Below are 144,179 nucleotides of genomic sequence, written 5' to 3'. Positions count from 1 at the left end.
GAGGCTATGAGGAATATTTACATTCAAACCATCACATATGGTGTGTGTTTGTGTGGTACATGTACGTGGATATAAATATGCCATGGAGTGTACTCACCTGTGGTGGCCTGAGCTAAACGTTGAGTGTCCTGCTCTCTCACTCTTAGGTCCATTCTTTAAAAAATATGTTTTATTTATTTATTTATTTGAGAGATAAAAAGAAAGAAGTGTGTGTGGGGGGTAGAGAATGGGCTTGCCAGGGCCTCCAGCCACTACAAATGAACTCCAGATGCATGCATCCCTTTGTGCATCTGGCTTATGTGGATCATGGGGAATCAAACCTAGGTCCTTTGGCTTTGCAGGCAAGCACCTTAACAACTAAGCCATTTCTCCAGCCCTCTTTGGTCCATTCTTATTTAAGCCAGAGGCTGGTACTGATCCTGGAGCATACCAGTTTTTTGTTAGCTCCAGTGAGTGTTAGGTTTCTGCTTGCCCACAAGACTCGGGTTATAGACACATGTGGCCACACCCAGATATTTATGTGGTCCTGAAATTTGAATTAGAGTTTTCTCTCAGGCCTCCTCCAGCACTCTTGTTTGCACAGGAAGTACTCCTAACCACTCAGCCATGTCTCCATCCCCTGAATATTTTTAAAATAGATTGTTGGGTTATGAAGTAAAGATATTTTCCGTTTTAATACACACTATTAGGGCTGGATGTGTAGCTCAGTGGCAGAGTAATTGCCCAATATGTACAAGGTACTGGGTTCAATCCCTAGCACCATCTGATTTATTTTTTTATTTGCAAGCAGAGAGAATAGGTACATCAAGCCCTCTTGCCACTGCAAATGAACTTGAGATACATGCTCCATTTTATGAATCTGCTTTCATATGGGTACTGGGAAACTGAACTTGGGACATCAGGCTTTGCAAGCAAGCTCCTTTAACCACAAAGCCATCTCTCCAGCCCCATATAGTACCTGTTTTTAAATTTTTAAAAACACACACTACTGTGGCTGTAGGGATGGGTTAGTGGTTAAGGCACCTGTTGTTGAAGCCTAGGGACCCAGGTTCCATTCCCAAAACCTACATAAGCCAGATGCAGATGGTAGCCCATGTGTCCACATGTGTCCAGAGTTTGTTTGCAGTTGCTGGAGGCCTTGGTATGCCTATTCTCTCTCTCTCTCTCTCTCTCTCTCTCTCTCTCTCTCTCTCTCACTTGTTCTCTCTTTCACACTCTGAAATTAAAACAAAAACTAAAAAATATACACTATAGCCAGGTGTGGTGGCTCATGCCTTTAATCCCAGCACTTAGAAGGCAGAGGTAGGATTGCTGTGAGTTCAAGGCCACCCTGAGACTATAGAGTGAATTCCAGGACAGGCTGAGATGCTACCTTAAAAAAAAAAAAAAAAAAAAAAAAAAAAAAAAAAAAAAAAACACTACAGAATTGCCCATAAAAGAGCAGAGTCTGAGGAAATGGATCAGTGGTTAAAAGTGCTTGCTCTGCAAACCTGCTGATTGGAGTTCATGTCCCCAGCAACCACATGAAGCTGGATGGATGCAAAATGGCTCATGTGTCTGTAATCCCAAAGTACCTATAGCAATGAGAGGCAGGATCAGGAGAATCCTAAAGCTTTCAGGCCAGCTAGTATGGCCTTCCCAGCAGCAAAATAAATAAATAAATAAGTAAATAAATAAATACTAAAACAATGCAGATATAGAATATTGCCATTTTTCTTGGTTGTCCACCAAACTAGATGTTAAGTCCCTATTGCTGGAGACACCAAATATTTCATTTACAGGACATAGAGAAATTCAACTGGAACTGAGCTGGAAGCTTCCTTCTTCCTGGTTAGCTTTCATCATACCAAAAGGTGCTATGCGAACTGCTAAAGGAGAAAAGCCATTGACAGCCCTACACAGCTCTGGATTCTGTGTATTCAGTAACCAACCTGCCAGACAAGATATGTCCCCTTGTGCAGTAGTAGCATGAATGTTTTAAGAATAACCAACATTAATTTCTGCCCTAATCTTTATTATTTCTTCCCGTCTACTAATTTTTGGTTTGCCTTGTTCTTCTTTTTCCAAGGCTTTAAGGCGAAGCATTAGGTCGTTTACTTGCGACCTTTCTAATTTCTTAATATAGGCACTTAAGGCTATAAATTTACCTCTTAGAACTGCCTTCATTGTGTCCCAGAGATTTTGGTATGTTGTGTTCTCATTATCATTTGACTCTATAAATTTTTTGATTTCCTTTTTGATTTCTTCATTGACCCATTCATCATTTAGTAGTGTATTGTTTAGTTTCCATGATTTTGTGTATGCTCTATAGCCTTTCTTGCTACTGATTTGTAGTTTAATTCCATTGTGGTCAGATAGAATGCAAGGAATTATTTCAATTTTCCTGAATTTGTTAAGATTTGCTTTGTGTCCTAATGTATGGTCTATTTTAGAGAATGTTCCATGTGCTGCTGAAAAGAATGTATATTCTGCAGCCTTTGGATGAAATGTCCTGTATATATCTGTTAAGTCCATTCCTTCTATGACCTCATTTAGTCCAGATGCCTCTCTGTTTATCAGAGAATCACTCCCATTCACAATTGCATCAAAAAAAATAAAATACCTTGGAATAAACCTAACCAAGGAAGTAAAGAATCTATACAATGAGAACTTTAAAACACTCAAGCGAAAATTGCAGAAGACACTAGAAAGTGGAGAAACATCCCTTGTTCCTGGATTGGAAGAATCAATATCGTGAAAATGGCAATCTTACCTAAAGCAATCTACACATTTAATGCAATCCCTATCAAAATTCCAAAGGCTTTCTTCATGGAAATAGAAAAAACAATCCAAAAATTCATTTGGAATCACAAAAAACCTCGAATATCTAAAAAAATACTGAGCAACAAAAAAGAGGCTGGTGGTATCACCATACCTGATTTTAACCTATACTACAGAGCCATAGTAACAAAAACAGCATGGTACTGGCACAAAAACAGACATGTAGATCAGTGGAACAGAATAGAGGACCCAGATGTAAGCCCAAGTAGCTATAGCCACCTGATATTCGATAAAAATGCCAAAAATACTCATTGGAGAAGAGACAGCCTCTTCAGCAAATGGTGTTTTGAAAACTGGATAAATATCTGCAGAAGGATGAAAATAGATTCTTCCTCTCGCCATGCACAAGGATTAAGTCCAAATGGATTAAAGACCTTAACATCAGACCGGAAACTTTGAAACTGCTAGAGGAAAAAGTAGGGGAAACCCTTCAACATATTGGTCTTGGCAAAGACTTTCTGAATACAACCCCAATTGCTCAGGCAATAAAACCACAGATTAACCACTGGGACCTAATGAAATTACAAAGATTTTGCACCACAAAGGACACAGTGAAAAAAGCAAAGAGGCAACCTACAGAATGGGAAAAAATCTTCGCCAGCTATATATCTGATAGAGGATTAATATCTAGGATATACAAAGAACTCAAAAAGTTAAATAATAAGGAATCAAACAAGCCAATCAAAAAATGGGCTATGGAGCTAAATAGAGAGTTCTCAAAGGAAGAAATACGAATGGCATATAAGCATCTAAAAAAATGTTCTACGTCACTAGTCATCAGGGAAATGCGGATTAAAACTACATTGAGATTCCATCTCACTCCTGTCAGATTGGCCACCATCATGAAAACAAATGATCATAAATGTTGGCGGGGATGTGGAAAAAAAGGAACCCTTCTGCACTGCTGGTGGGAATGTAATCTGGTCCAGCCATTGTGGAAAACAGTGTGGAGGTTCCTAAAGCAGCTAGAGATTGATCTACCATATGACCCAGCTATAGCGCTCCTAGGCATATATCCAAAGGACTCATCTCATTTCCTTAGAAGTACATGCTCAACCATGTTTATTGCTGCTCAATTTATAATAGCTGGGAAATGGAACCAGCCTAGATGTCCCTCAACAGATGAGTGGATAATGAAGATGTGGTACATTTATACAATGGAGTTCTACTCAGCAGTAAAGAAAAATGAAGTTATGAAATTTGCAGAAAAATGGATGGACCTGGAAAGTATTATACTAAGTGAGGTAACGCAGGCCCAGAAAGCCAAGTGCCACATGTTCTCTCTCATATGTGGATCCTAGCTACAGATGACTGGGCTTCTGCGTGAGAATGAAAATACTTAGTAGCAGAGGCCAGTAAGTTGAAAAGGAGACATAAAGGGTGGAGAAAGGAAGGGAGGAGGATACTTAATAGGTTGATATTGTATATATGTAATTACAATGATTGTAATGGGGAGGTAATATGATGGAGAATGGAATTTCAAACGTGAAAGTGTGGGGGTGGGGAGGGAGGGAATTACCATGGGATATATTTTATAATCATGGAAAATGTTAATAAAAATTAAAAAAAAATGTACAACCTATGAGAGGAAAAAAAAAAAGAATAACCAACAACTTTCTGATTGTATTTGAAGCCCACTCCACAGGAGAGAATTTATGCCTGGACAAAAGCCCATCACTAGGGTCATAGGCCTTTGGTGGTGGAGGAGGGACTGACTACTGTGGCTATGCTAAACAGCAAGTCAAACTGCTTTCTAATATCTATATTTGTTTCCATACATTAGCATTGCTTGAAGCTTCAATCACAGAAGTTCCTTATTACAATGGGCAGTGCTTCATGCAGAGACGCATAGCTGGCAAAATTCCCAAGAATAAGTGACTACTGTGAGCTTGACCTCAAACAGGAGCATTAACACACCCCTTCCAAGGCTCAGAGAACCTCACTGAGGAGGGATCAGACACCACATAAGAGCAGGAAGATGGGGAGGAGTGCTTCAAATGCTACAGTCTAGACACTACATTATTGTTACAGAATTCATAGATTCATAGCAGCCATTGTTTCATGCACAAGATTGAGTCTGCCATTACATATATGTGTGTGTATACATATATACATATGTGTGTATATATATAGAGAGAGAGAGGGGGGAGGGAGAGAGACATGCCAGGAACTCCAGCCTCTGCAAACAAATGACAGATGCATGCATCACCATGTGCATCTGGTTTGAACTTGGGTCCTTAGGCTGCATAGGCAAGCGCCTTTGCTAAGCCATAAACCATCTCTCTAGAGTGTTTTTTTTTTTGGTTTGTTTGTTTGTTTGGTTTTGTTTTTTGAGATAGGGTCTCACTCTAACCCAGGCTGACCTGGAATTCACTATATAGACTCAGGGTGGCCTAGAACTTATGGCAATCCTCCTACCTCTGCCTCTTGAGTGCTGGGATTAAAGGTGTGTGCCATCATGCCCGACTAATCTTACTGCTCTGCTTCAACAACTGAATTTTCAGTTTACACAACTTTTTCTTTTATCTATCTATCTTTCTTCCTCCTCCTACTTCTTCTTTTTCGAGGTAGGGTCTCACTCTAGCCCAGGCTGACCTGGAATTCACTATATAGTCCCAGGGTGTTCTTGAACTCACAGAGATCCTCCTGCCTCTGCCTCCCAAGTGCTGGAGTTAAAGGCATATGCCACCATGCCCAGCCAGCCCTAGAGTGTTTGAAAAAAATATTTTATTTATTTGAGAGGGTAAGAAAGAAGCAGAGAAAGAGATGAGAGAGAGAGAGAATGGGCACACCAGGGCCTCTAGCCACTGCAAACAAACTCCAGACATATGTGCCACCTTGGTTACCTGGCTTACGTGGGTACTGGGGAAGTCCTCCAGCCCCAAGAGGTTTCCGTTTTTAACATTTATTATTTTTTTTTGTTTATTTTTATTTATTTATTTATTTGAGAGCGACAGAGAAAGAGGCAGATAGATAGAGAGAGAGAGAGAGAGAGAGAGAGAGAGAGCACATGGGCGAGCCAGATCTCTAGCCACTGCAAAAGAACTCTAGATGCGGGCTGGAGAGATGGCTTAGCGGTTAAGTGCTTGCCTGTGAAGCCTAAGGACCCCGGTTCGAGGCTCGGTTCCCCAGGTCCCACGTTAGCCAGATGCACAAGGGGGCGCATGCGTCTGGAGTTCGTTTGCAGAGGCTGGAAGCCCTGGCGCGCCCATTCTCTCTCTCCCTCTATCTGTCTTTCTCTCTGTGTCTGTCGATCTCAAATAAATAAATAAATAAATAAATAAATAAATAAATAAATAAATAATTTAAAAAAAGAACTCTAGATGCATGTGCCACCTTGTGTATCAGGCTAACGGACTGGGATCCTTAGGTTTCACAGGCAAGCACTTTACCGGTAAGCCATCTCTCCAGCCCCCAAGAGTTTTTTTTTTTTTTAATGTAATTTGAACTCCTTTATCACTAGTGAAGTTGGACATTCTTTTTAATTTTTTGTATATTATTTGTATTTATTTGAAAGTGACAGATAGAGAGAGAAAGAGACAGAGAGAGAATGGGTGCGCCAGGGCCTCCAGTCACTGCAAACGAACTCCAGACGCATGCGCCCCCTTGTGCATCCGGCTAACGTGGGACCTGGGGAATCGATCCTTGAACCAGGGTTCTTAGGCTTTACAGGCAAGCATTTAACCGCTAAACCATCTCTCCAGCCCAAGTTGAACGTTCTTCTTTTTGGCTTTTTAAGGTAGCACCTTGCCTTTGTCCAGACTGATCAGGAATTCAATATGTAGCCACAGGATGGCCTTGAACTCATGACAATTCTTTTACTTCTGGCTCCCAAGTGCTGGAATTAAAGGCATGTGCTGCTACGTCTGGCTCCTTATAAGGTAGGGTCTTTTCAAGGTAGAGTCTTGCTCTAGTCCAGGCTATCCTGGAATTCACTCTGTAGTCTCCTCCTACCTCTGCTTCCCAAGTGCTGGGATTAAAGACATGCACCACCACGCTTGTCATGTTTTTTTTTATTTTTATTTTTATTTATTTATTTATTTTTAAAAATTTATTTGAGAGTGACAGACACAGAAAGAAAGACAGATAAAGGGAGAGAGAGAGAATGGGCACGCCAGGGCTTCCAGCCTCTGCAAAGGAACTCCAGACGCGTGCGCCCCCTTGTGCATCTGGCTAACGTGGGACCTGGGGAACCGAGCCTCGAACCAGGGTCCTTAGGCTTCACAGGCAAGCGCTTAACCGCTAAGCCATCTCTCCAGCCCAAGTTTTTTTTTTAATTTACTTTTTTATTGACAAGTTCCATAATTATAGACAATAACCCCTGGTAATTCCCTCCCTCCCCAACTTTCCCTTTTGAAACTCTTATAATTTTTTTTTTTTTTTTTTTTTTTGGTTTTTCGAGGTAGGGTCTCACTCTGGTCCTGGCTGACCTGGAATTCACTCTGTCATCTCAGGGTGGCCTTGAACTCACGGTGATCCTCCTACCTCTGCCTCCCGAGTGCTGGGATTAAAGGCGTGTGCCACCACGCCCGGCGAAACTCTTATAAGTTTTTAACTGACCTAAAACTCATTTATTCCTGTCCTATCTGTAAATCTTCTCACATCTTTCCATGGTTACTGGTGCAGTCAGGTTTGCATTGCTGGTAGAAATCACCTAACCAGGAGCAGCTTCTAGGACAAAGAGGTTTATTTTGGCTTACAGGCTCAAGGGGGAAGCTCCATGATGGCAGGGGAAAATGATGGCATAAGCAGAGGATGGACATCACCCCCTGGCCAACATAAGGTGGACCACAGCAACAGGTGAGTGTGCCAAACATTAGCAAGGGGGAGCTGGCTATAACACACATAAACCCACCCCCAGCAATAAATACACTGCCTCCAGGATACGTTAATTCCCAAATCTCCATTAGCTGGAACCTAGCATTCAGAACACCTAAGTTTATGGGGGACACCTGAATCAAACCACTACATTCCACCCCTGGCCCCCATAAACTCATAACCATATGTGATGTAAAATGCAGTACATTCATCCAATTTTAAAAGTTCCCATAGTTTTTATCAATTCCAGTGATATTCATATATCCCTATAATCCAAAGTCCTTTAACTGAGCCATAATACCATAAAATAACCTCAAAAACCCCATAATAAACACTCACACTGCAAAAGATGACATTGGGCATAGCAAAGAAATATTCAACCAATACAAGATTTAAAACAACCAGCACAAACTTCCAACTCTGTAGGTTCAAGTACAACAACTCTAACAGGTGACAAGTCTCCAAGTTAAATAATTCTAACCAGTAATAAGTCTCCGACATTCCAATTCCGCCACTCCAGCTAGGCTACTCACATTCCTGGAAAACTTCATCGGGGCTGGCAGCTTTCCTTGGCAGCCATCTCGTGGTCCCGGCATCTCCAGTGGGTCTCCACTGCAATCCACAGTTCGTCCTCATGGCTCCATCGGGTCTCCATGCAGGCAACCAGCAAACCTGCTTCACACTGCCCATGGCCATTTCCAAAACACAAGCCCTTGTTGCAAACTCAATGACCCTCTCTTTTCTGCATTTCTTATACTCCACAATACCAGGTAGGGTGCCAATTTGTTAATCCAGGGGGGAATAAAGCAGACTTTGAAGAACAGGACACTTCTTGAGCACTCAGGCCCCTCCAAAAAGTGTACATTCCTTCTGTTGCCCCAGGGCAGGTCAGCTGGCCTAAACTCAAAGGTTGTAATCTCTCAATTACAGCTGAATGGGCAGCAGTTCACCCAAACATTTTTCTTTCTGTGCTATGTCCCTTTGCTCATAATAATTCACTTATTTTTTTATTTTTATTTTTTGGTTTTCAAGGTAGGGTCTCACTCTAGCTCAGGAAGACCTGGAATTCACTACGTAGTCTCAGGCTGGCCTTGAACTCATGGCAATCCTTCTACCTCTGCCTCCCGAGTGCTGGGATTAAAGGAGTGTGCCACCACGCCAGGCTGCAATTCATTTCTACGCCAAGCAACCCTGCACAACTTCTCAGGACATGGGCATAACAGCAAGCCTCTCACATAAACTGATTCTAGCCCAGTCCAGACAAATCTCTTTCTCACCCTCATAAGCCAAACTTCACAGTACATAGTTCTTACTGCATTGAGGTCTTTCAACTCTGACCAGAATAGTCCATCAAGCTGTAATTACAGCACTGCAAGGCATCTCTTAGGCCGAGGTTTCAAATTCTTCCACATTCCTCTTAAAAATCTGCTCCAAAAGGCTAAAGCCACACAGGTGTCTTGCAGCAACCCCACTTCTCGGTACCACTTTACTGTTGCAGTCAGGTTCGCATTGCTGGTAGAAATCATCCATCCAAGAGCAGCTTGTTGAAAAAAGAGGTTTATTTTGTCTTATAGACTCAAGGGGGAAGCTCCATGATGGCAGGAAAAACGATGGCATGAGCAAAGGGTGGACATCACCCTCTGGCCAACATAAGGTGGACCATAGCAACAGGAGAGTGTACCAAACACTAGCAAGGGGGAGCTGGCTATAATACCCATCAGGTGGCCTCCAACAATACACTGCCTCCAGGAGGCATTAATTCCCAAATCTCCATCAGCTGGGAACCTAGCATTCAGAACACCTAAGTTTATGGGGGACACCTGAATCAAACCACCACAGCTACCATCTTCAGAGCTCAACTCAAATATTGCTTCTTTAGCACTTCTCTTATCACCGTACCTAATTTTTTTGAGCAAGCCCAACAGACTTCCTTTTTTTTCTTCTTTTTTAAATTTTTTTTGTTTATTTTTATTTATTTGAGAGCGACAGAGAGAGAAAGAGGGAGAGAGAGAGAGAGAGAGAGAGAGAGAGAGAGAGAGAGAGAGAGAATGGGCCCACTAGGGCCTCCAGCCACTGCAAACAAACTCCAGACGCGTGCACCCCCTTGTGCATCTGGATAATGTGGGTCCTGGGGAATCGAGCCTCAAACTGGGGTCCTTAGGCTTCATGGGCAAGTGTTTAACCGCTAAACCATCTCTCCAGCCCCAGACTTCCTTTTTTATGTGAGAGGAGAGAGTGAGAGACAGAGTGTGAAAGAGAATTGGCGCTAAAGGGCCTCTAGCCACTGCAATCAAACTCCATACACACACACATCCTTGTGTGCACGTGCAACCTTGTGCACTTGTGTCACTGTGTGTCTGGCTTATGTGGGACCTGGAGAGTCAAACATAAGTCCTTAGGCATTGAAAGCAAGCGCCTTAACCACTAAACCATCTCTCCAGCTCACTAGCTATTTTTTAAAACAATATCACACTCCATTAAACTATGCTATGTTTCATTACCTAGATTTATTTTCATCACAGATCATCTGACTCTGAAGTGATTTAACTTTTGGCCTGTTCAACTCCTTAGATTGTAAATTTTATGACTAAAACGTTATTTTAATCCCAGCTTCTAGAATACTATTAGTTTACCTTAGTGAATTTTTTTTTGAGGTAGGGTCTCACTCTAGCCCAGGATGACCTGGAATTTAGTAGGTAGTCTCAGGCTATCCTCAAACTTACAGCAATTCTCCTATCTCTGCCTCTTGAGTGCTGAGATTAAAGGTGTGTGCCACCACACCCAGCTTATTTTTGTGACTCTGAGTATCTTTCTTTTTCATTTTGTTTTTGAGGTAGGGTCTCATTCTAGCCCAGGCTCACCTGGGATTCACTATGTAGTCTCAGGCTGGCCTTGAACTCACAACTCCTCTTACCTCTGCCTCACACCCAGCTACCTTAGTGAATTTGATATTTGTCATACGTTGAACCTGAAGGGTCCCTGGAAAGCACGTGCAGCAGTTACTTTCTTGTTTATGAGACAAAATACCAGACGAGAAGCATCTCATGGAAGGAAGGGGTTGATTTCAGCATACTGTTTTGAGAAGATGTTTCTATCATGTTGGGGTGAGGAAACATGGCAGAAGCAGACAGTCTGTATCACATTGTCTCATCATCAGAGAAGAAAGTAGAACAGCTACAGTGGTAAAGAAAAATGAAGTTATTTGCAGGAAAATGGATGGATCTGGAAAGGATTATACTAAGTGAGGTAACCCAGGACCAGAAAGCCAAGCACCACATGTTCTCTCTCATATGTGGATCCTAGCTACAGATGACTGGGCTTCTGTGTGAGAAGGAAAAAACTCAGTAGTAGAGGCCAGTAAATTAAAAAGGAGATATAAAGGGAAGAGAAAGGGAGGAGGGTACTTAATAGGTTAGTATTGTATATATGTAAGTAGAAGAATAGATTAATGGGGGTGAAAAGACCCAAAGTGAGGTCAGGGGAAGAGATTGAGTAAAGGAAAGGTGGAGGGAGGGCTAATCAAAATCTAAGAGGATGCAAATAAATCATATGGAATCCTCCGGTTTCAGACAATGGAACACTCAGGAGCTATAGATTGTTGTTAGAAAATTTTCAGTGCCAGGGATGGGATACCTCCCGTGAGTTCTTGGCCAGGGAGGTCCCTGATGTCCCCAAAACATTATAGGCCATTGCTGAGGCCCTTGGTTTCCCACCAGAAATAGATGGTAAGACCCTATTGCTGAAGATGCCACATACTTGGGCTGCAAGGCCATTGAGAAATCCTGCTGGAACTGAGCTGATAACCTCCTCCATGTAGATCAGCTGACAGAAAGCTGAACTGGGGTCCTTAGGCTTCACAGGCAAGCTTTTAACTGTTAAGCCATCTCTCAAGCCCCCAAAACATTACTTTTTTAATTTTTATTTATTTATTTATTTGAGAGTGACAGACACAGAGAGAAAGACAGATAGAGGGAGAGAGAGAGAATGGGTGCACCAGGGCCTCCAGCCACTGCAAACGAACTCCAGATGCGTGCGCCCCCTTGTGCATCTGGCTAACGTGGGACCTGGGGAACCGAGCCTCGAACCGGGGTCCTTAGGCTTCACAGGTGAGCGCTTAACCGCTAAGCCATCTCTCCAGCCCTAATTTTTTATTTTTAAATAACTTATTTTAAGGCCAGGCATGGTGGCACATGCCTTTAATCCCAGCATTTGGGAGGCAGAGGTACAAGGATTGCGATGAGTTCAAGGCCAGTCTGAGAGTACATAGTGAATTCCAGGCCAGCCTGGGTTAGAGTGAGACCCTACCTTGAAAAACCAAAATGTAAATAAAATAAAATTTATTTTTAAAATGGGATGACTTGAAAGCCGGGAGTGGTGGTGCACACCTTAAATCCCAGCACTCAAGAGGCAGATATAGGTGGATAGCTTTGAGTTCAAGGCTGCCCTGAGATGACATATTGAATTCCAGGTCAGCCTGAGCTAGAGTGAAACCCATCCTTGAACCCTATCCCCCCCCCCCGCAAAAAAAGGAATGACTTGAGCAGGGCGTGGTAGTACATGCCTTTAATCCTAGCACTCTGGAGTTAGAGGTAGGAGGATCACTGTGAATTTTAAGCCAGCCTGGAACTATAGAGTGAGTTACAGGTCAGCTTGGGGTAGAGTAAGACCCTACTTTGAAAAAGCCCCCCCCAAAAAAAGGAGGGGGATGAGTTATTTCTTCTAAGAGACTTTGTACTTTTGAACAGTGTTGAGATTGTTAGGCCATGGAGACTTTTGATGTAGGAATGTTACAACTGAGATGGCCATGGAATCTATGTCAGGGGTGGAATGTTGTGGTTTGAATACAAAATGTCTCCCATAACCTCATGTGTTTGAACACTTACTTGAGACTATATCTTCTCAAAACAATAAGCCAAAATAAATCCTTTCCATCCTTAAATTGCTTCTGACAAGGGATTTGTGTACAGCAATGAGAAAGTAAATATAACTGTGACCTTCCTGCCTCTCCCTCCAAACTATGGGGATTACAGGCCAGTTACCATGCCTAGTTTTTATGCAATCCTGGAGACCAATCCCAGGGCTTCATGCATGCATTCAGCCAACTGAGTTATATCCTCAGCCTTGTGTATTTTTTGAAAAAACATAACTAATATGTATCATAAATCATGAAAAGATGAAAAAAAATTGAAGACTTCTCAGGTTTTCTTTTTCGATTTTTTGAGGTAGGGTCTCACTCTAGCCCAGGCTGACCTGGCATTCACTATGTAGTCTCAGGCTGGCCTCGAACTCATGGCGATCCTACTACTTTGGCCTCCCAAGTGCTGGGATTAAAGGCGTGCGCCACCACGCACATTTTCAGGTTTTCTGCTCTGTAGCCAGACTTGAATGCCACTGTCATAGGTTATGTAACCAGCATATGTTTTAAACTGGTGGAAATCCAGATTAAAACGCAACTATTATTGCACTGTTCATACTTTAATGTTCTTATAAATCACCCAGGGATCTTATCAAAATAGTTTCTGATAGAGTAAATCTGAGAAGTAGCCTAATAGCCTGCACTTATAACAGGTTCCCATATGATGCTAATGTTGCTGAGTGACTAATCACCCTTAGAAGAGCAAGAAAAAAAATAGTTTTAATAGGATGTTGTGATGGTTAGTTTTTGTTATCAATCTGATCACAGCAGGAATCAAATAATGTGAGACCGTTTCCAGTAAGGATTAAGTGGGAAAGGAAGATCTTCCCTGAGTGTGCAGCTCTTCTGGTGGCAAGCTTACATATGAGGAGGTTCCACAGAAAGGCAGTGCTCGTTTGCCCTGCTGCCCTTGCTACTTGCTGGTGCAGGTATCTACCCCACGCTGCTGTCCGTGGACATCAGAACCCAGTTTCATCACCTGTCCAATGTGTACTGAGAAGCTACTGAGTTCTCTGACTCGTTAGCATACAGACAGTCATTGTTGAACTGCCAAGTGTCCTGTAAGCTAATCTAATAAATTCCCTTTGTAATCCATATTTATTCTACCAGTATTGTTCCTCTAGAGAACCCTGACTAATACAGACATGGAAGCTTCTTGGATAACTGAGATGAATCGCTTGGTTTAAGACCAGTTTGGCAAATACGAATGCAAGGGTGGAGAATGTGGGTCCTTACAGAGAAGAATTTGGACTTTGTCAAGAATTGGGGGCTTTTCAGTGACAGCAAGAAGGAACATAGCCAACACCCATCTGAACATGAGGGACAAAGCTGCCCATGGCCTGGTGCTGGATTGAACACAGGATATGTGTGGCTTGAGTCAAGTATCCCCCATAAAATTACGTGTTCTGAAGGCGAAGCCCTCAGCTGGTGGCAATTTGGGAAGTGGAACCTCCTGGAGGTGATGTATTGTTGGAGGCGGGCTTATGTGTGTCATAGCCAGCTTCCCCTTGACAGTGGCCAGGAGATGATGTCCACCCTCTGCTCATGCCATCATTTTCCTCTGTCATCATGGAACTTCCCTTCCAGTTTATAAATCAAAATAAACCCTTTCCTCCCACCCAAAAAAAAAAGACCAGTTTGGGCAACATAGTGAGACTCTGTTGAAGAAGGAGGAGGAGAGGAAGGAAGGAGGAAGAGAAGACAAAAATGAAAGAGGAGAAAAAGGAAGAAGAAAAGGAGGAGTAGCAGAAGAAAAAAGAAGGGGCCAGGTATGGTGGCACGCACCTTTAATCCCAGCACTTGGGAGGCAGAGGTAGAAGGATTAACATGCGTTCAAGGCCACATTGAGACTACAGAGTAAATTCCAGGTCAGTCTGGGCTAGAGTGAGACCACACCTCAACAAATCACAACAAACAAACAAAAAAAAAAAAAAAGGAAGAAGAACAAAATAAAGAATGGGAGGGGAAGAGGAGAAGGAAAGTGAAATGAAACAGGGAGGGAAAGTGGAGAGGAAAGAAACCCATTAAAGTAGAGAAGAGAGGACAGATAATACACTACAGAGGTAGAATGGGCATGTAGAATGAGGAGAGTCTCAGATGACTAATTTCTGTCCTCAATAGAATCCTTGTTTACTTGAGAGTTCCATGGTTCAGTTGGGTAATTACAGGTATGCAAGGCAGGGCTGCAGAGATAGCTTAGTGGTTAAGACACTTGCGGGTGAAGCCTAAAGACCTAGGTTTGATTCCCCAGAAACCATGTACGCCAAAAGTGCATAGTGGCGCATTTACCTGGAGTTCATTTGCAATGGCTAGAGACCAGAGCAAATGCATTTTTCTCTCATAACACATAAAAATAAAATAAAGGCCGGGCATGGTGGCGCACGCCTTCAATCCCAGCACTCGGTAGGCAGAGGTAGGAGGATCGCCATGAGTTCGAGGCCACCCCGAGACTATCTAGTGAGTTCCAGGTCAGCCTTGGCTAGAGTGAGGTCCTACCTCAAAAAATAAAATGATTAAAATAAAAGAAGTAGCAGAGTTGGATTTCTGTCATAGTCAATTGATCAAAGCCAATTACAAGAATAGTTCAGATTATCTTAAGTGTAGAGAAGTAGATGGCTTTAATTTCTTCTTTCTTTCTTTCTATTATCTATCATCTACCTACCTACCGACCTATGACAAGGTCTTGTTGTATAGCCTAGGCTTGTCTTAAGCTTGGGATCCTCTTGCTGCTGCCACTGAAATGCTAGGATTACAAGTGTGCACCACAATGCATGGCTTCTATATTAATTCTTTTATTTTTTGAGGTAGTGTCTTGTTTTAGCCCAGGCTGACCTGGAATTAGTCTCAGGCTGGCCTCAAACTCAGTGCAATCCTCCTATCTCAGCCTCCCCAAGCTGACCTGGAACTCACTTTGGCCTTTGGTCTTGAACTCACTGTGATCCTTCTACATCAGCCTCTTAAGTACTAGGATTAAAGGTATTAGCTACCGGGCTGGAGAGATGGCTTAGCGGTTAAGCGCTTGCCTGTGAAGCCTAAGGACCCCGGTTCGAGGCTCGGTTCCCCAGGTCCCACGTTAGCCAGATGCACAAGGGGGCGCACGCATCTGGAGTTCGTTTGCAGAGGCTGGAAGCCCTGGCGCGCCCATTCTCTCTCTCCCCTCTATCTGTCTTTCTCTCTGTGTCTGTCTGTCTCAAATAAATAAATAAATAAAAATTCTAAAAAAAAAACATGCTTTCCTTTAAAAAAAAAAAAAAAGGTATTAGCTACCATGCCTGGCTTAGATGTCAGCTTATATTTTTTAATTATTTATTTATTCAAGAGAGAGACATAAAGCGAGGGAGGGAAGGAGAGAGGGAGGAAGAGAGAGAGAGAACGGGCACACCAGGGCCTCTAGCCACTGCAAACAAACTCCAGATACATGAGCCGCCCTTTGGCTTACGTAGATACTGGGTAATCTAACCTGGGTCCATAGGCTTCTCAGGCAAGCGCTTTAAACCCTAAGCCATCTCTCCAGTCTAGATGTCAGTTCTTTTTTTTGTTGTTGTTCATTTTTTATTTATTTGAGAGTGACAGACACAGAAAGGCAGAGGGAGAGAGAAAGGAAGAGAGAGAGAGAATGGGTACAATAGGACCCCCAGCCACTGCAAACGAACTCCATATGCATACACCCCCTTGTGCATCTGGTTAACATGGGTCCTGGGGAATCGAGCCTCGAACTGGGGCCCTTAGGCTTCGCAAGCCAGTGCTTAACCGCTAAGATGTCTCTCCAGCCACAGATGTCAGTTCTTTTTTTTTTTAAATATTTTATTTATTTATTTGAGAGCGACAGACACAGAGAGAAAGACAGATAGAGGGAGAGAGAGAATGGGCACACCAGGGCTTCCAGCCTCTGCAAACGAACTCCAGACACGTGCGCCCCCTTGTGCATTTGGCTAACGTGGGACCTGGGGAACCGAGCCTCGAACCGGGGTCCTTAGGCTTCACAGGCAAGCGCTTAACCGCTAAGCCACCTCTCCAGCCCAGATGTCAGTTCTGAATTGCAGGAGCTGCAAAGGGTACAGTTAATGGAACTAATCTATCACACTAGATTTACCATTAGTAAAATAAATCTCTTAAGTTGTAAACAACAAAGCAAGCAAGAGAACAAACAAACAAAAAAAAAAAAACCCATGAAAACAGCAGTAACAAACCCGAGTGAACTGGTTGAGGAGAGCAGGCCACTTAAGGACATTTGTAAAACTAGAGTAGAGATATTTATTTGGAAAATAGAATATCAGCATTGGAAGAAATGAGGAAGGGCTGATGATCACGTAGGAAAACATACTGAAGATAAGCAAGCATCAGTCTCAAAATCCTAAGGTCCAAACATTTTCTTTAAAAATCCTGTAAAAATAGCCGGGCGTGGTGGCGCACGCCTTTAATCCCAGCACTCGGGAGGCAGAGGTAGGAGGATCGCCATGAGTTCGAGGCCACCCTGAGACTCCATAGTGAATTCCAGGTCAGCCTGGGCTACAGTGAGACCCTACCTCGAAAAATCAAAAAAAAAAAAATCCTGTAAATAGGGCTGGAGAGATGGTTTAGCAGTTAAGGTGCTTGCCTCTGAAACCAAAGGACGCAGATTCTTTTCCCCAGGACCCATATAAGCCAGATATGCAAGAGTGCACATGCCTCTGCAGTTCATATGCAATGGCTGGAGGCCCTGGTGCACCCATTCTCCCTCCCTCTATCTGCCTCTCCCCCCGCAAATAAATCAATAAAAATAAATTAAACTCCTGTAAAGACTTTAACTTGACATGGCAGTCTTATTTTTTTCTGGTCTGTGAAAGTACTATACATTTGGAGCAACATGTAGGAGTTCCACTTTGTATTCAAAAAACATGTTACTGAAGTCTTCTTAATGTATTGAAAATGTTTTTAAATGCACTAGCTTGTGTTATTCCCAAGACTACGTGTAAGTGTAGTTAGGCAGAAATTATTAATCCTATTTGATATTGCTGTGTGTGTGTGTGTGTGTGTGTGTGTGTGTATGAGAGAGAGAGAGAGAGAGAGAGAGCAAGCAAGCACTCAAGCCATGCTTTTTTCCTGCACATGTGTGTGAACATGCAAGCATCCCATGTGTGTGTACAGAGAGACCAGAGGAGAGAGAACACGGGATGTCCTCCTTCACACATCTCCATGTTTACTTGAGAGGAAACATGGATCTTACTAAGTCACATGCTGCCATTTTTGGTCAGATTGACTGACCAGTAGGCCCCCAAAATTCTCTAATCTTCCCCCCGCCTCATAGGAGGAAGGTCATATACACATGGAACTGGTAGTTTCAATCAGATGACTCCCATAAATTCATGTGTTTTGAATGCTTGGTCCCCAGCTGGTAGCAACTTGGAAGGTGGAGCCTTGCTGGGGGAGGTGTGTTGCTGGGGGTGGGCTTTGGGGTGTTAAAGCCAGCTGCCCCTTGCCAGAGCTGAGCTCTTTCTAGCTGCTGTTTTCTACCTGTTATGACAGAGGTAATACCTAGTTTCTGTCCATGCTATGCTTTCCTCTACCATCATGATGCTTCCCCACAAGACTGTAAGCTGAAACAAACCTTTCCTCCCATCAGCTGCTTTTGGTTGCTTTTTGTCTCACCAATACAAAGGTAACTACACCGAAAATTGATACCAGAGGAGTGGAGGCAATGTGACTGTGTGGCTTTTGTATCATGAAACTGATTTGTGGGAAGAATGTAGTTAGACTTAAAAATCTTGGCCAAAGAGATAGATGCCTTGTAGTGCTATAAGCAGAGCTTGATGGACCATTCTGGTCAGAAAGTTGAAAGACATTAAATGCAGTGAAATATGTGGACTATGAGAATTGGCTTATAAAGGAAGAAAGCATTGTCCAGACTGGGCTAAAGGCAGTTTGTATGAGAGGCTGGCTCTTCCTGTGTCCTTAGAACTTAAGCAAAGCTAAATTTAAAAGTAATGACAGGACTGGAGAGATGGCTTAGTGGTTAAGGCACTTGCCTACAAAGCCTAAGGACCCAGGTTTGATTCCCCAGTACCCTCATAAGCCATATGCACAAGGTGGCACATGCATCTTGAGTTTGTTTGAAGTGGCTGGCGGCCCTGGCATGCGGGTTCTCTCTCTCTCTCTCAAATAAATACATAAAATATAATTAAAAAGTAATGATAGAACATAGAACATAAGGATATGGCTCAGAAAGAAATGAATATTCCAGGAAGCAGACAGAAGCCCTGTTCAGTTGTGATTGTTTGAGAGATTAGCACCATTGAGGTTGTTTCAGCTGTTCTTCATTGGGACAGCAGGAAAAAATGCTGACTCTTTTTTTTATCTTTATTTATTTATTTGAGAGTGAGAGCGAGCGAGAGCGAGAGAGAGGAAGAGAGAGAGAATGGGCGTGCAAGGGCTTCCAGTCACTGCAAACAAACTCCAGACGCATGTGCCCCTTGTGCATCTGGCTAATGGGGGTCCTGGGGAATCAAGCCACGAACCGGGGTCCTTAGGGTTCACAGGCAAGCGCTTAACCACTAAGCCATTTCTCCAGCACAATGCTGACTCTTTTGAAAGCAGGGAAACTGAAGGAAGAATGCTGAAGGCATTTTCCTGCTATTCAATTTGTCAATGAAGTAAAAACCCAGAACCTCCTGATACTGATTTTGGAACTATTTTTTTAACACTTTTATTCATTTAATTTGCGAGAGAGAAAGAGGCAGACAGAGCCTCCAGCCACTGCAAATGAACTCCAGACACATGTTCCACTTTGTGCATCTGGCTTATATGGGGCCTGGGGATTTGAACCAGGGACCTTTGGCTTTTCAGGAAAATGCAATAACTGTTAAGACATCTATCCAGCGCCAGAACTATTAATAAATGCAAGAAAGAGAGGCTCATTTTGATTTGCAATGTTATCCTTTTGAAGATGGCCACTGGGAAATGTGAGGCAGGGTTGTTGGAGACCCAGTGGAACCATGGGGATGAACCATGGGTTTCAGTGGAAACCCTAGTATTTGGGAGATACCAGAACTATGAAATGGCTGCCAAGGAGAGCTGCTGGTTCTGGATGGATTGTTTTCTGGGTTGTAAGCAGCCCAGCTGGAGGGGCAGAATTTGAAGATTTTGTCACTGGTTATAGATATTAGACTTGGAGCTACAGAATTTGATGTTGGCCCTGATTATTTTAGACCTTGCACTGGTTCAATCTTACCATAGCCACACCAACATTTGTTTTTATATGATTTTTTTAATGTTTGCTATCCTTATGGGGTAAGGTGTAATTGCATAGTTGTTTTAATTTGCATTTCCCTAATGGTTAGGGATGTTGGACATTTTCTTAAGTATGTGTTAGCCATGTGTAATTCTTCCTCTGACAGCTCCCTATTTAGTTCTCTGCCACACTTTTAGAGTGGGTTGTTTGATTTTGTTTTGTTTTGATTTGTTGTTTTTTTTTAATTTTTTTTGGTTCATTTTTTATTTATTTATTTGAGAGTGACAGACATAGAGAGAAAGACAGATAGAGGGAGAGAGAGAGAATGGGCATGCCAGGGCTTCCAGCCTCTGCAAACGAACTCCAGACGCGTGCGCCCTCTTGTGCATCTGGCTAACGTGGGACCTGGGGAACCGAGCCTCGAACCGGGGTCCTTAGGCTTCACAGGCAAGCGCTTAACCGTTAAGCCATCTCTCCAGCCCTGTTTTGTTTTTTTTGGGGGTAGGATCTCACTCTAGCCCAGGCTGACCTGGAATTCACTATGGAGTCTCAGGGTGGCCTCAAACTCTCAGTGATCCTCCTACCTCTGCTTCTTGAGTGCTGATTTTTTTATTGCTTAGTTTTCTGAGTTCTTTGTAAATTCCAGATAGTAGGTTTCTGTCAGTGGCATAGCTGGGAACCTAGCATTCAGGACACCTAAGTTTATGGGGGACACTTGAATCAAACCACCACATTCCACCCCTGGCTCCCATAAACTGAAAACCATGCATGATGTAAAATGCAATGCATTCAGTCCAACTTTAAGAGTCCCCATAGTTTTTATCATTCCTAATAATGATCAAACATCCCCATGATCCAAAGTATTTTAAATAAGCCATAACACCAAAAAATCCATAACAGCACAGAATAAACATTCACACTGCAAAAGATGGCACTGGGCATAGCAAATAAATATTCAACCAATACAAGATTTAAACAAGGCAAACATCAAACTCTAACTCCAAGTCCAACAACTCTAGTCAGTTACAAGTCTCCATGTCTGATAATTCTAACCAGCAACAAGCCTCTGGGGTTCCAATTCTGCCTCTCCAGCTAGGCTACTCACTGTCCTGGAAAACTTCATCTGGGACCAGCAGCTTCATTAGCAGCCATCTTGTGGTCCCTGCATCTACACTGGGACTCCACTGCAACCCACTGTCCATCCTCACAGCTCCATTGGGTCTCCAGCAAACCTGCTTCATACTGCCCATGGCCATTTCGCAAACAGTCTCTCTTTCCTGCATTTCTTATACACCACAATACAAGTAGGGCGCCAATTTGTTAATCCAGTGGGGAATAAAGCAGACTTTAAAGAATAGGACACTCCTTGAGCACTCAGGCCCCTTCAGAAGAGTCTGCATTCTTCCTGTTGCCCTAGTACAAGTCAGCAGGCCCAATCTCAAAGATTGCAATCGCTCATATAATTGCAGAAGCTTCAGCCCAAAGATTTCTATGTCATATCCTTCTGCTCACACCAGTACGTTTCTACTCACTGCCATCCCGCACAAGTTGTCAGGACATTGGCTTAACAGCAAGCCTCTCACATAAACTGATTCTAGCCTAGTCCAGACAAATCTCTTTCCCAGCCTCATAAGCCAAACCTCACAGTCTATAGTTCTTACTGCATTCAGGTCTTTCAACTCTGACCAGAATAGTCCATCAAGGTGGACTTACAGCACCGCAAGACATTTCTTAGGCAAAGGTTTCAAATTCTTCCAAATTCCTCTTGAAAATCAGCTCCAAAAGGCCAAAGCCACACAGTCAGGTGTCTAGCAGCAATCCCACTCCTCAGTACCAACCTTACTGTTGCAGTCAGGTTCACATTGCTGGCAGAAATCACCTGACCAAGAGCAGCTTTGGGGGGGAAAAAAAAGTGTTTATTTTGGCTTACAGGCTTGAGTGGATGCCACACGAATGCAGGGGGAAATGATGGCATAAGCAGAGGGTGGACATCACCTCCTGGTCAACGTATAAGGTAGAAAAAAGCAACAGGAGAGTGTGCCAAACACTGTCATGAATAAACTGAGTATAACACCCATAAGCCCGCCCCCAACAATACACCATCTCCAGGAGGCTTTAATTCCCAAATCTCCATCAGTTGGGAACGTAGCATTCAGAACAACTCTTATGGAGGACACCTGAATCAAACTACCTCCCAAGAAAAGCTACATGCTCAGAGAAAAGCCAGCCCAAGAAAGAGGTCACATGTACTAAAGGCAGCACAGTTGGAGGGGTAGAGCTACCTAAGCCTTTTGTATGCCAGGTGAGTCCCAGATACTGCACATGAAGGTACAGGGTCTTTGTTTTGTTTTTTTTTTCTGTGCTGCTTATTAGACTTTGGTCCAATCTTTCCTTGTTATGTCCTCATTCCTCCATTATGTCATGAGAATGTTTATTCTGTGCCATTATATATTGTATTTAGCTTGTGTTGGTTTTCAATTATGTTATTTCTTTTCAAGCATACACCGACAGAAGAGAGACAGAGAGAATGGGCATGCCAGGACTTCCAGCTGCTACAAATTCCAGTTGCATGCACCAATTTGTGCATCTGGCTTTATGTGGGTACTGGGGAATCAACTCATGTCATTAGGCTTTGTAGGTAAGTGCCTTAACTGCTAAGACATCTTTCCAGCCCCTAACTTTTATGTTTTTATTTGAGAGAGAGAGAGAGAGAGAGTGAGAGAGAGAGAGGAAGAGAGAATTGCCCTGTCTGGGTCTCAGCCATTGTAATCAAACTCAACACTTGTGCCATCTAGTTGGTATGTGGAACCTTGCACTTGCGTCACCTTTGTGCATCTGGCTTACTTGGGATCTGGAGAGTTAAACGTGGGTGCTTAGGCTTTGCAGGCAAGTGCCTTAACTGCTAAGCTGTATCTCCAGCCCCTTGTTTTTTTTTTTTTTTTGTTTGTTTGTTTTTTCAAGGTAGGGTCTCACTCTAGCTCAGACTGACCCTGGAATTCACTATGTAGTCTCAGAGCAGCCTTGAACTCCTGATGATCCTCCTACCTCTAGCCCCCAAGTGCTGGGATTAAAGGCGTGTGTCACCACACCCAGGCCTAAATTGTGTGTTTTTAAAATTGTTTTTATTTATTTATTTAAATGAGAAAGAGAGAAAGAATGGGCACACCAGGGCCTCTAGCCATTGCAAACAAATTCCAGATACATGTATAATCTTGGGCATCTGGCTTACATAGGTTATGGAGAATTGAGCCTGGATCCTTAGGCTTTGCAGGCAGGTGCCTTAACCACTAAGCCATCTCTCCAGCCCTGACTTTTTTTTATTATACAGGGCTCACAATTAAGACACTGCTTTGAGACTTTGGACTTTTTTTATTATTAACAACATATTTTGTATGGATATATCATGTGTTAGTACTTTCTTTTCCCTCGTCCCAGGCCCCATTCTGCTGGGGACCCTTCTTAGTGGGGTGGTAGGTATTTCCCCATGGGGTTCTGTTGTGGAAGTAGTAATTATTTTGAACAGTGTTGGGAATGGTAAAGACTATGTGGATATTTAAAGTTAAACTATGTTTTGTATTTTGCATTATGCATTTTTTAATCATGAGATAGCCACGGATCCTATGAGATGGCAGAGTGGAGTATTTTGGTTTCAATGCAAAAATGTCCCTCCTAGGTTCATGTGTTTGAATACTTACTCACCAGCTGGAGCTATCAGGGAAGGTTGTGGAACCTTTAGGTGGTGGAGCCTTGCTGGAAGAAGTGGGTCACTGAGGGTAGGCCTTGAGGTTTTGTGGGATCAGGGAAGGGAAAGGAGGAGAGGTGAGAGAAGGGTTAATCAAAATTAAAGATACTGGGCTGGAGGGATGGCTTAGCAGATAAGGCATTGGCCTGCAAAGCCAAAGGACCCAGGCTCGATTCCCCAGGACCCACGTTAGCCAGATGCACAAAGGAGTGCAAGCATCTGGAGTTCATTTGCAGTGGCTACAGGCCCTTGCATACCCAGTCTCTTTCTCTCTTCCTCTGTTAAATAAATGAGAAGAAAATATTAAAAAAAGAAAATTAAAGATATTAGAATGGATTATTTTTATTTATTTGAGACAGAGAGAGGGAGAGACACACACACACAGAGAATGGGCATGTCAGGGTCTCTAGCCATTGCAAATGAACTCCAGATGCAAGCACCACCATGTGCGTCTGGCTTACATGGGACCTGGAGAATTGAACCTGGGTCCTTAGGCTTTGCAGGCAAGCGCCTTAGCCCTAAAATGGATTCTTTTTATTTTTATATATTTAAAATTAAAGATATTATAAATAAGCTATATGGAAACCCATTTCTTTGCTCACTAATATGTATTTTTTTTAAAAAAAGAGTTTGGGGCTAGAGAAGATGGCTAAGTGGTTAAGGTGTTTGCCTGCAAAGCCAAAGGACCCAGGTTCAATTCCCCAGGACCCACATGAGATGCACAAGGAGACGCATGCATCTGGAGTTCATTTGTAGTGGATGGAGGCCCTGATACAGCCACTTTCTTTTTATGTGTGTGTGCATGTATGTGTATGTGTGTGTGTGTGTATGTGTGTGTGTGTGTGATATATATATGAAGAGTTTGGGCAAAAGTATCCTATGGAGGTGGATAATGTGCTCTGAATCCATAGATTGTTATTAGAAAATTTCATTGTCAGGGGTGGGATATCTTCCAGTGAGCTGTTGGTGGTAAGAGAGGACCCTGATGCTTCATAAAACACTACAGGCTATTGTCAAGTCTCTTGGTTGTTCCACCAGAACTAGATGACAAGACCCTATTGCTGATGACTCCACATGCTTGAGCTGCAGGTCAATGAGAAATCAAGTTGGAGCTGAGCTGGAAGACTCCTCCCTGTTGACTAGCTGTCAGGATGCTTGAAAGAGCAATGCAGCCTATGGGGGCAGAAAAGTCATCAATGGTCTTAACCAGCAGTGGTCCCTTTAAGTTCTAAGTGGCCATCCATGCCAAATATACCAAGTGGCACAATGGAGGCATGTCTGTTATGAGGAAAACAACTGGTCCCTGATTAGATTTGAAGTCCACTCCATAGGAGAGAATTCATGCCTGATGTTGACATCATCATCAAAAGCTTGGGAGGGAGCTGGAGAGATGGCTTAGCAGTTAAGTCACTTGCCTGTGAAGCCCGAAGACCCAGGTTCAACTCTCCAGAACCCACGTAAGCCAGACGCACAAGGTAACGCACGCACGTAAGGTGGGCCAAGCATCTGGAGTTTGACATGCCAATTCTCTCTCTCCCATAAAATAAATAATGATAAAGTTTGTGAGGTTATAAGCCCTGCAAGGGTAACTACTACTATTGTCTGGTTTGGTAAATGTATTATGCCCACTAAACTGCTCCCTAAATACTTATATTTATGTCCATGTATTAAGGCTACTCTCACTTTTGGTTAAAGAAGCTTCTAAGCTTCTCTTTTCAGATGGTGGCAACCACTGGGGTGACTCAAAATGCTGAGAATAAGTGACAGTGGAGTGTTTAGCACTAAGTGAGACATCCCTATCATACCCTCCAAGGCTCAGGTCCCACTGTGGAAGAGGTGGTAAAAAGAATGTAAGAGCCAAAGAATAGGGAGAAGTGCTTACAATATTGTCACAGTGGCTGAAGCTACCTACACAAGACCTGCATAAGAGGAGGGGAAAATAATGACATCAAATGAATAGAACAGAGAGTAGTTGAAAAGAAGGAATTCAGTGGAGGGGGGAATTTGGGAAGGAGGACAAAGGAAGGTGGTGGAAAGGGCCTATAATCATGCTATATTGTCGATACATGTATGGAGGTTGTCAAAAGTTAAAAGAATCACTAAAAAATAAGACTGAACAAGAGACATGGGGAGAGAAGCATTTAAGACAGTAATACCAGCAAATGAGAAGTGGGTACTAACAGCTTCATGTGTTAGATATGTACTTTTTTATTGCTGGGTGGGATAGGGAAGGAAGAAAGTTAGCTAGAGAAGTAGTCAGAGGCCAGCCAGCTAATGAAGGGGTAATGGAAGGTTTTGAGCAACGCGCTAGGAAAGGATACTCTGGAAGGTAGTAAGCATGGTGAGTTAAAGCAGTGGTTCTTAACTTTCTGCTGTGTTACAGATTCCTTCAAAACCCTGGAAAAGGTGTAGGCCCTTTCAGTAGAAAAGGTATATTCACTTAGGCACAAAATGCTGCTTACAATTGCTTGGATGGGAATTCGACTGAGAAGCAACTGCAATAGTTCACGAAGAGGCCTGGACTAAGTCATAGGAGTGGGGACAGGCATGGTGAAACTGATGTGAGAAATGATAGCTGAGTGTTACCAACAGATCTTATTACAAATTAGATTTGAGAAACAAGGGAAAGGCATGAGTCTAGGCTAACTAGTTCTAGGCCAGTTTGTGGTTTAGGCATTCAAGTAGATATAATGTCACTCATGGAAAAAGAGCACCCTTTAGAAGAAAAGATGGATTCAGTTTGAGAAATGTTTAGTCAAAGGTGCCTTTAGAACACACAAACAAAAAAAAGTTAGTCAGGAAGTTAAATATGCTTTTCCTTTTGATAACCTGTGCGAGTATCTTGCCCTCACAAAACAAACTCAAAAGTTTGTAGAATACTTCTGAATTTAGATAAAAATATTCTCCATTTGCCGAAAGGGATCCAGAGATAAGAGAAGAAAAATTTGACACACTCAAAAATATTTCACAGTCTTTTAAACTAAAAGAATAAACTTTTATTAAGTGCTGTAAGTTTCTTTCCATCAGCATTAACAGAACAACAGACCAAATTCCATCACAGAACAGCTCCTGAGACATTCTTATTCTTTTCTGAAACATTTCCATTAACTCCTGCAGTTTCCCCCAAGAAGCATCCATTCGAACTTACATTAATAAACTATGGAGCTTTTGTGGTGAGGTGGGCCAAAAAGGCAGGGAACTTGGAATTTGGGAGTGGTAAAGAGAAATACTTATTATCCATTCACTAAACACACTGCCAAGAGCACAGGAGAGGAGATAGTAAACACAGCAAAAAAACAGTGAAAGAATTTCTTAGTTTAGTCAATAACATCATTTATCAGGGACCACTAAAAAGAAAAATCACCAACTCTTTGCAGTTAAATTTTTTTTTTGTTTTTGCTTTTTTTTTTTTTTAAATCTAATGTGTTAGTCTAAAAAATAAGAGTAAAATAAATGGTAGGAGGGAAAGTACCTTCTGGGAAGCAATTAGAATTAATTTTCAGATTCAGCAGGGTTATAAGAGATTAACAAAATCTGAAACACTTGCTTCATTCACATGAAAATTCACTAGCCATTAGTAACTACCAACACAGTCAAAAAAGAGCATCTATAAAAGTACACGGGTAATGTCAAAAGCTGAAATAAGTTCAATAGTACATGGGACATTTTTATTTTGCTTTGAACTTAGAAAAAAATGATTTTGTAAAAACATCACGTAATTTTCTTAGAACATCAAAATAACTTAAGGCAATATTAAAGATACTCAGCAGTAAATGGGGAATAGATACACTGAGCAGTCTACCTGTACCAGCACAATACTGCAATAAGCCAAGGGAAAAGAGAAAGTCAAAGAAGATGCCAAAAGTATTGGGAGGGAGAAATATATAGGAGGATGTACAATATAACAGTGAAAACTTATCCCCCCACCCTGAACCCCAAGTGTATTTAGGAAATATGTACGAGAAAGTGAACAAGTATAATGATTAAACCTTAGAATTATACTAACTACTTTAAACTGTGGTCTACTTGTATTGTCATTTCAAAGAAGTGGGGAGGGGGGACTTTAAGAGGCTGAAAGGATGGCATTGACGTGTCCACAGGGGTCTTCTAAGGTTCCAAAGGACTGAATCATCATAACCAAAAAGCTACACCCATATTCTTTCTATCCTACATAAGTATCCTTGCCCTCCCCCCAACCACCCTCCCAAATGCCTTGTCTGGCTATTTTTCTCAGTGATCAAAAACAAACAAACAAACAAACAAAAAAAAAAAAACTTAGCCAACAAAAGCAGAACATGGAGACAAAAATCAAACATCTCTAGCCAAAGCAAGATTACTTGTTAGGCTTCAGTCTATCAAAAATCCTACCAACTCTGAATGAAAATGAAAAGTTTGTTAGGCCTGGCTTCTGAGAAAAAAAAATAGTAGTTACAAGCTGACTCAAAGAAATTAAGAGCGTTAAGTCCTTGGGGATCAGTGGCTATACATGAACAGGATGTTTTTACTTGTGTGCCTTCAAGGTAAAGCTGTTATTTTTTTTGGGGGGGGGGGTCCAACATAATTTTGTTCAAGAGCAGCCACATCAGACTCAGAAGTGGAATGTCAAGTAGTATAGGAAAAATCCCCAATTTGCTCTCCAATTAGAGAATATTCAATTTCCAGTAATGAAACTTTTTTCTGGCTTATAAGTTGTATATTTTTGAAGGTATACTGATATCTAGGACATGACTCTGTAGTTCTTGCTTGTAACCTCTTGAACCCAAAATGCTGAATCAAAAATGAAAACAAAGTTAGAAGTACACCATTTGTTTCACCCTGGGCTAGGCGAGGGGAAAGTAGAGGGAGAAAAGCAAGTCTTTTGGCAAACTGGAATCATCTCCGTTAAAGCAGCAATTTTACCTCTCACAGTGAATGGCCACGAAATAAATCTTAATTCTGTGAGAGTTTACAATACTGTCATCTGACTGTGTCAAGTAGGTTCACAATCCACAGAAACAGCAACTGAAAAGATACCTCACCAATTAACTCTAAGTACTTCCTATAGATATGTGTCCACATATGTTACAATTCACTCACTCAATGATTCTGGTTACTTTTAGAGCTCCAAAGGATTCATCTCTGTGACTCAGAAAGACAATTTTAAGCCATCTAAATGTACATTCTTGCCTTTACTGGATATAAAAATCCTAAAGTTCAAACTGTAAAAGGATGAACAGGTCCAAAGAAGAAGGGGAATCAAATCAGAGAAGCTAATTCCAAAAAGATGGTTTTATATACTTTTTTCCTGTTTATATATGGTCATATGTTGCTAGGTGTACGCACTTGTCATTTTCCTTAGGTTTATGTAAGAAGTATTTGAGCAAGGGTAAGGCAAACAGGCCCCCTTCCCCAAGCAAACTTGGTAGATTTTTCTTAAAGTGGGCCATACTAGGGTTAAACAGCCCAAGACTTCTCAGTTTATCAAGATAGAGTCATTGTAAATGGACAGTTAGCAAACAGCCTTCTGGTTGTCTGAAAAAAAAAATTACAAGGATCTGTTATGGATTGGACTGCATGGTTTTTTTTCCCCAAAAGAGAGAACCCTGCCAGAAGTCTAGTCAGTTGTATTCTTAAAGAAATGACAGTTCTTGGGCAAGAATATCATAAAGTCCAAAAGGAGGTATATGAGACTGGAAGCCTCAATTTATGAATTAAGAAACACTATTAATTTGTTGCAAGCTATGTTTCCACCCCTCATATCTTGGCTACTTAAAAAGAGGGAACCTGGAAACCAAGGCTGTCTCAAGAGTATCTCCAGTAAGAAGGAACAACCTTTGTAGCCTGGGCAGATCCTGGCCCCAAATTGGCTGAGAATCTTTTACAGAATACTTCTCAAGACCCAGGCCAGAGTCCTCTAAAATCTTCCTTGCAAAGCAAATGAAAAGATCTGTATTCAAAATGTCAATGAATAAATGAAACAATCTAAGCAAGTAAAATCAAATTGTCAAATTCCCTCACACTTCCCCACCCCTTCTTTCCAATGGTAGTCTTCCCTCCTTCATTGATGCATGCCAACTAAGTCTTGCCTGAAGCCAATATGACCCCAGAGTTCCACAAGAAATTTCCTCCAAAATGGCTGAAGCCCTTTCAAATGGTAATCACCTCCTATCCCTTTTCTATTTCCAAACCTTCATAAAAAAATGCTCAACTCTTCTCAATCCCATTTCAACCTCCTGTTTTCACAATATGGGATGTGAGGGCTCTGTTCAAGGTGAAGTGTTTGTTGTTCTGAACAGGCAATCTCTGGAAAGTACTTTGTGTCTGATTTAGAGTAGCCCATCTTTTCATAATTGTGATAGGCTGTGACTTAGTAAGGATTTCAGATTTATTTTTACTTATATGTTTACTGTGTTTTTGTTCTTTTTTTCTGAGGCAAGGTCTCACTTTAGTCCAGGATGACCTGGAACCCACAATGATCCTCTTACCTCAGCCTCCCGAGTGCTGGGATCATAGGTATGAGCAACCATGGCAGAATTTCAGGTTTAAAGTGTGGTCTTTTGAAACCCACCACTCCATAGTGGAAGCAATTCTGAGAAGTCTAGTAAATCCTCTGAGGCATCACCATGTATGTATGTGTGTGTATATGTATATATATATACATATATATACATATACACACACATATAAAATATGTATAGATAAATAGATCTCTTATATAAAGGGTATGTGTATGCATATCAATACACACATTCATATACACACACTCACACACACACATACACACGTATACACAAAGTATCTTGAGTCCCTTTTGTACTCAGTCTCATAACAATGATTCCCACCCTTTCTGGGTGTGGGCAGCAGAGTGGGTGAACTGCACCGTATCTTCTATTTTACAAACAACACACTGGTTGAGAGGCAGGAAAAATCTGCCCAGTACTTTTCTGACTCGCTTGAATCTCCCAGTAAAAGGTCATTGTAGTTTTTCTTAAGTGTATAAAATAAAATAACCAACACTACCCACTTCCCTGAAAACATCTACCTAATCTGATTGTCAGGCCAGAGCTAGAGGCGGTATACAAGATGAGATGAGGAAGAATAAGGAGGAGTGGATGCTGATTATATGTCAAGGTCCCATTACCTCATGGGGGGGGGGGGGAAAGGAAGCCATAGGCAGTTAACCTGTCAACCTAACATTTACCAAATAAATTTGTAAGTATCATGTTAAATACTCCAAATACCAAAGCTGACACTTTTCTATATGGCATTCTATGATAGTATGTGCTTTCTGACAGTTTCTGCCTTGCTAGGCTTCCAGTGGGGGAAAAACTCATAATAGAAAGGAATACTAGTGCTATAATATATTTGAGAATTGGAGCTAATCTTGTTATTTATCTTTAGCCATAATTTCCCCAGAATCTAAGTCTGGGCCTGAGAAGAAGATAGGAAACAAAAGATGGAAGTAAAAAGATATCCTCTCAAAATCCTGGATAAATCTAAAGTGAATATTTATATCCTCCTCTAACTTGGGCATAAAAATCAGAAAAGTATAGTTTTCCCCTCATCCTGACAGGTGAAGCCAATCTCAGATGGTCACTCCTCTTTCTGTTGGGTCACAGTTTCTGGCTTCTGCTCTTGTAAGCGGTTCTTCTCGCCATTCTTCACAGGGAGGCTGGGGTTATCGTCGTTACACACATTGTCTCTGGATAAGGCACCTTGTAATGGAGCTGGAAAAGGATCACTTTTCTCTTCCTTGACCGACGTGCCACTGTTTCCATTTACCTGTGAGCGGGACCGACTTTGGTGAAGCTCCATGGATTTAGAAATTCCCTCTGAAGAGCCCTGTCAACAACAGAGATGCTCAGTGGAAATGGTAATCCCAAACTTCCTGGCCCTTCATAAAGTAGCTCGAGGAAGTTGCTTCTGTGCTTCAGAAATATTAGAAGCCTAAAGGTAGTATGTTCTACTACTACCCTTAAGAAATGAAACCTAATCATAGCGATAACATAATGACACAGCTATCATCATAAAGCTTTGTAATAAAATGTCCTAACACTTATAGCGACCTAACTCAACTCGTAGATATTATGATGAGGAAGCTAAGATTCTGAAAGTATAAATTAACTTACTAAAGACAGAAAGTAGTAGGGACAAGACTGGTCCGTGTCTTATTTTCTCAACTACCATGCTATAATGGCTTATAGTGTCTACTTCACAGGGCCTAGAATCACCTAAGAGGGGTTAGGTTAGCCTTTGGATATATCTGTGAGGGACTGTCTTGATTTGGTTAATTGTGGTGGGAAAACCCACCTTAATTGTGGGCAGTATCCTTCCACGGGCCGGGGCATGGGCTATATAAAGGAGACAGCTGGCTGAGCAGCAGCGCTCCATGCTTTATGCTTCCTCACTGTGCTGAATGTGATCGGCTGCCTCCAAGTTGTGCTACTGTATCTTCCCTGCCGCGATGGAATGTAATTTGGAACTGTAAACTGAAATGAACTCCACCTCCCTTAAACCGATTTTTGTCAGGCATTTTGTCCCAGAAATGAGAAGGAAACTAATACAAATACTGAGCAATGTGGACCATCAGAAGGGCAAATAAAAGGAAAAAAAAAAAAAAACTATAGAAAGAAGCAGATCCATGTCTAATATTCTATAGAGGCTTTTATAACTAAACATTCACCCGTTTCTCTTTTAACCTCAGGAATGTGACTCTTGTTGGAATTCATGTGATCTGCATTACTTTGCAGAACAGTGTTGACTCTCCAAGAATATTAAGAATAATGATAGCTTCTGGTTACTATGGTTGGGTATGTCACATGCCACACTATTGCTGATTATCTTATAGATAAGATACTAAAAGTTCAAATAAAGAAAAAATGACATGCTCAAGGTTATTGGCACATCTAGACTTATTTAACACCAAAGGTCTTTCATCTTTCTATCTGTGTGTTTTTTTTGGGGGGGTGGTTTAAGGTAGGGTTTCACTCTAGCCCAGGCTGACTTGGAATTCACTATGTAGTCTCAGGGTGGCCTTCAACCCACAGTGATCCTCCTACCTCTGCCTCCCAGAGTTCTGAGATTAAAGGCGTGCACCTGGCGTATGCTCTCTCTCTTTTTTTTGGTTTTTTGAAGTAGGGTCTCACTGTAGCCCAGGCTGGCCTGGAATTCATTATGTCATCTCAGGGTGGCCTCGAACTCATAACCATCCTCTTACCTCTGCCTCCCAAGTGCTGGGATTAAAGGTGTGTGACACCATGCCCAGCTTCTCTCTCTTTCTCTTTTAACATTACTGTTTTAATATTTTTTTTTAGTTTCTTGAGGTAGGGTCTCACTCTAGCCGAGGCTGACCTGGAATTCCCTATGGAGTCTCAGGCTGTTCCTTGAGCTCATGGTGATCCTCCTACTTCTGCCTCCCCAGTGGTGGCATTAAAGGCGTGCACCACCACACCCAGCTTGTTTTATTTTATTTTTTAGAGAGAATGACAGAGAGAGGGAGAGAGAGAGAAAGAATTGGCACACCAGGGCCTCTGCCACTGAAATTGAACTCCAGATGCTTGTCTCACCACGTGGGCATGGGCAACCTTATACTTGCCTCACCTTTGTGCATCTGGCTAACACTGGATCTGGAGAGTCAAACACGGGTCCTTAGGATTCACAGGCAAGCATCTTAACCACAAAGCCATCTCTTCAGCCCCCCTTTTCTCTTTTTTTTTTCTTTTTTGAACATTTTATTGACAACTGCGACACATATAGACAACATAACATTATCAAAGGCTTTTTTCCTTCTAATAATATATAATACATAATAGAAAACTCCTACCTGTTGAACCTATACTACCAATTTTCACTGAGCAATTCCCATAAACACTTTACACATATTTAAATTCTCATACCCTGTAAGTTAGATACCAGTTTCCTCATTTTACAGGTCAGGAATGTAGAGCACAGACAGGTTAAATAACTGGGCCATGACCACAGTACTGAAATGGCAGAGTCATATGCAACACTGAATCTTTTGGCTCCAAAGTCTATACAACATAGGGGCTATTAGAAAATGTTGCCCAAGAACTTTGAAATATGATGGGACTAATAAAAATTCACACAATGGATGGAACTAACCCCCTGAGTGATTCAACAAAGAAATAATATTACATATAAGTGACTTAAGAATTTGAGAACAGGGCTGGAAAGATGGCTTAGTAGTTAAGGTGCTTACTGGCAAAGCCAAAGAACCCAGGCTTGACTCCCTAGTACCCATGTAAAGCCAAATTTACAAGGTGGTGCATATGTCTGGAGTTTAGTTGCAGTGGCTAGAGGCCCTGGCATGCCCATTCTCTCTCTCTTTTGCAAATAAATAAATGTTAAAAAATTATTTTAAAATTAATTTGAGAATATATAAAACTTCAAGGCTCTAGGATTAATCTCAGGAGAACAGAATTATAGTGTACATATGTTTAATAAGCTGGAAAACTTAACTATGTCATATTCTGAAGAAAAGGTGACTGAATAGAAAAAGGAAAGTCAGCAATGTAGCCAGCAGTAGCTGTGCCCAGGGAAGTTGGCTTACATCAACACAAAATTAGTATGAGGATTTCCTTAGCCAAATTACCTATAGAATAGAAAAGAGTACTTGGAGTTACCAGACCTAAGAAGTAGACTCTCCTAACCATCCCTTGTTCTCCTCATCTATATAATAGAATTATAGTATGTACTTCATAGGTTCTTGTAATGACTCAGAGACCCAATGTGAAGCACTCAGAATATGTGTCTGACATCCTGAAAGAACTCAATAAATGGGCTATACAGCAAGAGCCTGTCTCAAAGCCCTCACCCCCAAGATCCCCAAATAACAAAGAATAATTCAATAAATGGTAACTAACATCATTGTTTCTTTTCTATGCTTCCAACAAAATTACTGAGTACTTAAAAATACTATGAGGTGGTACTTTGAAAATATATGGCCCCATAGAGTCAAAGTGTTCTATTCAGCTTGTAATTTGTGTCTCAAGCTGCCTGGCTAGAGGGGGTGTCACTGGGGACAGATCCCGGAGTCCATCCCTAAGGTGTTATGGGTGCAGTGGGGGGCATGTGGGGGAGGGAGGGAATTTTATTCCAGCCCAATGATATAGAGAGCAGTCTGAGTTCTGAGGGTCTTGCATGCTGCCGGTTCATGCTTCTTTTTTTGTATTTGCTGGTTGTTGATGGTTTCTCTTTCTGCTTGGATTTATGAATGAGAATCAGCTTCGTTTGCTAATGATGAAACTTCCCCCTGGATCTGTAATCTTGAAATAAATCCCTTCCTCCCATAAAACTGTGTTTGGTTGGATGTTCATCCCAGCATTGTAAAACTGACTACTTACTACACATGGCTTGTGTGTAGAGAAAGCAAGCTCTGGTAATATTATTTATGAGCATGTATCAGCCAAACTTGTGTCTCTAACAACTGGAGTTACTATGCTGCAATGGAATGAATACAATACAGATCTTTGTAATCAGGAGGATATGTCAATTTTGGTAACAGACTTTTTGGATAATATGGAGCAGTAAATGTCATTCTTCTGAGCCTCTGTTTCTTCCTGTTTAAAAGACGAAGTAGCAAATATCTCACAGCAAATTCATGTGGTTCCAATAAACTGATTAAGAGTGAGTAGACAAAATGTGCAACATGTCACAATAAATATTCCTTCTTATCATCAATAAGCAGTCTGCTCTCATTCACTTACTCCCTACCCCAGGGGCTATCCACATAGCTAATTTTTAGTGATCTTGGTTAGTGTAGGTCAACCACCGAGAGATGGATTTAGTCTTCCTGTATTATAAACAGAATGTCAGACTGTATACCTCATGGTCAGCCCTTGAATTATGGCAAATGTGCTAAAGCTGGACCATCTAAAGGCACCTTCTTGGATGACTAGCTTCGTTCCAGATGCAATCCTTTTGATCTAACTGATTGCTTTTGAAAAAAGCTGAGAAGCCTTACAAAACTCCCAAAGTTACTGCTCTGAAACCTTGGAGTGCATTTTAAACTGCTTTGGGTGAAGGACTTACAATGCTAGTCCCACTTTTGCCTCAAAGTAACATTAAATTTGTATGTTAGTGGAGGTCTTTACCTAAATAGTTTACCTTTACTACTAAATAGATGCGAGGGCTGGCTGCTTATGAAAAACAAATTTAGTACTAAGAAGCAATGACAAAAAGTCTAGTAGTGGTCTCTTATTGGAAAGTACATACTCAAGAAATGGTAGGATATAGTGCTATGAGGAGCTGAGCAGTTTGAATCTAGTATTGACTTTATTTATTTTTTTCAGCACTGGGGATCAAGGGCCTCACACATGTTAGGCAAGACATTTTGGATCACTAACAGAATAGTACCTCATAGTTTGTATTTGAAGGGAAAGGAACTATGACACAATTAGGGCATAGATATGAAAGTTTTAGATCTTTCTGAGTTATTAAGAATAAGCCAAGGAAAGCTGGGTGTGATGATTCACATTTTGAACTCAGAACTTGGGGCACTGAAGTAGGAAGATCTCCATGAGTTTGAGGATAGCCTGGGCTACAGATCAAGTTCCAGGGCAGTTTGGGCTAGAGTAAGACTATCTCAAGCTAGGCAAGGTGGCACACGTCTTTATTCCCAGTACTTGGGAGGCAGAGGTAGGAGGATTGTTGTGAGTCTGAGGCCACTCTGAGACTACACAGTGAATTCCGGCTCAGCCTGAGCTAGTGAGAGATCCTACCTTGAACCCCCCCCCCCCCGCAAATAAACTAAAAATAACAAAACAACAGACTACCTGAAATGGTGGGGGGGAGCAACAGCCAGGGTTGGCGCACTCAGTGGTAGAGCACTTGCCTAGCATGCAATGCCCTGTGTTCAATCTTCAAGACCACATACACACAAAGCAGAATGACAATCCTTTCTTCTCCCATATTCTACAAAGGCACAAGTCCAATTTTCTTTCTTTTCTTCTTTTTTGATATTGTCAATACATATTACATTTTGATCACATGTACTCCGCATTATCATTTTCTTATCCTCTCAGAATGACTTCTCTCCCCCTGGCAACCATTAACTGCCATTAGGGAGGAGAATATAAAAGCCAATTTTCTCAGCATCGCTTCTGGATCCTCAAAGCTCACTCAGGGTGCAGGCAGTATTAACATCACTGTTTTCTATCTTTTAGCTTCACTCAGGGAAAAGGATGAGCCTCTGCAGCCTTGTGCAAACAGTGCTGGGTGACTAACCCTTACTGACAACACCACTGGAGAGGAGGGCAATGAAATCAAATACCAGAGAAAAGTCCCCCTGAGCAGTTCAGCATTCCATGGCTGAGGTGACCTCTTGCATGTAGAAAGGACAAGAGATATAAAGCTAGATACAGTCAAGAAGGCTACTTATGGGGGCTGGAGGGATTGTTTAGTGGTTAAGGCATTTGCCTGCAAAGCCAAAGGACCTCGATTTGTTTACCCAGGTCCCATGTAAGCCAGATGCACAAGGGGTGCATGCATCTGGAGTTTGTTTGCAGTGGCTGGTGCACCCATTTTCTCTCTCTCTCTTTCTCTTTCCCTCTCTCAAATAATTAATAAAATATGATAAAATCAAAAAGGGTGCTTACAGCTGGGCATGGTGGCACATGACTTTAGTCCCAGAACTCAGGAGGCAGAAGTAGGAAGATCACCAAGAGTTTGAGACCACCCTGAGACTACATAGTGGATTCCAGGTCAGCCTGGGCTACCTCGAAAAACCAAAAACAAACAAACAAACAAAGATAGATAGATAGATGGAAGAACAAAAGAACAAATGAAAGACAGACAGATAAAAAGTGTACTCACTTGTTTATTTCCTTTTTTGTGACTTTTGGATCCTCTACCAGTTTGTTCTTTTCTGTACCTTTAGCAAATAGAAGGAAAAGTGACCATGAGAAACATGAATCCCAAATTCCATTCTTAATTGGTTAACTACTCATCTATTTAGGGAGAAATTTAGGCTTCATTTAGATTGCTCCCACCCTGTAAACCCCACTGAATTATTCTGAGTTCCATGTTGTCCTGTAGTACAAAAACGATTCTCAAGGCACAGCATTAACTACACTGGCAGAACTAAACTGGTTTCAAGTATGGCAAGCTACTTAATATCATTTACCTTAACAGAAAAATTCAATGGCTGGACATTTTCCCAAAGATATCTTGATATGTCCTAGCTCATATCAACCCATTCATATACATACCCCTTTCCTGGCCCACCGACAGAAACCACTTGCATGCCAAAAGATCCTTGACTTCTAGAAGATCTGCTTCCAGCCCACTGGCCTACCACCATCCCAGCAATCTCCAGTTTTCCTCCTTGGGGTGGGATTGGATGGAGACCTAGCAAGAAAAGAATAGTAATGAACAGAAGTTCAAAGTAGGGCAAGAGGTGGAACAAAAGATATTACAATCTACCTACTCTTCTTATCTCCATTTCTCTTTGCTAAGAAGGCATTGCAATAATAACAAGGAAAGCAAATGTAGAGGGAGGGAAATGAATACACATACACATGTGCACGCGCATACTTATGGGTACGAATTATTCATTTTTTCAAAGATTTTATTTTTATTTATTTGAGATAGAGAGAAGGGAAAAGAGAGAAAAGAGTGAGAATGGGTGTGTCAGGGCCTCTAGCCACTGCAAACAAACTCCAGACGTATGCACCACTATGTGCATCTGTCTTAAATGGGACCTGGAGAACCGAACCAGGGTCCTTAGGCTTCACAGGCAAGCATCTTAACAGCTAAGCCATCTCTCCAGCCCTGAATTATTCATTTCTTTTTTTAAATTTTTTTATTTTTTTGAATTATTCATTTCTTAACCATAGACCCTGTTAGCAGGAATTCAGCATTTATTGAGAGTGAATTCTTAAAATTTATTTATTGGAAAATTGTCAAGTATACAAATATGCATCACTATGTACTATAGGTAGCCAAACAAACACACTATATGGAAAAAATGAGACAAACTTATAATAATATAATTAAAAAGCTAAAAGAAAGTATATATGGTGGTGAACAGCTATAATCCCTGCACTCTGAATGCAGAAGCAAGGGGACTGTTGGAAGTTCATGGCTAGCCTGTTCACCAGAGTTTCAGGTCAGCTAGAGCTACGCAGCAAGACCCTATGTCCAAAATACAAAGCAACATCATCAACAACAAAAGCAAGAAGAGTGTCATAGCTTGAATGTGAAGGGTCCCCTATTGGCTCAGGCACTTAATTACTTGCCCCCCCTGCTAGTGGTGCTGTTTTGGGAGGTTGTGGAACCTTTGGAAGGTGGACTCTAAATAGAAGAAAAAAAAAAAAGGCCACTGGGGCAGGTGAGCATTGTTTGTTTTAACTCACCCTGTTTCTTGCTCAAGTTAACTGCTTCTTAATTTGCAGAGATGTAACCAGTATGCCTTTCCTGCCATAATGGACTGTGGTTCCTTAAATTTGAGCTTAAATAAGGTTCTCTTCCTACAAAAGCTGTTTCTATCCAGTATTTGAGGACAGTGATGATAAAAGTAAGGCAAATAGTAACAGTTGGAAAACCATAAATAATTCAAGACCATAAGACACATTTCTGTAAGACAGAGGAAATTCCAACTCTACGAACTCATAAGCACAGTTGAATTTTGTAATGTAGCTTAAAAGCAAGCCTTCAAAGAACATGGAGTTCTGGCTGGGCATGGTGACACACACTTTTAATCCCAGCACTCAGGAGACTGAGGTAGGAGGATCACCATGTGTTCAAGGCCAGCCAGAGCTACAGAGTGCGTTAGCCTGGGCTAGTGTGAAACTCCTTCAAAATAAATAAATAAATGAATAAATAAAGATAAAAATCGCTGCATGTGGCAGTGCATGCCTTTAATGCCAGCACTCTGGAAGGTGAGGTAAGAGGATCAACATGTGTTTGAGACTAGCTTGGGCTACAGAAGAATTTATAGGTCAACCTGGGCTAGAGTGGGACTTTTCTTCAAAAAACCTAGACTAAACCAAACTGAAACAAAACAAAATAAAACAAACAAACAAACAAACAAAAAACTCTTAAGAATATGGAGTTCTAGCCAGGCGTGTTGGTTCATGCTTGTCATTCCAGGATTTGGGACGTAAGGCAGGATTTAAAGTCATCCTGCTATATTTCAAGTTTGAGGCCAGTATGAGATATATGAGACCCTTTCTCAAGAAAGTAAAAGAATATGGAATTGTAGTAGTTCTTTTAGTTGATGGAAAGAAACAAAAGGTTAATAACCCTCAGTACATTGGCAGTTTGTTAGAAAAGAAGACTTCTGTTTATATGAAAGCGAGATTCTAACGAGCTAGAAAGTATTCCTAAGAGGGTCAAAAATAATTTGCCCTTAGTGAGCCTATTATGTCTTTTCAGGAGGTAAGAAGCTCCCATGAACCACCAGAAGCTGAGTTAATGGTCAGGGCTTTCCAAGAACTTGCCTTAATTAAGGTGACTTCTGAGATTTACACAAAGAATCAGAGAAGAGATTCTTAAAGGGGTGGAATGGTTGATTCCCTGTATTCTAAAACGTGACTGGACTCAAAACTCACTTTCACATTGCTCATTATGAGTCCTGTAAATATTCATGTATTTTTTTTTATTTAAGTTATGGTTTCACTCTAGCCAAGGCTGACCTGGAATTCACTATGGAATCTCAGGGTGGCCTCGAACGCATGGCAATCCTCCTACCTCTGCCTCCCAAGTACTGGGATTAAAGGTGTGCGCCACCACGCCTGGCATTTATGCTAAATTTTGTGACCCTAACAGACTAACTTCAACTTTTAGCTTTTAAGTAGAGGAGCAATATGCAATCCATGTTTTCAACCACCTCAGAGTGGTCGAGGAATTCGATGGACTTCCTTCCCCAGGCTACATCTCTCCATCTCTAGTTATATTTCAAACTACTACACTACAGCACAGAATTTAAACAAGATGTACATAAAACTGTTGATTCTGTAACTGGTAGTGCATGCTGGATGGGTTATTATGAAATAAATTAGATGGAAAATACCTCATTCTTAGGTACTAACCTGCAAACCCCCGGCTCCTTCCTTGAGGGGGAGGTGGAATTGAGCCCATGGCTCGGGAATAAAGCGAAACAGGGTAGAGAGAGGGTACCATGGGAGGCACAAAAGTAGGTGATGGAAGTAGAGCAGAAGGTGGTGGATGATTCATGTTGACTCCTTCAAGGATACTCTGCCTCATCTTTTCCACTTTAGTTGCCAGTTCAGCCTTCAAATGAGGAAAAGAATAATAGCAACTGCCATTTTCCAAACTTTTCCCATGTTTCAGGCACACTCACAATTCTATTCCCATTATGGGAATTGAGATCAGAGTAAAAAGGCCTCCAGGCTACAGACTCAGGAAGCCTGTATGGCAGCAAAGCCCCCACTTTTCACAGAAAACTATGTACCATCAGATTAGTTCTGACCATGGTTTGTGAGGGGAGTTATTTTATTTAGGTCAATGAAAACCAATGCCATAATAAAATTTGTTTATTGATTTTTGTTTTTTTGAGGTAGGGTTTTGCTCTAGCACAGGCCACTATGGAGTCTCAGGGTGGCCTTGAACTCAGGGCAATCCTCCTCCCTCTGCCCCCCAAGTGCTGGGATTAAAGGTGTGCGCCACCACACCCGGCAACAATAAGATTTATGTCAGTAAATGGTTGACTGCATGGCCAAATTAGGGAGAAGTAACAGAACTGTGTTAGAGAATAAAAACCAATAGATATATACAATGCCTTTTAACCTTCTCCCACATGTTCAGGACAGGATTGGAGACCCTGAGCTCTGACCAGGCTATAAGTATATATAATCCATACGTTGGTACACTTCTGGAAAGGGTAGGAAAGTAAAGATTTTAGGCCTTTTGGGGACATACTGTTTCTGTCAGAAGCACTCTATCCTTCCATTAAAATATGAAAGAAGTCACCAACATATGCAAATGAATGAATATGGCTGTGTTCCAATAAAATGTTATTTTCAAAAACCAGGAGGCGGGATAATTGTTAGTCTCTATATTAGTTCTTCAGCCTCTTGCCCTCAAATAGATAAAAGAGTGAGTAAGGTTTCCTTGCCCTTATCTTCCTTCACCTTTCCCAATGTTTATAGCAAAAACTCCTATGCCATCTACTTTAACTATTCTCTTTTACTTCTAAACTTTTTTTGGGAAAAAATATGCTCACTTGGAAAACTGACTTAAGAGATTTTTGTAAATAAGAGAAAATGAAATCCTAGGAGTTGCAGGAAAGACATAAAGTACTGTGCAAATTCCATGGGGAAGAAATACTTAGAAAAGTGTTACGAAAACTCTAAGCTCCAAAAACTAACCAAGCAACCAACCTTTCCAACATATTGATTTTTTTTTTCACAGACTTGTATTACACTATGTGTTTGGGGACCATGTTAAGTTGCGTAGAGGACAAACATATTTTCTTGTTTCTGGTCTCTAGGACCCCAATGTTTCAGCTCCTTTGCCTGCTCCCTGCCCATTCATTCATTCCCACAAGAGTTCCAAAGTGCTGGTACCTGGCCATCACAGAGTTCAACCAGAGATACGCGTTCTCGGCCTGCTTTAATGAGCTTGCTCTGGAACAGCTTGCCATCAAAGTAAATCCAGGGGCAGCAGTGCTCCCAAGGGACTGGCTGGCCACAGGCATCATTAGCAAATAGAGCTGTGTCGACCCCACTCATGAAGAGGGCAGCAAGCTGTATCCCTCGAGCATCCAGTTTCTCAATCTGAAACCACCACAAAGGAAGAAAAAAATGTCACTTAGGAACTGCAAGAGAAGAAAAGAACATCTTAAATCTAAAATGCTCCAAGACCTGAAACTTTAGGAATATGGATAGGATGCTACAAGTGCAAACTTTTTTTTGAGATAGGGTCATAGGGTCTCACTGTATAGCCCAGGATGACCTTTAACTAATAATAAATTTCCTGCTTCACTGTCCTGAGTGCTAGGATTATAGGTGTGAGCCACCACATATATTAGTGGGGTTTTTTAGGGTTTTTTTTTGGGGGGGGGGTTTCCGAGGGTCTCGCTTTAGCCAAGCTGACATGGAATTCACTATGTAGTCTCAGGGTGGCCTTAAACTCATGGCGATCCTTCTACCACTGCCTCCCGAGTGCTGGGATTAAAGGTGTGTGTCACCACACCCAGCCTTACATCTCTTTTTTCTTAGTATTGTATTTATTTATTAGGAAAGAGAGCGAGCATGTGCACATGCCAGGGCCTTTTGCCACTGCAGATGAACTCCAGATGCATGCAACCACTCTACATAGGTAACAGAGAGTTGAATCTGGTGGCCAGGTCTTACAGGCAAGCACCTTCTACCACTGAGCCATATCCCCAGCACACATATTGCCTTTAAATGTAATCATTTGAGTGTACAAAAATCTTTTATGCCTAAAATTTCCTGAGAGGATTTAAGAGATACTCATTACAGGGTATAAAATAACCACCCTGAAATACCATTATTTTGCCCATCACATTTGAAAATTTCACTGGGCATAGTGGCACATGCCTGTAATCCCAGTACTTGGGAGGCAAATGGTAGGAGGATTGCTGCAAGTTTGAGACCAGCCTGAGTCTAAGAGAGTGAGTTCCAGTTCAGCCTGGGCTAGAGTGAAACCCTACTTGAGAAAACCAAAAAGAGAAAGAAAGAAAGAAAATTTCAAAAAGTGAAAACAAAAGGAGCCCCCAATGAGGGCACAGTGAAATAAATGAAAGTCATGTAAAGCTGATGATGAATGCATATTGCAATTACATTAATACATATCAAGAACTTTGGAAATGTTCATAACTCAGAAAATCTACTTCTAGTAATCTTTTATGGTGTGATGTCACATGCTTCCACTCCCAAGATTAAGGAGGCTGAGGTAGGAGGACTGCCATGATTTCAAAGTCATCCTGGGCTATGCAGTGAGTTTCAAGCCAGCCTAGGCCAGAGAGTGAGACTGTCTAACAATAACAATAGTGACAAGAAAAAGGAACAAAAAAGTTCTACTGTAGGTCAATCATGGTGGTACACAATTGCTATCCCAGCCCTTAGCTCAGAGGATGGAGGACAAGAAGTTTAAGGACAGCCTGGACTACCAGCAAGTTTATGGCTAGACTGGACTAGGACATGCTATCATGTCACAAGACCCCAACTAGTGAAACAAACAAGAAGATTCTACTAGGCATGGTAGAGTACACTATAGTTTAAATGCCTCTGGAGCCTAAGGTGGGAGGATCACCTGATTCCAGGAGTTTGAGTGCAGCCTGCGTAACATAGTGAGAGATCCATTGCAGAAACAAAGTGTTCCAAAATCTGAAACTTTAAAGCCTCCTTTTATATCGTATTTCCACCATTTCTTTTCTGCTTTCTGAAACTTTTGGGGTACTGATATGATGCCACAAGTGGAAAATGTTATGCCTGGTCTCATGTGACAGGTTGCAGTAAAAGCACAGGTACATTAAAAATATTGTGTAGGGCCGGGCGTGGTGGCTCACGCCTTTAATCCCAGCACTCGGGAGGCAAAGGTAGGAGGACTACCATGAGTTCAAGGCCACCTTGAGACTACATAGTGAATTCCAGGTCTGCCTGGACTACAGCGAGACCCTACCCCAAAAAAGATATTCCATATATATATATATATGCATTGTGTAGGGTCACACTTGTGCTGCCGTTGTCCACCTGATGTTTACTAGGAGGTGATGTTCAGCCTCTACACATGCCACAGTTTTTCCTACCATCATGGATCTTCCCCTCAATTCTGCAACCCAAAATAACTTTCCTCCCATCAGCTACTTTTGGTCAGGTGCTTACTGCCAGCAATGTGAAGGTGACTACAACAATAATTTGGCACCAAGAAGTGGGGTCATAAATGCTAGAACCTGTCAGTGTGGCTTTGGTCATTTGAAACTAATTTGTAGGAGGAATGTGGAAGGATTTGAAACCTTGGTCTAAAAAATGCCTTGCAATGCTCTAAGTAGAGTTAGATGGACCATTCTGGGCAAGGTTGAAAGAAGTGAATGCAGCAAGAACTGTGAACTGTGAGGTTTAGCTTATGAGGGGAAAAAAGAGCTTTGCCTGGACTAGGCTTCTGTGAGAGACTTGCTGTTCTGCCTACTTGTGCAGGGTTGCATTGTAGAATTTTTTTTTTCGAGGTAGGGTCTCACTCTAGCACAGGCTAACTGGGATTCACTATGGAGTCTCAGGGTGGTCTCAAACTCATGGCAATCCTCCTACCTCTGCCTCCCGAGTGCTGGGATTAAAGGCGTGCGCCACCACACCTGGCTTTTAATTTATGTGAGCAGAAGGATATGGCACAGAAAGAAATGAAAGTTTTGATTGAAACCGCTGCCCATTCAGCTGCAATTGTTTGAGAGATGACAACTACTGAGACTGTGCCAGCTGACCTGCACTGGGACAAGAGGAAGAATGCAGACTTGGGCTGGAGAGGTGGCTTAGTGTTCAAGCGCTTGCCTGTGAAGCCTAAGGACTCCGGTTCGAGGCTTGGTTCCCCAGGACCCACGTTAGCCAGATGCACAAGGGGCACATGCGTCTGGAGTTCGTTTGCAGTGGCTTGAAGCCCTGGCGCGCCCATTCTTTCTCTCTCTCTGCCTCTTTCTCTCTCTGTAAGTAAGGGAACTAAATGCTAAAGGAGTGTCCTGCTCTTCAAAGTCAGCTTTATTCCCCCCAGATTAACAATTTGGTAGCCAACCTGATGCTATGGTGTATAACAAATATAGGAAACAGATTTGGAACATGATTTTCTTTTTTTTTTAAATTTTATTTATTTATTTATTTGAGAGTTACAGACACAGAGAGAAGGACAGATAGAGGGAGAATGGGCGCGCCAGGGCTTCCAGCCTCTGCAAACGAACTCCAGACGCGTGCGCCCCCTTGTGCATCTGGCTAACGTGGGACCTGGGGAACTGAGCCTTGAACCGGGGTCCTTAGGCTTCACAGGCAAGCGTTTAACCGCTAAGCCATCTCTCCAGCCCTGGAACATGGTTTTCTTTATTGGAAATGGCCATGGGCAATGTGAGGCAGAGTTGTTGGATTATCTGTATGGAGGCTCGATAGAGCCATGATGATGAACTGTGGGTTGCAGCGGAGACCCAGTGGAGATGCCAGGGCTATGGGATGGCTGCCAAGGAGAGATGCAAGCTTGGCAGTGTTTCCCCCAGCTGTGAGCCACCTACCTGGAGGGGCCAGATTGGAACTTCAAAAACTTACTAGTTAGAGATGTCAGACATGGAGCTATAGAACTTTATTTTTTGCCCTGTTGTTTTAAATCTTGTATTGGCTCAATCTTTCCTTGTTATGTATGCCCAATGCTATTTTTTGTAGTGTGAATTCCATTATGATTTTTTGGGGTGAGGGGAGGATTTACAGCTAACAGTTAAGAGACCTTTGAGCCAGGCATAGTGGCGTACAACATTAAACTCAGCATTCATGAGGCAGAGGTAGAAACATCACTGTGAGTTCGAGGCCAGCCTGGGACTACAGAGTGAGTTCCAGGTCAGCCTGAGCTAGAGTGAGACCCTTGAAAACAACAACAAAAACAACCAAAACCATCATTTGGAAAATGGGGATGTTTGAATAAGATTGAGATTAATAAAAACTATGGAGACTTTTAAAGTTGAACTGAATGTATTGCATTTTACACCATGTATGGTTATCAGTTTATGGGGGCCAGGGTGGAATGTGGTAAAAAATATATTGTATAGATTTGTTAGACTATATTATAAGGAAGTAGATATTGCCATTAAACTTAATGCATAAACATGCTTATTATAATAGGGGAAAACTCGAAACAATCTAAATTACCAACATTTTAATAAGTATATGATATACCCATATGATAAAACATTACTAAACTCTTTAACTCAAAGACAATATGTGCTATGTTAAGTGAAGAAGAAAACATAATATAGTCTGTCAGTATTCTTAAGAGACTGGTTTCAGAGCTGGGTGTGGTGGCGCACGCCTTTAATCCCAGCACTCGGGAGGGAGAGGTAGGAGAACTGTCCTGAGTTCGAGGCCACCCTGAGACTCCATAGTGAATTCCAGGTCAGCCTGGGCTAGAGTGAGACCCTACCTCGAAAAACAAAAAACAAAAAAAAATTAAGAGATTTGTCTCAGAAATCTTCTAAGATACCTAAACCCATTGATGCCTAAAGTTCTTTATGGAAGATGGTACAATTGTATATATCCTCCTAATTGCTTTTAATCTCCAGAGTACTTATAATACCTAACATATAACTGCTAGATTGTATTGTTTAGGAAACACTGATAAGAAAGTCAGTATATAAGGTGATACAGAGGCAACGTTTTTATTATACAGGGTCGCACTATGTAAACTAAGCTAGCCTCAAATTCGTGGGTGATCTTCCTGCCTCTCCTGTCCAAGGGCTAAGATTACAGGTGTGCCACCATGTCTGGCCAACATATGCAACTTTGCAAATGTTCATAAGCAAAAACTACAGGTATTACATATAAATAAGAAAAACATAAATATAGAAGCAAAAACTGCAAATAAAATATAGAAATCTGGGCTGGAGAGATGGCTTGGCAATTAAGGTGCTTGCTTGCAAAGCCTAACGACTAGGGTTTGATTCCCCAGTACCCACATAAGCCAGATGCACAATGTGATGCATGTGTCTGGGGTTCAGGGGCTGGAGACTCTGGTGCACCCATTCTTTCTCTCTCTCTCTCTCCTGGCAAATAAATAAATAAACATGTATATATCTCAAATATCTCAAATGTGTAAGATAAACATGAAAAAAGACTGGAATATCTGATCACCAAAATACACCCACAAATATACACAGACACATACACAAAGACTAAAAGAAAACACATCAAAAAATTTCACAGTGATTAACTAAAGCTAACATATTCTTAACAGGAAAAGGTGAAGTATTGTCAGGTCCCCTTGTAGGTATAATCTGGCATCAGGAGCTAAAATAACTCATTGCTTTAAACAATTGCATCTTTACCTTAGCAGATTTCACTTAAATTAAGATTTTTTCAGGCATGTTAGCCAGGTGCTCCATAATTGAACTAAATGTCCAGACCCGAATCATTTTTTGTTGTTGTTTTTTCGAGGTAGGGTCTCATTCTGGCTCAGGCTGACCAGGAATTAACTATGTATTCTCAGGGTAGCCTCAAACTCACGGTGATGCTCCTACCTCTGCTTCCCGAGTGCTGGGATTAAAGGTGTGTGCCACCACGCCTGGCTCCCAAATCATTTTTAACTGTAATTAATTAATTAATTTATTTGAGAGAGGCAGGCACAGAGAAAGTATGGGCGTGGCAGGGCCTCCAGCTGCAGCAAATGAACTTCAGATGCATGTGCCACTTTGTGCATCTGGCTTTATGTGGGTACTAGGGAACTGAACTCAAGTCTTTGGGCTTTGCAGGCAAGTGTGTTAACTATTAAGCTATCTCTCCAGTCCTATTTAGTTTTAAGACAGGGTCTCAATATATGACCCAGGGTAGCCTAAAACTCAGTATGTAGCTGGTCTCAAAGTCTCTCTGTTCCTGCGTTATAGGATTATAGGCATACCCTTCACAGCTTGTTTTCCTCTCCCCTCCCTCCCTTTCTCTTACTCTCCCTCTCTCTTCCCTGGCCCCCACCTCTCTCACACATGGTCTCATGTATCCTAGGCTGGTCTCAAACTCACTATAAAGCTGATAATGACCTTGAACTCCTGATCCACCTCCCACAGGCTAAGATTATATATTATATATTACCACCACACACAATTTAAATTATTTCATGACCTCATAGGCCTATTTTAGGTCTTTTTATATTCCTAAAGCTAGGGGAGGGTGTGAGAATAAATTATACAGGTAATTGTTTGACTTACCTTAGCCAAGTAATTTCATTTATTTATTTATTTCTATAGAGAGAGGCAGACTGAGTGAGAGAAAGAGAATGGATGTGCCAGGGCCTCTAGCCACTGCAAACGAACTCCAGATATATGTGCCACCTTGTACATCTGGCTTACATGTGTACTGGGGAATCAAACCTGGGTTCTTAGGTTTTGCAGGCAAATGCCTTAACTGCTAAGCCATGTCTCCAGCCCCATTTTCATTTATCAATAAAACCAAGACATAGCTAACTGCTACACTACCCCCTTACCGATGAGTAAGAATGAACAGAAAATATGTATATAATTCAAGGCAAATAAATCATGACTCATAAACTATGGTAAGGTTTCTGTCCCGCATAAGATATACTATAGTAGACTTACCTTGGCATCCCTGCTTATCTGAGTAAATGGCTATTCCCCCTCCTTAATAATGCATACTAGTGAAAAGTTATAAGGCGTAAGAAAGAACCCATCTACTATATAACTGAAGTCAGTAGAACATAGTACTATACAGGGTAGGCTCTGAGACTAGACTGCTTTGGGTTTAAATCCTGGCTTCATTACCTCTTAGCTGTATGACCTTGTCTAAGTTACTTAAGCTCTCTAGCTTGTTTCCTTACTTGTGACATTGTGAACAAATTAAGTAAAAGGAGACAGAAGGAGAAGGGGAGAGGAAAGGAAGAAGTTGAGAGGGAGAAAGGGGGAGGGAGGGAGGGAGAGAATGAGAATGAATTTAAATTAGGGTGGAACAATTTACCTTGAGCTCTTGGAGTTGATCTGGCTCATAAAGCTGGGTAGATACTGCCTGTGCAAGAAAGGTGTCAAGTTCATGGCGATGCAAGATTCGGCCACCAGGCCACTGAATCATGTACCTAAACGAAAAAAGAAACAATATTATTAGTCCACAATCCAATGTATTCATGTCATAGATACTAATAACCTAATGATGATGTCAGGCATTGTAGCACATGCCTGTAATCTCAGTACTCAGGAAGAAACAAGAGGCTAGCTTGGATTAAATAGAAAGAAAGTATGAGGGCTAGAGAGATGGCTTAGCAGTTAAGGCACCTGCCTGCAAAGCCAAAGGACCGAGGTTCGATTCCCTAGGAACCAAATAAGGCATATGCACAAGGTGGCACATGCATCTGGGGTTCCTTTGCAGTGGCTGGAGGCCCTGGTGTGCCCCCCCCCCCGTCTCTCCCTCCCTCTCTCAAACAAATAAATAAAAATAAGATTATTCAAAATATAGAATGAAACTATGAAAAAAAAAAAAAACAACAACAGAGAGAGTTGAGGATGCAGCTCAATAGTAAAGAGCTTGCCTAGCATGTACATAAAAGTGAAAAAAGAAAAATCAACATAGGCCAAATGTGAGGCTGATTTTTAGCAACTCCAACAGAATGAAATACAAAATTCTCTGCCTATGATTCCTTGCAATCTGTATGGTAGAAGAGACTGGCATGTGCATCAACACTGACAACCGTTTGTTAAGTACCAAAAGAAAGGATTGTAAGAGCACAGAAGAGTCCCACAACTGTTAGAGTCAGGGAGATCAGCCTGAAGAAGTTAGCAGGAGCTGAGTGTCAAGGGACTTACAGAATTTAGTAAGAGACAAGGTAGGAAAAGGACGTTCTATGTGGAGGAGAGAATATTGTGGTGGCACATCAAGATATAACAGGTTTGGGCTGGAGAGATGGCTTAGCGGTTAAGCGCTTGCCTGTGAGGCCTAAGGACCCCGGTTCAAGGCTCAATTCCCCAGGACCCACGTTAGCCAGATGCACACAGGGGTGCACGTGTCTGGAGTTCATTTGCAGTGGCTGGAGGCCCTGGCGCGCCCATTCTCTCCCTCTCTCCCTCTCTCTCTTCCTCCCTCCCTCCCTCCCTCCCTCCCTCTCTCTCTCTCTCTCTCTCTCTCTCTCTCTCTCTCTCTCTGTCGCTCTCAAATAAATAAATTAAAATGAACAACAACAACAAAAAAAAGATGTAACAGGTTTGGTGTTTCGGTAGCTAAACATGCTTGGAGCAAGATTAGAAACTAAGATGCATAATGATCAATCAATCAATAAAAGTATTTTTAGCCAGGCATGGTAGTACATGCCTTTAATAACAACATCCAGGTAGGAGGATCACTGTGAGTTGAGGCCAGCCTGACACTACATAGTGAATTCCAGGTCAGCCTGGGCTAGAGTGAGATGCTACCTTGAAAAAACAACAAGAAATAATTTATAATATAGGAGATACTAGGATATTAATTGACAGGGTATGGTCAAAGAAGTTTTTCTTCTCCGCAGTGCTGGGAATGGAATCCAGGGCCCTATCTGTGTTAGGCAAGTGCTTTATCATAGATCTGTATTCCGAACCTTGGTCACAGGTTTTATGAGGAGGGACTTGAGAAGCAAAGAGAAACTACTAGAATTGAATGTCCATCAATCAAATACGGCTTACGGAGAATGCAGACAGACAGAGGGACAGATACAGAGAAAAAAGTTACAAATATATTGGTAGTCTGTCGTTGGCTCCCTGAATCTGACACATGGGATAATGAACACACATATTGCAAGAGCTGTGTAAGACTTCAAAAACTTGGCATTTAAATATTATTATTTTTATTTATTTGCAAGAAGAATGGGGGGATAGTAAGAGAGAGAAAGGCATGCTAGGGCTTCTTTCCACTGCAATTGAACTGCCGATGCGTGTGCTACTTTGTGCATCTGGCTTTATGTGAGTACTGGAGAATCAAACCTGGGCCAGCAAGCTTTGTAATCAAGGGCCTTTACCTTTGCCACAGACCTAACTCTGAACGATATACCCTTAACTGCACTACCTGCTATGGGCCTCAATTACAGGGCTCAAGCAATTCTCCTGCTTCAGATTTCTACATAGCCAAGAAAACTATATACAGTTTGTGGGCTTAAGTTTGGCCTTTTTGTAATTCCCTAAGGTTATTGTTTTGAGATAAATTTTCTTTCATTTAAAAAATGTTCATAACTACATATTTCTCTACTAGCATTGTTTTAGGTGAACATCATAAAGGGTTATCATTTTGTTTATATGCATTTCAGTATTTTCTAATTTCCAGTGTGATTTTCCTTTGAATAATTAGCTACATATGATTGTGCTGTTCAATTTTCACATACTTTCGATTTTTCTAAATTTCCTTTTGTTAATGATTTCTGAGTTCATTTTATTGTCACAGGTCATATTTTACATAATTTCAATAATCCCGAATTCATCATGCTTTATGGTCTTGCATATGGTCTATTACATAGAATATTCCATATATATTGAAGACAATGCATATTCTGGTTTTGCTGGGTGAGATATTCTAAAGGTGACTGTTGTGGCCAGTTTTTTTTGTGTGTATGTGTACTTTGAGTCTTATATCTTTGAATTTCTAGAGTTGTGGGGTTTTTTCCTCCTCATTTTGAAAAGGACATATTTAAGCCTTTATAACTAGTATTATTTTTATGTATATACTGTGGATCAACCCAGACCCTTATATGCATGCTAGAGATGTACTCTACAGTATAACTACACTCTCAGCCTCTAATTATTGTCCAATTGTCTATTTCTCCTTCCCTTCCTGTCAGTTTTCACTTTGTGTATTTTTGGGCCCTGTTGTTAAATGCTTGTATCTTCTGCATTAAGTTTCTCTTTTATCATTATAAAATATCTGGTTTGTTTCTAATTACAGTTGTATTGTTTTAGAGTTTATTTTGTCAGGTACTAGTATTTCTACTATGGGTCTCATGTGGTTTTTGTTTGTGTGCATATCTGCCTTTTCACTTGAATCCTATTTGTATCTTTCTCTCTTTTTGTTTGTTTGTTTCGTTTTTTGAAGTAGGGTTTCACTCTAGTCCAGGTGGACCTAGAATTCACTATATAGTCTCAGGGTGGCCTTGAACTCATGGAGCTCCTCCATCCTCTGCCTCCTGAATGCTGGGATTAAAGGCTTGTGCCACCACGCCCTCTATTTGTATCTTTCAATATTAAGTGTGTCTACCCAAGATAGAATATCACTAGGTTTTGTTTACTGAGCCAATCTGATGGTCTCTGCTTTGGATTGGGTTTTTAATCCATTCAAATTTAAGGCTATGAATGATTGATATGATAGATTTGCATCTGACATTTTACATTTTATGTCCCATGTGTCTTTGTTATTTCTTTATCGTCTTCTATGCTTTAGACTAAAGATTTTTAAGTGTAACATTCTTATCCTTTAATCGTTTTAAAATTGAAGTTTTGGGCTGGAGAGATGGCTTAGTGGTTAAGGACTATGGAGCCCAAGGACCCAGGTTTGATTCCCCAGGACCCTCGTAAGCCAGATGCACAAGGTGGCACATGTGTCTGGAGTTTGTCTGCAGTGGCTAGAGGCCCTGATGCATCCATTCTTTCCCTTTCTCTTACTCTCCATCATAAATAAATAAAAAAATAAACAAAAGTTACAAATTTGATTTTTTCCTCTAGAACTTATATTAATCTTATCAGTATCTACTCCAGAACTTTATAGCTCCATTTCTCCCTATGTTAACTTCTTTTCAGAAAATGAGCCACAGCCAATTTTATTGAAATTCTCCAAAATTTATGCCAAATACATCAATTGCTTCTAAACTGTATGTCATCTTATATGAGTTACATCTTGTGCCTTTTTTGAGATGATTCCTTCGGATATATGCCTAGGAGTGCTATAGCTGGATCCCATATGACATTTATATCCACATACTTAGGCTGCAAGGACACTGATAAATCCCACTGGAATTAGCTGTAAACCTCCACCATGTAGACCAGCTGACAGAAAGCTGGAAAAAGCTATGCTGTATGCAGTTCAATGGAAGAGAAAGAAATCACCAGTGAAGATACTCAACAGTGAACACTATAAGCCTTAAATTTGGCCAGCCAGGCCAAATGAGCCAAAAGGTTCAACAGTGGTATGTCTGTTATGGGGAAACCAACCACCCTGTACTTGGACTGGAAGTTCGCTCTATGGGAGGGAATGCATTCCTGATACTGAAACCTACAATAAGGGTAGTCATGAGCCCTTGGGGTGTAATGTCTGCTGCTGTCCGGCTAAAATTATGTATTATGCTCACCAAACTGCCCAGTAAGCACTTCTCTTAATGTTCATACCCATATATTAGTGGTACTCTCACTTTTGGTAAGAGAACCTTCTCTTTTCAGATGGCAGTGACCTTGGGATGACTCAGAAGGCACCATGGTGCTGAGAAAAAGTGACAGAGGAGTGCTCAGCACTGAAATATCTCTATCACACCTTCCAAGGCTCAGGTTCCATTGCAGAAGAGGTGGCAGAAAGAATCTAAGAGTCAAAGGAAGGGTAGGACTCCTCACAACGTGCTCCTCCAGACACAAGGTAGCCTGGATATCCATGACCTCACAATGCCTGACACTACCTACACAAAATCATCCTAATAGGAGGAAAAGACCATGAGATCAAAATAAAAGAGAGACTGATTGAGAGGGGGAGGAGATATGATGGAGACTGGAGTCTCAAAGGGGAAAGTGTGTGTGGGGGGATCTATTTATCTCTTTGTTATTGTTTCACTCTAGCCCAGGCTGACCTTGAATTCATTATGTAGTCTCAGGGTGAACTACCACTGCCTCCCCGAGTGCTGGGATTCAAAGTGTATGCCACCACTCCCGGCTTCTATTTCTTTCTTTATGAGATGGGGGGAAGGGAGGGAGGAAGAGAATGAGAGCATGAGTATGAGCCTTTTGCTACTGCATAAACTCCACATGCATGCACTACTTTGTTCATCTGGCTACACATTGGTAGTGCAGAACTCAAACTTGGACTGGCAGGCTTTGTAAGAAAGCACACGTAACTGCTGAGGCATCTCCCCAGCCCCCCCTTTTTTTTCTTTCTTTTCATTTGTTGTAGTTGTTGAAAGCTGAATGCTTACTTTCTTTTTATTTTAAATATTTATTTATTTAAGAGAAAGAGGCAGAGACACAGAAGGAGAGAGAAATGGGCATGCTAGGGCTTCCAGCTGCTGCAAATGAACTCTCGAGGATGTGACACCTTGTGTATCTGGCTTATGTAGGTCCTGGGGAACTGAACCTGAGTCCTTTGGCTTTATAGGCAAGTGCCTTAACCACTAAGCCATCTCTCCAGCCCTTCATTTTCATATTAATCTTTTGGCTATCATAAAAAGAAATGAGATTCATTGTGACATTTTCATGCAACCATCTCCCATGATTTTCAGTCTTTCTAGTTAATTTTTTCATTTTAGCTATTATATTTTTAAACTCCAGAATATATTTTTGATATCTTTTCTTTAATTTATATTTTTCTTCCTTTTCATCATACTTTTCCTTCTTTCTTTTTGGTACAAGTGATTGAACCTAGGGAATCATGTGTGCTAAGTGCATAATGTATAATTGAGCCACACCCTCTAGTTCCTCCTTAAGTCTTTAAACATTATTTCCTTCACTTTTTTGAAAATATATATAGCAGCTCATTAAATGTCTTTTTTTTTTTTTTTACTATGTCTGGATCTATACCCATTCAGAGACAGAGATTTGTGTTGCTACTTTTTAAATTTTTTTATTTACATATTTCCAAGCATAGAGGGACAAAGAAAAAGAGAGAAGAAATGAATGGGTGCATCAGGGCCTCTAGCAAACAAACTCCGGATGCATGTGTCACCTTGTGCCATCTGGCTTTATGTGGGCACTATTGAATTGAGTCCAGGTGGTTAGGCTTTTTAGGAAAGTTGCCTTACCCCTGAGACATTTCTCCAATCCTGTTACTGCTTTGTCCCCAGTTCTCGTGGTTGAACCTAGGGCCTCACTCATGATAACCAAGTCCTCTACACTGAGTAAAAACTCCAGGCCAGGAGAGAAAGTTGGTTTTTTTTTTTTTTTCTTTCCTGTTTATGAGCCAAGTATCAGTTTCTTTCCACAGCTTACAATTTTCTTGTTGGAAATTTTAACCCCCCTATCAAGTACTGTTGTTGGATTTATTATTGCTGTTTCTTAGTTTTGTGATTCATCTGGACTAATTCTGGAGAAAGTAGGCGTCATCTATCATAGTGGCTATTTGTAAGAGTACCAGTGTATATTACTTAACTTACTATTTAGTGCTTCTTATTGTTATATACTAGAAATTCATACAACTAAATGGTTACATATGCTTTTAAGAATAATCAGTTGGGCCGGTTGTGGTGGTGCGTGCCTTTAATCCCAGCACTCAGGAGGCAGAGGTAGGAGGATGCTGTGAATTCGAAGCCACCCTGAGACTCCATAGTGAATTCCAGGTCAGCCTGGGCTAGAGTGAGACCCTACCTCAAAAAACCAAAAAAAAAAAATAAACAGTTGGGAAGGAGGGGGTCTTTTCAGAGCAAGAAGTTAACAGGCCCTATTAGACTATTAGAACACAGTCAAGACAGGTATTGTAGCTCAACTTAGACCATTTTTAATGTTTTCATGCTCCTGGATGTATTCCATATAACCAAGAGACCCAAATGAATGAGAAAATGAGGTATTACTACAAGTCTAGAAAGAAGACAAAATATGAAATTTCAGGGTTAATGTGAGGGAATTTACTCCTGTGGCCAAGAAACATGTTAGGAATTAGAAGGAAAACATCATTTATTCTTACTAAGAAAACCCCATAGATCATCAATCTAGTTGTCAAGGTAATAAGGGCAATAATACATATTGAAGATTATATAAAATAGCCCTGCATATTTATGTAAATATTCAAACAGGGGCTGGAGAGATGGGTCAATGGTTAAGGCACTTGCCTACAAAGCCTAACAACCTGGGTTTTATTTCCCAGTACCAACATAAAGCCAGATACACAAAGTGGCCCATGTATCTGGAGTATGTTTGCAGCAGCTAGAGGCTCTGATGTGTCCATTCTTTCTGTCTATCTGTCTTCTTTCTTTGCTTGCAAACGAACAAACAAATGTTCAAACAGTTCTGAGAGAATTATACCCATTTATAGTGAGAAAAATCTGTTTAGAAAAGCTAAAATGAGTTATCCAAGCCACAATGGACCAGAAACACAATTTAGACTAAGGTTGAATAAGATAGCATATACCTGTAATCCCAGTACTCCGGAGGAAGAGGCAGGAGGATCCCAAGTTGAAAGCTAGTCTAGGCTACATAGTGAGACCCTATATCAAAAACAAAACAAGGGCTAGAGAGATTGCTTAGTGGTTAAGGTGCTTGCCTGTGAAACCTAAGGACCTAAGTTCGATTCTCCAGTACCCACATAAGCTAGATATACAGGGTGGCACATGTGTCTGGAGTTCTGTTGTTGTTGCTAGAGGCTCTTGCATGACCATTCTGTCTCTCTCTCTCTCTTAAATAAATATTTAAAAGATAAAACAAAACCAAACAAAATATCCAAACTAAGATCTTCCCAGTTTCAAAGTCCAATGTTCTATACCTCATGTAGGAACTGACCTACCCTTTATGTAAAAATGTATTTCCAACACATTAGCAAATCAATAATAATAGAAAAGAATACCACTGTAGTGGCATTATCAATTGCTTTGGAATTAATTTAAATAGGCAACTATGGAAAAATTAATTTTACTAAACATTCAGAAAAAGACTTTAGTAAGTGGGAGGTAGGACTTGTGGGCCGAGAGGGTGCTAAGACTGCCGGAATTCCAACCTCTAGAACTCATGTGAACAGCTGGGTATAGCCAAGAACATCTGTAACCCTAGACCTGTGAGAAGTGGAGATCCGAAAATCAGTGGGGAGGTGTGAACAGCAAGCTGTGGAATCAGTAAGAGAGTTGGTCCCAAGGAAGAGCTGGTGGGTGAATGGAGGGGGACTCCCCATGTTCTCCTACAACTGTTGCAGGTGAGGGCATGGGGTGTGACATCAGCACATACATGTGCATATACCATACACACAACACAAATTATATACATAAATCAATAAATAAATAAAGTTACTTTGTGGAGGGGCACTAGGGAGATGGATTAGTGTTTAAAGGTGCTTGCTTGCAAAGCCTGCTGACCCTAGTGTGATTTCCTAGCCACAGAATATAAAGCTGAGTTTAAAAAATGGTAAATATATTTTGTACAAACATAAAAATTGTTAAGATCCAGGAGTGGTGGCACACAGCTTTAATCTCAGTACTTGGGATACAGAGGTTGGAAGATCGCTGTGAGTTCAAGGCCACCTTGAGACTACAAAGTGAATTCCAGGTCAGCCTGGTCTACAGCGAGACCCTACCTCACCCCCCCAAAAAGTCTAAAAAATAGAAGAGGGACTAGTGAGAAAAAAAAAGGACTCAGTGAAGGAGGCATAAGAGACTAGGAAAAGGTAGGGTGGTGGGAGGGAGCAGTGATCATGATATATTATATATATGAATGGATATTGTCAATATAAAAGTTAAAAATGTGGGGGAGGAAATGTGGCACAATCATCTAGTGTTTGTTTCCAGGGGTATGAGACCCCATTGCAGCCATAGAAATGTGTGTGTGTGTGTGTGTGTGTGTGTGTGTGTGTGTGTGTGTGTAAATAAAAACAAATAATTTTTTAAAATGGGACAGGTAAATTATAGCCTTTGGATGTGAAGACTTAACATAAAGATTCAATGTTCCTAAGTAATGTATGAATACAACTGAATGTCAAAATAAAATGCAATACAATAATATTTTGAAGAAATAATGATCTCAAGTATATGTGTATATATAAGGAAAAATGCTGATAAAAGTTAAAAATAATATAATTCTGAAAACAAGAAATGCAGCTGCCTGACATTAAAGAAAATTACAAATCCTTAATAATATAAACCACTGTGATATTTGATGAGGGATTAAATAAGCAAAGAACAAAATAGAATTGGGGCGGGAGAGATGGCTTAATGGTTAAAGCACTTGCCTGTGAAACCTAAGGATCCAGTTTCAATTCCCCTCTTGCCATTGCACACAAACTCCACATAAGCCAGATGCACAAGGCGGCATGTGTGTGGAATTCACTTGCAGTGGCTGGAGGCCCTGGTGCACCCATTTTCTCTCCCTCTGTCTCTCAAATAAGTAAATAGATAAATAAAATACTGCAAAAAATGAAAATAAAATAGAATCTAGGTAGGAATGGATTGTTGTGCACGTTTGTAGGAACTTGGTACATAGGATGATGGTAATACAAATCAGTGAGAAAAGAAGGTATCATTAAATACATACAACTGGGAAATTGGCTTGATATGTAGAAAATAATGTTAATCATTTCTTTAGCAAACAAAAAATAAATACCCACTATATTAAATACATGCTATGGAAATTATAAAAAAGTCTTTTAAAAATATTTTACTTATTTATTTCAGAGAGAGTGAGAGAGAGAGAGAGAGAGAGAGTGAATATGGCACACCAGGGCCTCTTGCCATTGGAAACAGACTCCAGATACATGTGCCACCTTATGCATCTGGCTTTATGTGGGCACTGGAAAATTGAACTCAGGCTATCAGGCTGTTCAAGCATGTACCTTTAATCACTGAGCAATCTCTAAAGCCCATGATTATTTTTAAAAATCTTTATCACCCAGAGATAGAGGAGAATTTATTAAATAAGACACTAAAGTACACAGCAAGTTAGTGTCTTTGACAAAATCAAAATACACTCTTCTTGGTAATGGAAAAAGTATATTTGAGGTTGGGAAGATGGTTCAATGGTTAAAAGTCACTTGCTTGCAAAGCCTGCTGGCTTGGCTTCAATTCCCAAGCAGCTCATGTAAGGCAGCTACAAAACTTGGCATAAACATCTGGCATTCATTTGCTGACTTAGGAGATGATGTATTGTGATAAGGAGATGAAAGCTTTATTTAATGGTTACTGTATATTAGAAAAAAAGATAACTTGGGCTGGAGAGATGGCTGAGAAGTTAATGCACTTGCTGGCAAAGCCAAAGGACCCAGCTTTGATTCTCCAGTACCCACGTAAAGCCAGATGCATAAGGTGGCACATGCATCTGAAGTTCATTTGCAATGGCTAGAGGCCCTGGCCTATCCATTTTTTTCTATCTGCTTCTTTATTTCTCTCTCTAAAATAAATAAATAGATGTAGTGTTTATATTCGTGTTCAGTATATTATTCTTCCAACTTTTTTCCATATAATTATGATAATAATTGGTTGGTAAAAATGAAATACTTTTATTCAACTAAGGATATTATAGATAAAACTTAAGTGGGCTGAAAAGATATCTCAGTGGTTAAAAGCACTTGGCTGCAAAGCGGCATATATGTCTGGAGTTCATTTGCAGCAGCAAGAGGCCCTGGGATACACATTCATTCATTCTCTCTCTCTCTGCCCCTCCCTCTCTCCCTCTCTCTCATTTGCTCTCTTTGGTCCCAAATAAATAAATATATTTTTAAAATTTTAAATAATGAACTGTGTTGTAGCTGGGTTAAAGTACCTGAACAAAAGCAGCTGATGGGAGAAAAGTGTTTTAATTCTTGCTTGCAGTCTCAAAGGGAAGCTTCATGATGACAGGGGAAGGAAGGAGCAGGGGCTCGACGTCACCTACTTGCCAACACCAAGTGACAAAGAGCAGCAGGAGAGTGAGCCAGTCTAACACTAGCAAGCTGGGCTAATAAACCAAAAAGCACCCTGCTGCCAGCAATACACGTTCTCCAGCAAGGTTCCACTCCCCAAACTGTCACCAGCTAGGAACCAAGCACTCAAACCACATGAGTTAATGGGGAACATCTAATTCAAGCCACTGCAAACTGTGATTAACCAGAAAAGATAAACTGATATAAATATACATATATGCTGATGCACATATAGAAAAGTATCTGCTATGTGTATCATAAGGAACATCTGTATTTAACAAGAAAAAGAGAAGTTCTCTAGTAAAAATTTGCAAGATAAATAGATGTGCACCTCAAGCAATGAGAAAACTCAAGTGACTAATAAGCACTAAAACACAACCTCCGACCTGGTAAGTAGGTCAGGAGTAGAGCACTCACATGAGATACTCCATTAGATCCCCAGCACCAGAAAAGCAAAAATAAAAGATCACCACATCAGTCAAGTAAATGGAACTAAAGATCCATCAAATAAATAATAAAATCCTGTGGTAATTTGTGTATTTGATGGACTCAGCAGTCAAGAACAATGAATGTGGGGCTGGAGAGATGGCTTAGTGGTTAAGCGCTTGCCTGTGAAGCCTAAGGACCCCAGTTCGACGCTCGATTCCCCAGGACCCACATTAACCAGATGCACAAAGGGGCGCATGTGTTTGGAGTTCGTTTGCAGTGGCTGGAGGCACACCCATTCTCCCTCTCTCTATCTGCCTCTTTCTCTGTCACTCTCAAATAAATAAAATAAAATAAATATAAAAAAGAACAATGAATGTATGAATATGAGCAGATTTCAAAAGTAATACTGAGTGGAGCAACACTTGGTAACCTGTGCATATAGTCTCATCTATGAGGCAGACTGAAGTAGGTTGAAGGAGGCTTGAACTCACAAGTTGGAAAGATACACATCAAAGAGAACTGGAATATAAATGAGGCCTGAAGATAACAAAAATAAAGTAAGACCAAACAAATGAAGGTGATGCATGGACTGATGATGACAGAGGATTATAAACAAAGGCTATTCACGTAACAATCATTTCCAATGTTTCTGAGGCTAAACCAGCATAAACAAAATCTCCTCTTCCTACCCTGAAATGCAATAAAAACAATTCAAACATATGTCAAAAATGTAAAAGACAGAGAGTTCTGCCATACGGCTTACCGGAGCACACAGCACATGAGCAGCAGGTGGGTAGGGACATTAGCTGGATTGAGCATATTAGGCGTGTCTGACTTCATGCAGGCCAGGAAAGCCCTCATTCTCCTGTTCTTATCCTCAACCGCTTTGCCTAGCCAGAGCTTCTTGAGGTTTGGGCAAGTCCATTCCCGAAATGTGAGTGCGGATACCAGCTCAGGAGTTTGAGGTGATTTCCCTTTATAGGCAGACCACTCTTTAAGGATCACCGAAGGAACTGGAAAATAGAAATTAAGGAAAAATATGTGCAGAGAATCCAAGCATTTCTACAGCTGACTACAAATGACAGGATCCCAGTGTTTTTCAATATCTTATACTTTCTGTATAACTTTATTGTCAGCACCCATAACAGTAGTAACAATATGCATATGTTGGCAATTGATAGTCATATATATATATGCATCATATCTATGCATTAGCTAACCCACACATATTATTCCATTTAATTTTCATAAGAACCCAGAGAGAACTATTATGATGATGCTATTATAAAATATAGCTCTCACTGTGCAGAGGGAAAAAAAAATAACGTTGATGCTAATACTTTGAAATTCCTTCCTTCCTTCCTTCCTTTCCTTTTGTTTTTCGTTTTTGAGGTAGGGTCTCACTCTAGTGCAGGCTGACCTGGAATTCACTACGTAGTCTCAGGATGGCCTTGAACTCACGGTGATCCTCCTACCTCTGCCTCCCAAGTGCTGGGATTAAAGGCATGCACCACCATGCCTGGCTCTGAAACAAATTTCTTAAATAAATGTGCCAAGTTAGAAAAGGAAAGTTCAAGGAAGAATTAGTTCATGAATATCTGCCTTCAGATTAGGACATCCCAAAGCACCTTAAATTCTCAAGAAAAAAAAAAATCCTAACATCTTAGGTGTGGTGCCTCCCTATCATCTCAGCAACTTGGGAGTTAAAGGCAGGTAGCTCACTTGAGCCTAGGAGGCCAGCCTTTGCAACACTTTGAGATTATCAAAAACCAAAAAAGAAAAAAAAAATCCAACTTCTCCAAACCCAACACTGTTTAGGTTTACAAAGGTAAAAAGAGACCAGCAAAATAGCTTCTGTCTATGTATCAGGTTCCTAAACTATGGTTTCTAATATTTGATATGTCTAGCATATACTCATCCATTCAGTCACTCAAGTCAGAGACCCAGGAGCCATGACAATCTTCTCCTTTACTTCCTAAACATCTGACTTTTACCAAAGGCATCACATTCCATCTGTCCTTTTCTTTATCTCAAATAGAGCAATGGTGAGATAACATTGTTTGTTCTGACTTGCCTCGTTATTGTCAGACCCCTCTCACATTCATGCTCCACAACTACATGTGTATGTGTATGTTATATATGTATGGTGGTTGGGGTGGAACCCAGAGCCTCATGCATGATAGGCAAACACTCTACAACTGAACTATATCCGTGACACTAAAGTACTATCTAAAATTAGAAGCTTACTTTGAAATAATTATAGATTTATAAGGAGTTGCAAAAAGAGTTACAAAAATTGAACTTTGTGGGCTAGAGAGATGGCTTAGCGGTTAAGCGCTTGCCTGTGAAGCCTAAGGACTCCGGTTCGAGGCTCGATTCCCCAGGACGCACATTAGCCAGATGCACAAGGGGGCACACACGTCTGCAGTTTGTTTGCAGTGGCTGGAAGCCCTGGCACGCCCATTCTCTCTCTCTCCCTCTATCTGTCTTTCTTCCTGTGTCTGTTGCTCTCAAATAAATAAATAATTAAAAAAATAATAATAATAATTTTTTTTTTTTTTTGGTTTTTCGAGGTAGGGTCTCACTCTGTTCCAGGCTGACCTGGAATTAACTCTGTAGTCTCAGGGTAGCCTTGAACTCGTGGCGATCCTCCTACCTCTGCCTCCAGATTGCTGGGATTAAAGGCATGTGCCACCATGCCCAGCAATAATAATTTTTTTAAAATTGAACTTTGTACCCCTCACCCAGTTTCCCCTAATTATTATAGCTTAAATAATTATGATGCAACCTCATTTAATGCTTATGCTGTATCGACCCATGTAACTACAACAATCAAGATAGAACTATTCTGGGACTGGGGAAATGAATTAGCAGTTAAAAAGGTGCTTGCTTGCAAAGCCTGCCAGCTTGGGTTTGAGATCCCAGTACTCACATAAAACAAGATGCACAAAATGGAGCATATATCTGAAGTTCGTTTGCACTGACAAGAAGCCCTGATATGTCCATTATCTGTCTCCCTCTCTGTTTACAAATAAAAATATTAAAAAAAAATAAAACTAGCCAGGCGTGGTGGTGCATGCCTTTAATCCCAGCACTCGGGAGGCAGAGGTAGGAGGATTGCCATGAGTTCAAGGCTACCCTGAGATGACAGAGTTAATTCCAGGTCAGCCTGGACCAGAGTGAGACCCTACCTTGAAAAACAAAAACAAAAAACAAAAAAATAATAATTAAAAAAAAAATAAAACTAGGGCTAGAGAGGTGGCTTATCGGTTAAGGTAGCTGCCTGCAAAGCTAAAGTGCCTAGGTTCAAATCCCCAGGACCCACATAAGTCAGATACATAAGGTAGCACATGCATCTGGGGTTTGTTTGCAGTGGCTGAAGACCCTGGCGTGGCAACTCTCTATCTGCCTCTCTGCTTCTTTCTCTCAAATAAATATTTAAAAAAAGATATAATCATGGAAAATGCAAATAAAATTTTTTAAAAAAAGATATAAACTAGATGGCTGGAGAGATTGTTCAGCAGCTAAGGCACTTGCCTGGAAAGCCTAACAACCCAAGTTTGGTTCCCACGTACTCACGCAAAGCCAGATGCACAAAGTGGCACACACAACAGGAGTGTGTATACAGCAGCTAGAGGCCCTGGTGCACACATTCCCAGACACTCCCTCTCCCTCACTTGCAAATAAATACATAGATAAATAAATTTAAAGATAAAACTGGGCTGGAGAGATGGCATAGTGGTTAAGGTGCTTGCCGGCAAAGCCCAAGGACCTAGGCTGGATTCCCCAGTACCCACATAAAGCCAGATGCGCAAGGTAGTACATCCATCTGGAGTTCATTTGTAGTGGCTGGAGGTCCTGGCATGCCCATTCTCTGTCTCTCTCTATCTCTAAGAAATAAATAAAATATTTTAGAAAAAGATAAAGCTATTCTTTAACCCAATGATTTCCATTGTGCCATCTTGTGAGAGTGAGTGTGCCTGAGAGAGAAAGAGTTCATAGGTAAGTGGGTGCAAGTGTGTGTGGTATCCAGAAGTCAAAGACAGATGTCTTCCTCAATCACTCTCTACCTTATTTATTGAGATTAGGCTTTCTCACTGAACCTAGAGTTCATGACTCCACTAAGTTAGTCAGCTTGCTCCAGGAAATCTGTCCAATTATGTCCATGGAGAATTACAGGTGTGCTGCCATGCCCAACATTTACATAGGCTTTGGGGATCCAAATCAGGTCCTCATGCTTGCGTGGCAAGGGCTTTACCGGTTGAGCCATTGCCCGAGTCCCTGTGCCACCTTTTCTAGTAAGCATTAGTATGTCCTCAATCTCTATAATTTTGTTATTATGAGAATGTTATGAAGATGAAATAATACAATATGCGACCTGAGACTGGCATTTTCACATAGTATTATTACTGCTTCTGAGATCCATTCATGTCATTAAATTAAAAATTCATTCCTGGCAGAGCACACCTTTAATCCTAGCACTCGGGAGGCAGATAGAGGGAGGATCATCACAAGTTCGAGGCCACCCTGAGACTACATAGTGAATTCCAGGTCAGCCTGGACCAAAGTGAGACCCTACCTCGAAAAAGGAAAATTTCATTCCTTGCCAGGCGTGGTAGTGCATGCCTTTAATTCCAGCACTTGGGAGGTAGAGGTAAGGGGATTGCTAAAAATTCAAGGCCAGCCTGAGACTACACAGTGAGTTCTAGGTCAGCCCAGACTAGAGTAAGAACCTACCTTGAAAAAAAATCTTCAGCTGGGCATGGTGGCGCACGCCTTTAATCCCAGCACTAGGGAGGCAGAGGTAGGAGAATCGCGGTGAGTTCAAGGCCACCCTGAGACTACAGAGTTAATTCCAGGTCAGCCTGGACCAGAGTGAGACCCTACCTCAAAAAACAAAAAACAAACAAACAAAAAAAAAATCTTATCTGGGCTGGAGAGATGGCTTAGCAGCTAAGGTGCTTGGCTAGCAAAGTCTAAGGACCCAGGTTTGTTTCCTCAATATCCACATAAATCCAGATATACAAAGTGGTGCATGCTTCTAGAGTTTGTTTACAATAGCTAGAAGTCCTGGCATACTTTCTGTGTGTATTTGTCTCTCTCTACTTGCAAATGAATAAATAAAAAAAGTAGAGGGAGTAATACTACTGTGATTTCAAGGCCAGTTTGAGATTACATAGTGAATTCCAGGTCAGCCTGGACTAGAGCAAGACCCTGACTTGAAAACCCAAAATAAATAAATAAGTATGGAAAAATGAAATTCATTCCTTTTATGCTGAGAAGTATTCCATAGCATGGCTATATCAGTTTAACCATTCACTCACTGAAAAGGATTTCTGGATAATTTCCAGTTTGGAACTAGGCATTAAAAATAAAGTACAATTAAAATGAAATACTTGTTTAGTATATGTGAGGCCCTGGATTCAATCACTCTCTATCCTGCATGAAAATAAGTCATTTTGAGCCGGGCGTGGTGGCGCACGCCTTTAATCCCAGCACTCGGGAGGCAGAGGTAGGAGGATCGCCATGAGTTCGAGGCCACCCTGAGACTACAGAGTTAATTCCAGGTCAGCCTGGACCAGAGTGAGACCCTACCTCGAAAAAACAAAAAAACCAAAAAAAAAAAAAAAGTCATTTCTCTGAGATAGATGACCAAAAGTATAAATGTTAGATTTATGGTCAAGTCTATTTTTCCAGAAGGTCATATATAATAAATGAATAATAACTTTTGTTTGTTTTTCTAAAACAATATCTTGCTATGTAGCCCAGGGTGGCCTTGAACTCCTTTTAAAAATTTTTATTCATTTATATCAGAGAGAGAGAATATATGGTTGCACCAAGGCCTTCAGTGGCTGCAAACAAATTCCTGATGCATGTGCCACCTTGAGCATCTGGCTTATGTGGGTACTGGGGAATTGAACCTGGGCCCTTTGGCTTTGCAGGCAAGCACTTTAACTGCTAGGGCATCCCCTCCAGCCCTGCCTTGAACTCCCGATCCTCTTCCTACATGCTAATATTTTAATCATTTTTGCATCTGGATTGCCTTAGACCATAACAAAGTACCATAGACTGTGCAGCTTATAAACAACAGGTATTTATTTCTTATATTTCTGGAGGTTGAAATGTCCAACATTCAGACCTAACAGATACATCTGGTAAGGACCTGCTTTCTGGACCGGCTTTCTTTTCACTGTATTTTTACTTGGCAGAGAAGAGACAGCTCTTAGATTCCTTTTTGTCTTTTTTTTTTGTTTGTTTGTTTGTTTTGTTTTTCAAGGTAGGGTATCACTCTAGCCCAGGCTGACCTGGAATTCATTAGGTCATGTCTCAGGGTGGCCTCAAACTCACCATAATCCTCCTACCTCTGCCTCCCCAGTGCTAGGATTAAAGGCGTGCACCACCAGGCCTGGCTATTTTTTTTTTTTAGAGAGAGGGAGAGATAATTGGCATGCCAGGGCTTCAGCCACCGCATTTGAATGCCAGATGACTTCGCCACCTAGTGGGCATGTGCAACCTTGCATTTTCCTCACTTATGTGCATTTGGCTCAAGTCAGATCTGGAGAGAGCTTGAGCATGGGTCCTTAGGCTTCTCAGGCAAGTGCCTTAACCACTAAGCCATCTCTCCAGCCCTTGGATTCCTTTTATAAAGATACTAGTCCAGCCACGTGTGGTGGCTCACATCTATCATCTCAGCACTCAGGAGGCTGAGACAGGAGTACCACGATAAGTTAGAAGTCAGCCTGAGCTACAATGAGATGCTGCCAAAACCCAAAAGAAAACAATAGACAGTAATCCTTTCTATCCATGAATTCTACTCAAATGATCTAATTGTCTTCCAAAGGCCAGGCTTCCCAAAATCATCACATTTAGAGTTAGGATTTCAAGATACAAATTTAGTGGGCATGAAAGAACATATACTGACTGATCTATGATGGCACATCATTTAAGAGATGTTATGGTATATTGGTTCTAAGTATTTTTTTTAAGAGTTTCCTTTTGGGCTGGAGAGATGGCTTAGTGGTTAAGTTGCTTGTCTGCAAAGCCAAAGGACCTCTGTTCAATTCCCCAGTACCCATGTAAGCCAGATGCACAAGGTGGCACATGCATCTGTAGTTTGTCTGCAGTGGCTGGAAGCCCTGGTGAACCCATATTCTCTCTCTCTCTGTCTGCCTCTTTCCCTCTTTCAAATAAATAAATAAAAATAAAATATTTTTTTAAAAAATTACTTTTATTTATTTGAGACAGAGAGAAAGAAAGAATGGGCATGCCAGAGCCTTCAGCCACTGTAAACAAACTTCAGATGCATGAGCCACCATGTGCATCTGGCTTACATGAGACCTGGAGAATTGAACTTGGGTCCTTAGGCTTCACAGTCAAGTACACCTTAACCACTAAGCCATCTCTCCAGCCCCTAAGTGTTGTCTTAATGTACTGCCTTTATCTGATTTTAGCACCAGGGCAGTACTAGCTTTATAGATAAGTTTGGAAATATCTTCTCCAATTTTGTGGGTTAATTCTTTGTTGAAGATTTTATAGAATTTTTCAGTGAAATCAACTGAGCCAGATTACTTTTCTGGAGTAATTCTATCCTAAATGACATAAGGTGACATAATGGTCATTTACATATTATGAGACATCAGTTTACTTTATCTGAGAAAATTTATATATAAGATTATTTATACTATTTCCTGTAATATTGTGATGTCTATAGATTTTATGGTGATATTCCATGTTTCATAATTTATTAACCTTATATCCTTTTTTACTGTCTTTCTAGAAATCTATCAATTTTATTGTCCTTCCCAAAGAGTGAGATTTTTTTTTTTGTTTCATTGATTTTTCTCTACTATTTTTGGTTTCCAATGTCCTTCTTTCTTTTTTTTTCTGGTTTTTCGAGGTAGGGTCTCATTCTAGCTCAGGCTGACCTTGAAATCATGGCAATCTTCCTACCTCTGCCTCCCGAGTGCTGGGATAAAAGGCATGTGCCACCACGCCTGGCTTTATTTTTGTATTTTTATTTATTTATTTATTTAATAGAGAGAAATAGGGAGATAGGTCGATCAGGGCCTCCAGCCACTGCAAACGAACTCTAGATACATCACCATCTTGTGCATCTAACTTTATATGGGTACTGAGAAACTGAACCTGGGTCCTTAGTCTTCGCAAACAAGCACTTTAACCAACTGAGCCATCTCTCCAGTTCCCCTTATTTATCTTCTTGTTTTTACTGTTTCTTCCCTTTGGCTTGTATTGCATTGACTTTTTAATTTTTGGAGGCAAGCCCAACAAACTGGCCTTTTTTTTTTTTTTAATGTGAGAGAGACAGTCAGAGCGAGTGACAACTGGCATGCCAGGGTCTCAGCCACTGTAATCTAACTCCAGATGCGTGTACCACCCTGCACACATGTGCGACCTTATACACTTGTGTCACCTTTTGAGCTTCTAGCTTCACAGGACCTGAAGAGTCAAACATGGGTCCTTAGGCTTTCCAGGCAAACACCTTAATGGCTAAGCAATCTCTCCAGCCCTGCATTTAGTCTTTAAAACCAGCTCTTGTTTCTTGAGCTGAAAACTCAAGATTACTGACTACATACTTTTTATTTTCTGAGAACTTAGTGCTATCCATTTCCCTCTCAGCAACGAATTTGCTCCATCTCACAAATTTAATGTTATATAGACAGTGCCCAACTTAGGATGATTAAACTTATAATTACCTTGACTTTTTTCCCCCAAGAATCCACAGCATTTTTTTAAATTAAATAAACTTATCTTGGAATGACTTTAGATTTACAAAGTTACATAGTACAAACAGTTCCCCTACATTCTTCACCCAGGCCACCCAAATAGTGTAAATGCCTAAACCAATTTAAAAATAGCTAACATCCCATTTTTAAAAATCCAGCTGATGTGCTAATGTCCGTTTTTCTTCCAAGATTCAATGCAAGACACCACATTGAATTTTGTCCCTTTTCAATTTTCTTCCCTGGGACACTTGGTGGGAAAGCTGTTGTCCTTGCTATAGAGCTGGGGAAACAGGCTTGAAAACGTCAAATGTCTGGGCTTCCTGAGGGCCTCAGGAGCAAGGCCCATTTCACTGCTCCTGCCTCTGCCTCTCCATGGCCCCCAGGACCCTTGGTTTGCAGAAACCCCTCTGGAATGTCCCACCTGCCCACCCTATCCCACTAGTGCAAATAGAGATGCCCTTGCCAGAGGGGCCACCTAGCCCTTGAAGACAACCAGCCCCATGGCATCACCTCTTTTCCTAAACTGAGCAAGATGAGGCCCTGTGGGTGTGAGTGCATATGCCTGGGAGTATGAAATAAATAGTGTTATTTGCCCGTTGAAACTTATTTGTGATGGATGTCTGGGCAGTTACTCTCACTAAAAGCTGCAGGTTCTCATCCCTTGAATTTGGGTATAGAACTCAGCAGTTGTGATGATGTCCTAGCCCCAGAGTTCAAAAAGTCCTGTAACTTCTATTCTTACTCTCTTTAAACCCTAGGCCACCATGAGAAGAAGCCCAAGCCAACCAGTAAGAGCCATAGGAAAGATAACCAAGGAGGGCTGGAGAGATGGCTTAGTAGTTAAGACATTTGCCTTCGAAGCCTAAGGACCCAGGTTCAGCTCCACCCCCACCGCCTGCTTTCTTCAGGTGTGACTCCCAGAGATACAGCAGCCATCTTGTGACCATGAGGTAAGAAGCAAGGAAGGAAGGAAGGGCTGGAAAGATGGCTTCGTGGTTAAAGGCACTTGCTTGCGAACCTACTGCTGGGGTTCAGTTCCCAAACCACCCATGTAGGCCAGCCATAGAAAGTGCCAGAAGTGCACAGGGTCGGGAACTTGCTTGCAGTGGCAAGAGGCTCTGGCACGCACACACACAAATACATACATGTGCAAAGAAATACATTAAAAACATTTTTTTCAAAAAAAAATTCTAAAGGATCTGAGAGAGGAAGCCCTATGTTAGCTGAGTGGTGGGAGCTGTACCATGTTAGCCATCTGTTTCCAGAATTCAGGCCACACGGGAAATAAGCCTCCTGTTTAAGCTACTTCTTATTAGCCCGTGTAGCAATAGGATGGCCTAAAGGCCAAAAAGGAGCAAGTGCTTGTCCTTGGGAAATGTGCAATACATGGTTTTCCAAATCCATCGCCTTCCTCATTTCCTCCTTCAGTGATGAGGCCAGGATCCCATTTTCACACGTGTTGGGAGACTCGTGCTAAACGGTATTTAGCATGAGTTGTGGGCCTGGTGGCTAATGCGGGGGGGGGGGGGGGGGGGGGGGGGAATCAAGAGTCAGATCCCTAGCCGGGCGTGGTGGCGCACACCTTTAATCCCAGCACTTGGGAGGCAGAGGTAGGAGGATCGCCGTGAGTTCGAGGCCACCCTGAGACTCCATAGTGAATTCCAGGTCAGCCTGGGCTAGAGTGAGACCCTATCTTGAAAAACAACAACAACAAAAAAGAGTCAGATCCCATCCCCAGGTGTAAAGAGAATGCATCCTGGCTGCACCTATTGTCCTGTTTAGTCCGCTGGGGGCTAGGTGTGTCTTCTGGGCCCTGAAGGGTGGGTGGGGGGAGGATAGCAGGTGACCAGGAAGCTGCTACTGCAAATCTGGGATGGACGCGCCAAGGTATACCCTCAGGTCTTGAGAGGGTGGACCGGACTAGCTTGGCAAGGATGGTTTCTCGCTGCAGCTACTGGTAGGTCACAAGGCGGTGGCAACCCCCAAAGGAGTAGAGGTAGTCTCCGCCCTGGGCCCCTTTGATCCAGAGGACGTCAGTGGGGGGCACACTGTCTGGGTCCTCCTGGATCATGTTTACGAGACTCTGCACCTTGGCCGAGTCCAGCACCGAAGGCAACGGCTGGATGAGCACGCTCATGTGCACGGCGACAATGCAGCCCGAGTGAATGCTGCCGCCCTGTGCGCCGCCGCTCGGCCCTGGCCCCTCGTGCGCCCCTCAGCCCGCGCCCGCCCTGCCCAGCCTCCGCCCACCCGTAATCCCATCGCCCCCGCCTCTACCTTGACTTTTTTTTAATATTTTTTTAAATTTTTTTGTTCATTTTTTTAATTTATTTATTTGACAGCGACAGACATAGAAAGACAGATAGAGGGAGAGAGAGAGAATGGGCCTTGACTTTTTGATGGTATAAAAATGATAAGTGGGCTGGAGAGATGGCTTAGCGGTTAAGTGCTTGCCTGTGAAGCCTAAGGACCCCGGTTCGAGGCTCGGTTCCCCAGGTCCCACGTTAGCCAGATGCACAAGGGGGCGCACGCGTCTGGAGTTCGTTTGCAGAGGCTGGAAGCCCTGGTGCGCCCATTCTCTCTCTCTCCCTCTATCTGTCTTTCTCTCTGTGTCTCTCACTCTCAAATAAATAAATAAAATATTAAAAAAAAATGATAAGTATCTGAAGAAACTATACTTCCAATTTTGATCTTTTCATGTTGTAAGAGAGTACTCTGTGGGGCTGGAGAGATTGCTTAGCCGTTAAGGCACTTGCCTGCAAAGGCTAATGACCTGAGTTCAATTCTCCAGTACCCACATAACACCAGATACGCCAAGTGGCACAAGCATCTGGAGTTCGTCAGTGGTGATTACAGGCCCTGGTGTGCTCATTCTCTCTCCCTCGCCAACCCCCCACTTCTTGCAAATAAATAAATAAATAAATAAGTAAATAAATAAATAAATAAATAAATAAGAGTACTCTCTGATATGGGGAGAACTCTTTTAAATTACTAGGCAGCAGCAATGAACCACTGCTCCAGGTCAGCAATAGCATCCCAAGAAGAAACAAGCAACTCTTCAGTGTCCTGTATTATTAAGCAATGTTTATTAGGTCAGGTAGACTAAATGTGTTTCCAACTTAAGATATTTTCAAACCGGGCGTGGTGGCGCACGCCTTTAATCCCAGCACTCGGGAGGCAGAGGTAGGAGGATTGCCATGAGTTCAAGGCCACCCTGAGATGACAGAGTTAATTCCCAGGTCAGCCTGGACCAGAGTGAGACCCTACCTCGAAAAACCAAAAAAAAAAAAAAAAAAAAAAGATATTTTCAATTTTGTGATCAGATCATTAGGATATATCATAGAGAGGTATTTGTATTTTTGTTTTCATTTGGTTGAATATATTTCTTTCCCTTGAAATATCTTCTTTGCCTGACAAATGTGCTTTGTTATTTTCCAAATACTTATTGATTTTCCTGCTATCTTTCTGTTATTTACTTCTAATTAGATTAGCAGGAGTCTGAGAATATACTTACTCTATGATTCCAGTTCTTTTTGATTTTTAAAAAAATGTTTAGCCGGGTATGGTGGTTCACGCCTTTAATCCCAGCACTCGGGAGGCAGAGGTAGGAGGATTACTGTGAGCTTAGGCCACCCTGAGACTACATGGTGAATTGCAGGTCAGCCTGAGCTAGAGTGAAACCCTACTTCAAAACAATATTTATTTGTTTATTTATTTATGAGAGGGAGGGAGGGAGGGGAAGAGGCAGGGTGAGTATGCCTTGCCACTGCAAATGAACTCAAGACACATGTACTACTTTGTGAGTCTGGCCTTATGTAGGTACTGGCGAATTTGAACCCAGGTAAGCAGATTTTGTAAGTGCTTTTAACTGCTGAGCTGTCTTCCCAGCCTCAACTCTCAAGTTTATTAAAGTTTGTTTTATGGCCAAGGACATGATCTATCAAGGCATATGCTTTGTGGGTACATGAAAATAATATGTATGTATTGTATTCTTTTTAAAAATATTTTCATTTAATTGTGAGGAGGGGTGAGAGACACAGGGAGAAGTCGAGGGGGGATAGAGAATGGGTATGCCAGCACCTTTTACTGATGCAAATGAACTTCAGACACATGTGCCATTTTGTGCATCTGGCTTTAAATGTGTACAGGGGATTCAAACATGGGCTGGAAAGCTTTGCAAACAAGCATCTTTTTTTTTCTGTTACTATTTTTTAACTTAATTTTTATTAACATTTTCCATGATTATAAAAAAATATATCCCATGGTAACACCCTCCCCCCCCACTTTCCCCTTTGAAATTCCATTCTCCATCATATTACCTCCCATCTCAATCATTGTACTTTCATATATACAATACCATCCTATTAAGTACCCTCCCTCCCTTCCTTTCTCTTCCCTTTATGTCTCCTTTTTAACTTACTGGCCTCTGCTACTAAGTATTTTCCTTCTCACGCAGAAGCCCAATCATCTGTAGCTAGGATCCACATATGAGGGAGAACATGTGGCGCAAACAAGCATCTTTAAAATATGAGCCATGTACTTCTGTATGGAGAATTGCCTCCAACCATTTTTTTTTTTTTTTTGATAGATCTGCTTGGAAAAAGTTATCCTAGGTTTGTTCCATCTGAAAATGTCATGATTTCCTCTACATTATTCTTTTGATAAAGAATTCTGTGTTGACCAACTGCTTTCTTTCTGTGTTTGAAAATGCTATGCTGATTCCTCCTGGACTGTAAGGCTTCTGATAAGAGATCCCCTATTATTCACATTATTTTTCCCTTACTAGTATTGTCTTTATATGGTTCCTGGTTCCTTCTCCCTCTCCTTTCTTTCTTTTCTTTTTTTTTTTTTTTTTCGAGATAGGGTCTCACTCCGGTCCAGGCTGACCTGGAACTCACTCTGTAGCTCCAGGGTGGCCTTGAACTCACAGTGATCCTCCCACCTCTGCTCCCGAGTGCTGGGATTAAAGGCATGTGCCAACATGCCCGGCTCCTTTCATTTTTTAAGTTATAGGAATTGTATATATGTCATTATACTTTGCTTTTAACAATTTTTCTTCCATATGCCCCCTATTGTTGGTCTCTCTTTCCTCCCTCAAATTGTTACATAGCTTCTTTTAATAATTTTGTCTTTACCTTTGGAAAGTTTGACCATCATGTGTCTTACAACAGATTTCTTTGGGTTTATACTTTCTATGATTTAGTCACTTTTTTTGAATCTGTTGTTTATGTTTGTGCAAAATTTGAAAATATTCTAGCCATTACTGCTTTGAATACTCTTACTGTATCAAGTTCTTTCTTCTCTTTTTCTGAGACTCTCATTTCACCATACAAACATTAGATCTTTTGTTACAATCCTCAGTCCTTATTCTTTTGTGTTCAGTCTATTTTCTCTGTTATTCAGGCCAGGTAATTTCTTTTTTTTTTTAATTTTTATTTATTTGTTTCACAAAGAGGGAGGGAGAGAGAGAGGAAGAAAGAGGGAATGGGCACATTAGGGCCTCAAGAAGCTACAAAAGAACTCCAGACACATGCACGACCTTGTCCATCTGGTTTATATGGGTTCTGGAGAGTTGAACCTGGGTCCTTTGGCTTTGTAGGCAAATGCTTTAATTGCTACACCATCTCTCCAGCCCAAGACTGGGTAATTTCTATTGTTTTGTCTTCAAGTTTCTTGTTTTGTTACTCTATTGTCTCTATTTTGCCATTTAACCCACCCACAGAGTGTTTTATTTTGTTTATTTTTATTTATTTACTAGTTGACTGATTTTTATTAGACAGGGTCTCACATAGCTCAGGTGGCCTTGCAGTTGCTATGTAGCCAAGAATGACCTAGGACTCCTCATTTTTCTGCCTCTACCTAAAAAGTGCTGGGATTACAAATGTGTGCCAAAATGCCTGGTAAATATTTTCTTTTGGTTATTTTATTATTTAGTTCTTAATTTCCATTTGGTTCTTCTTTTCTTCAATATGCTTTCTTGGTTTAGACTTTCTATGCTCAGTTTGTCTCAAGGGTTTGTGATTGTTTGTTAAAATTTTTTATGGTGGCTATTTGAAATCCTGCTCAGATAATTCAAACTTCTATCATCTTAGTATTTATTTTCTTCTCACTCTGTTTAAGAACTGAATTTTGCCAAGTGTGGTGGTGCACACCTTTAATCCCAATACTTGGGAGGCAGAGGCAGGATGACTGCCATGAGTTTGAAGCCACCCTGAGACTATATAGTGAATTCCAGGTCAGCCTGGGCTAGAGTTAAGACCCTACCTTGAAAAACCAAAAACAAACAAACAAACAAAAAAAAAAACACAACAAAAAAACCCCTAAATTTTAACCTTTTGTAGTTCTTGGTATTTTCAGTCAAATCCCAAACACTTGGGTATTAATTTTAAAATATTCTGTATTTTATTTTATTTTTAATTGTACTTAAGGAAGAATAAAGAAAGCACATCTAATCCACTCCACCTTATGGAAAATAGAAATCTGAAGTATTCATTTTGAACATCGTAATTAGATCAAATCATTCTGTAACTTAAAATATCTCAATGATTTCAACTACCTATAGGAAAAATTACAAAACAAAATCATCACTAAATAAGAGAGACTAGGTGAGGTACGCTTTTATATTCACAAATTCCAGCATTGTTCTTGTGAATACTACACATTCTGAATCCTTCATGAGTACAGAATTGGGATTTACATTAGCATATATGTATTCTGGTGAACAATGCATTTTTAAGGACTGTTCTATAGCCCCTGAGTATAATGTGTTTCCACAGACATTTTTTTTTTTTTTTTGCTGTGCCAAGTATGCAGAGAACTGTCAAAACCAGAACAAGCCAGGAATGGTAGGTAGTACATGCCTTTAATCCCAGCATTTAGGAGGCAGAGGTAGGAGGATCGCTGTGAGTCTGAGGCCAGTCTGTGATTACAGAGTGAGTGCCAGGTCAGCCTGGGCTAGAGCAAGACCCTATCTTGGAAAAAAAAAAAAACAAAAAACAAAAAAAACCTAGAACAATACTTACCTTCCATTGGCAGTCGTCGTCGTATTGCCAGTCGCTCCATTTTCCTCTGTGTCTCTGCCAGACTAAAAAGAACTCCATATATGTACTGACGTGCTGACCGGAATAGGAGAGCAGCAGGGGGCAGCTCCATGTTACACTCATCTTCAATACATACAGGGATTTTAATCTCACCCTAATAAGAGTCCAGGAAAAGAAGAAAATTAGTTCCTTCAATGTTTAGACTAGAGATGAAAAGAACAAGTAATGAACTGTAGCTTACAGAGCCTAGGCACTATTTGTATTCATAGAGCTTCAGATTAAAAGGAAAGCTATAAGCCTAGTTAACCACCGCCAACTTTTAAGCTACATTCTACTTTAAAAGTTCCAGATCTAATGGATTATAGTTGATCACTCAATTGAGTCCATCTTAGACATTTTGTTGGAGGTATATTTGTTGATAAAATCAGGAGGGGTCCTGTCTATAGAGGAAGACAAAAGGTACAAAAAAAAAAAAGGGGGCACAAGGTATGTTTTTAGACATTAACTATCTCCTGAACCAAAGTCTATTAACTTGTTACATTATCTACTTCAAAATCACAGTTATACTTCTTTTAGAGACCTCATGTACTACATGGTACCATTTCCTGCTAATCTTGCCTTAGTTGAGGTCGATATTACAGGAAGGTACTAACACACTTGGTCTCCTTTTAATCTCCTTTCATATGTTAATGATCAGACTTTTTCTGGTAACTTATGGTCTTAGGAAGTATGAAGTACTGTGAAGACTGGTGAGGCAGGTGCAGACGTGCTTTCTCACCTTAGTGAGGACATGGTAGATATATGGATACATAAGACCCCTTCGGTGTCTGTGTTCGGCAACTCGCAAGACTTCTGGAGCTACTGGAGGTAAGGGTGGAATGGTGATGTCCATGTGGTTCCTTGTAGACATAGATAACAGAGATGGGATGTGAGGTTCACCATCATCTAGGCTAGCTTCTGAAACGCCAGCATGAACAGGCTGTACCCAAGACCCTTTGTCACCACTGGAATCTTCCCATCCAGGCTGCTGTTGAAGCGCTTCAGTGATGTGACTAAAAAATTCAGAAACAGTGTAGGATAGGACCAGGAAGGTGATAAAAGTTATTTCCACTGAAGATGTCTACTCTGATCCCAAGGACTCTTACAAGCCCTTTTAGGATTTCTCAGTGGTCATCACAATCCTCCTGGTTTCTTTGAGTTGACAAAAACTAAAGCAACCTAAAGTCATGGAAGTCACTCCAAATCTTTATGCCTTTAAGATGCTTTTGGAGCCGGGCGTGGTGGCGCACGCCTTTAATCCCAGCACTCGGGAGGCAGAGGTAGGAGGATCTCCGAGAGTTCGAGGCCACCCTGAGACTACATAGTGAATTCCAGGTCAGCCTGAGCCAGAGTGAGACCCTACCTCGAAAAACCAAAAAGAAAAAAAAAAAAAAGATGCCTTTGGGTCTATTAATTTTCTAAGAAAATAATTTCAAGTGCAATCTCAAAGCAACTGTTTCCCAGGAATAATCTTTGGAAAAAATAATCTAAAAACATACCAGCCAGTATAAGTACTTGATGTTAGTTACTAAATAATATAACTGCCCACTCAAATGTTCAAGTATTTCAACTTTATAAATTCTTCTACTTTTAACAGTCAGTCTATACCGTTCACAAATGAAAAAAAAAATGACAGTATTCTATGGAGCACATCCATGCCACAGCTTTCCTAACCAACTACCTTTTCTTCTATGGCTTGATTGTCTGAAAATCACCATCTGCACAGGGCAAAAGAGTAACAGAGGAAAGCCAAGAATATAACCTTCTCAACATTCCTTCTGAAGTCCTTTCCTCTGGTGTCTGCACAGATACTTACTTGGAACTGGTTCCATTTGGATCATCACCATCTGAAGAAGAGGATTGGGAAGAGTCTGCTCCCAAAGGAGGTGAAGCTTTAGAAGTCAGGTAGTTGGGAAACTGGGACGCAGAGGAGTCATAAGAGACAGCCCAATTGGCAAAGGGGTTGTCCTGTAGCATGGGATCCTCAGAGAAAGCATGGGATTCCCCCAGAGAATGGGAGAAGAGAAGAGATGAGTTGGGTCCCATTGGAAATGGTGATGGATATTTCATTTTCTGGGACACCTGGTGAGAAAACTAAAGGACAAAACAGACAGAAAAGCAATTTAACATTTTACCAGGTTCCAAGGTGTTTTCCTCAGAAGCTATGGCATTGTGGATGATGCCAGTAGTAGGACCTGTTGAAATATAAAGTACCCACCAAGAATAATAAGAAATAATTCTAGTAGTGATGTTTGAATAGAACCCATCAGAGACGGGACAATAAACCAAATTCAATGTCCTAGAATCCTTTTGTGACATTAGCTAATCTGCTTTCATAATGCCTTCATGGTTACTGATTTGGATGCTATACTAACTCACTCTGGCAGCCTCATGGTAGAAAGTGATGTGGGTATATAGCTTGTGCAATCTGCTAACACTGAACCACCCTAACTCCTCAACTGAGATTATAAAAATCAGGAACAAAATTGAGTCTAATGCCAGCAAATGGTCTCAAATCACATAGAGAATACTTACCCAATAAACAAACAAGACTCACCATTGGTTTTCCAGCAGAAATGGTGCCCATTTGATTGCGTGGGAGAGGAGGATTTCCAAGGCGATTATTTCGAAAGCCTGAAGACAAGAGAAAGGGCTACATTTTAGCCAATAGTAACAATTTGCCACATTACTTGCTAAACCATCATTACACGAAAAATGGGCTGAGGATGTGGGGCACTGGTAAAGCTCTTGCCTAGCATGCATAGATGAGGCCCTGAGTGAGACTCTCAGCACCACAAAACGTTGGACTTGATCAGCTAGTATGTGCCATTACAGAAATCCATGCTCTCCCATATCCCCAACATGTGTAACTACGGCCCGTGAGCTTGAGAAACTGTAAAAGGTATGTTCATAAGCTGTTCCTTGGGTAGAAAGTCAGTCTTACTTCCTCTGACCTTAGTTGCCAGTCCATGTTGATGCACCTGCCAGATTTACAGCGGCAGGAATCAATCCTAGCCTTTGCATCAAGAAAATAAGGGACATGAAGGTTTTGTGATGAAATAGCTCCTGCCAGGTATAATATTGACAAAATGAATGAATAGCATGCCAGGAATCTTACATAAACTACTTTATCTGATAACACTATTGAAATATTGTGAGCCATGTTTCAGAAAATTGTGAAAAGCAGAATTCAAAATAAGGCAGGATAACAAAGACCCCTGTCTTTGGTTATTTTATTATACATATTAGGTCAGAATGTGGGTTAATATTAAAAAAAGACCAAAGCTAAGGCAATTGCATTATCCTCCATCTATAAATCTCAAAAGGACAGAACCCTTTCTTATGACATAAAAGGAGAATGCCTACCAGACAGGAATGGTTCTAGGAATTGAATGAACTCCACCCTGGAGTTCCTAAGAGACCAATTTAGTTTCCCCTCTCAACAATAAAGCCTGAGATCAGCTAGAAGCCTTACCTAGGAAGGAGGGACCCACTGGCAGCGAAGACAGTTTAGTTGTGACAGAATAGTACTCAACTGCTTTCTTGAATCGCTCTATTTTGTCTTCTGTCCTAGACTGGATGTTGAAACATCAGATTTTGAGAAAAGAAACAATATAAGAGTGCCTTTTTCATACGATTTATAGATTAGGTATTAAATAATAGCAGAAATCAAAATTTTTTTAAGTTTTTTTTTACTTATTTATTTATGAGAGAGAGAGAGAGAGAGAGAGAGAGAGAGAGAGAGAGAGAGAGAGAGAATGAGTGCACCAGGGCCTTAGCCACTATAAACGAACTCCAGATGCATGCGCCTCCTTGTGCACATGCACCACCTAAGCACATGCATCACCTTGGCTTCTGTGGGTTCTGGGGAGTCGAATCTAGGTCCTTAGGCTTCACAGGCAAGTGTCTTAACTGCTAAGCCATCTCTCCAGTCCCAGAAAGCAAATATTTAAAGAAAGCCAAGCAAGCAAATTTCTACTTTGAAGAAAAGATTATGTAAAGAAGAAAGTATTGTGGAACATAAAACAAGGAATGCTTCAAATAAAAATTTACTGTATTTGCTATTCTAAAATTATCAAATATATTTAAAAAATCATGTAGATGGAGGGAAGAAGTCACCCAGTATTATTATCTAAAAATATATTGGGATGTTTCCTATAGTACTAATTTCTGTTACTGAAGTATATGTACCATTCCCTTCAATGTTATGTTTGTTTATATTTTGACACAGAATCTCACTCTGACTGGTTTAAGATTTACTCTGCAGTCTAAGTTGTCCTCAAACTCATGATCCTCCTGTCTCAGCCTCTAGAGTGCTGGGATTGCAGGCATGCACCATCATGCCAGGTCAAATGTATCCAATCTGTTTTAACAACAATATATTTATGTAGTTGGTACAATGCATATAATTTACTTTGATGTTTTTACAATGTTTTTATTTATTTGACAGAGAGAAAGGAAGAGCAGTGAGAGGAAGACAGAGACTTACAGAGAGAAAGTATCTTGCTACTACAAACGATCACAGACACATACAACACAAATCAAACCTGAGCCGGTAGGCATTGCAAGTAAGGAACTTTAACCACTGAGCAGTCTCCCTCATCTTACCTTGATTTCTACTAAACTAATTGTGGTGGTTGAAATATAAAGTGACCCTGCCCCCCACAAACTGCAATGTTTGATTCTCCAACTGGTGGTACTGCCTGAGAAGGCTGTGGAACCTTTAGAAGGTAGGGCCTTTCTGAGGACCTGTGTCAGTGGGTGTGAGCTTTGAAGTCTTCCCATTCACTACTCAGTTTCTCTACTTCTTTCTTCCCTGCTGATGTAACATTGGCTTCCTACTCCTGCCATGCTTTCCAGGCCATGATGAACTCTGCTCTCTGGAACTATAACCCAAATTAAAGCTCTTTCCTTCCATAAATTGCTTGTGGCCAGGTATTTTGTCCCAGCAATGAGAAATTAACCAATATATTAATGATATAATTTTGAATGACTCCATATTTTAATCATCATCAATGCATCATAATCACTTTCACAATGCCTGACATTTGGGTTGTATCTCATATTTGTCTACCATAAATTATACCACAAGGAGTATATATTATCCATTTAATTTTTTTCTGGGTTCTAGATGATACCCCTTAAGAAAATAACATAAAATTATTACTTCAAAAAGTATGAACATTAAAACACAAACCACACACACACACACACACACACACACACACACACACACACACACACAATGGGACACTCATTACATATCCACTTAAAAGGCTAAAAATAAAGACAAACATGACCAGCTGAACTGCTCTGCTACAACATCAAATACCCTCCACATCCTCCCCTCCCCAACTGCCAGAGGCAGATAATCACCTCCCACCCATCCAGCATCCAGCACAGCAGACAGAACAACACATCCTCTGACCCAGCCCACCCACCCAAGCCCACAGAACAACAAAGAGTAACCCAGGTGTACACTCAGAATAGGTGAGACATGAGGCCATCCCAAAAGGAAAGGACCTAGTTATACTGGGTCAGTACCTGCCCCAAAGCCTGGTATACAGGCCTACATTGGAAGTGCTAATAGCACTTTCCGTGTCAGGGCGCATTATGTGTTAGATATGATTGATGGTCAGCTTTATCATTCTTCTTCTTTTTTTTTTTTTTTTTTGAGAGCGACAGACATAGACAGAGGGAGAGGGAGAGAATGGGCGCGCCAGGGCTTCCAGCCTCTGCAAACGAACTCCAGACGCGTGCGCCCCCTTGTGCATCTGGCTAACGTGGGACCTGGGGAACCAAGCCTCGAACCAGGGTCCTTAGGCTTCACAGGCAAGCGCTTAACCGCTAAGCCATCTCTCCAGCCCTTATTTTTATTTTTTTAAGAGAGAGTCTCATTATGTACTTTAGGCTAATATAAAATTCACTATTGAGGGTAAGGTGGCCTTGAAATGATAATATTCTTTTTTAAATATTTTAACATATTTTTTTTTATTGGGGGGGGGTTCGAGTTAGGGTCTCACTTTGGCCCAGGCTGACCAGGAATTCACTATGTAGCCTCAAGATGGCCTCTAACTCATGGCAATCCTACTACCTCTACCTCCCAAATGCTGGGATTAAAGGTGTGTGCCACCATGCCTAGCTGCTTTACCATTCTTTTTTTTTTTTTTTTTTTTTTGTTGTTGTTTTGAGATAGGGTTTCATTGTAGCCCAGGCTGACCTGCAATTCACTATGTAATCTCAGGGTGGCCTCGAACTCATGCTGATCCTCCTACTTCTGCCTCCTGAGTGCTAGGATTAAAGGCATGCACCACCATACCGGGATACCATTCTTAAATAAGCTGTATTTTGGGGTTGGCTTCTGTGGTTTTTTTTATGTTTTGTGATTTATAGTGCCTTTGTCTTCTGTCAGTCTTAGGGGCAGGGTCTCACTCAGCCGCAGGCTGACCTGGAACCCGTTACAAACCAGAATTCTCTGCCTCCCAGTTGACAAAATTAAGAGTGTGGGGTAACATACATCCTTAGGAACTTTGGCTTTGTTAGATTATCTGTTTAAGGTAAGATGCACTTTTATATAAGGACTCCTGCTGTTTGTCATTGTTGTTTTGGTTTGGTTTGGATTTTTGAGGTAAAGTTTCACTTTCTAGCCCAGGTTGGTCTCAGGGTTGCCTGGAACTCCCAGAGATCCTCTTGCCTCTGCCTCCTAAGCACTGGGATTAAAGGTATACACCACCACACCCAGTTTCCATGCTTCTTTTTCTTTTCTTTTTTCTTTTTTTTTGTTTTTCGAGGTAGGGTCTCACTCTAGACCAGGCTGACCTGGAATTCACTATGGAGTATCAGGATGGCCTCAAACTCACAGCAATCCGCCAACCTCTGCCTCCCGAGTGGCGGGATTAAAGGCATGTGCCACCACGCCCAGCTTGTTTTCATGCTTTTTTAAAAAAAATATTTATTTATTTGAGAGTGATAGAGAGAAGGAAGTATATATAGAGAGAATGGGCATGCTAAGGCGTCTAGCTGCTTTTAAACAAACTCCAAACATGTGTACCACCTTGTGCATCTGGCTTACGTGGGTGCTAAGGAATTGAACCTGGGTCCTTTGGTTTTGCAGGTACGCACCTTAACAGCTAAACCACCTCTCCAGGCCTTTTTGGTAATTTTTTTTATTTATTAATTTGAGAGAGAGAGAAAGAAGCAGACAGAAAAACTTAATGAAACTTAATGAAATAAGGGGGTCAATACAACAGATGAGTAAGGAAATAGAAATAATGAAGAAAAAACCAATCAAAAATACTATAAATGAAAAACAGAGTAAGTCAAATAGAAAATGTTATAAAGTCTCACCAATACAATGGATCAAGGAGACAACAAAATATCTAAACTTTAAGACCACGTGGCAGATCTAATACAATCCAACAAAGAGAAAAACAAACTAATAGGAAGGCATGAATGGGAATTTCAAGACATTTGGAAAACTCTGAAGACATCAAACTTAAGAATTCAGGTACAGTAGAAGAAAAATTTACTCCAAAGGCATTAAAAATTTTCAACAAAAACATAGATGAAAATTTTCTCCAAATAGGGAAAGTAATGCCAATGCAGATACAAGAAGCCTTTAGATCACCAAACAGACAAAACCAGGAAAAACACTCTCATTGCTATATTATATATTTAAACTACTAAACACACAAACCAAAGAAAATATATTGAAAGCAGTAAGAGAGAAGCATTAAGTCACCTATAAAAGCAAGGCCATCAGGATAACAACAGGTAACTCAACACAAACTTTAAAAACCAGAAGAGGGCTTAGTGGTTAAGGTGTGTGCCTGCAAAGCCAAAGGACCCAATTCCCCAGATGCACAAGGTGGCACATGTGTCTGGAGTTTGTTTTCAGTAGCTAGAGGCCCTGGCGCACCCATTCTCTCTCCCCCCTTTCTGTCAAATAAATCAATTTAAAAAAATATTTTTTTAAAGCCATCAGGGCTTGGAATGTTGTATTCCAAGTTCTGAAAGATAAAAACTGTCAACCAAGATTATTTTATCCAGAAAAGCTATGCATATGCATTCAAATATACAGAGAAATAAAGACATTCCACAAGAACAGGCTGAAGGAATATATATGACCACTAAGCCATCTCTACAGAAACTACTTGAAGAGATCCTTCATGCTAAAGAAAAAGGAAAGCACACACATGAGGAAACAGGAAAACAAAACCATAATCCAATAATACTTAATACAAAAGAATAAAGGAAAAACTGGAAGACCTACAAACCTAGAAGTATGGCAAGAAAAAAAATACATGCCTTCCAATAATAAGTCTTATCATCAATGGCCTAAATGCCCCAACCAAAAGACACAGGCTTGCAAAATAGATTAAAAGGCAGGATCCTTCTGTTTGTTGCCTCCAAGAAACTCACCTCTCTACAAAAGACATTACCTTAGGGTGAAAGGATGAAAAATAGTATTTTGGCCAGGCGGGGTGGCGCACGCCTTTAATTCCAGCACTCGGGAGGCAGAGGTAGGAGGATCACCATGAGTTCAAGGCCACCCTGAGATGACAGAGTGCATTCCAGGTCAGCCTGGACCAGAGTGAGACCCTACCTCGAAAAACCAAAAAAAAAAAGAAAGAAAGAAAGAAAGAAAGAAAGAAAAATGGTATTTCAAGCAAATGAGCCTAGAAAACAAGCAGGTATTGCTACCCTAATATCTGACAGGATAGACTTCAAATCAACATTAGTTAGGAAAGATAAAGAAAGTCACTTTATAATGATTAAAGGAGCAATTCAACAGGAGGACATTACAATTCTAAACATATATGCACCTAACATGGGTGGTCCCAATTTCATCAAACAAACACTATTAAAGTCACAGATAACACCAAGCATATTGTAGTTGGAGACTTCAACACCCCACTCTCATCAATTGACAGGTCATCCCGGCAAAAAAAATAAACAGAAAAACATCTGGATTAAATGATGTCATGGAACAAATGGTCCTAACAGATATATACAGAACATTCCACCCAAATGCAGCAGAACAAACATTCTTTTCAGGAGCACATGGAACATGCTCTAAAATAGACTATATCAGAACACAAAGCAAATCTTAGCAATACAGGAAAACTGAATTCCTTGTACTCCATCTGATCACAATGGGATTAAACTACAAATCAACAACAGGAAAAACTATAAATCATTTACAAAAACATGGAAACTAACACAGCACACTACTGAATGAGTGGATCACTGAATAAATCAAAAAGGAAATCAAATAATTCATATAATCAAATGAAAATGATAACAAAACATAGCAAAACCATTGGGACACATTGGAGGCAGTCCTAAGAGGGAAATTTATAGCTTTAAGTACCTATATTACGAAATTAGAAAGGTCACAAGTAAACAACTTAATGCTTCATCTTAAGGCTTTGGAAAAAGAAAAACAAGGCAAATCAAAAATCAGTAGACCAGAAGAAATAATAAAGATTAGGGCAGAAATTAATGCAATAGAAACAACAAAAAAATATAAAGACTCAATGAAAGAAAGAGTTGGTTCTTCGAAAGGATAAAAAAAAAGACTGATAAACTCTTAGCAAATCTGACCAAAAGAAAGAGACACAAATTAATAAAAGTAGAGGTGAAAAGGTGCCATTACAACAGATTCCAATGAAATTCACAAAATCATAAGAACATACTTTAAGAACATATACTTCACTAAGTTTGAAGTCCTAAAGAAACTGGAAATAGAAGAAACATATCTCAACATAATAATGGCTATTTATGACAAACCTACAGCCAACATAGTACTAAGTGGGGAAAACTTGAAGTCTTTCCATTAAGATAAGGAAGAAAACATCTAAAACAATGTTCTATATCCTTAGCCATCAGGGAAGTGCAAATTAAAACTACTTTGAGATGCCATCTCACTCCTGCCAGAATAACTACCATCAAGGAAGCAAACGATAATAAATGTTGGTGAGGATGGAAAAAAAATGGAACTGTCTTACACTGTAGGTGAGAATGTAAACTGGTACAGACATTGTGGAAATCAGTGTGGAGGATTCTGAGACAGCTAAAAAAGATTTACGATATGATCTACTTATAGCACTCCTAGGCATAGATCCTAAAGACTCATCTCACTACCTTAGAGATACTTGCACATCTATGTTTATTGCTGTTCTATTCACAATAGCTGGGAAATGGAACCAGCCTAGATGTCACTCAACTGATGAATGAATAATGAAGATGTTGTACATTTATATAATGAAGTTCTATTCAGCAGTAAAGAGAAATGAAATTATGAAATTTGCTGGGAAGTGGATGAATCTATAAATTTTTTTCTTTTGAATCTATAATTTTCATTCATCACATAATTTTCAGTGCTAGGGATGGGATACCTTCCATTGACTTATTGGCCAGGGAGGTTCTCTGAAGCCCCCAAAACATTATAGACCATTGCCGAGACCCTATTACTGAAGACTCCACATGCTTGGGCTGCAAGGGCACTGAAAAATCAAGCTGGAGCTGAGCGGTGAAATCCTCCCTGTAGAGCAGCTGACAAAAAGCTGGGAAACCTACACTGCATGAAGCCCTATGGGAGGTAAAATTCATAAGTGGTGATAAATGACAGTGGACACTGCAAGCCTTCAGTATGGCCAGCCAGGCCAAATGAGCCAAGAGGTTATAATAGTGGCATGTCTGTTGTGGGAGAAACAAACCATTCTTCAATTGGACTGGAGGCCTGCTCCATGGGAAGGAATACATGCCTAGTACTAAAGACCTAGTCAAAAGCTTTTGGCAGAGGTCATGAGCCCTAGGACTGTATCACCTGCTGTTATCTGGCTAAATGCATATATAATACCCACCAATCTGCCCGGTATGCACTTTTCTTAATGTTCATACTCATATTCTAATGTTACTCTCACTTTTGGTCACAGAACCTTCTCTTTTCAGATCACAGTGACCTTGGGATGACTCAAAAGGCAATATAGTGCTGAGGTATGACAGAAATGTGCAATGCTGAGACATCTCTATCACTCCTTCCAAGGGCCCATTGTAGAAGAGGTAGCAGAAAGAATGTAAGAGCCAAAAGAAGGGTAGGACTGCTTACAATGCAATTGTCCAGACAGAAACTGGCCTCGATATCCATGACCTCTCAGATAAAAGACTAATTGAGAGGTGGAAGAGATATGATAGAAGGTGGATTGGTGAATGGGAAAGTGGTAAAGGGAAGAGAGAAGAGAATTATCATGGTTTATTCTCTGCAATTATGTAAGTTGTCAATAAAAACAAGTATTTTAGAAAAAAACAAAGAATAAGGTGGACAATAATGAAATTTAGACATCAGACATAAACCTCTGACTTTCACACACAAGTGAACATGAATTCACAATGCACACACACACATACAAGTATGTATATGTACATGTGTGCACCATATATAAACATGCATAAACGATAATGTCCAAGGCAGAAAAATCTGTACACTTCTGACAAATATACTTCGTCAAATAAAAGGCAAAAATGAAATACCAACAGTTTATATGCAACATTATGAAATATGAATACTACCTTAAAGCACCTTATAGGGATGGTTCAGAATTAATAACATCAGTACACAATATTAATGAATTAGAGAAAAAAGTGACCCTTTCAATAGATGTGTAAAAGGTGTTGGGCAAAATATACTATGCATTAATTAATTATAGTAACACTTAAAAATCATCTTAGTAAACTAAGAGGTTATTCCAAACCTCATAGCATACATCTATAAAACTTATAGTTTATCGCAGTTAATGATGACTAAATGCTTTCTCTAAAGACCAGGACCAAGACAAGAATGTCTACTCATAGCATTCCTAGTCAGCATCATTTGGAAATCCTTAACAGTGCGGTAAGTCAAGTGGGGGAAAAGATACGTAAGCTGGAAGAAAAAAAAAAAACCTCACTAAATTCAGTTGCATATTTAATACAATTCCATCCAAAATCTGAGCATAATTTCTTTTCTACAGATATTAAAAAAACCTTATTTAAAATTTATATGGGAAAGCAAAAGACTCACAAAGACAATACAGAAATGAAAAGAATCACTACCCAATTTTAAGACAGCAAAGAGTTACAATAAAGAAGACAGTATACTGCTGGGACTGGAGAGATGACTCAATGGTTAAGGTACTTGCCTGCAAAGCCTAATGACCTAGGTTTGATCTACCAGTACCCACATAAAGCCAGATGCACAAAGTGGTACACATATCTATCTGGCTTTCATTTGTAGTGGCTGGAGGCCCTGAACACCCATTCTGTCTGTCTGTCTGTCTCCGCTTGCAAATAAAATATTTTAAAATAACAGTATGTTACTGGTGAAATCATAAACATATATCAACAGAGAGGAAGAGAGTCTAGAAATATATCAATATAAATATAACTGATTTTTGACAAGGCGGGAAAGGCTGGGGAGATGACTCAGCAGTTAAAGTGCTTCCTTGCAAAGCCTGATGGCCTGGGCTCAGTTCCCCAGTACCCATGTAAAGCCAGATACACAAAGTGGAGCATGCATCTGGAGAGTGTGTGCAGTGTTAAGAGGCCTTGATGAACCCATTTGCGTGCGCGCTCTCTTGCTCATGCTCTCTCTCTCTCTCAGCTTGTAAATAAATAAATATTAAAAATACAAAGGTAGAAAAGATAGTCCTTTCAACAAACTACATTCAGACAATTTAATAACCACATGCAAAAAAAAAAAAAGACAAAAGCTAAACTTCTTAAACTGGGCCTGGCAGCATACAACTTTAATCCTAGCACTCGACATGGGAAGCAGAGGAATGAGGATTATCATAAATTCTAGGCTAGCCTGAGACTATATAGTGAACTGCAGGTCAGCCTGGGCTTGAGCAAAACCCTACCTTTAAAAAACAAACAAAAAAAAATCTAAGCTTTCTTATACTTTATATAAAAATTGAAAATATAAATATATACAAATATTGAATTTGAACAAAAAAAGTAGAAGCTGGGCATGGCATCACATGCCTGTAATACCTTTACTATACAGCAAGACCCTGACTCCAGAAAAAAGGCTAGGGATATAGGTCAATGGTAGAGTGCCTATGTAGCCTGACCAAGGCCTTGGGATCTAGCCATAGCACTGGAGAACAAAAGAAATAAAATAGGAAGTGAAATTGCTCAATGGTTAAAGATGGTTGCTCTATAAGACTGCTGACTAGGGCTGGAGAGATGGCTTAGCGGTTAAGCGCTTGCCTGTGAAGCCTAAGGACCCCGGTTCGAGGCTCGGTTCCCCAGGTCCCACATTAGCCAGATGCACAAGGGGGCGCACGCGTCTGGAGTTCGTTTGCAGAGGCTGGAAGCCCTGGCGCGCCCATTCTCTCTCTCTCCCTCTATCTGTCTTTCTCTCTGTGTCTGTCGCTCTCAAATAAATAAATAATAAAAAAAAAAAAGACTGCTGACTAAAGTTTTATTCCAAGCTCCCATGTAAAGCTGAATGCAAAATGGCACATGTGTGTGTATTTCCTATGGCAATGCGAGGCAGAGCCAGAAGAATCTTTAAGCTCACAGGCCAGCAAAGCACAACTTTCCAGTGGCAGCAAGAGAGGTCCTGCTTTAAAGAATGTGGACGCAGGGGATCAATACCCTGAGGTTGTCCTCTGACCTCCACATGCATTATGCACATGCCCATCCACACACACACACATACACACACACACACACACACACACACACACACACACACACACACAAATAAATAAATTTAAATTAATAAATAATAATAATTAAGACTTCAATAGTAAGGAAATGAACAAACCAGTTTTAAAAATAAGTAAAAGACTTCATTAACTAAAGAGCATATATGAATAGAAATTAAGTGCAAGAAAAAAGTGCTCATTACATAATTATGTCTGTAATCCCAGAAATCAGGAGACAGGGCCATCACTGCACATTCAATGATAACCTGGTACACATAATAAGTTCAAAGACAAGTCTTTGTCTTAAAAATTTTCATTATGAGTCATTTATAAAAGGCAGATTAAAACTATGCTGAGAGGGGCTGGAGAGATGGCTCCATGATTAAAGGCCCTTGCTTACAAAGCCTGATGGTCCAGGTGTGATTCCCTACTATCCACGTAAAGCCAGATGCACAAAGTAGCACAGCACCTGGAGTTTGTTTGCTATGGCAAGAGGTCCTGGCATGTCCATTCCTTCACTGTCATCCTCTGCTTATAAGTAAAGTATATATGTATATATATATTTTTTGGTTTTTTTTTTTTTCGACGTAGGGTCTCACTCTAGCCCAGGCTGACCTGGAATTCACTATGGAGTCTCAGAGTGGCCTCGAACTCACAACAATCCTCCTACCTCTGCCTCCCGAGTGCTGGGATTAAAGGCGTGCGCCACCACGCCCGGCTTTTTAAGTAAAATATTTTTTTTTAAAAGATTATTTGGGGCTGGAGAGATGGCTTAGTGGTTAAGGCGTTTGCCTGCAAAGCCAAAGGACTCAGCTTTGATTCCCCAGGACCCACATTAGCCAGATGCACAAGGGGGAGCACGTGTCTGGAGTTTGTTTGCAGTGGCTGGAGGCCCTGATGCGCCCATTCTTTCTCTCTCTCTCAAATAAATAAATAAATAAACAAATAAAAATTTAAAAAGATTATTTTAAAAACTGTGGGAGCTGGATGGAAGTGTAGCTAAGTGGTAGATCACTAGTGCAGCACTCACAAGGCAAAATTAGTATATTGAAAACTATGTACTAGGGATGGTAAAGAAAGAAATAGCTATTGTGGGAAATGTCTTACCATAGTCTTCTAAGTCAAAACATGTCCTTACCCTATGACCCAGAAATGCCAATACTAGATATTTGCATTAGGGAAATGAAATTGTATGTTCATACAAAAACATGCACACACATGTGTTTATAGTATCTCTGTTCATAATCACTAAAATTATAATCAACCTAAAAATCCTTTAAAGAATGAATAGATAAGCAAGACATATATACATGTATGTGTATATATATATATATGTATATATACATATATACACACACACATATATAATGAACATTAACAATAAAATTATTGTGATACACACACATAGATAGATAGATAGATAGATAGATAGATAGATAGATGAATGACTTCTTTTTTTAATTCTTTTTGTTTATTTTTACTTATTTGAGAGCGACAGAGAGAGAGAGAGAGAGAGAGAGAGAGAGGCAGATAGAGAGAATGGGCGCGCCAGGGCCTCCAGCCACTGCAAACCGAATTCCAGATGTGCATGCCCCCTTGTGCATCTGTCTAACGTGGGTTCTGGAGAATCAAGCCTCGAACCAGGGTCCTCAGGTTTCATAGGCAAGCGTTTAACCACTAAGCCATCTCTTCAGCCTAGATGAATGACTTCTAAAAAGCATTATGCTGACTCAAAGAAGCCATTCTCAAAATGTTGCATACTGTGTAATTCAATGAATATGATATCCACCTACGACATAATTACAGTACAGAGAATAACGGGTAGTTAACATGAGCTAATGATGGGTTTGGGTGTTATTTCAAAGGGAAAACATGAGTTGGGAGTAGTTAATAGAATTATTCTGTATACTGATTATGTTCAAAATTCATAAAACTAGGTTCTAAAGAGGTGGCAGGTGAAGGCACTTTCTTGCAAAGCCTAATGGCCTGGGTTTGATTCACCAGTACTCACATAGAGGAAGATGCAAAGTGTCACAGGTATCTGGAGTTCATTTGTAGTGGTAGGAGATCCTGGCACCCCCATATTCACTGTTTCTCTCAAATAGTTCAATAATATTAAAAAACACACACACACAAATTCAGCCAGGCATGGTGGCACATACCTTTAATCCCAGCACTCAGGAGGCTGAGGCAGGAGGACTGCTATGAATTCAAGGCCAGCCAGCGTGAGACTACATAGTTAATTTCAGGTCAGCCTGGGCTAGAGTAAGACACTACCTTGAAAAACCAAAAAAGAAAAAAAATTCATAGAACTGCATGCACAAACAACAAAGGTCAGTTTCATTGCATGGTAATTTAGAAAGTAAAACTTGGGCTGGAGAGATGGCTTAGTGGTTAAGCGCTTGCCTGTGAAGCCTAAGGACCCCAGTTCGAGGCTCGGTTCTCCAGGTCCCTCGTTAGCCAGATGCACAAGGGGATGCACGCGTCTGGAGTTTGTTTGCAGAGGCTGAAAGCCCTGGCGTGCCCATTCTCTCCCTCTCCCTCTATCTGTCTTTCTCTCTGTGTCTGTCGCTCTCAAATAAATAAATAAATAAATTTTAAAAAAAAAGTAAAACTTGGTGGGCATGGGGGTGCATGCCTTTAGTCTCAGCACTTGGGACGCACAGGTAGGAGGATCACTGTGACTTCAAGGCCACCCTGAGACCACAGAGTGAATTCCAGGTCAGTCTAGTCTACAGTGAAACCCTATCTTGAAAAACCAAATAATAATAATAATAATAATAATAAACAAATAAATAAGTAAAAGCTGTTTTTTGTTTTATGTAAATGCATTTTAAATAGTGCTTTTCAAGGATTATTTTATCCACCATAAGCAAAATCTGTTTTATGTTAAAATATGCATCAAAATTAGCTGGAAAAGTAGTTCAGGATTCAAGCACTTGCCTACCATATGGCAGGCCCTGGGTTGAACCCCAACATATGTACACACACACATATATACACATAATGTATGCATATATGACTGAAAGAAGATACATCAGTGTATTAACTGCAATAAGTTGTTTCTAGATAATGAAATTTTAGGTCCATTGGCCTTTAGGTTACGGGCCCAGCATGCTTCCATAAGTAATGGGAGAGAGAAAGAGAATGGGCGCCGGCAGGGCCTCCAGCCACTGCAAACAAACTCCAGACACATGTACCAACTTGTGCATATGGCTTACATGGGTCCTGGGGAAGCAAACCTAGGTCCTTTGGCTTTGCAGGCAAATGCCTTACTGCTAAGTCATCTCTCCAACCCAAGATTTTTTTTAAACAAGTGGATTTTATTTGCGGGACACACAGAGAGAGATAGAATGGGCATAACAGGGTCTTTAGCTGCTGCAAAAAAACTCCAGACGCATGAGGTACCTTATGCATCTGGCTTCATATGGGTACTAGGGAATTGAACCTGGGGCCTTTGGCTTTGCAAGCAAGCACCTTAACCACTGAGCCATTTCTCCAGCCCTGGTAATGAAAGTTTTAGTGATTTACTTTCTAAATTTTCCTGAATGGGTTTATAATAGGATAATCACCGGTAAGAAAAAATAATGAACAATTTCAATCCAAGCCTCATAACATTTTCAAAGCAAATTTCAGAGGCTTTACTCTGTGAGCAGGGTAAAGCAAGCAGCTAAGAGAGGAGAAGCTGGGCACCATGGAAAAGAACAGGAGACTTCGTGATGTTGCTAGAAAATCTAAGAAAAAGCTAGTGATTCTTGAGAAGGGGAAGGCTCACTCACCTGAGACTGTTTGAAAACATCCTTCCCAACCACGTCCAGGTTTGAGGGGTCTTTGATGGAACTAACATACTCAGAAACAGCCTTGATTACCACGTCACAAGGTGGGAGAACCAGCTGATGAGCTCGGACCTAGTAAAGGGACAATGACATTAGAGATGAATCACTAAGACAACGGTAGTTGGGGATGAGACACGGAATTTAATGGTGTTTTTTTTATTGTTGTTGTTTGGCTTTTTTTTTTTTTTTTGAGGAAGGGTTTCATTCTAGTCCAGACTGACCTAGAATCCATTATGCAGTCTCAGGGTGACCTTGAACTCATGGCGACCCTCCTACCTCTGCCTCCCGAGTGCTGGGACCAAAGGGGTGCATCACAATATCCAGCTCCAGAATTCAACTTTAATATATCCATTGAGGGGAACATTTTATAAAAAGATTTCCTCCTAATTCTCAGTTCAGAACACCTGGAAAATATAGGAAGTTATAAAGCTAAAAAGCAACATTCAAGTTGGATTTGGTGTTAAATGGCTATAAGTCCATCAATTGGGAGGCTGAGGTGAAAAGGACTTTGAGTTTAAGGCCAGGGTGAGCTGCATAGTGAGTACCAAGCCAGCTTGGACTACACAGTAAGACCCAAAGAAACAAACATCCATTATCTATCATCTTCCTACTATCTTACAACACTGCCAGAATTAATCAGTTCATTTTCATGAGACGTTTTGGCTGCTTCCAATTTTTTTCTATTAAAAGTAATGCTGCTGGGCGTGGTGGCGCATACCTTTAATCCCAGCACTTGGAAGGCAGAGATAGGAGGATTGCCGTGAGTTCGAGGCCACCCTGAAACTCCATAGTGAATTCCAGGTCATCCTGGGCTAGAGTGAAACCCTATCTCAAAAAGAAAAAAAAAAAAAAAGTAACGCTGCACTCCATGGGAAGGAATACATCTCTGATAATGAAAACTTAAAACAGGGGTAGTAATGAGCCTTAGGGGTGTACTGTCTGCTGCTGTCTGGCTAAATGTATATACTATGCTCAGCAAACTGCCCAGTAAGCAGTTCTCTTAATGTTCATACCCTTATATTAACGCTACTCTCACTTTGGGTAGAGAATCTTCTCTTTTCAGATGGCAGTGACCTTGGGATGACTCAGAAGGTATCGTAGTGCTGGAAAGAAGTGACTGGCGTACTGAGTAACATCTCGATCACACTTTCCAAGACTCAAGGTCTAAGGTGGAAGAGGTGGTGGAAACAATGTAAGAGCCACAGGAAGGGTAAGCCTCCTTGCAATGTGCTCCCTCCAGACACAAAATGGCCTGGATATCCATGACCTCACAGGGCCTGACACTACCTACACAAGACCATCATAAGAGGAGGAAAAGATCATGACATCAAAATAAAAGAGGGACTGATTGAGGGGGGAGGGGATATGATGGAGAATGGAGTTTCAAAGGAGAAAGTGTGGGGGGGGGTATTACCATGGGGTATTTTTTATAATCATGGAAGTTATTAAAAAAAATTTGAAATAAAAAAAATAAACAAAAAAGTACTGCTGGACCAGCACCTGCACACTCCATGGCATAGTGGAGGTCGTGGACCCGCACTTACTCCACTCCAGCTTAACGAGAATCACTGCAGCTACTCCACCAACACTCAGGGTGTCTTCACAACTGGTCTTCAAGTAACAACTAACAGAGCCAAGATCAGCTAAACGTAATGCACACCAATTTGTCTGTTAGTTGGACTAAGGGTATTGGAGGCCAGGGAGCTAGAAAGAGGCAATGTAGGAGATAGGGGAGGGGAGGACTTAAAGGAAGGGTTAGTACATAAGTAAGTAGAGGGGAGGAATATTGGGGGTGAAATGGTCTATGTGAGGTCAGGGGAGGTGTACTGAGAGTGTGGGAGGGTTAATCAACACTAAAGAGGTTAGCCATGTGTGGTGGCGCACGCCTTTAATCCCAGCACTTGGGAGGCTGAAGTAGGAGGATCACTGTGAGTTTGAGGCCATCCTGGGACTACAGAGTGAGTTTCAGGTAAGCCTGGGTTAGAGTGAGATCCAACCTTGAAAAGACCAAAAAAAAAAAAAAAAAAAAAAGAAACCCTGAAGAGGTCATAAATAAACGATATGGAAACCTATTTCTTTGTGAGCTAATTAAAAATTATGGATGTTTTGGGATGGAGAGATGGCTTAGTAGTTAAGGCACTTGCCTGCAAAACCAAAGGACCCAAGTTCAATTCCCCAAGACCTACATAAGCCAGATACACAAGGTGGTATGTGTGTCTGGAATTCCTTTGCAGGGAATGGAGGCCCTGGTGTGCCCATTCTCTCTCTATCTGCCTTTCTCTCTCTCTCTCTCAAACAAATAAATATTTTTAAAATATTTTTGTTGTTTATTTTTATTTATTTAAGAGCAACAGAGAAAGAGAGAGAGAGAGAGAGAATGGGCGCACCAGGGCCTCCAGCCACTGCAAACGAACTCCAGACGCGTGTGCCCCCTTGTGATGTGGATCCTGGGGAACCAAGCATCGAACCAGGGTCCTTAGGCTTCACAGGCAAGTGCTTAACTGCTAAACCATCTCTCCAGCCCAAATAGATATTTTTAATGTAAGTTTTTTTAAAGTGAGAATTTGGGCGAAATTACCTGGTGGGAGTATAAATGCTATGCCTAAAAGCCATAGATTGTTACAGAAAAATATCAGTGCCGGGGTTGGGATACATCCCAGTAAGGTGTTGGTCAGCAAGGTACATGAAGTCCCCAAAACAACCCAGGCATTTCAGAAAGATTCAACCAATGAAAAAAATTCCACATGAACATGAGAAACAATGGAAACATGTCTCCTGCAAAAATTGTCAATCCATTAATAATTGCTCCCAATGATAAGCTACTTAGATGAAATTCCAGGCAAAGAATGTAAAAAAAAAAATATTACAAATATTTTGAAAGAGTACACAAAAAATCTTCTGAATGAATTCCAAAAGAACACAAACACCTAGGTAAAATGAGGAAGTCCATCCAGAATATGAAGATCGAATTTAATAAAGAAACAAATACTCAGCCGGGTGTGGTGGCACATGCCCTGAATCCCAGCACTCGGGAAACAGAGGTAGGAGGATCACCATGAGTTCAAAGTTGTCCTGAGACTACATAGTGAATTCCAGGTCAGCCTAGGCTAGAGTGAGATCCTATCTTAAAAAACAAAACAAACCAAAAAAAAAAAAAAAAAAAAACCAAAAACCAGGACTGGAAATGGCTTAGTGGTTAAGGTGTTTGCCTGCAAAGCCTAACAACCCAAGATTGATTCCCTAGTATCTATGTAAAAGCCAGATGCACAAAGTAGTCATGCACCTGGAGTTTGTTTGCAGTAGCTAGAAGCCCTGGCATGCTCATTCTTTCTCTCTCCTTGGAAATAAATATTTTTAAAAATACATAAGAATGGAACAGTGAAAATCAGAGTAATAAAAGGATGAATTTCCTTAACTTAGTTAAGAATTGGAAACGGGCTGGAGATATGGCTTAGCGGTTAAGTGCTTGCCTCTGAAGCCTAATGACCCAGGTTCGAGGCTCAATTACCCAGGACCCACGTAAGCCGGATGCACAAGATGGTGCATTCATCTGGAGTTCGTTTGCAGTCGCTGGAGGCCCTGGCGTGCCCATTCTCTCTCTCTCTCTCTCCCTCCCTCCCTCTCTCTCTCTCTCTCTCTCTCTCTGTAGCTCTCAAATAATTAAATAAAAAATCAACAAAAAATTTAAAAAAAAAACCTGGAAACAGGATTTGGGAGATGGTGCAGTGGATAAGAGAGCTTTGCCACTTAAGCAAAAGAACCTCAGGCTGGAGACTACTAGCTTTGCCTCCCCAGAACCCACATGAAAAGCTAAGGGTGGTCATGCATGTCTTTATCCCACTCTGGGAGAGTGGCATGGGAAGGCCAGAGAACTATTGAGGCTTTCTAGCTTTCTAATCGATAGTCATTTCAGGCTGAGAAGGAGACCCAGTCTCAAAAAATATGCAAATGAGCAATAGAGAAGACTATCAGACATTCTCCTGTGGCCTCCACACATGCACGGGGCCTGCATTTACAAATACAAACATGTATACAGCATATATCACACACACCACACCACACACATACTCTATATATAGACACAAAAAAATGGAAGTTGGGCTGGAGCGATGGCTTAGTAGTTAAGACTCTTGCCTGCAAAGCCTAAGGACCGAAGTTTGATTCCCCAGTACCCATGTAAGTCAGATGCACAAGGTGGTGCATGCATTTGGAGGTCGTTTGCAGTGGCTGGAGGCCCTGGCATGCCTATTTTCGCTCTTTTTCATCTGCCTCTTTCTGTCTCTCTTAAATAAATATACAAAAAAAAGAAAATCACATTCATACTTCATTGAATGAATATATCATATTTCCCACAAAATAGCCTAGAAATAATTTAATTATCCTACAGTTACCTGCTATAGAATTATGAAAATGTACATAATGGAATTAAGATTGCTTCATGCCTGGTACTGATGAACATTCTAATAAAATGTTTATTATCAATGAGTAAACAAACTTGAGAAAATACTTGGCCTGCATAAGTGAAATTTTATTAGCTATGAAAAAAATGATGCTATAACGGTAAAGAAAAATGGATGGACCTGGAAAGGATTATACTAAGTGAGGTAACCCAGGCCCAGAAAGCCAAGCACCACATGTTCTCTCTCATATGTGGATCCTAGCTACAGATGACTGGGCTTCTGTGTGAGAATGAAAATACTTAGTAGCAGAGGCCAGTAAGTTAAAAAGGAGACATAAAGGGTAGAGAAAGGAAGGGAGGAGGATACTTAATAGGTTGATATTGTATATATGTAATTACAATGATTGTAATGGGGAGGTAATATGATGGAGAATGGAATTTCAAATGGGAAAGTGTGGGGGTGGGGAGGGAGGGAATTACCATGGGATATATTTTATAATCATGGAAAATGTTAATAAAAATTTTTAATTAAAAAAATGATGCTATAAGCCAGGAGTGTTGATGCATGACTTTAAACCCAGCACTTGGGAAGCTGAGGTAAGAGAATTGCTGTGAGTTCCAGGCAAGCCTGGGACTACAGACTGAATTCCAGGTCAGCCTGGGCTAGAATGAGAATCTATCTTGAAAAAGCAAATAAGCTGGGCATGGTGGCACACACCTTTAATCCCAGCACTTGGGAGGCAAAGGTAGGAGGATCATTGTGAGTTAGAAGCCACCCTGAGAACACAGAGTGAATTCCAGGTCAGCCTGGGCTAGAACAAGACCCTCCCTCAAAAAGCCAAAAAAAAAAAAAAAAAAAGAGGTGTATAAACCAGGCATAGTGGCATACGCCTTTAATCCCAGCACTTGGGAGGCAGAGGTTGGAGGATCACCATGAGTTCGAGGCCACCCTGAGACTACATAGTGAATTCCAGGTCAGCCTGGGCCACAATGAGAATATACCTCAAAAAAACAAAAACAAAAAGGGGGTGGACAGCATACCTGAGAAGTGACACCTGAAGCTATCCTGTGGCTTCTATATTCATATGCACAAGCGTGTGTGCCCACATACACATGAACACACATAAACACCATACAAGCATGCAAAATAAAATGTTCTAAGTGAAAAAATGATAGCAGAAATATAAGAAGGGGTCAGGTGCTATTACAATTTGGTAGGCCGTGAGATGTCTGAGTAACGGGTCATTAGGATATTTTTAATGAAAATGGCATGCTCTGAGTCTTTTTTTTTCTTTTTATTACTGTATATTAATTATGCAAAATATTGAATTTCATTATGATTTTCCTATATATGTAACTGAAATACTTTGATCATATTCATTACTCTTTCTAGCCACAGCAAGTGAACCATAGATGCATGTGCCACCATGTGCATCTGGCTTACAAGAGTACTGAGGAATCAAACCTGAATCCTCAGGCTTCACAGGCAAGCGCCTTAACTGCTAAGCCATCTCTCCATCACACCCTTCACACTTGAATTATTTTACACAGATAAAATGAGACATATTCATTATGTTAACGATCAGCTTTGGGCACTCGAGATAAAGCTCAGTGGTAGAGTACTTGCCTACTATGCCTAAGGTTCTGGCTTCAATACCCAGTACCAATAAAAACAAATTCAAGAATAGCCTTTGTTCTCCATTTTCCCAAAATATGAAAATAGCATAAGACATAGTAACTCAGGACACATTATAAAATGATATAATTATTTCACAAATGGCTAATTTGGTCTCACTTTGAGAGTGCCTAAAATTTACTTTTTTTTTTCAATACTGGGGATTGAACACAGAGCCTCACACATTAGGTAACCTCTCTACATTAAACTTCAGCCAAAAATACTTTCTCTTAAATGACATTTAAGTTATCAACAAACAAAAAAAGAATTATTGGGTTCAAGAGGTGGCTTAGAGGTTAAGGTGCTTGCTGGCAAAGGACCCAGGTTCAGTTCCCCAGTGCCCACGTAAGGCAGGTGGCACAAGATGGCACATGCATCTGGAGTTTATCGCAGTGGTTAGAGGCCCTGGTGTACCCATTCTCTCTATCTGTCTCTTTCTCTCAAATGAAAACATAAAATAAAATTGTTAAATACATACATATATAATGAGGGTAGAGAGATGGCTTAGAAGTTAAGGTGCTTGCCTACTAAGTCTAAAGACCCAGGCTGGATTCCCCACTAACCACTTAAGCCAGATACACAAGATGGAGCATGCACCTGGAGCTCGTTTGCAGTAGCTGAAGACCCATTCTCTCTTTCTTTCTCCTTCTCTCAAATAAACATTAAAAAATAAAATGATTCCAGCCGGGTGTAGTGGCACACACCTTTAATCCCAGCACTCAGTAGGCAGAGGTAAGAGGATTGCTGTGAGTTCGAGGCCACCCTGAGACTCCATAGTGAATTCCAGGTCAGCCTGGAACAGAGTGAGACCCTACCTTGAAAAAACAAAATAAATACATAAATAATATAATAAAATAATCTAATAAATATATAATAAAAAAAGGGGGCTGGAGAAATGTCTTAGTGGTTAAGCACTTGCCTGTGAAGCCTAGGGACCCCGGTTCAAGGCTTGATTCCCCAGGACCCACATTAGTCAGATGCACAAGGGGGCACACGCATCTGGATTTTGTTCACAGTGGCTGGAGGCCCTGCATGCCCATTCTCTCTCTCTCTCTCTCTCTCTTTCTCTCTGTGTCGCTCTCAAATAAATAAAGAAAAAGAAAAAGAAAATAATTATATAATAAAAAAAGAATTATTGTTCTGGGTGTGGTGGCGCACGCCTTTAATCCCAGCGCTCGCAGTTGGGAGGCAGAGGCAGGAGGATTGCCATGAGTTCAAGGCCACCCTGAGATTACATAGTGAATTCCAGGTCAGCCTGGGCTACAGTGAAACCCTACATTGAAAAACAAACACACAAAAGAATTACTGAGACTTCTTGTAAGAGGAATACTTGATTTCCCTCCCTACAGCTGAGCTACCCCATGTTCATGTCTTTTTTTCATATAAATTCTGCATATGAAGGGAAACATGCAATTCTTGTCACTATAAGTGTGGCTATTTAACATGATAGTCTACAGTTCCACTCATTTTCCTGAAAACAATGATTTCATTCCTTATGGCTGGCTGAATAATATTCCATCGTGTGTGTGTGTGTGTGTGTGTGTGTGTGTGTGTGTGTGTGTGTGTTTCTTTATCCATTCATCCACAGATGGATATCTAAGCTGATTCCATCCTTAGCTACTGTAAATAGTGCAATGACAAATATGGATGTCCAAATATCTTGGATTGTAAATGTTGATTTAAGTTTCCTTCAAGTATATATCTAGGAGTGATAATAGCTAGATCACATGGCAGTTTTATTTTTTTTAATATTTTTATTTATTTATTTGAGAGTGACAGACACAGAGAGAAAGACAGATAGAGGGAGAGAGAGAGAATGGGCGCGCCAGGGCTTCCAGCCTCTGCAAACGAACTCCAGACGCGTGTGCCCCATTGTGCATCTGGCTAACATGGGACCTGGGGAACCGAGCCTCGAACCGGGGTCCTTAGGCTTCACAGGCAAGCACTTAACCGCTAAGCCATCTCTCCAGCCCTATTTTTTAATTTCTTATTCAGTAACCTCCACACTCAGTCCCATAGCAACTGGACCCATCAACAGTGTATAAAGGTTTCTTTGATTTTGCATCCTTGCTAGCATTTGTGGTTTGTTTTCTTGCAGACAGCTACTGGAACCGGGGTGAAATATAATCTCAATTTAATTTGTCTTGCATTGCTCTGGTGCCTTACTTGCTACTTGTACTTCTTTTGAGAAGGGTCTCTTTGCCTCTTATGTCTATTTATTAACTGGATTATTTGTTCTTTTGTTGCTTATTTTTTATTCTTTATATATTCTAGATATTAATTCCCTGCTGAACAAATATTTGGCAAAGATTTTCTCACATTTTGTTAGCCTGTCTACTCATTCTGGCAATTGACTACTTTGATGTGTACTTTTAATTTTTTTAATATCCATTCATTTTTATTAATTTATTTGAGAGAAAAAGGGAGTGAAGGAGGGAGGGAGAGGAGAGAGAGAGAGAGAGAAAGAGAGAGAGAGAAAAAATGGGTGTGCCAGGGCCTCCAGCCACTGCAAATGAACTCCAGACACATTCACTACCTTGTACATATGGCTTATGTGGGTCCTGGGGAACTGAACTGAGGTCCTTTGGCTTTGCAGGAAAATGCCTTAACCACGAAGCCATCTCTCCAGCCCAATACCTTTTATTTGGAGGTGATCTCATTTGTTATATCTTGCTATTACTACCTGGGCTATTGAAGTCCTCTTCAAAAAGTCATTACCTATGCTGATAGGATGAAGTACTTTTCCTATGTTTACCTCTGATGGTAACATTTTATTTTATTTTTAAAAATTATTTATTTGGGGTCTGGATAGATGACTTAGTAGTTAAGATGCTTGCATGCAAAGCCAAAGGACTTTGGTTTGATTTCCCAGGAGCCAAGTAAACCAGATGCACAAATGGGTGCACGTGTATGGAGTTTGTTTGCACTGGGTAGAGGCCTTGGCGTGCCCATTCTCTCTCTCTCTCTGCCTCTTTCTCTCTCTCAAATAAATAAATAATAAATAAATAAATAAAGTATATTTTAAAAAATATTTATTTTGAGAGAGAGAGAGCAAGCACATAGGCAAACTAGAGCCCCTTGCTGCTACAAATGAACTCCAGAGGCATGTGCCACTTTGTGCATCTGACTTTACATGGGTACTGGGGAATCAAACCCAGGCCTACAAGCATTGCAAGCGAACACCTATAACCTCTGAGCCATCTTCCAGGCCCACATATCAATTTTATTTTATTTACTGGCAAGAGAGATTGTGTGGTGAGAGAGAGATAATGCACTAGGGCCTCTTGATGCAGTAAACAAACTCCAGGGGTATTGGCCACATTGTGCATCTGGCTTCTATGTGGGTACTGGGGAATCAAATCTAGGCCAGCAGGCTTTTTAAGCAAGTGCCTTTAACTGCTGAACCATTTCACCAGCCTCTGAAGGTAACACTTTAATTCAAAGGTTCATCTGTGGTTATACTGAAAATAGATGAAGGTAGGAAGAACATAAAGGAAAGACCAATGTTAGAAAGCTGTTTTAATATTAAGGGCAGATGTTTGTATCACTTTTTGCATATGGCTTATATGGGTATGGGTGGCTTGGGACTTGAACCTAGACTGGCAGGCTTTGCAAGCATCTTTAACTACTAAACAATCTTCCCAGCCCCTATTTATTTATTTGAGAGAGAAATAGAAAGATAGAGAATGGGCATGCCAGGATATCAGCCATGAGAAACAAACTCTAGACGCATGTGCCACTTTGTGCATGTGGTTTATGTGGGTCCTGGGAAATTGAACTTGGGTCCTTTGGCTTTGCAGGCAAGTGCCCTAATGTTTAAGCTATCTCTGGAGTCCGCCTATTTTATTTATTAACATGGATCATGCACAGCCAGACATGGTAGCACACACCTGTAATGTCAGCGGTTGGGAAGCTAAAGCAGGAGAATTGAGAGTTCAAGGTCATCCTGGGTGAGACTTTGTGCCTCACCCTGCAAACAAACAAATGAACAAACAACCAAAAAGAATTATGGTTATACACAGGAAAGAAACAATGAAGAGAGGAAAACTGATGATGCAGGAGAAAGAAAAGACCTGCTAAACCAGTGTCCTTAAATTAGCAAAAGTAAATAGGACCTAGTATAAATAATGGAATTAGTCTTAGACAGAAAAAGAAGTCATCCACATTCACCAGGAGGCAGCAGAACATGCAGGCAACACAGACACAAGTGGGTAAGGTAAAAAGGGAAGGTAAGTCTATGGAAATTCTCCTCCCACTACTTCCATTATCTCAGTAGAAGAGAAAGTGAGATCATATAATGTGGGTGAGCCAGTGAAGAGAAAGAATTAGAGGCTACAGGAGAAACAAAGAAATAAACATGTGAGACAGTGAAGGAAATAGAACATATCACCAACTTTTTTTTTCAATTTTATTTATTTATTTATTTATTTATTTATTTATTTATTGCAAGGAGAGAGAATAGGTATGCCAGGGCTTCTAGCCACTGCAAACAAACTCTAGATATGTGTACCACTTTGTGCATCTGGCTTTACATAGGTACTGGGAAACTGAACCCAGGTCATTAGCGTTTGCAAGTAAGTGCCTTAACCTCTGAGCCATCTCTCCAGGCTCAGCCTTGCTGTTTTTATAAAACTCATCCTCACAGGAACCCATTAAGGAAGCCCAGCATATCACCAACTTTTATTGCCACCGAAAGTGTAGGAGGGCATTGGTCTTTCCATAGTCTTAACAGCAGTAGACCAACTTAAATATTTGCTAAACTATTAATAAAAATTATCACAATGCTCAATTGTACAATATATATGGTAGATCATTTGTAAGGTTGAATACTTAGATACTATTGTTAAATATATTTCTTCTTTTGTGGATTTTCTGAATCCGGCCTTTAATTACTGTTTCATAACTGGTATATTAGTATTTTTCTTAAGTTTGCATTAAACATTATCTTTGAAATATCTTAAATCTAATGAAAAATTTTCATTATTATTTCATTTCACTAAAATTCAGTCAAAATTCAATGTCTCCTAATCTGCACAGGTAGAAAATAGGACATTTTACCTTAAGTGATGCAAGAGGATGTTCTGGTCCCAAAAGGCTCCAGTGAAAAGCAGCCAGGTCCTCATCAGGAAGAATGTGGTTACCTATAAAACAGACATGTTGTTTACTGACTATTCAATTGTTTTATTAGAACCTCTAATCCATGAAAAGGGTCTCAAGTGGGCTGGAGAGACAGCTTAGCGGTTAAGTGCTTGCCTGTGAAGCCTAAAGACCCCGGTTCAAGGCTCAATTCCCCAGGACCACGTTAGCCAGAAGCACAAGGGGGCGCACGTGTCTGGAGTTCGTTTGCAGTGGCTGGAGGCCCTGGCACACCCATTCTCTCTCTCTCTCTATCTGCCTCTTTCTCTCGGTCACTCTCAAATAAATAAATAAAAATGAACAAATAATTAAAAAACAAAGAAAAGGGTCTCAAGAGAGAAAATAACTGAATGTTTCACATAGCCTATATTCTTCTCCCCCCCTTTTTTTCAAGATAGAGTCTCACTCTAGCCCAGGCTGACCTGACTCTGGAGTTACAGGCTAGCCTTGAACTCATAGTGATCCTACTTCTTTCTGACTCCCCAGTGCTGGGATAAAAGGCATACACCACTATGTCCAGCTGGCCTATATTCTTTTCTTTTCTTTTTCTTTCTTTTTTTTTTTTATTTTCGAGGTAGGGTCTCACTGTAGCTTATGCTGACCGGGAATTCACTATGGATTCTCAGGGTGGCCTCGAACTCATGGCGATCCTCCTACCTCTGCCTCCCGAGTGCTGGGATTAAAGGCGTGCACCACCACACCCGGCTTTTTGGCCTATATTCTTAATATAATAATTATAGTAGCTACCTATAGACTACTATGTATCATGTGCATTAAATGTATCATCTTTATAACAACTAGGCATCTTAATCTTATCTCCATTTTCTAAACAAAGAAACTGAGGTTCAGGCAAGTTTGATAGGTTCAAACCAAGACTGTCTGATTCCACAGCCCATGTTATTACCTGTAATAATAATGTGTAACTACCTAGTAGTCATGCTGACATTTATAATAATCACGACCAAATCATTGACTCCCTGACAAGTGAAGAGCATTTTACATCTCATCTCACTTAACCTCATTAATACCATGAGGTATTACTCTTCCCATTTCACAGATGAGGAAACTGAAACCAGGGAAATATGACTTCAGTGATTTGTACAAGGCCTAATTCCAATTAGGTTATCCAAGCTCATGTTGTTTGGGTTTATGCAGTAGATGTCACAACTGATATAGCATACCAACGTTCACTCTGTCAGTACTAGCAAAATTAATTTAAAGAAACATCAATTCTCTGGAGTTTACTTTGAGATATACCTTAAAAAGAAAGACGGAAAACTAGATGGGGAGACACATGCCTATAATCCCAACACTTGGAAGGCTAAAGGCAGTCTGTGCTATACAATAAAAGCCTATATTAAAAACAATAATAAGGGCTGGAGAGATAGATGGCTTAGCGGTTAAGTGCTTGCCTGTGAAGCCTAAGGACCCCAGACCCCGGTTCAAGGCTCGATTCCCCAGGACCCATGCCATATGCACAAGGGGGCACATGCATCTGGAGTTTGTTTGCAGTGGCTGGAGGCCCTGGCGTGCCCATTCTCTCTCTCTCTCTCTCTTTGCCTCTTTCTCTGTCACTTTCAAATAAATAAATAAACAAAAAACAAAAATTCAAATAAAAAAAAAACAATAAACCAGCACTCGGGAGACAGAGGTAGGAGGATCACCATGAGTTTGAGGCCACCCTGAGACTACATAGTGAATTTCAGGTCAGCCTGGGCTAGAGTGAGCCTCTACCTCAAAAAAACAAAATAATAACAACAATAATAATAAAACAATAAAAAGAAGTCCAACTGTTATAAAACTTCAATATGAGTGAGGCATGGTGGCACACACCTTTAATCCCAGCACTTGGCAGGCAGAGGTAGGATCATCTCCATGAGTTCGAGGCCACCCTGAGGGTACATAGGGAATTCCAACAATAAAAGTAAAATAAATAAAAGAAAAAAGAAAAGGGTACATTTATGGATGGAGGGATAGATATGAAAAAGCAAGCACAGGGCTGGAGAGATGGCTTAGTGGTTAAGCGCTTGCCTGTGAAACTAAGGACCCCAGGTTGAGGCTCGATTCCCCAGGACCCACGTTAGCCAGATGCACAAGGGGGCGCACACATCTGGAGTTCGTTTGTAGTGGCTGGAGGCCCTGGCACACCCATTCTCTCTCTCTCTTTATCTGCCTCTTTCTCTCTCTGTTGCTCTCAAGTAAATAAATAAAAATGAACAAAAAATTAAAATATATCATATAAAAAAGAAAAAGCAAGTACAATAAAATGTTAATGGTAGAATACACGTGGTGGATATAGGGTTTTCACTGAAAACTTCAATTTTGCTACATGTTGCTTGAAATTTTCATCATGGACAGCAAAAAAGCAACAAAGAGATCATCTAAATCTAGATATTGATAAGTGAATGCTAATAGTCTAAGTAGAAAAACAAAGTTGTCTAGGAACAGGGAAACATTTAGCCTAAGACAGTATTCAGCATATAATACATAAAAAGTAACAAAAGAAAAGATTTAGGAGAAATCAAACCATAGTCTGGAGTACCCTACATTTCATCAAACATATTGAATTTTTTTGTTTTGTTTTGTTTTGTTTTTGGGTCTCACTCCAGCTCAGGCTAACTTGGAAGTCTCAGAGCATCCTCAAACTCACAGCAATCCTACTTCTGCCTCCCAAGCGCTGGGATTAAAGGCGTGTTCCAGCACGCCTCGCTCATATTGAAGTTTTATAACAGTCTACAAAGAGGTCAAATGCCTGCTGGTTCTTCCACAGCAGTGTTTGGTATGAGGACTTTTAAAAAAGACAAATCCAATAATGACTAGTTTTCATAATTTAACAAAGTAAGAGGAAACGTAGCCAATCGCTGGACTATCTCTTTGGACTACCTACCTAGTAGTGCAGCAAATATAGGAAAATTCATCCGCTTCAAGCCCAGCTGCTTCGCTACTTCCTGCATGAGGAACTGGTTGGTAGTAAGGTTCTTCCCATTCCAGCTCAGCTTCAGAGCATGGGAACTGTAGTAAGAAGGAATATTATAGAGAGCATACTCGGAGTCATGGGCAAGAAGGCCATGGAAGCCATTTTCCCTAAAAAAAGCTACCACTTCCAAATGGTGGTCTTCAAGGCTCTGAAAGACCTAAAAAAGAAGAAAAAGAGAACATATTATGCTACAGAAAATAATCTATATCTTGTTTGAATTCAGGAAGGTTAGCAACTAAATTTGTAATATGGCAAAGTTTACAATTATTTGCGACCGATTCACTGTTTAAAAAGAACATACCCCTCTACCAGCCTAGAATTTTATTATACCTGTAAGTGCAGATAGCATTGTACATGTGATCACTCAGCCAGTCTTTGTTTGTCTTTCATGAAACGTGATGTGAGAATATTTAAAATCTGAATATTGAAATTAACACACTTTATATTTCTCTTTTTTAATTTTTATTTATTTATTTGAGAGCAACAGACAGAGAAAGAGGCAGAAAGAAAGAGAATGGGCACGCCAGGGCCTCCAGCCACTGCAAATGAGCTCCAGACGCGTGCTCCCCCTTGTGCATCTGGCTAATGTGGGTCCTAGGGAGTTGAGCCTCGAACCGGGGTCCTTAGGCTTCACAGGCAAGTGCTTAACCACTAAGCCATCTCTCCAGCCCACACTTTATATTTCTTAAATCTTTATTTCAAATAACAACAGTGATGACTTTGGAAAGATACTAATATGGTTATTTGTTGCTCAGTATCTATGTGCCATGCATATTCTACCTACATTATCCTATTAGAACAACCATGGCAAGGTATATATGAATGAAAACATTTAGACATGGAAATAGAGGGGAAAAAAACATAAGTTTTTCTCTTTCTTGTTTAAGTTCTCATTTTTATTCCCTTAGAAACACCTTAAGGAACAAACCCACAGGGTACTTGGAAGTAGGTCCTTCTGGAGAAGGGAACCTTTCAACAGGGCTCACCACAGGGAATCAACATAGGATACTTCCAACAGACAGAGTTCAGAAACTTCTCCCCATTTTAAAAAGGGGAAATGGGTTAGAGAGATGGCTTAGCGACTAATGTGCTTGCCTACAAAGCCAAAGGACCCCAGTTCAATTCCTCAGGACCCACATAAACCAGAAGCACAAGGTGTCACATGTATCTGGAGTTCGTTTGCAGTGGCTGGAGTTCCTAGCGCGCCCATTCTCTTGCTCTCTATTTGTCTCTTTCTCTCTCAAATAATAATTAAATAAAAATGTTTTTAAAAATGAGGAAACTAGCCGGGCATGGTGGCCCATGCCTTTAATCCCAGCATCCGGAATCAGAGATAGGAGGATCACCTTGAGTTTGAGGCCACCCTGAGACTATGTAATGAATTCCAGGTCAGCCTGGGCTAGACTGAGATCCTACCTTGAAAAACAAACGGGGAGGGCTGGAGAGATGGCTTAGTGGTTAAACACCTGCCTGTGAAGCCTAAGGACCCCAGTTCGAGGCTCAACACCCCAGGACCCACGTTAGCCAGATGCACAAGGGGGCGCACGCCTCTGGAGCTCATTTGCAGTGGCTGGAGGCCCTGACGCGCCCATTCTCTCTCTCTGCCTGTTTCTCTGTCTGTCACTCTCAAATAAATAAATTTTAAAAAATGGGGAAACTAAGACTTAAAGAGGTTAGCTGCATAATGAGTGAGTGGCAGACAGGGTTAAAACTTGGGCTGATCAAACTCCTGAATCCCCACTTCTACTGTACTGGGTACAAGATCCTGGACAGCACTTCCTGGACATACCTCTTTCACTGCACTTGAAGCACACCAAAGTTATCTGAACACTGGTTCCACCAGACTAAGTTCCTTGACTCCAGAGACTTTATTTCTGGCTCTCACATAAGACAGACCTGGTGCATAGTGACACAGATGACATGGTGGCATACACCTTTAATCCCAGCACTTAAAGCTAGGAGGAATATCACGAGTTCGAGGCCACCCTGAGATTATGTAGTGAATTCCAGGTCAGCCTGGGCTAGCGCAAAAAAAAAAAAAAAAAAAAAAAAAAGTAATATGATTGAGAATGGAATTTCAAACGGGAAAGTGTGGGGGTGGGGAGGGAGGGAATTACCATGGGATATATTTTATAATCATGGAAAATGTTAATAAAAATTAAAAAAAAAAAAAAAAAAAAAAAAAAAAGATGAAGCTGGCCATAGTGGCACATGCTTTAATCCCAGCCCTCAGGAGGTAGAGGTAGGAGGATCGCTATGAGTTTGAGACTGCCTGAGACTACGTAGTGAACTCCAGGTCAGCCTGGACTAGAGTGAGACCCTACCTGTGAAAACTGAAATAACTTTTTAAAAGGACAAAGATGATAATGCTTATATTCAGATCAAAATGCCAGACAGGGGCTAGAGAGATGGCTTAGCAGTTAAGGTGCTTGCCTGCAAAGCCAAAGGACCCAGGTTCGGTTCCCCAGTACCCATGTAAGCCACATGCATAGGGTGGCACTTGTGTCTGGAGTTTGTTTGGAATGGCTGAAGGCCCTGGCACGCTCATTCTCTCTCTTTCTCTATCTGCCTCTTTCTATTTCTAACGAAGTAAATAAATATATTTTCTAATGCCAGACAGGGGGCTGGAGATATGACTTAGTGGCTAAGGTGCTTGCCTGCAAAACCAAAGGACCCACGTTTAATCCCCTGTACCCACATAAGCCAGATGCACAAGGGGACACACACCCCCCCAAATAAATAAATAATAAAATATTTTTAAATGCCAGACAGTTTATACGCAATAGTTAGAAACTACAAGGAAAGTATTCCCACGCTTTTAACAATTGCTTCTATTAATTGTCAACTTAATTATCCACATAGGCTTTGGCAGGCAGACAATGGGAATTGTGTATCTTTGATGATGTCATAAGACACTGGAGTCCAACATTTAAGTATGCAGAATATTTCTTAAGGTCAATGTTCTAATATGTATGTGACAGCAGCCAGGAAATCAGGCAAGCAGTAAGCATATGGCCTGAGGGTTATGGCACCATGTGGTGGAAATAACTATCATCTTCTTTGTACAGAAGCACTTCTACTGCTTGTGAGAATTACTCAATTTGCAGATTCTAAGGTCAAAGAAAATGTTAATGTTACAGAAAATGGCATCTCAGCAGTAGGTACATTGAAGAAACTCAAGTGTGACTGTAAACACTGAAGATAAAGAAGCTGCTCAGATTTTCAACTGTTCCTGTGATCTGATCAAAAGAAATCACCCAGCACTCCTTGGTAGGCAGAGGGAGGAGGATCACTATGAGTTCAAGGCCACCCTGAGACTCCATAGTGAATTCCAGGAGAGGCTGAGCTAGAGTGAGACCCTACCTGAGGGGGGGAGAAAAGAAAGAAATGACCCAATCCTTCTTGATCCACACAATACCAATCTACCCAACATACTCAGTACAGCTGCTAAAGAGGCTGCCTGAGGTCATAAACATGAAGAACCTCAGGAGAAATATACCTGCCTAATGTAATTTTCCAAACTTCTGGAGGATGGTGGACTGAATACATAGCACAGCTCATCCTGAGCAGCGGGCTGCCACACAGGGGCCTTGGATTCTGCTTAAAGGGCCTTAGGATCAACCCACCTGGAAACTAACTCCAACTACATGTTGACCCTTCTGCTTATATAAGACAACAATGCCAGCAAAACTCAAGGAATGTTCAACAGTGGGTTGTAAGTTCTGAAAACCCTAGATGGAGTTTGTGGTGCAGGAGAATAAACTAAGAGCCTTGAACATACTACGTGCACTCTAACGCTGAGCTACTTGCCAAGCCTTGAGTGGAACTTTAAAAATCTTTTTCTGTTCATTCTTGTATCTCTAGTACATAGAATACTTGGGGGGAGCTGACAGAAAATGAACTGACTCAAGTTTTCAACAGTATTTACTACCTCGGGCACTTATCTAGGTGTGGTGATAAGGCAGTGAACAAAGATAAAATCTTGGTGTTCAAGGAGCCAAGGTGGTAGTGACTGCTCTCTTAAGACAGACACTGGACTAGGCAATTTAAAGCATATCTAAAGTGGGCATGTAGCATACACCTCTAATCCCAGCACTTGGAAGGCTGAGGCATGAGGAGTCGCTCAATTTTTTTTTTTTTTTTGTTTTTTGTTTTTCGAGGTAGGGTTTCACTCTGGCTCAGGCTGACCTGGAATTCACTATGTAGTCTCAGGATGGCCTTGAACTCTCGGTGATCCTCCTACCTCTGCCTCCCGAGTGCTGGGATTAAAGGCATGCACCACCACGCCCGGCTGAGTCGCTCAATTTTGAGGCCAGACTGGTCCTAGGATGAAGAGTAAGTTCAAGGCCATCCTGGGCTATGTAACAAGACTATTTTTTGTCCATTTTTATTTATTTGAGAGCAACTGACAGAGAAAGAGGCAGAGAGAGAGAAAGAGAGAGAGAGAATGGACGCTCCAGGGCCTCCAGCCACTGCAAACGAACTACAGACGGGTGCACCCCCTTGTGCACCTGACTTATGTGGGTCCTGGAGAATTGAGTTTTGAACCAGGGTCCTTAGGCTTCACAGACAAGCGCTTAACTGCTAAGCCATCTCTCCAGCCCAAGACTATTTTTTTAAAAAGATATATTGGGCTGGGAAAATGGCTCAGTTAGGGCACTTGCCTTCAAAGCCTAACGACCTGGGTTTGATTCCTCCAGTGCCCTCTTAAGAGTCATGTTCATTTGCAGCATCTGGAGCCCTGGCACACCCATTTTCTCTCTCCCTCTCTTTTTGAAAACAAAACCATTTTATAGGTTATTAAAAAGATCTATCTTTAATTAAAATTTATATATTTACTTGCAAGCAGGGAGAAAGGTAATGGGCACACCAGTGCCTCCTGCCACTGGAAAAAGAACTCCAGATGTGTGCACCACGTTATGCATCTAGTTTTATGTGGGTACTGGGTATCTGAACCAGGGCTTCCAGGCTCTGCAAGCAAGCTCCTTTTAACCACTAAGCCTACTCTCTAGGCCCTAAAAAGATACATCTTTTGTTGTTGCTGTTGTTTGTTTGTTTGAGTGTAGGTACACTTGCCTGCAGGGGTGGGAGCAGAATGTCAGTTGTCCTGCTCCATTGCTGTCCTGTCCATTCTTTCTTGGAGTGTCTTACTGAACCCCAGAGCTTGCTGATTTTCATAATCTTTAGCAATGATCCAGTCTCTGCTCCTGTATGGAACTGGGGCAGAGTGTCTTGAGGACTGAACGCAAAGCAGTGTTTTAGGCCTAGTAGGTGCTCTTAATCACTGAGCCATCTTGAGACAAGGTCTTTATCTGTACATAGCTCAGGCTATTCTCAACTCAATAATGTAGCCAAGACTGGCCTTCAACCCATGGGGATCCACCTGCTTCAGCCTCCTAAGTGCTGAGATGACAAACAGGCTCAGCGGGATCATTACATTTAAAAATATATATATATCCTCCTTTAACTTGGAATTAGAAGCCTGATGCTTATGAATGCTGAGATGCCACTAGATTTGATGTGGGTTTTTTTTGTTTGTTTGTTTGTTTTTTGTTTTTCGAGGTAGGGTCTCACTCGAGCCAGGCTGACCTGGAATTCACTATTTAGTCTCAGGGTGGCCTCAAACTCACGGCGATCCTCCTACCTCTGCCTCCCGAGTGCTGGGATTAAAGGCGTGTGCCACCATGTCTGGCTAGTTTTTTTTTAATTATTATTTTTTATTAACAACTTCCATGATTATAAACAATAGGCCATGGCAATGCCCTCCCTTCCCCCACTTTCCCCTTTGAAACTTCATTCTCCATCATATCTCCTTCTTCCTCTCAATCAATTTCTCTTTTATTTTGATGTCATGATCTTTTCCTCCTATTATGATGGTCTCGTGTAGGTAGTGCCAGGCACTGTGAGGTCATGGATATCCAGGCCATTTTGTGTCTGGAGGAGGACATTGTAAGGAGTCCTACCCTTCCCTTTGTTTCTTACATTCTTTCTGCCACCTCTCCACCTAGGACTTATGTTTTTATGTCTCTCTCTCTCTCTCTTCTCTCTCTCTCTCTCTCTCTCTCTCTCTCTGTCTCTCTCTCTGTGTGTGTGTGTGTGTGTGTGTGTGTGTGTGTCTTGGGGATGGAAACCAGGGTTACATGCTTAGTAGGTCAGTGCTCAACCAGTATCTTGAAGAACAGTACTTAATCTTGTTTCCTTTTACTAGGAATGATTAATCTGACCCCACTTCATAACAAAAAAAAGAGTTATTTAGAAATGCAGATATTTCCAAGGACGTTTAAAATAGTGTTTTTATAAGCCCGGAGGGGTGGTGCACGCCTTTAATCCCAGCACTCAGGAGGCAGAGGTAGGATGATTGCCGTGAGTTCGAGGCCACCCTGAGACTCCATAGTGAATTCCAGGTCAGCCTAGGCTAGAGTGAGACCCTACCTCGAAAAATCAAAACAAAAAAAATAGTGTTTTTATATTTAGGGGTAAGTACCCCCCCCAGGTTTATACAATTCTGGTATTGAATGACATCATGTTACATTTTCACTGTCATAACATGACAAATGAATATTCTGTAGGTCTTCATTCACAGTAGGAACATTGATATTAAACAATATTTATTCTTAAACAATATTTATTATTATTTTAAACAATATTAAACAATATTTATTCATTTTAACAAAATACGTCAGAGAGAATTTTCTGAAATTCAAAACCACAACACAATTAATTGTGTAAATGTAATTCAAGCCATCACTTATTTGAACCAATTTCAGCAAAAGAAAGTTAGCCAGTTACTCTCTTGCTAAATCAGCTTCCCAAAGGCATAATTTGTTAAGAAATAAGCAAATACAGCCATATATTTGTAAAAGTATTTATGAAGAAATCTGCTTTTATTTGAAACATTTATATGAGTTGTAAAGTCAATCACACAAGGCAAATATTTCATTTCAGTTTTTACAGCTGTGCTGATTAGTCTCTGGATACCAAAAATGTTACTTTTTAAATATCTTTAGTACTACTCCTTAAACTAAGCCAATCAACCTCCACATAATAAGAGTAGATTTCATTAATAACACCTAATAATTCATCAAAGTGCTCAACTCTATTTAGTATTAATCAACATGTTAATTAGGAGTTCCTGATCTGATTCATTCTGATTTTTCTGGTCCAAAGTAAATCTTGATGAGTGATATAGCAAACAGCTTTAGGTGCTTAGAAAATGTTTCTGCTTCAAAAGACAGGTTTCCTAAATCCAACCTGAGAATACTGTAGAGAAGAGCTGTAGTCATGTTTTTGAATTTTGAACAAGCAATATGAAACGTTTTCTCTTCAGGTTCATTCAGTTGTGGCTACACTAGTGTGGGTGATCCACCACTCCCAGCACCCTCCCACTCTGTACCCCCTCCTGCTTCCTCTTCACAGGCACCCTGTTATGCCACATCACTGCCAGTGAATCCTGTGCTCCCCTACAACCTCTGGACCTGTGCCCCTCTGCTCGTCCAGGCATGCCAGACCACTGCTGCTGACATTTTGCTCGGTGTGCCCCTCCCCCGTTCTCCTTAGATGAACCCACGTCATGCCACTGCGCATGTCTTTTCACACTCATCACACTGCAGTTCCTACCATGTGTGACTCTGTGTCCTGCCCTATGTGCTTCCCTCCCCTACGGATATATGAGTCCACCCTCCCACCCTCGCTTGCTCTGTGTGCCCCACCTCTGACCTGGCTGTTAACATGTGTGAGTTCTGGAATTCTTGGCCAATGAAACATCTCCAGATGGGCAAATCCCAATGTAAAAAGCAACTCAAGAAAACCAAAGCAATATATCCCCACCAAGAATTCTTAGTACCATAGAGGCAGAGGCAGAAGGATCAACGTGAGTTTGAGGCCACCCTGAGATTACGTAGTGAATTCCAGGTCAGCCTGGGCTAGAGTGAGACCCTACCTCAAAAAACCAAAATAAATAAGCTGTGCATGGTGGCACATGCCTTTAATCTTAACACTCAGGAGGCAGAGTTAAGAGGATCTCCATGCATTCAATGCCACCCTGAGACTACATAGTCAATTCCAGGTCAGCCTGAGCTAGAGTGAAACCCTGCCTCCAAAAACCAAAAAAGAAAATAAAGACTGGCTAGAGAGGTGGCTTAACACTTAAGGCACTTCCCTGAGAAGCCTACAGACCTAGGTTCAATCCCCAGGTCCCACATAAGCCAGATACACAAGGTGGAACATGCATGTGGAGTTCGTTTGCAGTGGCTGGAGGCCCTGGTGTGCTCCCCCCCATCTCAAATAAAAATAAATTTAAAAACTTAAAAAAAGAAAATGAAGACTAAGAGGTGAATTTCCAGATGTACAAGATCAAAGAAAATTAAAACAAGATGAGATCAATAATTAAAACAGTTCTATAACAAGTAATGAGATTGAAGGAATAATAAAAAAAAAAATCTCCCAAATAGAGCTTGGCCTGGTGGCACATGCCTTTAATCCCAGCATTCAGGAGGCAAAATTAGGAGGATCAATGTGAGTTTGAGGCCACTTTGAGATGACATAGTGACTTCCAGGTCAGCCTTGGCGAGAGTGAGACCCTACCTCGAAAAACAAACAAAAACCTCCCAAATAGATCTAGAAAAGATTATATTAAATAAGGTAACCAATAAATAAATAAATAAGGTAACCTAGGCTAAAAATAGTCAAATACCACATGTTCTCTGTAACGTGTAGAACTTACCTTCAAATGTTTAGCTTTGCAAGAAAGCACCCCTTAATTGCTGAGTCATCTCTCCAACCCATCAAATGTTTAGATTTGCATGTGAGTTGGCATAAGTGTCAGTAGTAGAGGGGATGAAGAGATGGCTTAGTGGTTAAAACATTTGCCTGTGTGTGAAGAAGCATCAGGACCCAGGTTTGATTCTCCAATACCCATGTAAGCCAGATGCACAAGGTTACACAGATCTGGAATTCGTTTGCAGCGGCCAGAAGCTCTGGTGTGACCATTCGTGTGCGCATATCAAAAATATGTGTACATGAGTTATTAAAAAAAACAGTATTAGAGGCCAGGAAGCTAGAAAGGGGCCACGAGGGAAGGAGGAGGGGAGGGCTTAAGGCGAGGGCACAGCAGATAATGTGAAGATAGGCAGGAGAATGCTGGGTCAGGGGAGGGGACAAAGGAGAGGTAGGGGTAGAGTTAATCAAAATATAAGATGTTATGAATAAGACATATAAAAACCTTCTTCATCACTAGCTAATAATATTTTATTTATCTATTTATTTGTTTAATTTTGTTTTTCAAAGTAGGGTCTCCATCTGGCCCAGGCTGTCCTAGAATTAACTATGTAGTCTCAGGGTGGCCCCGAACTCACGGCAATTCTCTTACCTCTGCCTCCCCAGTGCTGGGATTAAAGGCATGTGTCACCATGCCCAGCAACTACCTAATAATATATATGTTTATAAAAGAGAACAGTTTGGGCATAAGTATACTGTGGAGGTAGATAATGTTGCAGAAGTCATAGGTTGTTATTTGAAAATAGTTGATGCCAGGGATGGGATACATTTCAATGAGTTGTTGGTCAGGGAGGCCCCTACTGCCCCCAAAATATTACAGGTTATTGCGAAGGCGCTTAGTTGTTCACCAGAACTAGATGGTAAGACCTATTGCTAGTCTCAACATGCTTGGCTGAAGTACACTAGGAAATCAAGCTGGAGCTGAGCTGGATGCCTCCTCCCTGTTAACTAGCTGTCATGATGAGGAAAAGACATATGTAGACTGTTGGGGGAGAAGTCATCAACAGATTCCTGCCGGTACAGAAAACCTAATCCAAAGCAATGGCTAGGGAGGGCATAAGCTCCAGGGGGAAACTTCTACTGTTGTCTTGCTAAATGGATACACTATACCCACCAAACCACCCTCTCCATACTTATGTTTATGCCCATACATTAATGCTACTCTCACTTCTTTTTGTTTGTTTTGGGGTAGGGTCTCACTCTAGCTCAGGCTGACCTAGAATTCACTCTGCATTCTCAGGGTGGTCTCGAACTCACAATGATCCTCCTACCTCTGCCTCCTGAGTACTGGGATTAAAGGCGTGAGCCACCACACAGCATACTCTCACTTTTGATTAGACAAGTTTCTATTTTTCAGTGGCAGTGACCACTAGGGTGAGGCAAAACTCACCAAAGTGCTGAGAGAAATGACAGTAGAGTGTTCAGGACTAAGTAAGACATCTCTACCACACCCTCCAAGGCTCAGAGACCACTGAGGAAGAGGTGGTGGAAAGTACGTAAAAGCCAAAGGAAGGGAAGAGTGCTTCCAATACTGTCTTCCAGACACAAAGTGGCCTAGAAATTCATGATATCATAGTGGCTGATGCTATCTACACAAAGACCTGCATAAAGAAGAGAAACAAAGATGACATCAAAATAGAAGAGAATGGTTGGAATGAAGAAATTCAATGGAGAGGGACCTTAAAAAGAGGAAAAGGCAGGACGGTTGGAGGGGATTTATGATCATGGTATATTGTCTGTATTTATTGAAGCTGTCAATAAAAAGTTAAATGTCCCGGGCTGGAGAGATGGCTTACTGGTTAAGCGCTTGCCTGTGAATCTAAGGACCCCAGTTCGAGGCTCGATTCCCCAGGACCCACGTTAGCCAGATGCACAAGGGGACACACGTGTCTGAAGTTCGTTTGCAGTGGTTGGAGGCCCTGGTGCGGCCATTCTCTCTCTCTCTCTCTCTATCTGCCTCTTTTTCTCTCTGTCTGTCACTCTCAAATAAATAAAATAAACAAAAAAATTTAAAGTTAAATGTCCCAATTAAAAAAAAAAAAAGTACAGGGGGCAGTGGTTAAGGTGTTTGCCTGCAAAGCCAAAGGATCCCAGTTTGATTCTCCAGGACCCACATAAGCCAGATACACAAGAGGTCGCATGCATCTAGAGTTCGTTTGTAGTGGCTGGAGGTTCTGGCATACCCATTCTCTCCCTCCCTCCCTCTTTCTCTCTCTCAAATAAATAAATAAAATATATTTTTTAAAAAGTATAGGGCTGGAGTGAAACTGTACCTGGAAAACAACAACAATAACAAAAAAAGTATAGGGCTGGCCAGGCATGGTGGCACATGGCTTTAATTCCAGCACTCGGGAGGAAGAGGTAGGAGGATCATGGTGAGTTCAAGGCTACCCTGAGACTACATAGTGAATTCCAGGTCAGCTTGGGCTAGAATGAAACCCTACCTTGAAAAACAAAAACAAAACAAAAAAAAGTACAGGGCTGGAGAGATGGCTTAGCAGTTAAAGGGCACAGGTTCCATTCCCTAGTACCGACATAAGCCAGATGTACAAGGTGGCACGTGCTTCTGGAGTTCATTTGCAGTGGCTGGAGGCTCTGATGCACCCATTCTTTCTCAAATAAATAAATAGCTGGGTGTGGTGACAAACCATTAGGTAAGCTGTGTGCAGAGCCTTGCACCACTGTGAGATGGAGTTAAACACCAGGACTACATTTCAGGGCAGCTGTCTGGGAGAGAACAAACCAGGTGAAGGTCAGCAGGTAGCAGCCAACCAACTTGTGTTCCTTGTATTCTACTTCTCATACCCACCACCTTACATGGCCTTCCCCTCAAAAATTTAACTGAAGAAGGGCAGAAGCAGAGGGCAACTGTGTACTGGCCCCAGCCACCAGGAGAAGCTTGGAGCTAATGTTATTCCAAAAAGTCAAGACAGTGAATAAGACTGGAAGAAAAGTGCCCGGCTTGTACAGTGGTTAAGACAAGCATTCTAAGATCTTATCCATATTTGCAGAGAGTTGGCAGACACAAAGTAGATCCTGCTCAGGCTCAAGTGCACTCACTCCAACCTAATGGACAGTCTTCAATCCTGCACCCACGTTGACCAATTCAGACCAGGCCACACAACACATGCTATATAAGAGCTGCTACTACTGCATCTTTTTTAAATTTTTTTTTGTTTATCATTTTTATTTATTTATTTGAGAGTGACAGACAGAGAGAGAAAGAGGCAGAGAGAGAGAGGGAGAGAGAGAGAGAGAATGGGCATGCCAGGGGCTCCAGCCACAGCAAACGAACTCCAGATGCGTGCGCCCCCTTGTGCATCTGGCTAACGTGGGTCCTGGGGAATTGAGCCTTGTACCGGGATCCTTAGGCTTCTCAGGCAAGCGCTTAACCACTAAGCCATCTCTCCAACCCTACTGCTGCATCTTGACTAAGACAACTGATCTTGAGATAGACATTCCTTGACACAAAGCAAATAATACATGACACCCAGAAAAAGGGAACCCTACTATGATTACCTAGTTCGACAATGGAAGCCTCCAATAAAACCATAGAGGAAACTGAAGGCATATAAGCCCAAAATCAAATAATAAGCATCTTCGAATTTAACGAGACCATGAACAAATATATAGTTGAATGGGAAGAAACTGGACAAAGAGAAATCAAACAGGAACTCCAAGAATGGCTGAAGGAAATGGAAGAAAACTGGCAAAAAGAATTCAAATTACAAACCAAAGGTTGGTTCAATTAAATGAAAGAAAGGTAACAGAAAAAACGCATAGGATGTATGAAGAACATGGAAGATAATCAACTAGAACAATACAATCAATGGCTGAAGGAAACCAAAGAGAATCAGGAAACAGTATTCCACAAACAACTTAATGAAATTGAAGGCAATAAAAAAAGAGATCAACAGAAGGTTGAAGAAATTTGAGAAGAACTGACAAATAAATGAGCTCATAGACCAATAGAATAAACTTAACTAGGACATGTCAAAATGAGGAATGAACTCCAAGAGACAATAAAATGGTCAAAACAAGAAATGAAATGTAAGCAACACATGGAAATGCTGAAGAAAACCGTAACAGAAAACAAAATTGCAACAACCCATTTAAAAGGCTTCCAAGAGGGACTGGAGAAATGGCTTAGGGGTTAAGGCACTTAGCCTGTGAAGCCTGAGGACCCAGATTCGATTTCCCAGTACCTACATAAGCTAGGTGCACAGGGTGGCACATGTGTCTGGAGTTTGTTTGCAGCGGCTACATACCCTGGTGTACCCATTTTTTTCCTCTCTCTCTCAAACAAATAAATAAAGGTTCTCCAGAAAGCCTCACCAACAGAATATATCACATGGAGGATAGAATTTCAGAACTCGTGGACAAGACAGAAGAATTGGACATTAGACTAGGAATCCAAAATCACTGTCAAGTTCAAAGAATGTATGACCAGAACATGAATGGGCTTCAGGACACTTCAAAAAGACCAAATATTTGGATCATAGGCATATAGGAAGGAGAAGAAATAAAGGCCAAGGGCATAGAGAATATCTTAAGCAAAAATACTGAATAAAAGTTTCCTAGCCTGCTGGGTGTGGTGGTGCATGCCTTGAACTCCAGCACTCAGGAGGTAGAGGTAGGAGGATTGCTATGAGTTCAAGGCCACCCTGAGACTACATAGTAAATTCCAGGTCAACCTGGGCTACAGCGAGACCCTACCTCAGGGAAAAAAAAATTCCTGGCCTTACAAAAGACAGACCAATCCAAGTACAGGAGGTATACAGAACACCAAAAAGACAAGACCACAGAAGAAACACCACACATCAAATAATATTCAAAACACTAAACACACACACATACAAAAAAAAAAAAAAAAAAAAACCAAGGTGAGAATACCAAAAGCTGTAAAAGAAAAACAGCTTATTAAAATACAAAGGTAAGCCCACCAGAATTATCTTATATTTTTCAGTAGAAACTATTAAAGCCATAAAAGCTTGGAAATGGAGTATCTCAAAAACTAAATGACCATGGCTGCTAACACAAACTACTGTACCTAGAAAAATTACTCTCACAACAACAGAAGGTGAAAGAAAAACTGTTCGCTATATAAACCAGCTGTATAATTACATGAGCAGTAAGCCAGCCCTACAAAGAATACAGAATGGAACACTCCACACCCAGGAGAGGAACCAACATGCACATGAGCACAGAAAAAAAAAAAAAAAAACAAACTAGAATGGACAGAAAAATGTGCAAAGACTAAGAAAATACCAAACTCCACAAAACCTTCAACATGACATGGATTAACTCACACCTCACAATTATAACTCTGAACATTAATGGGATCAACTATCCAATCAAAAGACACAGGTTAACAGGCTAGATCAGAAAGTTGGACCCATCCATTTGCTGTCTACAAGAAACCTACCTTACAATTAAAGATAAACACCAGTTGACTCTCAGGAAGGATGGAAAAAGATATTCCAAGCAAATGGAAACAAGAAACAGGCAGCAGTGGCTGTACTGATTTCTGAAAAAATCGACTTTAAACAAAAAGTAAGCAAAATAAACAGTTGGGTATGATGGCATAAGCCTTTCAACCCAGCACTCAGTAGGCAGAGGTAGGAGGATTGCTGTGGGCTTGAGAACAAAATGAGACTATATAGTGAATTCCAAGTCAGCCTGGACTAGAGCAAGACCCTATCTCAAAAGTCCTCCCACAAAAACAAAGCAAAACAAAAGGTGTAAAGTGACCTTCCTTATCTTTCCTAACTAATGTTGGTCTGAAGTCTACCCTGTCAGATTTTAGGATAGTGACCTCTGCTTGTTTTCTAGGCCCATTTGCTTGAAACACCATTTTCCACCCTTTCACCCTGAGATAGTGTCCATCCTTTGTAGAAAGGTGAGTTTCTTGGAGAAAACAAATTGAAGGATTCTGCTTTTTTAAATTATTTTTGTTTATTTATTTATTTGAGAGTGACAGACAGACAAAAAGAGGCAGATGTGGGGGGAGAGAATGGGCACGCCAGGGCCTCCAGCCACTGCAAATGAACTTCAGATGTGTGCGCCCCCTTGTACATATGGCTAACATGAGTCCTGGGGAATCAAGCCTCAAACCGGGGTCCTTAGGCTTCACAGGCAAGCACTTAACTGCTAAGCCATCTCTCCAGCCCAGATTCTGCTTTTTAACCCAATCTGCAAACCTATGTCTTTTGGTTGGGGCACTGAGGCCACTGATACTAAGAGATATTGAATGGTGTGTATTTATTCTTACCATTTTTCTTGTTTTGTAGTTCTTCCAGTTTTACCTTTGCTCTCTTGTATTAACTAGCATTTGAATATGGTTTGTTTTTTCCAGATTCCTTATATGTATGCTTTTCTTTCTCTTCAGTATAGAGGATACTTTCAAGTATTTTTCTGTAGAGCTGGTTTTGTCTTCAAATATTCCTTTACCCTGCTTTTGTCATGGAATGTCCTTATTTCTCCATCTATTTGAATGGATAGCTTTTCAGGATAAAGTAATCTTGGTTGACAGTTGTTATCTTTCAGAACTTGGAATACATCATTCTAAGCCCTTCTGGCTTTTAAAGTTTGAGTTGAGTAATCTGCTATTATCCTTATGGGCTTGCCTTTGTATGCAACTTGATTTTTCTCTCTAAGTGCTTTCAATATATTTTCTTTGGTTTGTGTGTTTGGTAGTTTAATTATGGCAAGGAGAGGTTCTTTCCAGGTTTTGACTGTTTGGGTGTTCTAAAGGCTTCCTGTATCTGCATTAGCATCTCTTTCCAAATTTGGGGAAAGTTTTCTTCTATGATTTTGTTGAAAACGCCTACTATACCTTTGAAGTGAAATTTTTCTCCTTCTACAATACCCTGAATCCTTATGTTTGACCTTTTACTAGTGTCCTAAATATCTTGAAATTCCAATTCATACTTTCCTATAAACTTGTCTTTCTCTTTGTTGGAATGTATTACATCTGCCACCTGGTCTTCTAGTTTAAAAGATAGTCTTTTCTCACCTTTATCAATTCTACTGGTGAGATTTTCTACAAAGTTTTTTATTTGACTGTTTTTCACTGGTAGTATTTCTGACTGGTTGTTCTTTATTACGTCTATTTCCTTATTCATGTCTTTTATTGAGCTCCTTATTTCATGAAATCAGTTTCCTGTGACTTCTTTGATTCCTTTTTGATTTCTTTGAGCATATTTATAATCATTCTTTTGAAATCTTTCTCAGACTGCCTGTTTATTTTAATCCACACAATTGCATAATTTGTGTTGGTTTTTACTGATTGTGTATATTACTCAGCTAAAGTTTAGCATTTGCCAGTAAATTATTCCACCTAGTCTACTAGAATACTTGCTTAGCAAGCAAACTCAACACCTAGGATTACTTCTGCAGCTTGATTGGGGGGCAAGAGCTACACCTGGCACTTTGAACTCATATCCTTTGGGTATATACAGGTGGATTGCCACATCTGGGAACACTGAAGATAAGTAGAAAACCCAAGCAGCAAATCAATTCAGTAGCTGCAATATAATACAAGAAACTCAAAAAAAAAAAAAAAAACAAGAAAATGCTGACCCACCAAAAACTATAAATCCATCAAAAATGATCATCAATGAGACTATTTTACATGGAATGCCTGACAAAGATTTCAGGAAAATAATGGGCTCTATGCTCAACGAAATCAGAGAAGAATTAAAGGGAATCAAAGAAGAAAACAAAGGAATTAAAGAAGAAAACAAACTCTTGAAAGAGAACACAGGAAACCAGCTTAATGAAATAAAGAGGTCATTACAAGACATGAGTAAAGAAGTAGAAATACTGAAGAAAAATCAGGCTGAAGTCCTAGCTCTGAAGAATACAGTCAATGAAATTAAAAAAAAAAAAAAAAAACACTGTGGAAAGTTTCAACAGTGGAATGGGTGAAGGAGAGAACAGAATATCTAAACTAGAAGACCAGGTGGAAGATCTAATACACTCCAACAAAGAGAAAGACAAGCTAATAGCAAGGTATTAATGGGAATTTCAAGATATCCAGGATACTATGAAAAGATCAAACATAAGAATTCAGGGTATAACAGAAGGAGAAGAATTTTAATCCAGAGGCTTAGTAGGTATTTTCAACAAAATCATAGAAGAAAATTTTCCCCAAATTGGGAAAGAAATGTCAATGCAGATACAAGAAACTTTTAGAACACCAAACAGACAAAACCTGGAAAGAACCTGTCCTCGCCATGTTATAATTAAACTACTAAACACACAAACCAAAGAAAATATATTGAAAACAATTAGACAGAAAAAGCAAATCACCTACAAAGGCAAGCCCATCAGGATCCCAGCAGATTACTCAACTCAAACTTTAAAAGCCAGAAGGGCTTGGAATGATGTATTCCAAATTCTGAAAGATAAAAATGTTAACCAAGATTACTTTATCCTGCAAAGCTATCTATCCAAATTGATGGAGAAATAAGGGCATTCCACAATAAACACAGGCTAAAGGAATTTATGACAACTAAACCAGCTCTACAAAAAATACTTGAAGAAATTCTTAATGCCAAAGAGAAAGCAAAACACACAGGAGGAAATAGGAAAAAATAAACCACACTCAAATAACAGTTAAAACAACGAGTAAAGGGAAAACACTACAAAATAAAAAGAATGGCAAGAATAAATCCATACCCTTCAATAATAACTCTTAATATCAATGGTTTCAACACACCATCCAAAAGACATAGGCTTGCAGACTGGATTAAAAGGCAGGAGCCTGCCATTTGTTGCCTCCAGAAAACTCATCTTTCAATAAAAGACACTTCCTTAAGGTGAAGGATGGAAAATGGTATTTTAAGCAAATGGGCCTAGAAAACAAGCGGGGGGGGGGGGGGGGGGGGCAATCCTAATATCTGACAGGATAGACTTCAAACCAACATTAGTGAGGAAAAATAAAGAAAGTCCTTTTATACTGGTTAAAGGAACACTCCAACAGGAGGACATTACAAACTTAAACATATATGCACTTAACATGGGGGATCCCAGTTTCATCAAACAAACACTATTAGACTTAAGGTCACAGATAACATCAAACCCAATTGTTGTGGGAGACTTCAACTCCCCAATCTCATCAATTGACAGGTTATCCCAGCAAAAACTAACAGAGTCATCTGAATTAAATGATGTCATGGAACAAATGGACCTAACAGGTATCTACAGAACATTCCATCCAAATGCTGCATGCAGAATATACATTTTTCTCAGTATCACATGGAACATTCTCTAAAATAGACCATATATTAGGACAGAAAGCAGATCTCCATAAATATAGGAAACTGGATATAATCCCTTCTATTCTATCTGACCACAATGGGATTGAACTGCAAATCAGCAACAAAACAAGCTACAGAGCATACAGAAATTCATGGAGACTAAACAGTACAGTATTGAATGATCAATGGGTCATTGAAGAAGTCAGAAAGGAAATCAATAAATTCATAGAATCGAATGATGATGACAATACAACATATCAAAACCTTTGGGACACAATGAAGGCAGTCCTAAGAGGGAAATTTATAGCTCTAAGTGCCTATGTTAAGAAATTAGAGAGGGGCTGGAGAGATGGCTTAGCGGTTAAGTGCTTGCCTGTGAAGCCTAAGGACCCTGGTTCAAGGCTCGGTTCCCCAGGTCCCACGTTAGCCAGATGCACAAGGGGGCGCACGCGTCTGGAGTTCGTTTGCAGAGGCTGGAAGCCCTGGCGCGCCCATTCTCTCTCTCTGTCTGTCGCTCTCAAGTAAATAAATAAATAAATAAATAAAAGAAATTAGAGAGTTCACAAGTAAACGATTTAATGCTTCACCTTAAGACCTTGGAAAAAGAAGAACAAGGCAAACCAAAAACCAATAGATGAGAAGAAATCATAAAGAGGGATTTCATGCCTAGTACTGAAAACCTAATCAAAAGCCTATGGCAGGGGAGGTCATGGAGCCTTAGGGGTATAAAGCCTGCTCTTGTCTGGCTAAATGCATATATTACTCTAACCAAATTGCCCTGAAAGCACTACACTTAATGCCCATACTCATATATTAATGCTCCTCTCACTTCTGGTTAGAGAAACTTCTCTTTTCAGATAGCAATGACCAGTGGGATGACCCCAAAGGCAACATAGTGCTAAGAAGAAGGGACAGAGGAAGGTCTAGCACTGAAACATTTCACACCCTCCAAGGTTCAAGGTCCATTGCTGAAGAGATGGAAGAAAGAATGTAAAAGCCAAAGGAAGGATACCACTCCTTACATACATCTGTCTGGACAGAAATTGGCCTCAATATTCAAGACCTCGCAGTGCCTAGCATACCTACACAAGACCCTCATAATAGGAGAAAAAGATGATGACAGCAAATTAAGAGAGAGACTAATGGAGAAAGGGAGGGGATATGATGGAGAGCAGAGTTATGAAGGGGAAAGTGGGGAAGGGGAGGGAAATACCATGGTTTGTTGTAAGTATAGAAGTTGTACACACACACACACACACACACACACACACACACACAATATTTTTAAACTCTACTTGCCAAAGACAGTGAGAGCTGGGGAGATACCTTGCTCCCTTTTTCCCTCCCCCATCCCTCTTCCCTTTCCCCTCCACACCTTCCCTCCTCTTCCTCCTTCTCCCCTTGCCCCTCCCTCTCCTCTTCCTCCTCCAGGTGTTTCCCCCTCCCTCACCACACACTCTCTCTCTCTAATAAATAAATAAAATATTTTTTTAAAAACCTGTGAGAGACAAATGCCAATTCACTTTGAAAGAAAGGCAAACACATGAGAATAACATCAGGCCTCTCAGCAGAGATTCCTAAAAGCCACTCGGGAGGCAGAGGTAGGTGGATCGCTGTGAGTTCAAGGCCACCCTGAGACTGCATAGTGAGTTCTAGGTCAGCCTGGACTAGTGTGAGACCCTACCTCGAAAAATAAAAAAAAGACATATTTCAAGCTCTGTAAGTAAACAAGATTATTATATTTAGCAACATTATCTTTTAAAACTGGAGAAATAAGACCTCCCAAGACAAGCCCAAACCAAAACAAGTCATGAGCACCAAACCAATCTTAAAGAAGATACTAAAAGGAATCCTACAGCCAGATGAAGAAGGAAGACAATCTTGATCATGGGAACATAGGAAAGAATTTCATAACAGGAATACATGAGGACTAAGAAATAATCTACCACATATAAAACTATAAACCAGAATATGCCTGATAACAATAGAAGAGAAAGAAATAATAATCCAACCAATCTAACAAAATTGCAGGAATGAGTAAATCTCCCTCAATAACAACATAAAAATGTAACTGGATGGGCTGGAGAGATGCTTCATCAGTTAAAGATGCTTGCTTGTAAGAATGTAACTGGTCGTAATTAAAAGATGAGGAATAGCAGATTGCTTTAGCAAGCAATATCTAGGGCTAGGATCTAGTTTAGTTGGTATAATGCTTACCTAGCTTGCACGAAGCATCGGGATCAATTCCCAGCCTCGCATAAAACTGACTGTTGGACTGGAAAGATGGCTTTATGGTTAAGACATTTGCCTACAAAGCCAAAGGACCCAGGTTTGATTCCCCAGAACCCACATAAGCCAGATGCATGAGGTGGTGCATGTGTCTAGAATTTGTTTGCAGCAGCTGGAGGCCTTGGCGTATCCATTCTCTCTCTGTCTCTGTCTCTTTCTCTCTTAAATAAATAAATAAAGCCGTGTGTAGCAGCATAGCCTTTAGTTCCTGCACTCATGAGGCAGAGGTAGAAGGATTGCTTTAAGTTCAAGGCCACCCTGAGACTACATAGTGAATTCCAGGTCAGCCTGGGCTAGAGAGAGACCCTACTTGAAAAGCCAAAACTAAATAAATAAATTTTAAAGAAAAGACTGGAGTTATATTTTTAAAATAAAATAAGTAAAATAAAACCAAATGTTCACAGGCTCATGCCTGTAATCCCAGGACTATGGAGGTGGAGGCAGAGAATCACAGGTTCAAGGTCACAGTGAGTTTGAGACCAGCCTGGAATACATAAGACCCTATCTGCCTCCGCCAAAAAATAAACAAACAACAAAACCCTCAAGATAAAACTAGTTGTCTCCAAGAAACACATCTCACTGGCCTAGACCACAGGCTAAGTATGAAAAGATGGAAGTCAACTTACCAAGTAAATGGAAACTGAAAACCAGTTGACATGACTATTCTGATATCTGATAGACTTCAAACCAAATTACAGAGGAGATTTAAAAAATGCCATTAAATATTAATAGTGGGAAGAATCCATCAAGAAGTTTTAGCAGTGCCAGGTGTGGTGGCACACACCATTAATCCCAGCACTCGGGAGGCAGGAGGATTGAGGCAAGTCTGAGGCCAGCTTGATGGTACAGTGAATTCCAGGTCAGCCTGAACTAAAGTGCAACCCTACCCTGGGGGGGAAAAACACACAAAAATAAGCTCAAACAAGTGTGCGTGCATGCATGCACGTGTGTGTGTACATAGAGGAATTGAGCACTGGGTGAACCAAATTTCATAAACAAACACTACTGAACATAAAGAGACAAAATTTAAGTCTAAATCAATAGTAGCAAGTGATTTAAATATATCCCATCCTCATCAATAGATAAACCAATCTGACCCAATAAAAGGCAATGAAAAAATTTCAGTTAGCCGGGTGTGGTGGCACACGCCTTTAATCCCAGCACTCGGGAGGCAGAGGTAGGAGGATCACAGAGAGTTCGAGGCCACCCTGAGACTACATAGTGAATTCCAGGTCAGCCTGGGCTAGAGTGAGACCTTGCCTTGAAAAACAAACAAACAAAAAATTCAGTTAAACTGCACCACAGAATAAGTATAATTAACAAACTTGCATCTAACAACTGCAGAATACATTCTTTTCAGTAGCCTATGAATCTTTTTCTAAAACAGATTTCATTCTAGGCCATAAACTAAGTCTTAACAAACACAAAAAAATCAAAACAATTTCTTGTATGTTAGCAGATAGTAGACTAACTAAAACTAGAAATTCATATCATGAGAAACTATACAAGCACATGGAGATTGAATGATACACTTTTTCCTTTATTTTTGGAGACAGGGTTTTATTTTGTAGCCCTAGCTGACTTGGTGCTAATATGTATCCCAGGCTGGCCTCATACTCATGGTAATCCTCCACCATCAGTGTTAGGATAACAAATGTGTGCCGCCACCATGCCTAACTTAAAAACACACTCGATGGTTGGGTGAGGTGGCATATGCCTTTAGATAGGAAGAACACTGAGAATTCAAGGCCAGCCTGAGACTACACAGTAAATTCCAGGTCAACCTGGGCTAGAGTGAGACTTTGTCAGGCTTGGAGAGATGGGTAGTGGTAAAGTAACTTGCTTGCAAAGCTTGATGGCCTGGGAGCATATCCCCAGTACCCACATAATGCCAAATGCACAAAGTGGTTTATGCACCTTAGTTCATTTGCAGTGGCAGATGACCCTGATGTGCCCATTCTCTTTCTTTCTCTCTCACCCTCTATCCTCCATCCCTCTCCCCACTTACAAATAAACATTAAATATTTAAAAATGTTTAAAAAAACAAGTGTAAAACAAAAGATGGGTATTGTGGTGCATGCCTTTAATCCCAGCACTCAAGAGGCAGAAGTAGGAGGACTACCCTGAGTAAAGGCCAATCTGAGACTACATAGTGAATTCTAGGTCAGCCTGAGCTAGAGTGAGACCATACCTTGAAAAAAAAGAGTACCCTTATACACTGTAGCAATGTAAATTAGCCCAGCCACTAGAGGAAATAATATGAATGTTCCTCAGGAAACTAAAAAGAGAACTACAACATAATCTAGCCACACCACTCCCGGGACTATACCAGAAGGAATCTAAGTCAGTGTACCACAGAGACACTTGTATATCCATGTTTATTTAGTACTATTCAAATAGCCACAATATGGAATGGATCTAAATGTTCATCAAAAAAGAATAGAGGGCTGGAGAGATAGCTTAGCAGTTCAGCTCTTACCTGTGAAGCCTAAGAACCCCAGTTTGAGGCTCGATTCCCCAGGACCATGATGCACAAGGGGGCACACACTTCTGGAGTTCGTTTGCAGTGGCTAGAAGCCCTGGCGCACCCATTCATTCTCTCTCTCTCTCTCTCTCTCTCTGCCTCTTCCCACCCCCCTCTCTGTCGCTCTCAAATAAATAAATAAAGATAAAACAAAACAAAAAAAGGATAGAATGACTGGTGTAGTGGCACATGCCTTTAATCCTAGCGCTTGGCATGCAGAGGTAGCAGGATCACTGTGAATTTGAGGCCACCCTGAGACTACATGGGGAAGTCCTGGTCAGCCAGGGCTAGCGTGAAACCTACCTCGAATAAACAACAAAAAGAAAATGAATAAGAATAGAAAAGCCAGGTGTGGTGTGGTGTCATACACCTTTAATCCCAGCACTTGGGAGGCATAGATAGGATCACTATGAGTTTGAGGCCACCCCGAGACAATGTAGCAAATTCCAGGTCAGCCTGGGCAAGTTAATGTGAGACTCTACCTCAGAAAACCCAACCTCCAAAAAAAGAATAGAAAAACTGGAGTTTTATTTTGCCATAGAGAAGGATGAAATTATATTACTTACAGAAAAACTGGATGGAATTGGAGATCTTGCTAACTGAAATAAGCCAAACTAATAATAACAAATATATTTCTTATCATATTTCTATCATATGTGATATACATGTGTGCTTGAAAGGGAAAGAGAAATAGAAAGAGAGAAAAAAAGTTGAAGGACTATTTGGCAGGAGAAGAAAACTAATGAGAAAGGGGAAGGAGGAAACAAGAAAAGGTAATGGGAAGGAATCAAAAGAAAACCAAATATGGTGCATTTTCTCTCATATTCAGAATGTGAAGTTAAAAAATATGTATGACATGAGCATTCAGGAGGCAGAGGTAGGAAGATTGCCGCTAGTTCAAGGACAGCCTGAGACCACATAGTGAATTCTAGGTCTGCCTGGTCTAGAGTGAGACCCTACCACAAAAAATTATATATATATGCATATGTGCGTGTGTGTATATATATACATATATATGTGAATAACATGAAAATGAGGACTATTCATGAGGAGGAAGTGTAATAGTAGGAAAGGGACAAGAGAGAGTAATGATAAGGGATAAATATGAGCAAAGTATAATGATATACATTTATGGAAAAATCATAATGAAACCAACTATTGTGTATGCCGCCTGTATTAGTTACTTTCTCATTGCTATAAAAAGATATGTGACCAGAAGCAACTTAAGGAAGGAAAAGGTTTATTTCAGTTTATGGTTCAAGGTTACAGTTCATCATGGTGGTGTTGGTATGGTATTGGGAGCATGAAGCAGAGCTGGCCACAGTGTGGTCACAGTCAGGAAGCACAGGATGAACAGGAAGTGGAGCCGGACCATCAAACCTCAAGGCCTTCCCCCAGTAACCTACTTCTTCCAACAAGGCACTGTCTTCTATTTATTTAATATTTTATTTATTTATTTGAAAGAGAGAGAGGAGCAGATAGAGAGAGAGAATGGGCACACCAGGGCCTTCGCCACTGCAAACAAACTCTAGATGTGTGTGCCCCCTTGTGCTCACCTGGGACCTGGCTTACCTGGGTCCTAGGAAATTGAACCGGGATCCTTAGGCTTCACAGGCAAACGCCTTAACCACTAAGCCATTTCACCAGCCCCATTTTTTTTTTTAATTTTTGAGGTAGGGTTTCAATCTAGCTCAGGCTGACCTGGAATTCACTATGTAGTCTCAGGGTGGCCCTGAACTCACAGCAATCCTCCTACCTCTACCTCCTGAATGCTGGGATTAAAGGGATGCACCACCATTCCCAGCTAAGGCTCTGCCTTCTAAAGTTTCCACAACTTCCCAAACAGTGCCACCAGCTGGGGGCCAAGAGTTCAAACACTAGACCTATGGAAACATTTTTCACTTAAACCATAACACTATCTAAAAAATTAATTTAAAAAACATGCCAAAAGATGAAAAATAGCTGCGTGGCTAGCATGCACAAAGCCCTGGGTTCAAACCATAGCATCACATAAAACTTGGCATGATAGCTCACATCTGTTATCCCAACAAATGGAAGATGGAAACAGGAAGATCAAAGGTTAAAGGTCATACCAACTATAGAACAATTTTCAGGCCAGCCTGGAGAACATGAAATTGTGTCTCTAAAGGGGAGCTGGAGAGATGCTTAGCAGTTAAGGCACTTGCCTGCAAAGCCAAAGGACCTTGGTTCAATTCCCCAGGACCCATGTAAGCCCTCTGAGATACAATATGGCACATGCATCTGGAATTCATTTACAGTGGCTACAGGCCCTGGTGTACTCATTCTCATTCTCTCTTTCACTCTCTCTAAAATAAATAAATAAAAATATTTTTTTAAAAAGGCAGGAGGCAAATTTTTGCTTCCTGTTCCCGCAACCTTACGCTCTGCCAGTTACAAAGGGGGGAATGCTTTTGCTAGGAGGCACAAAGAACATTCCATTGAACTGGAAGCTAAGAACTTCTCCTGGCCACTTCGGGCTGCTGATGCCCTTGAGTGAACAGGCTGAGAAAGGAGTTACAGTGATGGCAGGGGTGATTGATTCAGACTACTAGGGGGAAGTTTGACAGCTCTTCCACAAAGGAAGAGTATGTCTGGAGTGCAGATCTTTTAGGGTGTCTCTTGGTGTTACCATGCTCTGTTATGAAAGTCAATGGACAACTGCAACAACCTAATCAAGGAAGTGTGATAAATGGTCCAGATCCCTCAGGAATGAAGGCATGGGTCACCCCTCCAGGCAAAGAACCATGACCTGATGAGGTACTTGCTGAAGGTGGAGGAAATACAGAATGGGTAGTAGAAGAAGGCAGTTACAAATACCAGCTAAGGCCACGTGATCAGTTACAAAAACAAGGATTGTAATTGCCATGAGTGTTTCTGTCTTACCTTGTTACGAATGTCTATGCAGACCTATACCAATATTAAGATGGTTGTGTTCTTCCATTATTTCGGTATTAGGTCATTAATACTGATTAAGATCATATCGCTAGTTAGACACTGTTGAATTCATATTTGACCATTATATTGTAGACTGAGCGTTACTCACGGAACCTTGCTTTGTATGGGGGGAGTAGGAGATTGTACATTTCCGGTTGTACAAGGAATAGTTATACAATGTTAGACGGAGTTATGACCTTGTACAGTATTCATCTGAAAATTAAGAATAACGTAAGAAGATATGATTTGGTGTCAAGTTGACAAGGGGTGGACTTGTGATGGTTAAGTTTGTGTCAACTTGATCTGTTTAGGAATCCACAGACATTACTCATAAGTGGGTCTCTGAGGTTGCTTCTGGGAAGGATTAACTAGAGGGGAATCCTTCTTCCAGGGTGAGCCCTTCCCCCAGAGTGGGCAGCCCCTCTGGAAGGGGAGGCTTTATCAAAGGAAGCTCTGGGAAGAAAGGTATTCCCTCCCTTCCCACCTGGCTGCTGGTGTTGCTTGCTGTTTGCTGTTTTGCTGCATTCCGGTGTAGCCCAGAAACCAGCATGGACTGAAGACCAGTTATCTCTCTCTAGGACACCTCCCTTCAGTGCTGTGGCATCCAGCCTGATGGACTGAGCAGCTACTATTTTCCTTGAGTCTCAGGCCTGTAATCTGCTGTTGTTGGACTGCCATAAATTTTTACACCTAATCCAGTAAATTCCCTTTTAATACAAAAAAAAAGGCAGGGGGCTGGAGAGATGGCTTAGTGGTTAAGCACTTGCCTGTGAAGCTTAAGGATCCCCGGTTTGAACCTCAATTCCCCAGGACCCACGTTAGCCAGATGCACAAGGAAGTGCACACATCTGGAGTTCATTCATTTGCAGTGGCTGGAGGCCCTGGTGCACCCATTCTCCCTCCTTCTCTCTCTCTCTCTCTCTCTCTCTCTGCCTCTCTCAAATAAATAAATAAATAAGTACCAAAAAATTTATTTAAAAAAAGGCGGGCATGGTGGCGCATGCCTTTAATCCCAGCACTCAGGAAGCAAAGGTAGGAGGAATGCTGTGAGTTTGAGGCCACTCTGAGACTACCTAGTGAATTCAAGGTCAGCTTGAGCTAGAGTGATAAACTATCTCGAAAAATCAAACAAACATCAACAACAACAACAACAAAAATAGATGTAGCCAGGCATGGTAGCACATGCTTTAGTCCTGAAAATCACCATGGGTTCAAAGCCACCTTGAAACTACATAATGAATTCTAGGTCCGCCTGGTCTTGAGCGAAACTCTACCTGAAAAGAAAGAAAGAAAGAGAGAGAGAGAAAGAGAGAGAGGGGGGGGGGGGAAGAAAGAAAGAAAGAAAGAAAGAAAGAAAGAAAGAAAGAAAGAAAGAAAGAAAGAAAGAAATTTATGAGGGCTGAAGAGCTGGCTTATCAGTTCAGGTGCTTGCCTGAGAAGCCTGGGAACCTAGGTTCGATTTCTTAGTACCCATATAAGCCAAATGTACATGGAGGCGCATGCATCTGGAGTAGGTTTGCAGTGGTTAGAAGCCCTGGCATGCCCATTCTCTCTCTTAAGCAAATAAATAAATAAAAATAAAACATTAAAAACCTTATTTTTTTTTTAATTTTTAATTTTTTTTTCAAGGTAGGATCTCATTCTAGCTCAGGCTGACCTGGAATTCATTTTGTAGTCTCAAGATGGCCTCAAACTCACTGCGCTCTGCCTCCCAACTGCTGGAGCTAAAGGCGTGCACCACTGCACCTGGCTCAGAAACCTTTAAAAAAGATGAAAAAGAAATGACAACAGGTTAGAGAGGGAATGAGAATAGCCCTTTTAAAGAACATGACAGAAAGAGAAGAAAGGAGATAAGAATAATGGGTTAAGGAAATTATAAAGGGGAATTTTCTGTCTTTTCTGTTTGTTTTTGAGGCAAGGTTTCACTCTAACACAAGCTGACCTGGAACTCATTATGTTCAGACTGGCAATGAGCTCATGATGATCCTCCTACACCTCAGCCACCAAAGTGGCAGGATTATAGGTATGAGTCACCATGCCCAGTATTTTTTTTGCCTTTTAAAGATTATTCATGCAGGGGGCCAAGAATGTAGTTCAAGAGTAGTGTATCTGTCTAGCATGTATGAGGTTCCAGCTCTAGTGTTGGGGGAAAAAAGATTACTTATACACAGAAAAGGATTACTGCCTTTGAATTACTAATCATCACTGTGTAACTCATACATTTGCCGATGAGCTAACAAATATGCCTTGTACTCCTGACACAAATGCAATGCTCAACAAATCTACTTCCTGTTTTTTCTGTATGTATGCAGTCAATATAAGTACACAGTCTTACACAAGAAGGTACAAAAAGTAGGAAACATCACAAAGACAGTAACAGAGAACTAAAATAAGGATTTTTCTCTCACCAGTACCACCCAAAGAAAAAATTACTAGGCTTGGGTTTTACCTCAGTAGTATAGCATGACCTTACCATATGTGGGGCCATAAGTTGAATTCTCCATAGTAAAGTATTTTACCATATGTGGGGCCATAAGTTGAATTCTCCACACTAAAGTGTTTTACCATATGTGGGGCCATAAGTTGAATTCTCCACACTAAAGTATTTTTTAAGGGCTGGAGAGATGGCTTAGCTGTTAAGCACTTGCCTATGAAGCCTAAGGACCCTGGTTCAAGGCTCAATTCCCCAGGACCCAAGTTAGCCAGATAGATGCACAAGAGGGCCCACGCATCTGGAGTTCATCTGGAGTTCGTTTGCAGTGACTGGAGGTCCTGGTGTGCCCATTCTCTCTCTCTCTCTCTCTCTCGCCCTCCTTTCCTCCATCTCCCTCCTCTTGCTCTCAAATAAATAAAATAAAAATATTTTAAAAGGTGGCATACGCATTTAATCCCAGCACTTGGGAGGCAGAAGTAAGAGGATCACTGAGAGTTCGAGGACCCCTGAGACTACACAGTGAATTCCTGGTCAGCTTGGGCTAGAGTGAGACTCTTACCTCAAAAACAAAAAGAAAAAAAATGAAAAGGCACATCAGATACTGGGAGATGGCTCAGTGGTTAAACATGCCTACTTGTAAAGTCTGCCAGCCTTTGACTTGATGGCACATGTGCCTACCCTACACACAAATAAATCAATTTTCTTTAGTCCCATTCTAAAAATTTCAGCTGTAAAAATAGTAGGTATGTGCCAGGCATGGTGCCTTATGCCTTTAATCCCAGCACTCAGGAGGCAAAGGCAGGAGAATCACTCTGAGTTCGAGACCTCTCTAGTCGATCCTGAGACTACATAGTGAATTCCAGGTCAGCCTGGGCTAGAATGAGACCCTACCTTGAAAAATCAAAAGAAGAAAAAAATAAATATATAGTAAATTTATTGAGTTAGTTACCTTTTCTCTCATGTACATTAGCCATTAAATAAAGCTTTCATCCCCTTATACTACATCATCTCCCAAGTCAGTCTAAAACGGCTTCAGCTGCTCTACTTCTGAGGCCCCTTAAAAGAGATTGGACCAGAAATTTGGGGGTTTACTAAATTTTCCTGCTCTTGGTCTTTTTTTCATTTCCAAAAGTATAAAGCACATACCTACACACACCTAAAAAACCAAATGACAAAACTCATCTTAATAATATACACTGATTTGGGGGAGTGGGAAGTCCTAAAGCTAAAAGCCAACCTAGGAACTTATTACTTAATCCTGCGACTTCCACATTCTCTATTACAAATGAAAATGAAACTAGAAATAAAGATCTTGCCATATATATTTAAAGAACAAAACTAAGGCAGGAAGGCATCTAGTAATGGGGTTATTGTCAAAAGAAATGCTGGGCATGCAAATCGGCCATGAGATACACTGCTACCTTCAGGAGAGAATGCTCCTCTGAAAAAGCAAAACACAATCAGTTATTAACCAAGAACTTTCAAGTTGGTGATACAGTCCAAGGCATTTGTTATCACTCGATCAACAAAAAAAATGGTCACTTGCCAGAACCAAGAAAGTTTCACTCATTAATACCACTGACCGGCTCTTCATGCAATTCTGGAACCAGTCTTAAATCTACCCTACTAAGAGCCAAAGTTCACATCATTTGTGTTGCTTGTTGTTTTGAGACAAAGTCACAAGATGTAGCCCATAACTCCAGATTTTTCTGCCTCAGCATTTCTACCTAAAAACCGGTGTGTGCCAACTCAGCTAGCACACTATCTATTTTTTAAAATGTCACTCCCACACCTATTCTCTCAGGATCATTGACCTATTCATTCCAGAAAAACGAAATCTTGTGCCAATTATGAAGAATATGAAAGGATGAGCTGGGTGTTGGTGGTGCGTGCCTTTAACCCCAGCCTTCACGATGCAGAGGATTGCTGCGAGCTCAAGGTGGGCAGGGGTGACAGGGTGAGTTCCAGGTCAGCCAGGGCTAGAGTGGACTCTACCTCACAAACAAAACAAACTGGATCAAGATGGCGTCCGCCTAACCTCACCGCAACTTCTGGGAAGGGGAGCCAAGGAATTAAGGGGTCACTGGGTCTTTTAGGGAAAAGCAATTTCTAATACATCGCCAGTGGGAGGGTGCGGAGGGGCAAAACAGGGAGCCTGCTGATTCCCACACTCTAGGGTAACCTACCAGTCCCACAATCAGTCAAGCAGCCAGGCTACTCTTGCACTAACTGCAGGCATGGAGACCCAGGCCAGTAGTTCCAGAGCGCCCAGATGCACAACCCACCCCCCCACCCCCACTTCCATCCCTCTCCTCCACCCGCTCCATTTAGCCCCACAGCCCACAAGACGTCAGCCCCACCCTGCTCTGACCCCCCACAGATGGACCCACCCTGCTGCTCCCCCCACTCCCCAGGAGACTTTGGACCCACCCTGCTCAGCCTTGCCCCCCTAGAGACTTCAGACCCACCCTGCTCTGCCCTGACCCCCCACAAGACTTCCCCCTCACCCCCCAGGGCTTCCACCTGCCCCCCCTCACTAGACCTCAGACAGGCTCAGCCCTGCCGTGCCCCCTCCTCCCTACCTCCTGCAACCCCACCACTTCAGACCTCTGCTCAGCCCGGTCCCCCACCAGGCTTAGGACATATTTGGCCCCACTTGGTGCCCCCCCATCTGTCCAAGTAAGGCATAGTGTAACATACTTAGCAGCCAACAACCTGAAGTGATGCTCATACAAGTGCAATAGTGGCCCATAGCCATGGTGGGAAACCAACTGCTCTCAATTTGGCTGACTGATCTGTTCAGTGGAATGGACCTCATTGCTGGAGCTGTGAAACAAGTTAAAACCATATCCAAAAAAAAATGAGTCGGCTCTCCTCTATACTCCCTCTAAGCAACAATGGTTATCACATTTACTTAGGGCTAACTTTACTCTCCCATGGAGAATCTGCTTCTCTTTTTTCAGACAGATGCAGATCTTTAGGAGAGAACCATCCCATCATACCTCAAAAGGGTCCCAGCTGAAACTAAGAATAATTGGGGAAACATGCAAGAATGCTGTTTTCTTGGTGAACTGGGAACGAGTACAATGGGGAAGGAGACAGATACAGAGAACAATCAACCCTTACCAAACCAGACATCCGGAGAGACACAGGCACCCAAGATCTCAACATGGAAGCAGACCTAATATGAACCCAACATGGCTCAGGGAAATTTTTGGAAGAAGGGATGGGAAGAATGTCAGAGCCACACGTTGGGTCATGACATTTTTCTTCCTACCCAAAGCTAAAGGTTAACCCCACAATGCATGACCCATATACCCCAACAAGGGGGGGGGGTCCTTGTGGAGGGGGGAGGACAAGGAGGAGGCTAACAATGGTAACAACTTGACTGTATTCACTGACTACAATAAAAACTCCAGAAAACCAGTGGTTCTTCAGAAGACTCCTAGGAAACTCCTTAGTCCCCAGCAAGTTATTATGCAAAACTTCAAACACACAGCAGAGTACAAATAAGTTCATAGTGAACATCCCAATATTCTTCAGTGGGATTCCACATTTTACTATCCTTAATTTGTCACATATCTATCCATCTATTCACACCATAAATTTTTATAAATCCTGGAATAGTTATTAGGGGGTGGAGACAGGAGGATCAGGAGTTCACAGTCAGCCTCTGCTACCTATCTAGCTCAAGACCAGTCTGGGCTATATAAGACTTGTCCTAAACAATAAGGCTGGAGAGATGGCTTAGTGGTTAAGGCACTTGCTGGCAAAACCAAAGCACCCAGGTTCAATTTCCCAGTAGCCATGGAAAGCCAGATGCACAAGGTCATGCATGCGTCTGGAGTTCATATGTAGTGGCTAAAAGCCTTGGGGTGCCCATTCTCTCTCTCTTTCTCGCAAGTAAATAAATACATAAATATTTTAGAAATAATAAATTTGAAAAATGAGACTGTGTAAAGTATGACAAAATACACTTACTGTTGCTCCTCAAAAGTTTTCACTGATAATGTGAATTAAAAAGCACTTGGAAACCATACACACACTCTGTTCACCTCATCTTCCAATCAAAACCTATGGTTTGTCTAGGTCTTCACTATATGTACTTCTCTTAAGAGTTCTGCATGGCTCAATATCAAACATCTGTGGAGGCTCACTCAAATATCACTCAGAATTTGCTATGCCCCTACAAGGTGCTGTACTTTTTAACACACAGTATCAGCAATTTTGTTTTCAGTTTTTTACTGAACCCTACTCTCCTTGAGGGCAGGAATTTCCTTAAAGAATCCTGAGCAACCAGCCCAGTGCCCTGCAGCTAGCACTCAGTAAGGAACAAAACAAATAAATGAACTGAACTTGTTTTTACCCAGGAGGCAAGGAAGTGTTTATCTAGTTCAGTATGGAAATGACCTATTCTTTGCAAAGATTTACCTTAGAGCAATGTTGTTAATAGCATGAACTGTGGAGCCAGACTGCATAATCATGAACCCCAGAATTACAGCTCTACCATGTATCTTTGGTCAAGTTTATAAAGCTTCCAGTGACTGAATTATTCCATTAGAAAAACAATACAGCTATCATAGGCTATTGTGAGTCGCTCATGAGACAATAATTTAAAAAAAAAAAAAACACCAAAGGGCTACAGGTACATTCACCAACTCAGCAAAGGAGTGGAGAGGGGAGAAGGGAGGGGGAGGAGAGAAAGGAGGGAAGGAAGGGAGAAAAGAGGAAAGGAAGGGAGAAGGGAGGGAAGGAAGGGAGAAAGGATGGAGGGAGGGGAAAAGGGAGGAAGGCGAGAAGGGGGAGGGAGGGAAGAAGAAAAAAGGAGAGGAGGATGGGGAAGAGGGAAAAAGGAAAAGAAAAACCTGCCCCACCAATAGTTATCACTATTGTCAGTAGTAAAACCACTGTTAAAAAGGTAAAAATGGGTAAAAAATGGGAAGCAGCAATGAAAACAAAGTGGAAAGAATGACTGTAAATAATCTGCCTTAAAATATTTAAGGCCAGGGCTGGAGAGATGGCTTAGCAGTTAAGCGCTTGCCTGTGAAGCCTAAGGACCCCGGTTCGAGGCTCAGTTCCCCAGGTCCCACGTTAGCCAGATGCACAAGGGGGCACACACATCTGGAGTTTGTTTGCATTGGTTGAAGGACCTGGTGCACCCATTCTCTCTCTCTCTCTGCCTCTTTCTCTGTCTGTTGCTCTCAAATAAATAAAACATTTTTTTTAAATACTCAGGGCAAGCACGTATTTACTTTTTTATATTTATGTTAGCTAAGGATTAGGCTTTTGTCTACATGCTGCTAGCAACTGAACGTAGGGCCTTCTGCTTGGTAAGCACCCTGCCACTGAGCTATGTCCTCAGCCTATTACTGGATTTTAAATTTGAAATAGCTATACTCCATCCAGCATACTAAGAATCTATCATAGGGCTGGAGAGATGGCTTAGCGGTTAGGCGCTTGCCTGTGAAGCCTAAGGACCCCGGTTCGAGGCTCGGTTCCCCAGGTCCCACGTTAGCCAGATGCACAAGGGGGGACACGCGTCTGGAGTTCGTTTGCAGAGGCTGGAAGCCCTGGCGCGCCCATTCTCTCTCTCTCCCTCTATCTGTCTTTCTCTCTCTGTCGCTCTCAAATAAATAAATAAATAAAAATTAAAAAAAAAGAATCTATCATAGCCATACTCTAGCAACATGCTGTAACTATTATAAGCCTCTGTGTTGTCTCTCAGCTGAGCTTTCTTTCCTTACTACTCAAGCAGCCATTACACTAGTCTTTAAAGGCCAAAAATCTCCATCCTAAGAGGAGGTTCCCAAGAACCTTGGTTGGGGATTGGGTCTGCAGTTTTGTCCTAGCTCACCCTGTACTTCTTTTCATTTTCTTCTTCCTGCCTACCTCCCTACTTCTCATGCCTTGCTATTCCCTACACGTAGGAACTTGAAACCTACGAATATGGGAGTAATGGCAGTGGTGCCAAGAACTGGGGATGCTGCCAAAGTTTTCTCCAAGCTCCATATGCAGTGATCCAACTACATGCAGACTGGACTTAACTGCCCATGGTGCCTCACACTTAGTATATTCCCTTCTGCTTCTGCTCATTTTCTTCCCACTTAAAACCACCACCTCAAAAACTGATACACTGTAATCTCACCCATTCTTGAAGATTTGGGTGCAGATTCAGGAGTCTGCCCTGTCCATTTCGGTGCAGATCTATTCCCTCTCAGCCACACAAACAGGCACTATACTCACTGTCTGTACCCATAAAGCATAGTTTATAGCACATTTTTGCCATTAAATAAATGTTCCTTATGTATATACTTGATTTTCCAAGTGCAGGAATGGCGCCTCACATGTCTTTGAAATGCCTTATTCTCTACATGAGTTAATAATTGCTGAATAATGGCGGAATCAGTGGGTTTATTGTTTGATCAGGTAAAGGCTTGAGAAGATAAAAGCATGCTGAAATGAAAAAGACTGAATGGATAAATGGGGAAAAACTACAGCACCGAGCCAAAATGGAGGGAAATGTAAGTGTTCAATTGACACCTGTTTAACTGATGTGCTATGATCTTGGAAAGAGCTGGAAGAGTGATGTCAACTGGAAAATGCAGAGAAGGGGTATTTCAGTTTGAGGAAGATAGCAGGAGAAAGGTGAGGCCCCAAAGAATTTTTGAGTCAATTCTGCCCCAAACAATGGGTTACCTGGATATGTAAAGTAGCTACTAACTGGGATGGCATGGAATGAGATGTGGTCATGGGAGAGTATTAGTCAGGGGCTATAGGAAGCGGGGGACAGGTAGATAAAATGGACAAGAATAGTTAGGCAACCAGGTTAGCTGATTGGGTGGGTGGGGGGCTAGATCGGAGACAGAAAAATTGGCGATTAGGTGTTTAGTCCTGAGGGAATAGAAGTGAAGCAATTTGTTTAAAATTAGGCGCCTCCCTCACCTTGACCCGGAAGCGGATGAGTGCTAGCCTCACGCAGTGGCTCAGGCAGGCAGGTGGCAGGAACCAGGCCCGCGGTGGAGGGGTGCCCTTGTTGCCCACGTGTCCCACGATCAGTTGCGCTGTCTGCCGCTCCGCCTGGCACCGACGGCCCCACTCGGCCAGTCGGTCCTTGCCCAGGCCCCCAGGGAACATGACCACCAGCTCCAGGCCGTCGCCGCCGGGATAGGCACAAGCCTGGCACAGTGCTGACAAGTAGCCCAGCATGGCGTTCCATTGGCCGCCACAAACCCAGTCCGTCTGGTAGCCGCCATAGAGCCGTGGCAGCGCCGAGCCCGCGTCTACCAGCACCCGGGCCCCGGGCAGCGAAGGGGGCGGCGGCGGCGGCGGCGGCGGCGGATGCAGCCCGGGCTGCGCCTGGCCATGGTGGTGGAAGTGGTGAGCTGGGTGGTGGTGCCGGGCTGGCCCCGCGCCCCCGGAGTAGGCACCAAAGGCAGCGGAGGCGAGCGGCGGTTGCAGAGGAGCAGAGCCCCTGATGACGCGTGGAGCCCCGGGCGCTAGGGCTGCCGACGGTGGCAGCTGGCGGTGCAGGTGCTGCTGCTGCTGCTGCTGCTGCTGGCGCGAAACGGTGCGCGCAAGTTTGAGAAGGTCCACGGGCACCACGGCCCCGGGACAGCGCTTCTCCAGGAACTCTTGGAAGCCCTGGACGCCCATGCTTCCTCGGCGGGCAGACGAAACAGCGGCTGCGCGAGCAGACCAGGCGGCGAACCCCGCGCGAAGCTGGAGGCGGGCGCGTGCGCACTCCGCGGGGGGCGAGGGGGCGGGGAAAGTATTCCCGAGGGGAGAGGTGCGGGAAGTGGGGCGGGGAGGGGAGGAGTTTGGATACAGATTGGATGAGGGTGGAGAGGAGGGGTGAGGCTGACCAGACTCAGGAGAGGCTGGGAAGATAAAAGTCGTAGTAATTTCTCTCTCTCTCTTTTTTTTCTTCTCCCGCTGCAGCGCCTCACCGTTTCAAAGGGGGCAAAACCTCTTCCATCCACTTCCAGGAGCCATGTTGTCTTGTCTTTTCTATGATACCCTCTTCCTAGCTGGAGGAGGGGAGTGGGGCGGGGCAGATAGGCATCC

At 41.3% G+C, this 144,179-nt stretch overlaps 1 protein-coding gene and 1 pseudogene across 2 annotated transcripts; both read right to left on the bottom strand.

Moving 5' to 3' along the window:
* Window positions 1-26,465: 26,465 nt before the first annotated feature.
* Window positions 26,466-143,817, bottom strand: Fam120c (family with sequence similarity 120C). Of its 2 annotated transcripts, none has more exons than XM_045140145.1 (16): window positions 143,058-143,817; window positions 107,786-108,032; window positions 104,821-104,903; window positions 93,632-93,760; window positions 79,631-79,730; window positions 78,713-78,789; window positions 77,972-78,249; window positions 76,895-77,168; window positions 76,099-76,270; window positions 61,096-61,345; window positions 49,131-49,245; window positions 42,030-42,239; window positions 40,533-40,734; window positions 37,710-37,848; window positions 37,315-37,372; window positions 26,466-31,323 (listed from the first exon to the last, which is right to left on the bottom strand). In XM_045140145.1, exons 1-16 carry the CDS (start codon window positions 143,766-143,768, stop codon window positions 31,075-31,077), a joined length of 3,294 nt encoding a protein of 1,097 aa, XP_044996080.1. In that variant the 5' UTR covers window positions 143,769-143,817; the 3' UTR covers window positions 26,466-31,074. The 2 variants fall into 2 exon arrangements, with proteins under 2 accessions (XP_044996080.1, XP_044996081.1); XM_045140146.1 differs by having other exon boundaries at window positions 76,895-77,015.
* LOC123456631 lies at window positions 70,934-74,230 on the bottom strand (annotated as a pseudogene).
* Window positions 143,818-144,179: the final 362 nt, after the last annotated feature.

This window comes from Jaculus jaculus, chromosome X, assembly GCF_020740685.1.
Source record: "Jaculus jaculus isolate mJacJac1 chromosome X, mJacJac1.mat.Y.cur, whole genome shotgun sequence".
Lineage (NCBI taxonomy): Eukaryota > Metazoa > Chordata > Mammalia > Rodentia > Dipodidae > Jaculus > Jaculus jaculus.
Note: the sequence above shows the minus strand (reverse complement) of the source record. Positions and strands in the feature narration are given on the sequence as shown.

Excerpts from the sequence above, each read along its gene's own strand:
- Fam120c (XM_045140145.1), bottom strand. The coding sequence starts at position 143,768 with ATGGGCGTCCAGGGCTTCCAAGAGTTCCTGGAGAAGCGCTGTCCCGGG. Across the intron at positions 61,346-76,098 it reads ACGACGACTGCCAATGGAAG|TTCCTTCGGTGATCCTTAAA; the intron begins GTAAGTATTGTT and ends TCTATTTTCCAG. Across the intron at positions 40,735-42,029 it reads TTGAACTCTGTGATGGCCAG|GCTGAACTGGCAACTAAAGT; the intron begins GTACCAGCACTT and ends CCTCATTTGAAG.